Below are 139,281 nucleotides of genomic sequence, written 5' to 3'. Positions count from 1 at the left end.
GCGAATGACGATAATTTTTTCCTTTTGAGGGGGGGAAGAAGCAACGCGCATTGCGCGAGGAAAGTGGTTGATTCGCAAAATAGGTATAAATCAACTTTCCCCCGTTTTTGCCTGAGCGAATGAAATGGTGTAATCTCACTTCAATTCAATTATTTTTACACTAACGCCATTATTTGATGAACTAGGAAATGCGAGGGGAATTCATTCCACTTCATTGTGGACTAACCATTTATTATCAATTTCAAATATTTATTAATTAAAAAAATATGAAATTTTTATATTAGAATTTAAAAATAAAATAAGTATACTAATTAATTAAAAAATATTACCCTTACCTATTTAACACCTTTTATAATCGATTTAAAATATTTATTAATTAAAAAATAAAATAATATATTTTTGAGTTTAAAAAAAAATTATTGGTATACTTTTTATTACCTTATATTTAAAATAATTAAAATATAATAAGTATACTAATTAATTAAAAAATATTACCCATACCTATTTAACACCTTTTATTATCGATTTAAAATATTTATTAATTAAAAAATAAAATAATATATTTTAGAGTTTAAAAAACAAATTTATTGGTATATTTTTTATTACCTTATATTTAAAATAATTAAAATATAATAAGTATACTAATTAATTAAAATATCTTACTCTTACCTATTTAAAACCTTTTATTATCCATTTAAAATATTTATAAAATAAAAAAATATTCAATAAATTATTTAAGAGTTTAAAAATCAAATTTATTGGTACACGTTTTTCTATCTTATATTTAAAATAATAAAAAATAAAATAAATATACTAATTAATTAAAAAAATTATTTTAACACATTTTATTATCGATTTAAAATATTTATTAATTAAAAAAATATTTCAGATTTTAAAAATCAAATTTATCAGTACACATTTTATTACCTTATATTTAAAATAATAGAATAAAAAATTAGTATATTAATTAATTAAAAAAATCTTACTCATACTTATTTAAGACCTTCTATTATCGATTTAAAATATTTTAATTAAAAAATATTTGAAAATTTTATTTTGTAGTTTAAAAATAAAATTTAATGTATACATTTTATTCCCTTATATTTAAAATAAAAGAATATAAAATTAATTAATTAATTAATTAATTTTATATTTTACTCTTCTTATTTAAAACCTTTTATTATCGATTTATAGTATTTATTAATTAAAAATTTTGAAAAAAAATTATTGTAGAGTTAGAAATAAAATTTAATTTTTGTCGGAACACTTTTCTTTAACTTTAATTTATTAAAATAAAATATAAAATTTAAATATTAATTATTAAAAAAAATCTTCAAATATGATTAACACCTATTATTCCATTTACCATCTACCATCTACAAATGGTCTGATACAGTCTTTACGTAATTTCAAAATCATCTACCGGCTATCAATTGTACAAGCCTCCATATGCATTTCAGTAACTATGCATTTAAGAAGTACTGAAAACATAAAATGTGGTTTGACGAATTGATATCTCTTTGCTGATTTCCACGACCGTGGCCTCCCTGTTCTTCTTCTTGTTTCCTCTGCTGCTCTTCGTACCTCTCCTTGCACCGGCGTTCGCAATGGCGCTTTTCCTGGCGGCTCTGCCTGCATTCCTGGTATTGCTGGAGGTCTCTCTCCCCTCCCCAGCGGCCCTGCTCTTTCTGCTACTCTTTGTACCTCTCGATCCAGCGGCGTCCACACTGGTGCTGCTAGCTGTGCTCGGACTCCTGGCATTGCCGCAGCTTCTCTCTCGTGAAGAGAGAAGACTGTCGTGGCCCGAAGGAAAAGAAAAGAGGACAAGCAAGAAAGACAATAAGTATCAGTGATTTCGCCATTTACGACCGTGCTTTCTGTCGTGTCGCCGGACACGTTTCCTACGGATGGGACAGGATAGAGGAATTTTTTATTAAATTATCCATTTTTAAATAATATTAATATAAATAATTAATTTTCAATTTTAATATAAAAAATATCCTACAGAGACAGGGGGCAGTGATGTTTGCATACGCGGCGTCTCGTGCGTAAGAAAAAGACGGCTCCTTCTTGATCTTTCCTGATGGCCAAATATCCACCGTCCGATCACTTGCTTTGGATAACGCATCGCAGCGTTCCTAAAGAATATACGGCCAAGATTTGTCTTCGGAGAAAGTTCGGTTGGGATTCCTTGTCTTTAACGCCTGAACACCGGACACGAATCCACCTGAATGCTTATCTCTGGAAGGTTTTGTCGACCCGGAATTGAAAACCCACTCGGGTAATTAAAAACCCGGTCGTGTTACCCGAGTTCAAGAGCTGGGTTCGGGGGGGGGGGGGGGGGGGGGGGGGGGGCGAATAGGGGACTCGCTTAAAAATTAGGGGCTGGCGGCGAGTCTGATCCCGAGTCGGTGGTTTCAAATTTCATTAAAAACGTTATATGTTTAGGATAAGATGAGGATGAATCCGTACTCCGTAGCACGTGAAGCCCCCGTGTGGAGACGCGGCTATGCGTGCGGTCGTCTTCCTTTAAACAGTTCTGCATGGTACACCCGTCAACCTGCATGTAAAACTGATTCTCGTCTCTCATCCACGCCCCGATTTGTCGCAAACTTTTCTCTCTAAAAATGCAATCACCAGCTACTCTCTCTCTTCCCTACACAGTAGAAGTCATCAGTGATACGTAGTGAAGCTACAACAATGGCGAAACTAGCTGGTCTGCTGCCTCTCGTTCTCGTCCTCTCCCTCGCCTTCCTCTCATCGGCTTCGGCAAAAGATCCCCAGAAATAGCTGGAGGAATGCAGGCGGGATCGCCAGCAGCGTCCGCAGGACCAACAGCATCAATGCCTGGAGGAGTGCCAGCTCAGGTACAGAGAACAAGAGAGGGGCTGGGGCGAGGGGGTTCCAATCGGGAATCAAGATCCAGAAGAGCAGCTTCAGCGGTGCAAGCAGGACTGTCGCGAGCAGGCGCAGCAGCACGGAAGACGCGAGACAGAACAACGGAGAGAATGCGAGCGATGGTGCGAGGAGCGGTACGAGAAGCAGAGAGGTCAGGAGCAAGATAACCCGGAGCGAGAAAGTGAGCAGGAGGGAAGAAATCCGTACCATTTCCGCGAGGAAAGGTATAGAGAAAGGATCAGAACGGAGCATGGATATGTTAAGGTTCTAGACGAGTTCACGAAGCAATCGGAGCTGCTTCGAGGAGTCGAAAATTACCGTGTGAGCCTCATGGAAGCTAACCCTCAAACTTTTGAGATGCCTGCGCACTTCGATGCAGAAGGAATCTTTTACGTCAATAGAGGTAATTTTCTCGCCTTTTGCTTCCACTCACCAGATTTCGAGTTTAAAATGGTCCAACGAAGAGAAGGGTGAATTTTTATTGATTCATTTTCAACTAAATTTTGCAGGGCGTGGGACGATTACACTCTTGCAGGAGGAAAACAAGCAGACCTACAACTTGGAGCAGGGAGATATAATCACTTAAATACCTATTTAAAATAAATTATTTTTAAAAATACCGACGTCATCAAAATATTTCTAAAACTATCCGACTTTCAAATGCCTATGTGTGCAGTCAAAAGCAACACATAAGTTTGATTGCTTATGTGTTGCCACGTCATCTGTGCAGTAAACATAGATCGACACGTCGTCTGACACGTCATTCTTTTACCATGTCATCTGCCACGTAAACTGACACATCATTAAAAATAAAATAATCCTCACCGTATTCCACCGCTTTGTTTTTCAAAATAAGTTATTTTAAATGCCTTATGTATCCCCTCTCATCTTTCCCCTCTCCTCTCCTCTCCTCTCGCCCTCTCGCTGCCACCGCCGTCGCTCGGCCTCCTCTCCTCTCCTCTCACCCCCTCCTCTCACCTTCTTGCCGCCGCTCGGCCTCCTCTCCTCTCCTCTCGCCCCCTCTCCTCTCCTCTCCTCTCACCCCCTCTCCTCTCGCTCTCTCGCCGCCACTTGGCCTTGCCCTCTCTCCTCTCGCTGTCGTCACTTGGCCTCGACCTCCTCTCCTCTCCCCCTCTCACCGCCTCTCGGCCTCGGCCTCCTCTGGCCTCGCCCTCTCTCGTCTCGCTGCCGTCACTCAGCCTCGGCCTTCTCTCCTCCCCCCCCCCCCCCCCCTTTTCTCCCCTCTCCTCTCCTCTTCTCTCCCCCCTCTCCTCTCCCCCCTCTCCTCTCCCCTCTCGCAGTGCTTGTTGCCGCCGCTCGGCCTCAGACTTCGCCCTCGACGCCCCCCTCTCAATTAAAAAATTAAAAAATATTTTAAATCGATAATAAAATATGTTAAATTAGTAAGAGTAAATTTTTTTAATTAATTATATATTTATTTTATTTTTAATGATTTTAAATATAAGGTAATAATAAATTTGAAAAAAAACGTATTGATAAATTTGATTTTTAAACTCAAAACTAAAATTTTCAAAATTTTTTATTAAAATAATTTTTAAATCGATAATAAAAAGGTGTTAAAATGGTAAGAGTAAGATTTTTTATAACTTATTATTTTAAATATAAGGTAATAAAAAGTGTACCAGTACATTATTTTTTAAACTCAAGTAAATTTTTTATATTTTTTCAGTTAATAAATATTTTTAATTGATAATAAAAGGTGTTGTAAGATTTTTAATTAACTAATAGATATTTTTAATAATTTATTATTTTGTAAATAATATAATAAAAATTATATAAATAAATTATATTTTTAAACTCTAAAATAATTTTTAGGCTTCGAGACATAACATTTATTACTTTTCCCAAAGATAAATGTCCAATATTGTAGATATTAGGTAATAAAAAATGTATCTGATTATTTTATTTTATTTTGAAAAAATATTTAATTTTTATTTAATAACGTATCAGCTTACGTGGTAAAATAATGACGTGGCAAATGACATGTTGATTTATGTTTACTGCACTGATGATGTGGCGACACATAAGCAGTCAAAGCTTATGTGTCACTTTTGACTACACACATAGGCATTTGACCGGTCAAAGTTTGGTAGTTTTAAAAATATTTTAATAACGTCGGTATTTGTAAAAATATTTTATTTTAAATAGGTGTTTAAGTGAAATTCCATTCAGACTTTCTTTGGCCCCGTCGGCAAAAACCCAGAATCGTTTTTTCTTGCCTTCAGTGATCCGGTCATCAAGGCCGCCTTTAATGTTAGACACGTCCGCCAAATCTCTTCCTCTCGATTTCGGCTTCCACGAATTCTTTGGTTTTAATGATTTAATTTGAACTGTTACAGACACCAGAAGATACGTTGCACAAGCTGTTTGAACAACAGGACAAGGGAGCGATCTTCCTAGCTCAGGAAGAGCAGATCAGAGAGATCAGCCGTCGTGCCTCATCAGCGCGATCCTGGCCCTTCAAAGGCGACTCTCATGGACCTGTCAATCTCCTGAATCAGCGTCCCGTCCACGCGAACCAGTACCGGAAGCTGTACCAGGTGGACGAAAACGATTACCCACACCTCCGTGAGCTCGACATTGCCGTCTCTTTCGCCAGCATCACCAGAGTAAGGCTCTTTCCTATCCTAGATAGCTGGATTTGAGTTACTAATTACTCTGAACTCTGAAATTAATCCGGGATGATGCGCATGCAGGGAGCAATGACTGCACCTTACTACAACTCCAAGGCTACGAAGGTGGCGGTGGAGACGGAAGGGAACGGTTACTTCGAGATGGTTTGCCCACACATCGCCTCCAGCGGACCGAGACAGAAGAAACAAGGCACGGAAGAGCAGTACCAGAAGATCAGCGGGAGGTTGAGCCCCGGCCACGTAGTTGTCGTGCCCGCCGGTCATCCTATCGTCATCGTCGCTTCTCGCGGTCGAAATCTTGAGGACATTTGCTTCGACATCAATGTTTGTAACAACGAGAAATACTACTTGGCAGGTAGAAACACTCTCTTCCACCGAGAAACACTAACTAGCTTAATTCACATTAATGAAACTCGGAATTGATGAAATGGGTGCATTGACTTTCAGGGAAAAACAATATTTACAAGAATATGGATGATCAGGAGATTGAACTATCGTTCAATGCTCACTCGCAAGAAGTAAAGAAAGTCTTCGATGCGCAGGATGATTTGGTTTTCACGCGCGGCCCCGAGAGAAGAGAAGAGGGAGGGCGTACTTCAGAGTGAAGACGAAGCAGACAGAGGGAAGGAAAGTTTTCCGGCGGATGGTATCGGTAGTGTAGTTTATAACTTTATCTAAGCGTATGTATGGCAATGGTAGCATGTAAATAGCAGCAGCTGTTGAGATGATAATGAAAATAAAGCTATCCCCTCTTTTCTCTGTAAATCTGCCGCTTCTCCGTGTTTCTCTGTATTTTGTGTTTTTACGTCCCTAGAACCAGAAAATACTCAGTTAGTGAAGGAAATAAAACAAGATCAATAAATGGCATATCAAATGGGTGGAGACGCGAATGAGAGGAAAAATCGGGATAAACTTTATAATCTGACGATTGTCTTCGTTTTCAATTTGAGTATTCGCAGTTGTGGAAATGAGAGTGGTATTATCCCTGCAAATTTTGCTTCAGAGTCTGAACCAAAGCATAGCTTTCATTTATGCACATGTGGAAATCCAACAGAGATTGCTAATAGAGACTTAAGAACTTGACCCAGAAAGGAAAAAGGGGTAAGAAAACTTGAATACAATAGCGAGGACTTGCACATTACTGTAGAAAGAAATTCTTAACCCAGAAAAAGAAAAAAGGGGTATCAAAACTTCAATAATTTTAGTATACAATCATGTCTAGCTGCCCTATGCTCATCGTCTCCTTTCTTTCATCTTCATGATTTTCCTCTTTTTGTTGACACGGTGCTTCTCTGCAATTCTCAATTTTCTCTTAGCATGACGCATGGGATTTATGACAGTCATACGCTTTATTTCTTGTTTCCTGCTATCCCGTTTACTCTTGAGATTCTTCCTTAACTGGTTATATATTTGCACAAACGTCTCAACACCCAATACTCCTCGAATACTGTCACGGACTTCTTCAGCCAACTGCTTGGTTTCATCTGGAGAAGAACGAATTTCAGTAAATAAAAATTTAGTGTCCAACTCAAGATCATCCTACTTCAACAAGATTCAAGAGGCAGCCACCATAAAAGATCAAGATGGAAGAGGCACCGAGAAATACTCAGGTGCATTGCTATCTATTTCTGCATACAATGTTCTTTTGTACATGTCTTTGTTTTTGGGTTTGAGAGAGAGAAAAATGAACTCACCAGATATTACTTTCCCAGCAAATCCTTCGCATACTTTATAAATAGGTTGCAGCAGTTGCATAGCATAGACATTACAGCCTTCTGGACCTATCTGTAATGAAATTATTCTGAAGCAGTTGAAGACAACCTTCATCTGCAGACAATTTTCCATTTTAGTTTTAAGCTATAAGCAAAATGAACAGACAAACACAGTTCAACACAAACTACAAATATATAACGAAAGTTGTTCCAATAAGAGCTGTGATATAAAACACCATGTATTCCTTGCTGACGCCTCACAGGAAATGATATTATCCCTGAAAGGTAGACCCACCTGGATATCCTCCATCTGGAGAGCCACTTTCCCCATCTTCTTGAGCATAGGTCTTGCCAACAATGACTGAAGGTCCTCGCTGCTATCTTGAGCATTTTGATCTCCAGAAACTGATAAAAAGAACGTATCTTTCCCTCTTCTCGACCCAAGAGATTCAAAAGCTTTAAGAAATCGATCTCTTTCAAAGGGGCCAAGGGTAGACCAAAAGTCGAGAGGAGTAGTGCCATTTCTCCGTAACAAAAATGAGTGGATCCCACAGAAAGCAAAAGCAAGGTTTTGGGTAATTAGATTGGCAGTCATTTCTTCCGTTAACTGGAATTTGAGTTGACAACAGAAGGAAACTGCTATTGAGAAGAGTTTACTGGGTTCCATGAGGTAAATTGTTTCGACGTTCAAATTTTCATGGTTGAGGCTGATTGCTTTTGAAACCTCTGCAAAATACATGGCCACATGTTGGCTGGCAATATTTTGCAACCACATATGTGGATGCAACAGAAATTTGCAAACTAATTCCCATATTCCCTGGAAAAAGAAAGTAGTGAAGCGATACTTAAGAATATGTAATGGAATAACTTTTAAAGGTACAATCGAAAACTGAATAACTGGTAAATTTCAAATATGGTCCTCTTAGATTTTGTATTTTGAATATTGCCAAACTCCATTTTTAACCGATAAATTTTAAAGAAAAGCTGTTAAATCAAGTGCACAATTATCTTGAAAGATTCTAAAATATAACAAAAAATTATTCAGCTTAAAATTACCCAGGCCCAAATTTCTTCTCCACTATGCCAGGAGAGATGAGCTCAAATAATACAGGGCAAGGAAAAGAAAGCCACTCCCTTCCCTCCAGCCTAAAAATCTAAATTATTCATTTTTTTAAAAATACTAAGGTCCAACTTCCCTTGGGTGGGAGGAAAGGAGGGGGGTGGAAGAAAGCAAGAGAAGCCACCCCCCTCCCTTGGCCTCCATGTTCCACGTGAGAGACAGGGGGAAGAGGGACAGCCTCTATAGTCCCAAGCAGAAGAGAACAGTCAAAAGGGGAAGGCCTGTTCCCATCCCCCTTTCTCCATTGCATGGAGAACCGTTGGTGGTGAGGGGAGAGCTCCCTGCACAGGGAATTGCAGGGGAATGTCAGCCCCCAGCCCCAACCAGGGGGAGCCTGCCTCTGTTCAATATTTAAAAATAAATAAAAAATCATAAATTTAATTTTTATAATATTAAACTATTCATTAGATAAAAATGATTGAAGAGTATTATCATCATTTTGATTAATATTTCATATTCTCATTAACTATGAGATACTAACAAGGTCACATTTGTGCCCAAAAAATTAATCATAAAAACCATAAAACCATATTTAGGAACCACCATGTCTAGACACGTATTAGAGTTACAAAATTTAAATGGTCATATTCGAAAATTACTGTTAAATAAGTGAATGATAAAAAAAAAAAAATAAAGAAAGAATGGATAAAGAGAAAAATGAACCAAGTTGCATACCTCGAGATCCTGGTGGAAAAACAAGTCTTGGAACTGTCTTAGTATTTTTTCCAACATAATAAACGTATGGTAGGACTCCTTCCATAGGGGAATTTTATCTTCATCAGAAATCTCTTTTGAACTGTCTGCAGCAATATGAGCAGCAGATGTAAGAACCCTGTGTGCTACTTGCAATATCTCATCGACATAACTTTGAAACCCTTTCTTCAGTGCATCAACCAGCAAACCTATGGCCTGTAAAAGCATATCAAGGAAAGTTGTAAAGCTTACAATGAAATCCAATCCTTCACTTTATACCCAAAAAACATAAAGCAAACGACAAGAAAATTTCATAGGTCAAAAGCTTCATTTGTGTTTTGTATATACATATTTGATCCTGTAATAACATCAAGCTCTAAAAGATCACCAGTGACATAACAGAATAAGGCATAAAGGTTAGGTGATGGCAGACAAACAAACAAAATTTGATGGACTGATAGTCTTGTGGTTACCACATGGAAAAATTTCTCTTGGATTTTTTATATGTCACAAGTTGTAGTGATTTACCTGAGCTCCTATACTCCATGATTTAGGCTTTTCACTTGAATACCAAATGAGACTGGCATCTATGATGACATGAAGTGCTTGCTTGCTAATACGTTCAACCAAGAGCTTTATTGCAGTACCAACCATAGCACAAACTTTATTATCGTTCTCATTAGCCAGACATATTATCAGCTTGAAGAAAAAATTGCTAGCATGACCAGTCAAAACTTCCTTTGGAAATTTTTTAAGAATTGCATGGACCATTTCAAGGACAGCTTCCCTTCCAGTGGGGTGCACATAGCTGCAAATAATAACAAGTCAATAAACATATTTTAAGCTGAAAAATAAATCCAAACCCATGCATACGATTGTTTTTGTTTTGAATGTTGATTACACACGCACACTTTGCCCCTTTCCCCTGGTGAGACTTGAACCTACAACCTCACCCTACAAGCCCCTTCATATGGCCATTGGACCAAAGACCCTACTGTAAAGTCATAACAGTGATTCCAAATGTCAGCCAAACCCGCACAAAGGACAGTCACATAATTTTCAAGCATATTTATCCAACCTACTGTTGTATTTACTTCATAGGAAGAAGACTATGCATATTGACTGGTGAAGTTTTGGGATTATTGATCTATCCATGCAGGGATCCTACACACAGGTATAACAATGGTTGATGTTTACTTGCCTTAAATTTTCAAGCAAAAAGTCCAAATGTTGCTGCAGGCGCTTATCATGGAGTGGATAGTCCAACAGGAATTGCAGTAAAATTTGGCTGCACTTCTTCCGAATCGGCTCTGAATGACTTCTGACCATTAACTCCGCAACTCGCTTCACAAGATCATATATTTCATTAACCACAAGCCTCCTGCCCACAATTGCTTTTAGAAGTGACAAGGCCACTACAGCAGAGCTGTTTTCAATTTCAACAGACAGAAATTGGACCAGATCTTTCAATTGGTGATCTGAGAGTGTAACCCTATCACTCTGTAGGAGAACAGTGAGAAGCTTCAGGCAGGTGTGCATGAGAAGATCGCTAGCATTTCCAGATCTTTGTGTGAAATCCAAAAGAAAATTCTTGATCTCCTTTGCTTGATCTTTAAGAGATGGCAAAGGCAACTTCATCAATGGGGTAAAGCACTTGAGAGCTGTTGATACAATATCTTCATACTTTGACTTTAGGCAATTGCCTAGCAGTCCTACAAGTGGATCAAGCAAAGATAATAATTGTTCATCCTTCTTATCTAACTTCATGCTCTTTAAGCGATTATTAAGAACACCAAGAGCAAATACTGAGATAAGCTGTGAACTTTGTGAGTTTTCTCCACCAACACCATCTGCAATGAGATCATAGGCAAAGACAAAGACGTCAATTGGGTCCACAGAGGGATTACACTCAATACCTAAAGCTATGTGGTGCAACATGCACTCAGCTTTAGTTTTAACCTTCTGTGTGAGGTGCTTATCTAGACAAGATTTAACAGGGGAAAGAAGCTTCACAGCATGTGTCTTGAATGTAATACTTTGGGCAATCAGCTTGAGAGTGTCAAAGGATTTGCTCTTTCGAGTTTCTTTCATTTTTGAAGCAATCTTTTCCACCTCTTTCTCCTCTGCAACGTCTCCAAGAATATCATTCTCTGCCACCACAAGTAGTTCTTCCAAACAGTAATCCAGCTTCCCAGGAAGAAAGTTTGTAAGCATTTTTGATAGAATAAAATTGAGAGTATATCCCAAAACATGCAACTCGTACCCTCTTCTCAAGGTGGATTTTAGAACCTTAACTATGAAATGCAAGTATGCAGGACTCAGCTCCATGACACATGCAGCCAAAGCTGACCTTGCCTCATCTCGAATACTTTCCAAGCGGTTCTTTAAAAAGTTAGATATACGCTGAATTATACTAGGGAGCTGTGATTCCATTACATCTGGTGGAAGCAGTTTAAGCAGTTTTAAAGCCACGAGACTAATATTGACATTCACTTTCTCACTGTCAGAGCTCAGCAACTTTTGTATTTCAGGAAGTAGTGATTTCTGCAGAGTGGTCTGTATCTCAAGGGGCACAATAGGATCATCATGAGAAAATTTATTGGATGGATCGGTATCTCTTTGCCCCTGACTGAAGAAGTGAAATTTATCCAAAATGGAACAAATTAGTCGTAGGAGGATCTTTTGTTTATCAGGCTTCAACCTAATCTCCCTGAAACATCTTAGCAGAAACAAGTGGTAGGTCCCCCATTGCATTATGCAAGAAACTGAAGCAAGAGATTCCAAGCAGGCATCTCGTACATGCTCCCCCTTTCCATCTTTTACTTCAAAGAGCATGTTGAAGAAAAGGGGAACAAATATTTTCATGGTGACATTCTGCCACATAAAAACAAAGAGCTGGTTAGGATTATCAGCAGTCTGAGACAGGAATTTTTCAAAAAACAATCTGAAACAGAAATACCTCTGACAAGTTCCCTGCAGAAACGACATTTCTGAATCGTGACAATGCCTTTGCCCTCCTGTGTTTCTATAATGGAAAATAAAAAATAGAATTAAAATGAATAATATGCCTGTAGAAACTTAGAAAGAAGCATACAAGACCAGCACACCTGTAAGTGAAGAATATTGTTGAAAAAATCTACTTCTGCATCATCACTACTCAAAGGCCTGAATGAGTTCAGAGTTGGCACCGCCGGAAGATTCATAATCATATAGCGCAGTAAAGCAATCCATTCCTACAAGAAAGTTCTCACAAAATTAGCTAAACAGTGGTTTTCTCTAGGAGACCTAGATAAAAGACTATGGTTCATTTTTTTCTAAATAAAAACTATGGTTCGATGAGTCACCAGGGAGTTAACCAAGCAAGAATGCGGTTCCTGTGCAACTTAAAAAATAAAAATGCTTGTAGCAGAATACTTAACAACTTCTCCAAACCAGTGTCTCTATAATGCAAAATGGTTTCAAATGGACAAAGAGAGAGAAATAGGGAAACATCAAGCAAACTTCTCCAAACCAGTGTCTCTATAATGCAAAATGATTTCAAATGGACAACAGAGGGAGAGAGAGAGGAAACACCAAACACCTTTTGAACTGTAATATCTTTGGTCATTGCTTTTCCTACAAGTTTCAGGAGAAACTTATTTACAATACGTAGAATAGATGTTCTTGTCCAGCCAACATCAGTCACAGGTTGCCCATTTCCACATATTTCATTATTTAACACCATATCTTGCTGACTAGCCTCTTCTGGTCCCAACAGCACTGCTGAAAACTTGAGAAATGAGAGCAAAGACTTTGATGCAGACTGCCTTAATATCAACTCTTCACATGACATATCGTATACGCAATGAGACAAAATCACAAGAGCAGAATCTTCTCCAAGCGTGAAAAATAATTCAGGTGTTATTTTGTCATAGGCATTGACTCTTGCGTCATAATCTAAGTCCCCAATTTCTTCAGTTGAAACCGCATTTAAACTATGAATAAGTTTAGCCTGCATTTCAGTTCAAAGGGAAAATATCAACAGAAATTCTATAGTTTCATAAAAGAAGGCTGTGGATGATGTTACTTACAAGAAAATCTAGAGATGGATTCTTTACAGCAAGACCATCAAGAATGTCACATATACATAATCGAATATCCGGTTCAGCAAAAACAAGTAGTGGGGCCATCGCAGTCAGGATTTTACCCACTGCTTCCAATCCCAATACTGGCAAGATACCTTGAATAACATGCAAACCCTCGATGCATTCCTCTGCAATGAACTGACTCGCATAAGTTCTCTAAATCTTTAAAATATATGTGATGAATTACAGATAAAAATATGTAACGTACAAACCCTCACCCTTGCTTAGACCTTTCTTCGCCAAAAACGGAAGCATAATATCCACAAAGTATTTTGCCTCCAAAGGTTTCTTTATGTACTTTGACAATAATAGGAATATTTTAAGTTCTGTCTTCCCAGGCCATGTGACTGATTTCCTACTAAACATAAGACATATCACTCACAAGTGTAGTAACAAGTATAGAGGTCTGAAGTTTTGAATACAGAAGCAATGGTAAAACTGAGACAATGCCACCATAACATGTCCCATCATTCTTATCCATTGACCACAATGAAAAGGTAGAGTATACAGGAGATCATTTCATCACAGAAACATTTTTAAAGTTGAAGTAATGTAAGAGGGCTTTCAATAACAGTTCAAAAAAGAGAGTTTTTGGTAACTTCAAGCAGCAGGGATACAGTTAAATTTTTAATGCCCATTTGACATCAAACAATGTTCTTCTTTTAGCTAGAAGCTATACAGAGTAGCTCTGGCATTAGGAGTATCCTAGATTTATTCATAATTCCAGGAGTATCCTAGATTTATTCAAAGATAAATGTAGTGGCCCAATTCACATTGAAGGGGATTCCAAGGTAGTCATTGGACGGGGCCGTGGCACTTCCTTTCTGCCATGGAGGCATTGGGAAATTTTCCAGGAGATTTTAGAGATTACCACATTATTTTCTTGTATTTGGTCACACTCCGAAATCTGCAAATTCGGCAGCAAATGTGCTTGCCAAACAGGGAGCATCTCTTCAACATCTTGTTGTTAGGGATCTGCTCCCTATCTCTTTGTAAAATTTTTGCCTTTTTAATGGATTGCATCTTTATCAAAAAAAAAAAAAAAAAAATTATTCATAATTCCAGAAAGCTGAAACATTTCATTCTCATCAATTTCTGTGCGAACAAATTTTGAATTCAATCAAGAAGTTAGCAAAGGTGTAGTCAAAGCAGTGCCTGTTCCTCCCAGAATGACTAGCTAAATACTGAAAAGACCAAATGTAGTTCTAAGTTTCTTTTTTAATAGCTACATTTTTACATGATAAATACATAGACCAGATAAGGAAGATGTAGTTATACCTGCTTGCCCCCTTGCGGCATGTGAAAAGACAATGCAAATTGAAGATAAGCGCCTCAAGGTTCGGCAATAGAACTCTCTTTATTCCGCTATCTTCTTGAGATTCAAAATCACTATCTAAATTCAGAAGATTTTCAATAAAGGAAAGGACAGAAGTTACAATAGCATCAGAAGCCGTTTTCACAGTCAAAATTGAGAATATAGAGGGGACCAAGTGCTCCTCCCTAGCCAAGAGTGAGACAAGAAAGGAACTTCTACTCATAGCCAGGAAGCATGAAAACAGAGAACTGGGTTTCTCACTGCTTGAACCCTCCTGCTTGAAACTGTCAATAAGAGGCTTTACTGATGAAAAGAAGGCATTCCAGAACTGGGTAACAAATTCATGTGACTCATACTTATTAAGAACAAAGGAGATGATCTTCAAGCAGAGAGATCTCAAATCCTTAATCTGCTTTAAAGCATTGTTTTTCTGCACAGTAACAGATACCAAGTTATACAAATAAAAGGAAGCACTTCCTGTAGATAGGAACCAGCTCAGAATGAATAGGAAGTATTACCACAAAGCCCATCAAACCATAAACAAATAAATAAATAAATAACCCAAGCAACCATTACAAGGAAACAAAAAGAGGCACATGATGGTCTTGTTCCATTTTCCATTGCGACAAGACCAGAAGCAGTTTCTTTCCTTCCTTTTTATATTCTTCTTTCGACAGTGGACAAAAAGATTTAATTAAAGAAGAAAAAAAGATAACCCTCTGATGGAGAGGACCTACTTAAAGGGTTAAACTGGGAACTAATATGCTTGACAATGGAAGCTCATTCCCATAACCTCATGAAAATCATTACTTCATCTAAACACAAGTAGTCCATTCAGCATATAGACCGTTGAAATACTTGTGTAAGAGTAGTTTTGTCATTTTACCATCTTATGTAGTGTTGCATGGTTCCAGCATGTTAGGCTACTTATCATACTATTATGTTTCAAGTTTCATACAATTCTGTTATGTATTGAGTTAGTTACAAAGCTTTTCCTATGTAGGGTTTTTTTTGTCCTTTTCATGAAAGCAAGTAATCCAGTATTTCATGAAAAGACAAAACACATAGAAGTAGATTGACACTTCATTAGAGATGTTTTCATGCAAGCTAAAGTGATTACTCCTTATGTGTAGTCCTCATAGCAACTTGGACATGTATTCACAAAACCCCTTGGAAAGCGTGAACACGTGGTATTTTTTTACAAGCTGGGATTATTGGACATTTACTCTCCTGCTTGAGGGAGAGTGTTGAACTACTTGTGTAAAGGTAGTTTGGTCATTTTACCATCTTATGTGGTGTTGCCTAATTCCAGCAAGCTAGACTCCTTATCATACTATTATGTTTCAAGTTTAATACGATTCTGTTTTGTATTGAGTTAGTTATAAAGCTTTCTGAACATAGGAGTATTTTAGTCCTTTGATGTAACTCGCTCAAGTGAATTAATAAAGGGGAAAGCTCAAGATTTTGAGCCTTAAATTCTGACGCAGCACATTGCTGCTTTCTCTAAAAACCCTTCTCTCTCAATTTCCTCTCTTTTCCTCTCTTTAAGCCTCCCAAGTTTGGTATTTTTCATAAACAAAAGGCACCAATTATCTGGTTGCAAACAGCTAAAACATGACATTAACCAACACTTTTTTAAAACAGTGTTTTGTATGTGGCCTAGCCAGCAAATAGCTGAATAAAAAGATTCCTATGGAATGACTGACAGAAAAATCAAGATGCAATAATAACAAGTAAACTAGCCATCACTCCTTTATAACGTCTAGTTTAAATAAATAAGGATATCTAGGTTAAGGTTTTACCTTGAATGTTTTATCTGCACCACCAATAGATTTGTCTGCATATAATTCACCAGTAGAATGAGTTTCTACGATAGATGACTCACTACTTTTTGCACTCATGAGGCTTAACGTGCAGCTTTCCAGCATCCGCACAACAAACAGCATCAATAGATTGAGGAAAGGTTTAATATGAAACCCATCAAAAGTACTCAAAATATCTTCAGTTACATGCAAGAACCCAGATCTCTTTTTCCAAGACAGGCTGTCGACATTTTCGATGGTAAAAGTTTTGACAAAATTGGATTTTAGGCGTTCACTGACAAAAGCTTCACAGGAGCCCCATCTCTGTTTTTCATAATCTTCATATTCAAATGCAATAGGATTTAACGATTTCAACAACAGGGAGAAAAACAAAGGAAGCTCATCAAGATCAAGCTCTGCTAAGAAACAAAGAACAGCTCTCCGATGCTGAACTCCTGCATGCTAAAGAAGTAAAGATGAAACTTAGAACAGAGGAAGACAAAATGATCTTTAGAATTACTAAACTTGAGGGAGTAAAAAGTGAAGCAAAGCACACCTTTCGAGAGGCAAGTGTCTTTAGGTTCCTTATTTTTGGAATAAGGACTCGAATAACTAAAGGAATTAAATGTTCCCTATGCTCTTCTTGAACATGATTAGAATCTCTAGACAATGTCCATGTTGTGAGCTCCTCTCTCAAGTTTTTTGAAGTTATCAAATTTCTAAGATTCTGATCATATGGCAGCAAAAAGTTATCTTTCCAAGTGAGAAGGCAATCAAGAACTTTCAGCTGTACATCAGCATCTGAGTCATCAAGAAGCCTGGCAATCAGATGCAAGTCCAGCAATCAATCACAACACAGCCTTACATACACCTTAAAAGAATAGCTTATTTACAATCATTACCCAGGATAAAGCTATGCGTAGATCCCAAATAAATCTTCAGCTAGTTAACTTAAACCAGGTTGTGGAATGATGAGATCACCCCTCTACAAATATATCATCCTTTTAACGCAGGACTTGTATGCCAGTTACTTCATTAGAGATTTATAACTTTCATGCATGCCATGCTCAATAAGCACATATTGAAGCAGCAGTTGCACAATAGATAGTAAGCCCCTATCAAAATAGTGAACCCAGAGCACCATATCCAAGAAAAGTTACAATAAGAATCTTTTGAGAGTTTTCTCATCTCTGTTTAACATCTTGGTTTAAGTCGACTAACCAAAACACAGTAAGTGGATGCACATAAATTTTGTGCTTTCTAGAGGTGTGTAGTCAGCAATTGCAGGTGCATGTTTAATAGCTTATCACTGGGGAAGAAGGTTTAAGTTACCCTTTTTTCTAAAAAATGAATGGAATGATCCAATATTTAAGGATAAACAAAGAATCAAGATCACCTGTAAATCAAAACCTCTTTCAGAACACCACTCTGATACAATGACTTAGGATTGCACATCAATTTCAACAATTTCAGCCATTCTTTAAGAACCAATCTCCATTCCTTGCCTATACAAGCTTGCGGGTTAAAATGACCCACACTGATTTAGGTTCAATGTGGAAAACAACACAAACCATGAAAATGTCAGTCTGTTTAGTTCAGGAGAAAACAAAACAAACAGCAAAAATTATCTTCCACCCAAATCACAATTACATAATGTCTAATCAATACCTTGAAATATGTTCATCACTGTAGCCCAAGAACTTGAAGAACAAAGGCAAAAGCTGACGAGAACGAGCCTCCACAATAGATGTGACTTTTTCCTTTTGGAGGGACTGTAGCAACAGTGTTATTATTGTTGAAAAAGGGGTGCTTTCAGAGACAGGGTTAAGAAACGACTTGAATTTTTTTCTGAGATCTGTAACAACAGAAAAGCAGTTCCACAAGAGAAACATCATAAGAAAAGTCCACAAAAGCGACTTTGAACAAAATTAAAACTGAAGGATGTGAGAAATATTGTTTTGCAATATACCATTTAAATTATTTGCACATTCCAAAGACAATATCTCAATTTGATCACAAGATGCTTGAAACTCCATCTGACACTTCTCAAGATACTGAATGAATATGTCCCATATAAGCCCCACATAATTACCCAACAGGCTTGTGAGGCAGTTTAATGCAGAATCCCACAGCTGAGCAAATCGATTATGAAAAATGCCCATTATCCCATATAATGTAATAGGAATATCAGTTTTGGAGATCCTTGCTGCAGAGAGGTCCCTCTCAATCCTGGATATGTTAATATCAGCCTGTCTACTTGTAAATATTGACAGTGGTGTTGCTTCAACAGAGAGGAGGAGCTGAAAAACCTGCTTTTTACCCAAAATTCGTTTAGCAAAATGTCAGTACTAAAATAACAAAAGCCACACAATAAAAAACAAGCACTCATTCCTGGGAAGCAAAGGCCCGACATAACACACCCAATACATACATTACAGCTTTGCACTTCCCGCTGAGACCCTTCAGTCTTTAGTTTTTTTTGGACATGGTTATCAGTTGAATCGAGTTCAAGATCCAAGGGTTGAAAGTGGCATAAAATTCGCAGAGTTGAAATTCGAACTTCCTTGTTTGAAGCACCCAAGTTTTCTGCAAATACGTGGATGGCATCATCCCGTTTGGTAACATCCAGTTCAGGATGTAAAGTAGGCTTTGACTCAACACTATGCAGATGTACAATGAAATAACCAAATGGTTAATAGCGACATATGGGACTAATTACTGGAAAAACAATGGAAGTGGCAAACTAACTTCATTTGCCTTGTGAACGGATATAGTCACCTGAAAGCAGAATCCAGAAATTCAGCCACGGCAGACAATACTTGCTGGGAAGATTTGTATTTCTTTGCATGACTTATAAAGTAACTTATTTCTGAAAGCTCAGCATTTTTGCAACAAAGAACTTTCTGATAGGAAGCTAATGCTGCACCAACAAGGCTTTGCCAAGCTGGCTTCACAATACCACCAATTCTCTCTGTATAACAATAGATGTAAAGAATACCATACAAACATATATAAAAGCATATTCATGAAAGCAAATTTGAAGAGATCTTACCAGATTCAGCTACTAGGAGTTGGTCAAGTGCATCAACTAACTTGACTATTAAGGATGAATCTGCTTGTGAACCAAAAAGATGAGGATAGCAGAAAAGAACTCCCCACAGTACAGCCAAGTCAGACTCACAGACTGATGTATTTAATAGGTTATCATCTGTGGCCAGTTCAGTTATTCTACTTATCCAATGAGACAAATTTTCCTGACAAAAGCTTAGAATTTGTGAAACTTTTACTTCTGATGTTCCATATGAAGTTGAGAAATTGGATGAATGTAGTTTCCCTTCCAGTCTTTCAAATAATCTCAGCATCAAATAAATAACTTCTTCTGACGAAGTCTCCATCAAACCATTCATGGCACTGTACAAAAATAATATGCAAGAATTTGAAACAAGGAAGAAAAGAAAAAGCAAGCAAATACCAAATTACAAGCAATATGATGAGGGAGAATATCACCTCACTATGGAGCCTCTCAGGGCATACAAAACAGATGAGTCCTTTCCAAGCAGTGCCTTCATAAATGTTAGCAAGCTGGAAAAGAAAATAAATAAACACATAAGAGCATATATGACTCAAACGAAAAGGAGAACCATATGGTGCAAACAGATGAACTTCTTGAAAGAATTACCATGAATTTCTCAACATAAACACTGGTTCCCACTGCTGGACGATGCTTGATATCAGAGTTAAATCATTAGAGATCCGAGGAATATCGAGAAGGTGGAGCATTAACTGCAGCACTCTATCAAGGAGTTCATTACAATAATCTTCCTCCTTGGTAGAAGAGGCCACTACATATCTCTGGATGAGCAACTCCACAAACTCCAAAATTGGTTTGAAGTCTGTATAATGGTAAAAGAGCAGATTATCAGTCAAGAGTAACATACTAAAAAATATAAAGACAAATACTAAGTTGAAAGACAAATGGAGAATGGAACCTTTAAATTCAAATAAAGAAAAAAGGTGAAGAAAGAAGCACTCTCACCAGAAACTTTGTTCCCCTTACTATACTTTACAACAGCAACAACAAAAGATAAAAGGCGACTCAGGTGTAATAAGTCCCCATTATCAACACAGTCCAACATCTGCTCAAATGAGCAATCAAACACCAAAGTCAACTCCCCAGCAGGCAGCTCCTCACAAGCTCTTTCTAGCACAACACTTGTAATCTCAATAATGGTATCTGGACCTGTGTAAATGACATACACCCAAGATTTAGAAGGAAACAAATCCAATATATTAGCACATAAAAGTTTGTTTTTCAACCATTTTTTCAGACCCTAATAAATACTTATCATCAAATAAACAGTATTTTTTTAAGTCTTTTAGCTAGGAGTAACTGAGTAAGATGCTCAAACTCTGAACTACGAGAAACTGCACCAATGCTTAGAGCCGATTCAGAGAAACTGCATTTTTTGGAGACTACAAATTCAATTTCCTTGGCTCCAGCTCATCTAAACTAAATATTTCACTTCATCACCAGCAAACATTTTAAGTACTTTCTGCCTGCAGTTTGACATGAAAAGTGAAAAATAAAGATGTAACTCACCCTTAGTAAAATCATCACCAGAATGCATAATAAACTTGTCCATCAACAACCGAAGCAACTCCTTGGCTCTTGAGTGGAACTTTAATGAAGTTCCTCTCATGACATGCCATAACAAAGCACTGACCCCAGATTTCCGGGGAGGTAAAGGTTTCTTTACAGCTTCAAGTATTACCTTTCTGACACCTGAAGTATTACAGGAATAACTTAGTTTCACATTTTACCTTCCAAATAAAAAATTAAGTATGGGCCCAGTTTTTCTTAAAGTAAAATTCATCAAATTTTGTTTTTGAAAGACAAGTATCAATTTAGAATTAGCAAATTCTCAACCCAGTGATTGTTTTTCTTGAATTGTGAGTAATTTACTTAAAAAAAGAAACAAGGAGAGCAAAGCCCAAAACAACAAAGAAAAATTAAAGATGATAACCAAAGATGGGCAAAAAATGAGCAGCGAAAATTTCATCATAACTATCTGTTATGATATGGCTACGTTTATTTTTTTTAGAAAAGGTGCAAGACACTGTTATATTTATTACCAGCTATGTGAATATAAAAGAGATAAATAAGTCAAGTCAAATGGTACCGAAACAAAACCTAATAATAAGCCTACAATATTACCTTTTATTAACTGTTGAATTGGTGCATTTCTCAACAAAAAAGCAACCCCCTCAGCCATAAAGTCCTGGACATAATGCTTAGGGTAATATCTCAAACGAACAGTAATCCTTTCAAACAGAAACAAATAGAGGTAAAATAAGCAGTCAAGAATAGCGGTTGAGTAAAAAAGAACGCTTATGTGCACAAGAACAGTTCAGACCAATCTAATGCTCCAATTTTTCACAAACAAGATATTATAGAGTAGGATGGGCAATACATATTCTATAGCAATTTAATTTTAAAACTTAAACAGCATGGTTCCAGCGATCAACTCATGTAAAAACCAGGGTATGGAGTTCAACATTCAAAAAGATAAATTATATTTAAATAATAATAACCAAAGTTATAATGATAATGATGATAATAATAGTTTTCTTTTTGGTAAAATAAAATAATATATCTGGAAGCAATTTCCTATACTAAACTATCCTTATCTTTCATTTGTCAACCCTTTCAACCTCCTTAAACCCTCCCATTCAGATTCCAAACAAATCCTTTCTCCATCAACTAACCAGTTCATGTCCCCTCTAGTTAAGACAGAAACAAACAACTGTAAGACTGGCATTTAAACTGAATTCTGTATTATAATAATTAACAAATTTCTATTGTTAAGTGAAACAAGCAAAATGTTTATGTACCAACCAACTCACACAAGGGATTCAAGATAGATGCTGCCTACATGGCTAACAAATTGAGAAATCCAATCTCTTATTTTCAAGTTAACTCTGCATGTATCTTTTCAAAAAAAAAAAGTTAACTCTGCATGTTCTATGGTGCTTTATTTGACTGTTATATAGAAAAGCTATCAATAAACTAATATCTACTTACTTCAGAACATTTGCAATATCCCGTGTAAGGTACTTCTGCAAATGCATCATGATATATGACCACGAAGTGAAAACCTGCAAATCATTACCACAATGACTTATCAAGAGAATATGGAAAATTTATTGAATATAATTCCCTCTAGATAAAGGACGAGTTTTGATTTTGCACAGTTTCTTGCCCTTCTTTTGTATTCTTGTATATTCTAATGAAATTTCTCACTTTATTCAAACAAAAAATAAAAGTTTAAAGACCAATACTATACCTGTTCAAGGATTTCAGGATCCCTATCACCACCATTTTTAAGGAGATCCGCCATTGAATCTGCTATCCTCTGCAAAAAACTGTGAAAAAATCCTTATCAACCAAAACTGCAAATAATTCCGAATCAACAAAAACTGCATAGAGTAAGATGAATTAAAATTATCAAGACCCAAGCACAGAGAGAAAGATACAAAATGTAGAAATTTGTCAAAAAGTAAGTAAAGAAGAAACATAACATAGTGTCATAAAGACAGAGAAACAAAACTTACGGCAGAAAATCTTCTAAGAGATCTCGAGATAGAGATGCTATCAACCTGTAGAAAAGAATCTAATTAATCAATCGGACAAAATAAGTGAGAAACAACAACATTACCAAGTTAGACAAACTGTAATCATTATAAAAGGTGATATCATTTAAAGAGTTAAATATATGCCAATTCCTCCCAATATGACTAGCCAAAGTGAGGAGAGCTCCTCCCAAATACTTGTAAAGTAAACATAGGAACTTCCAAAACCAAACTAATGAGGGACAATTTCCCCTTTGCAACTTACATGAAACGTGGAACACACATGACCACTAGAAAAATGGCGATATTATCATTTTACCCACCAAACAACTATCCTGAAATATCAAGCATTATAGATAACTCTGTCCAAGACATGGAGAATACTCCCAGGTCTCAAAACATGCATTGGCTATAAAGAGCATAAACATGGACGACGTAACCAAAAAAAAAAGTGCATGGATTTACTCTAGTACCACTTGAATTAGGCAAATTCCACCCAAATGATTAGCCAAAGTTTGGAGACCTCTTTGTGCCTGAAATGGACCAAAAATCCACCAAGACTAAACCAATATCGAAATCAACAAATCACTCACAGACAATTAGCCTGATATGTAGAGTACACAAGCGAGGCCACTGAGTGGTGGGATTTTTTCTTTACCTACTAACATAAACCTTTTATTTTTTTATTTTTTTATTTTTTTAAAAGTGAATATATATGCTGTAGATATGAGACTAGGACCTAAAACCTCAATTTAATTTAATAATGAAGGCTCCAAATTTTTATTTTTATTTTTTTGAAAAAGGATGTATATATTAACAGAAGAACAAAGAATTACAGAGGGACAGGGAACAATTCCCTAACAACATTCGTCCTTTTTTTTTTTTTAAAGGCTCCAAATTTTCATAACCCCTATTTGACCATTAAGCGAAAAGCTTCATTGGAATACCATGAAAACCTATTGTTTAAGTAATTCAAACAATCCCATAAAGCAGTATGGTCACGGGGAACAAGTACCTCATGAGTCAATCTGGCTAATAATTTTCAACAGATGAACACACACCAAGATAGGGCTAGCAACATATTCAGATATTATTAAGAACTGGCTGAGATCCTGGTTCCAATTCCTAGATAATTATCCAAAACTAATTCAAACAATATCCAGAGGTTCTCAATCTGACAAGAGATCTAACAAGGTAACAAACAGGAACTGACATCCTAGGTTCTCAATCCAATGAATATCCTATGCAGAATATCACCCATTAGATAAGTTCAAACAGTAGATATGGGTAGATAAGTATCAAACAGTAGATATGGGTTAGAAGCTTGTAACTATCCTAAACCAAACCTGCTATCCACTCTTTCCTCACATTTTCCTTCTCTACTATTGGGGCTTTTAGATTAAAGGAATTTGTGCAAATTCATGTAGAAATTCTTTTTCAGGGATATTTTCTAAGTTTATTATTAATCTGAATCCAAATGTTATCCTACGAATTTTTTTTTTTTTAAATGTGGTGTATAAACTATTAAAAGATAGAGTTATGTACAAACAAACCTAGCTAGGTGAGTCTTCCTCCACAACAAGGTGTTGGAGCGAAATACCCAACTTAGCCTAAATGTCTGCCAAATGATTGGCAGAACGAGGAATGTGCTTCCAATTACAATTTAAAGAAAAAATTAAATCGTTATCCTACGAAGTTAGAAACTGTATCCAATTTTCAAATAGTTTATACATTTTCCAAACTTCTGATAAAGCTATTCCAGCCTTTGTGTGTGCCATTTAGCATTTCATGTATCTCTCCGCCTACAAAATACTAAACATAGCTATTGAGGGGTCTTCAAGTTCTCGAAACTCCTAAATTGAGTATTTTGAATATCAATCCATGCACCCGAATATACAGTTAATTTTAATTGAACCAGATTCTGATAGTGCCATATCTGGTCTGTTTAGAGACTCACACCAAGGTCACGGCTACTCATCAAGAAGGGGAAAAAGGGCTTCTTTCATACTTTTCTTGTCTGCTAGGCTCCTGTTTTGAGTTATAATCCACTTGCAAAAATTTTATATTACTTCAAAATATAAACACGATAGAAAGATGATCCCTGACAGAACACTAGCATTTTTTCTTGAATGGTATTGATGATTAGTGGGGAAAGAAGGGAGAGATGCATAGATACATGTTTTTGTCTTATACTCCATAGTTATTCGCCAGTGACATAAAAACTGCCCAAAATGAGCTATCAAAAATCTGGTTCAAATTAAAGAAATAATACTAAGATGCGTAACTCTATATATTACAGCCAAGGATACTGAAGAGACAAGACTCCAAAAGGGGTATTGTTGCTGATAGTTCTGGGTTGGGTTGCAAACCATAAACAATAGAATTCAGTTGCAATTTAGTAAAGATACAATCTATTGAAAAAGTATTCTATGATCCTCAAAAGTAAGATCTCTCATGCCAAGAAAGAAACCAAAAAAGACCCAAACATTTCAACGCTATCACTATAAACCAAGCCACTTACTCTTCTGTTTCCCTAGCAGGAAAATAATAACAACAGAGTAAATCACCAGAACATTTCCAAACCTGAGAATTGGTTCGAGTGACAACGTAGCTTGCATCCTCAATCTACAGAGCAGTTTTGAGACAATTGTTTCTTTATATAACAAAATTTGTGGCAGGGTTTGCACCCATGGCATCACCTCCTCATAAAACGAGATGAAGTCCTCGGCAGTATTTAGTTCCTGGTGTTGGAGCAACATCAAACAATAAGTAAACAGTAATGCTTTTATTCCAGAGTACAAAGATCCTTTTACCACCATACATCAGATAAAGAAAGACAATTTAGGCTGATGGAGAAAGAGAGAAGATGAGGAAACCAAGAACTTCAAAACACCAGCCTTATGGGCCAGTTATAAACACTAATGATGTTTCAACTATCAGTGATTTGTTATATATTTTTTTAAGCATTTAAATATTTTGTTGTTGATTCTATTCAAACAGTATTTCATTTTTTAGGTATCCAGTTACCGTAATCATCACTTTGGCTGCTGGGGCAATAGAAGACACACGCTAATATCTGTGTGCATATTTTAGCAAAGATATAATGATCAACATGCAAAGCGAAAATAAGACATCTTTCTTTCACCATTCCCATCGAAGTTTTAAATACATCATGAATTTCGTAAAAATATAACCATGAGAAATGCCCCCAGCAAATTGACTACTATTACAAGCTCAAATTGATAGGAACTGTTCATCTTCCTATCAACTAAAGGATTAGCTATATTCCTGCAAATCGGGTAGGCTTTCAAAGGCAAGACAACATGTAATACATGCTAAGTGTGTTTACTGGAGAACTTGATGGACTCCACAAACAGCACGTAAACTACTCTCACAAGCACTACAGCAACAGTTTGAGACGTATATCCGAAAAAATATTTTAGCTCGACGAAGTAAAAACATAAAATTGACTTGCAATAAGTAGAATAGAATCAATATTCTCAAAAAAAAATATATATATATATATATATTATACAATAAAATATTATTCCTGATGCATACCCGCCAATATAAAAGACTTTCTCTGAAAAAAGAAGAGCCTTCGGACGGTTGAATCTTTAGTTGGTCAAGACTTCGGAAGACATCAATCTCAATTTCGCTCACTCTCTGCTCGAAATTCTTAAACTGCAGAAGCCAACAAACGCAAAAGAGTTTGAAGTTCTATTAACAGAGGAAAAAAAGGAAAAAAAAATAATCAAATTCCGCACGAATTTGAGCTGGCTTTTGGAGGAACAACTTACAACAAAGCGCTTGCCGCCGGAGGATTTATTTAGTGATTTGACTGGTTGAGACTGATAAGGCGCCATGGAGGAAGACGGAGTAACTCGAAAGAGAGGAGCGTTACATACGGTGATTATGTGAGAGGATAGATTCAGAGATGTGGAAAGGCAAGGGCGAGAACCACCGCTGGTTTGGAGGCGAGGGCGTTTTGGGCTTCCAAGAAGAAACGATGGGTTTATGGGAGGTTTTCGTGGTATTTCCGTAAATTGGATTAGCTGCGGTCGTCAAGATACGAAAACAACGCATTCGTTGGGTTGGGCATCGGGTCGAGTTTTCCCGATCCAAATAACCCGGGGACGGGGCAGGAAAAAAACTCGTCGGGTTAAGGTAGTAGAGTTTGACAATTTAGGTTTTTTGGAGGTTTTTTGGTTCAGGTTTCCAAGTCGGGTTCGAGTTCAGGTTCCACCCTCCCTTACGCATGCGCTTGAGGTTGATTTGGTAATTTTAATCCGGACCGGGCTTGTAATCTGACAGGATATGGGCCAGAATCTTTATGTCCAGATTTCTTTAATTTAATTTTTTACAATTTAATTAAAAAACTACAAAGAGACTTTTAGGTTTTTACCCATCTTTTTTAACATAATTAGATAAATAACAAACTTTTGAATTTATTTAAGAAAATACTCAACTTTGATCGGTGATATATAGGCTTTGGCCCATTAAGTGTCACCACATCAACACTTATGAGTTGAATGACATGTCATTAAATACTTTAACACATCATCATGCCATGTCATCTTGTGCCACATAAACCCTTGTTGCCCTTCTTGTTTTTTTCGTTATCTCTCTCCTCTCCTCTCCTCTTGTTGTGCCCACTCTTGTGGCTCCCATTGTTGCTGCTACAACTTCCGTCACTACCCATTGCTGCCTATTATCTTATTTTATTTTATTTTATTTTAAATATAAAGTAATAAAAAGTCTACCAATACATTTTTTAAAAACTCTAATATAAAATTTTCATATATATTTTTAATTAATAAATATTTTAAATTGATAATAAATGGTGTTAAATAGGTAAGAGTAAGATTTTTAATAAATTAATATGTTTTTTTAATAATTTATTATTTAAATATAAGATAATAAAAAATGTATTGATAAATTTGATTTTTAAACTCTAAAATATTTTTTAATTTGTAAATATTTTAAATCGATGATGACGTGGTTTGCCATGTTATATTTTAGGGTTTATAGTTTTTGTGTCATTTAATGATGTGGCATCTTAATGTGTTAGTTAATGTGTCGCTCGACTCATTAGGTATTGATGTGGCGCCACGTAATTGATCAAAGTTGGGTATTTTCTTAAATAAGTTCAATTTTTTGTCATTTATCTAATTATATTTAAAAAGTTGGGTAAAATCATAAATGTCCCTCATACGGCGATTTTGGATATTAATTTGAATTATATTTTTTTTCCACATGGATGCAATATCGTTATTAATAAGTCATTAAAATAAGTTGAACGAGATTAAAGGTAAGGTAATATTATAGAGGGTTGATCAAATATGAAAAATCATTTAGTGCGAAACGTTATCTCAGTTGTCCGATTATGATCAACGGATATCTCAGAGCTATTGATCAAAAACTATCTCAGTCGTCCGATTATAATTAAACATTTTACATGTTTTACATCAAATGACTTTCATGTTGGATCAGCCATGAATATTATATATAGATATGATCCCTCTACACTGAAAATTCAAGAAAAATGATGAAAATTATAATATTTTGATAATTTCTCTTCTACCAAACAAATTTCTCTCCGTATTAACACTAAAAAATTAGGAAACAAAGGCAAACACTGATTACATAACACATAACCCTTCAATAATACTTCAACATCACCATGCTCAAGGCTGATAAGAACAGAGATGGTGCCAACATGTCTGAGAGCTTCCCAGCCGCACTTGGGTTAAGAACAGGCCGGAGACCAGGGGTTGACGTTGGGTAGTCGGGGGGTGGAGACTCGGGTTCCGCCGTGGGTGTTGCTGGTGATGCCGCTGGTGCTTCTGTAGCTGGGTCTGGAAGTGTGGGAGCGGCAGCTGTGGAAGCAGAACACCATGTTCAGATGAAATTTCAAGCTATCCTTGAATTTCAATCAATTCGAGGGTTCAGTTTAAGCTTCTGAGTTGATTCTAATTAGATGGCCTTACCTCTAGGGGGGAGACCTGGAGATAATGCAGATGGACCTGCCAGTCATGTTACACACAAGAATCAGTCATAAGCATAGTGGAAACGATCTTATTCATGTTAATGTGTTCATAAGATTTTGGGAAGCGGCTCAGTAATTTCATGGGAGTTTTATTGATTGAGGTCTTAAATTAGAGATAAGTGGGTGTATAAACAGGTTGAAATAGAAACACGAACAAACACAGTAAGTATTAGTTTATACCTGGAGCAGGAAGCGGAGTTGCAGCAGCTGCATCCATAAAATGTTTCAAAACCAGTTACTATAATTAAAAAAAATTGCTTCAGATCTCTATCATGGCTAGAAGCACACTACAAAGCCGAACACTAAATTTTACCTCTGCACCTAAGGGGTACAGCCGCCATGTTACATGCCCGGGGAAGCGAGATCGCCAACGTCCGGTTGATCGGAAGGTTGACAGGCACACTTCCGGTCACTAAAAGGCAGAGACAGTCCGTGCCGTCGTTGATGAGCGAAGCGAGAGATGTGCAACATCCGGTGGTCGGAGAAGACCCGTTGCTGCTACTCCCAGTAATGAAGTTCAAGCAAGGTGTGAAGTTGCTGATCATGGAAACAGTGCAAGGGCTAGTAAGCTGGCCTGAACCCAGTTGAACTGACCCCAGTAGAACTGCCAATGTTAATGCAACCACACTTCTCTGCAACTCCATTTCCGTTTAGAAGTGGAGGTAGCTGTGTAATCTATGCCTCAGGAAGAAGCTTGTAGCCGAACAGAGATTTGGATGATGAGGACAGTGCCATAGTGATGTATTTATATTTGGAGCTGACAGAAGAGAAAGCTATGAACGAGGAAGGTCATCAACAACAAGGTTAGATTTGAGGTGGGTATTGGGAATTCAACTACCTTAACTTTCTTGAGAGAAACGGAGATTGAATCACTTTTTATTTTTATTTTTATTTTTCTTGTTGACAGTTCCTCTCAGTAATGTTGTAGGTAGGGTTGGTATTTCGTTACGTGAGTGATGTAAACAGCCATTGTTGACTCGTCTTAAGAACGACACCTTTTTGGTGAAACACTTTTTTTACCATAAACAAGTCCGAGTCACGAATTTCATCAACCTCCTCGGATGGGTGAGTTTTAACCTCACCAAGGGGGCTCAAACTGCATCAGATTGCTGCTCCATTGACATCAGAACTGGGGAGCTTTTGTCATCTGGAATGATTTTCTCATTTGACCATTCCTAGTATTGTCAAAAGGATGCTTAAGCTTATAAGAAAACTGTTAAAAGATTAGGAGAAGTAGGTCACCCACAAGCCTTCACCACTAAGAAGACCTTGTAGCTCTGTTTTCTCTCCTCTGTAACGGTCAACACAGCTCAATGCTATAAAATCCCTTCTCTTCCCATCTCCCCATCTCATCCAAGTACTCACTTCTTCGGTACAGAATCTTCACGTTGGAGACGACCGACTGGCCGGAAATCTGAGATGGCGAGTACAAGGATGGAGACGGTTCTAGCCATGGTGTTACTGACTACCCTTTGTGTAGGAGCCATGGCTCAGTCCAGTTGCACCACTGCACTTGTTAGCCTCTCTCCATGCCTAAACTACATGACAGGGAATTCCTCCTCCCCTTCCTCTTCCTGCTGCTCTCAGCTGGCTAATGTTGTTGGGTCTCAGCCCCAGTGCCTCTGCTCTGTATTGAATGGCGGCGGGTCGTCACTAGGCATCAATGTGAACCAGACTCAGGCCCTGGCCCTGCCAGGTGCATGCAATGTCCAGACCCCGCCGGTTAGCCGGTGCAACAGTAAGTTCTTTAAACCGAGTTTTGAACATTAATGTTGTGGGAACCAACACTTGAAATTCACAGAGATGTCATAATTTACTGTGTTTGAATCAGGTGGTGGAGCTCCCACGGGTTCTCCGGCCAGCAACACACCGGCTTCTCCTTCTACGCCTTCAACTCCTTCAGTGCCAAGCATTCCTTCAGGTAAATCCCCTTCTCAGTGATACCCCAATAAGCAAATACTTGTGGGAAAATCTAATCGAATGTGTCAAACGAAAGGCAGAACAAAAGAATCAGTAACAGATTGTGATTCATTAGCATGTTTTAAATCTGAATCGCTGAGCTTAATTTCTGTGAGTGCAGGAGGATCAAAGAATGTACCAACAACTGGCGTTGATTCATCAGATGCAAGTCCAACCAAGTTGTCTTTGTCTACATTGGTCTCGTTGCTCTTCTTTGCATCATTTGCTGCTCCTTCTCTCATCAAATATTAAATTTAGAATTTGATTTAGTTTTTGTTTCAGATGTACTATGAGTGGCTGCTGTTTGTAGTATCTATTACAGTTTTTGTTTTTTTTTGGGGGGGGAGTTCATTTGTATGAGTCGGAGATAAATTTTGTAATCTTTTTCTCGTTCCAATAAATTTTCTTTTCTTCCGTATAAATCCTACTGATTATCAGGAGTTTGTAACAGGATGAACAGAAGAATGACTAACTCTCAGACATGATATTGAGTGATTCCATCCCAGTCTGATATTTAAACAGAGCAATTTCTTCTCCATTTGGATCTCCAAACTAATATCCACTTGATTGTTTTCTTAATTTAAAGGAAGAAACCAAATTCGTTTTCTTTCCAATCAAATGGGAAGGCGATATCGTCATTGAATTTTCTTAACCAACTTTGCCATCAATGGATAAATAAACTTCCGCATTAGAATGATTCAACATGCAGGTGTACTTTCAAGGTACGCGAATCATTATTCTTTAACAAGTAGTAAGATAGGATATGGACGTCTCAGCTTTCATATAGACACGTCAAGCTTCCATGTTGCCTTCAATTGTGATGGTTAGAATGATTTAAATTAACGCTTTCACTCTATTCTTGGCTGAAAAAGAAACTTGCACTCTCTTGGAACAACCATAGAGGGGGAGGAAGAGAGAGAGAGAGTGATAATGGAATAAGTCAGCTATCATGTGTGAGCTTTTATTAAAAATATATTTATTTACCATGAATTACATGACGATGTTTGCATTCAACACGTCCATTTTGGGCAGGTGTTTATGGACAAGAAAGTTGATGATGAATGCCTAAGGTACGAAGATGAGTTTGGCAACATGTGCTAGTAAATTTGTCCTTGCCATTACTTTGGTAAATTCCAATCTTGATCGAATATTGATTTTCCACAAGTTTTTGAAATTAAAAGCATCATAAAAATCAGATTTAAATTTCAAATGATAAAGCCAAGTGAAGCGTGAAAAATCATCAATGAAGATAACATAATAAGCAAATCCTAAATGGGATTTGACTGGTGAATGATCATATATGTTATAATGAATAATATATAGCACAAGAGATGACTTATGTTCATGATGTGGATAAGGCATACGGTGATTTTTCGCAAGTTGACATGGACTACATAATGATGGAGAGGGCAATAAAGATGTAAGATAAAGATGTCCTTGTTTATGGAAAAAAAAAATAACATTATGATTTACATATCCAAGGTGAGCAAGCCATAAATCATAAGAAGCATGTATTCTTAAAGACAAAAATAAGGGCAGGGTTACCACGCTTAAGGACATATAAGCCTCCATATTTCTTACCAGTTGCCACCACCATTCTTGTGAGACGATTTTAAACAGTTAAAAGATTAATAATAAATGTAACGGATAAAAGAAAATCAGGCATTAATTTAATGATGGATAAAATATTTTTGGTGAGATGAGAAACAACTAAATATTTGGGGTAAGAAAGAGAATGCATGTATGTGAGATAGGTAAAGAGGCACCATTCCCCATAATTACAAAGTCTTTACCCATGTACGGAGTGGACTTATCTAGGAAGGATGGGTTATTGGACATATGAGCAAAAACCCTAGTGTCCAAGAACTAGTCAGAGGGCACAAATCCATTGAGAGAGCATGGTATAGTGAAAGCCTCAACAAGATGGGCACGAGACTCATTGGACTTACCGCGGGCATAATACTGGTTGCAATGATCAACACAATGACCGTCAAGATGACATATCTGGCAACGAGGAGGGTGAAACCTTGACCAGAATGATTTTGGCCTCGTTTGACATAATGGTGGCAAAAACCATTGGTTCGGCCATGGCTGCGACTAGAGCAGTGGTAGGTCGACCAATCCGAACTACCAGATGCAGCAATGAAAGCAACAACGGGAGAAACTGAACTCTCGAGAAATTTTTGGAAGAGGTCTAAGCTCTCGGCTCTGGAGATGAGGTCAATGAAACGAGAGAGAGGCGTGAGGACCATTTGTGTGATGGATAAGGTGGAGAATTCAACACCAAGTCCATAGAGAAACTAGTGGAGTTTGTCGGTGTTGTTAGCAAGTATGCCGATCGCGTGAAGCTGATCACTGGTAGTATCTACAGCGGTAAACTAAGGGGTGGTAGAATTTGTCTAGCGAGAAGGGGAAGAAGTTGACTTTTCTAGGTAAAGTTGGTTGTGGAGGAGAGTTTAATGGTAATCATATAAATTAGGGTATAAAATAGGAAAAGATGAGAAAATGATTAAATGGCCATTGAGGTTTGACCCGATAGATACTTCGCGTTTGAAAACTTTGGAAAAAGGGAGACCGGGAGTTGCCGTAAATTTTGAAAAGAGTTGATTTTTTATTTAAAAAAAAAATCTTTGTGAACGGAACTAGGCACAAGATTGAACCACAGGCCAATGCTAGCCTGAGTTCGCTTGCTTGGGTTGGATGAAGGCTCGGTCCGAGGAGGAATTAGCCCTCGGACTCGAGGGAAAAATAATAATAATAAATAAATAAATGATGGTGAGAGAAATCGGGGAACGCCGGTGGTCTCTCGGGAGAGCAATCGGTGCCGCAGGACGCGACGAGAATGCATACGGCGGAGAAAGGGGGAACCGATGCGCCAAGGTGGGCAGCAGAGGAAGCAGAGCAAATCTCGACGAACGAGACCGTGGATCGTTCCGGCAAATCTAGCCGTTCGGGCTCGGAGAATCTTCTCACCGTTCGGGCTCGGGGAATCTTCTCGCCGGAAAAAAATGCTATCAGATAGACAAGGGATCGACGGTGACTGATACCATGTGAGATTTTATTAAAAATTTCTTTATTCACCACAAATTAGAACTGAGTTTACACTGGAATTTATACATAAAATTTACGAATGTTATCGGGTTTTTCTCCTCTCGGCTAACCGGTATTCTACCTCTGATTCCGGTAATGGAAGCCTGGTCTTCAAGCTTTTGTTATGGCGGCATATCGTTCACATCATGTTCTGATAACATACCATGCTGCTCATATTATAAAACGAGGAAGGTGTGGCCGTTAATATGACTAACAATAAGTCAGCAACGAAAATGGCAGTGGCTTCATATTTCTGATTTGTTTACATTAAACCAAGTATTATTAAATAAAGAAAGCTAGCCTTCTCAGAAGAATCAATCTGTCCACTTGGAAATCGGATTAGAGAAGCTACCCAGAGTTTCAGCTTACCAAAAACCCAACAGAGATTAGGCAAAAGTTGGCCAACTAACTCTGTTTCCAATGAACTTCAACAGAATCTACTCCCTATAAATCCAACCCATTCTCCTCTCTGCAGCTCAAATCCAAAGATCAGAAATCTTACAAGCTTAAGTGTCTCCAGCAGTTTCAGCAACAGGAAAATCAGATCAGAGATGGCTGCAAAGAGGGTAATGGAGATTGGTCTAGCTCTGATCCTACTTACTACATTTTGTCTGGAGGCCTTTGCTCAATCCAGCTGCACGACTGCACTAGTTAGCCTCTCGCCATGCCTAAACTACATTACAGGGAATTCCTCATCCCCTTCATCTTCCTGCTGCTCTCAGTTGGCTAGTGTTGTTGAGTCTCAGCCAAAGTGCCTTTGCTCTGTCCTTAGTGGTGGGGGCTCATCTCTAGGCCTCAATATTAATCAAACTCAGGCTCTGGCCCTTCCAGGTGCTTGCAAGGTCCAGACTCCACCAGTCAGCCGTTGCAGTGGTATGTACATTTCAACTTGAGTTCAGTACCTTCTTTTGCAGAAGACACTTCAAATCTATAAAACAAGTTCTACTCAGCTTCTGAATTCATGTGGTTATGTATTGATCAGGTGCCGGAGCCCCCTCGACGTCTCCGGCGGACGATACACCGGCATCACCTGCTAAGCCAACTACCCCATCGGTACCTGACATTCCTTCAGGTGAATCATCTAATTCATAATCCTCTTTTGTCCAGCTCTTTTACGGAAAGAGTTAAAAATAACTTAGTTCTGAAGTTGATGCTTGTTGGGAATGCAGGAAGTGGATCAAAGACTGTTCCATCAACCCCTGTGGATTCCTCTGATGCCGTTTCAACCAAACTGTTCCTCTCTCCATTTTTCCTCCTATCATTCTTTGCATCATTTGCTTCAGCTCTCAGTGCCTTCTGAGCTCAGAATCTGTTGCGTCTTAATGTAGTAAGATTTGCATGTTTCTGTTGAATTAAATACCCATTTGATTTCGAGGTTCTTTATGGGGGTGGAAGGGAGATTTCTTGTATACCTTTTCTCTTAATAATATGATAGTTTTTTCTTCCAAGAGAGTTCCATATAATCTGGCTCGTTGTTTTCATAATTAAAGATCTAAATAAATTGAACAGAATCTTCATTGCTCATGAAAGCCTGATAATATCGTTACAGTCAGTTTGGAAACTTCTGTGCGAGGAGATCAATATTAGGAAAGGTGAATAAATACTTTTACTGACGTTCATTGCGTCCATTTTTTCTATTCAATTTGCACCAGGTATTGGATGATCAGATACTGTCTCTGCATAGATTGGGGACTGATTCATGTGAAGCATTTAATTGAGAACGAAACAGATGTAACAGAGCAACATTAATCACCATGATTGACAATCAACCCTTCACATGACGCTAGTCTATGTTTACTTCAGGGTTATAATTGTTATTGAACTAATAAGAGTTAATTGTTAAAATACTCTTCTGGGTTCTAGCTCTTTCGATGCAGAAAATGCATTTTCCCCCTCCATCAGGGATGCAGTAGTGACCTCATTGAAGGAAATGTTGAAGTCCAGCAGCAGAAACGATCTATCCGGAAACAACAATATTAAATAGCACAATTAGATTTTAGATGTGCTAGCAGTGTTAGTTTAGAACGTTTTATCCTAAAAACACCCAGATGTTTCCTGGATTACAGAGGATAGCATGTTGGGCAAGTAAAGCATAACTAATTTCAACCACTGAACAGGTGGAGGTCACAGCAGATTACCAAATCTAAAGTAGTTGTTAGGCAGAACATAAAGAAACATCTTGTAGATCCCTCGATTAGACTTGATTGTTACTGATTGTACTAGATAAGCACTTCAAGGGCCTAAAGAAACAACAAAGTGAGTAGCTATTTAGACAGAGAATCTCCAAATAATATTGCTCAAATTAAATAGTAACACCTTTCACAAAGGTTGAGCTGAATAACAAAAAGAAAAGGTAAATAGGAAACCCAATCAAAACTCACTTCAAAAGGTAACATCCCATATCTAAAGATCATTCTGTACTTCTTTTTCCCACCTCAGAATCACTTTATCAATCATTTGAGATTAGGAAAAGTTGGCCAACCACAACTCCATACTCGGCATCGGGCATGCTTATAAATCACACAACTTCTGAGCTCCCAGCACCCCACACCCTTTTGCAGAAGTCCTTCACAGAATTCCATTTTTTGTGATATCCAAGCAAGTAGAGATTCAGCAGCAAATGACCATAAGAGGGGCAGAGATGGGTCTCATGATTGTGCTGGTGGCCACTGCACTTTGGACAGGGGCCAGAGCTCAAACGAGCTGCACAACTGCCCTTGTTAGCCTGTCTCCATGTCTGAGTTACATTACTGGGAATTCCACCACACCTTCAGCTTCTTGCTGTACACAGCTTGCTACTGTTGTCAATACCCAGGTAAAGTGCCTCTGCACAGTTCTTAATGGTGGAGCCTCGTCCATCGGAATTGCTCTCAATCAGACACAGGCTCTAACTCTTCCAGGAGCATGCAAGATTCAGACACCGCCAGTAAGCCAATGCAATGGTAAGCTCCAGAAAACCTGTTTTGAGCACAGCTTCACTGTACATAAGTGGCTACAAAATGCATAACATATGAAAGACTCATAACATGCTTGGGATGGATGTCAATGGCATCAAATACACAACCCCAAGCACAGATAAGAGATGTATATGTTGCATCTTTCTGTTGATTTTGGGGCAGCAACAAACAGAGGAATACCCTCCTCTGGATGAATTAGTTTCATGTTAGCAGAAGATGTGACACACTATTAGCCATCGTTTGTTTAGTGATTTGAAATATGTAACTGAAGATTCTTTTTATTATCAGCTGTTGGGGCACCGGCAACTTCTCCTGCAGCATCTCCCTCAACCACACCGGCTTCTCCAACTATGCCCACAACACCAACTGCTACTTCCCCTGTTAGCCCATCGACCCCATCAGTTCCAAGCATTCCTTCAGGTAAATGTTCCCCTCTAAACATGTTTCATGGAAAAAATGTCAATCTCAAGGAAAAGAGCCCAAATGGTCAGGGCTTAGAAGCTAACTCTTGAGCTGAACTCTTGTTTTGGCAATTGCCCTTGGCTGGTTTATTCCTCTCAGTGTCTTTTGCTTGTGTCTGATGGCTTTAGCAAGGCTACATTCTGTCAGCTTAGCTTGGTTTCAGCCAGGAGTTCAAATTTTCATGTATTTAGGAACTGAACCTTTATTCCAAGTTTTAACTACCATCTGAATGCAGGAGCTGGATCAAAGACTGTACCATCAAAGAGTGGGGAATCCTCAGCTGCAAGCTCTAGCATGCTCCCGGTTCCTATGTTGTTCTTTCTCCTATGCATAGCAGCATATGCCCCAAGCCTCCCGGTGTTCTGACTGCAATATGCGCTTTGGTGTTTTATGTTTGTCCTGCTTGTATCTCTGATAATTATACCTGGTCTTTTCATATGATTCAATGGAGAGATTCTCCGAGATTGATTGTGTTGTTCTCTTTCCCTGAATTCAAGGATTGTCTTCCTTTTCTACTGCATCGATTTGTTTGATCCGTTATCACCGGTACATTAACATCATACACGAAACAGTTTGGGAACAACAGGCTTTAGCACTAAACGGTCGAGAATTCAGAAATCAGAATTGTCTACGCGGCAAAAAAAAAAAAGATCTTGGGAACCGGAATTAAGTCCTTACCACAGTCGATAACAGAGAATTCACCAAGCAGCACAAAACACAAAAAAAAAACTTCCAAAAACTATTAATCAACGATCAATCAAGCTGCTTAGGATCAGCAGCGAGACGACTGTAACTCACCCCGTCTCTAGCCTTTCCCTTTAACATCACCTCTCTGGCGAAGCCCGCCTTCTCCAGCACCCTCCGAGACGCCGGATTCTCAACGTCAGCGACTGCTTCCAGCCTCCCCAGTACCCAGGTGCCAAGACGCAACCAATTCTGAACTGGGAATTGTCGGCAGAGACCTCGAGATAGATTTTATTAATAAAATATAATAAAATATTTTGATAGATTTAACATTAAAAAGATATTATCATTAAACTTTTCAATTAATAAATTAAGATAAATAAGTTGAAAAATAAAATATTAAATTAATTAATTATAAAAATACAGTACTTAAACAAAAAAAATTACTTTATAATGGCCAAATACTTAATCAAATGTTTACTTTTAAAATGTATAAATTGTCACTCTTAAATTAGTAATTAAATATAATACTTAAAATCATGAATTTATATAAATAAATAAGAGATTATTTTATTATATAAAAATATTTCTATAGATTTAAATTTTATAAGAAGGTTTTATTTAATTTTTATTAATGAAATCAGACATATTTTATATTTTTTAAAATTAATAAAATAAAAATATTAATTTAATTAAATATAAAAAAACCAAAAAAAATATATTTACTTTTATAATGTCCATATGCTTAATCAAATTATTACTTTTACACTATCTAAATTCTCACTCTTAAATTAGTAATTAAATATAATATTAAAAGTCAATAATTTATATAAATAAACAAAGAGGGTATTTTATTATATAAAACACTTTGATAGATTTAACTTATATTAGATGGTTTTATTGAACTTTTTATTAATAAAATAATATAAATTTTAGATTTGCCTAAATTAATAAATAAGATAAATAAGTAGAAAAAAATAAATTAATCAAATATAAAAATACAAAAAATCTTTCTTTTATTATGTCTAGATGCTTAATCAACTTGTTACTTTTACAATATCTACATTCTTACTCTTAAATTGGTAATTAAAAATAATATTAAAATTTATTAATTTATATAAATAAATAAGATGTTTTATTATATAAAATGTAAGGATATAATTGATATATTTCCTTTGTAAAAAGTTAAAGAGGCGAGACATGAGAGGATCAAGAGACCGACTATAGAAGAGGGTAGGAGCATGGCAGGAGCAGACAAGGTTAAAGAGAAAAAAATGAGCGAGAGGAAGGGAGTCCAGAATGAGCGAGTGAAAGTGAATTACAAAAGTAAGTTTCACTCATTTTAAGAGGTGCACACTAAAGCTTTGGGCCCCATCAAAGTGAATAAATTTATCTAGCTGTTCACTTTTTCTATATTTTATGGAATTTTATTATACTAGCTAATTTTTAAAAAATAATAACACAAATAACCAACTTTTGAACTTAATTACACAAATACCTAACTTTGACTTGTCAACTACACATGTGTACCGTCAAAGGCAACAGGTAAACTTAGACCGCTTACGTGGTACACATCATCATGCACACCGGTATGTGAAGAGTCTTACGCCATATCACCCGCCATGTGATAAAAAAAGTCGCGTCATCCTTGACATGTCATAAGCCGCATCATTGATTGCCACGTAAACCCTCCACATCACTTTGTTTTTTTCTCCCATTTTCTTTTCATGATTGATTTAGGTTATTTATAATTTTTTTTAAAGATAATAATTTATAGTTTTAAAAAATCTTACACATTTCATTTTATTACCTTCACTTTAATATAATAAAAAATATAAGAATTGATTATTAACTATTTAAAAACATTTTTTAATATATTTAATACTTTATTTATTTAATACCTTAATGTAATTATTTTACTTTAAGATATTATTTAATTTAATACAATCTTTAGTAAAAAAAAAAATAGTTTTAAAGTTCTTATTTGTTGGTACAAATATTTTGCCTTCTTTTTTATAATAACAAAACATAAAATTCGTATATTAATTAATTAGAAAATTTTATACCTATTTAACAAGTTTTATTATCCAATTTAAAAAATACTTAAAAAATATTTAAGAGTTTAAAAATCTAATTTATCAGTTCATGTTTTATTACCTCATATTTAAAAATATATAGAATAATATTTTTAAAATATATTTAAATCATAAAAATATATTTTTGAAAATAAATATTTAGTTTTATAAATATATTTTAAAAATAATAATAAAATTTAAATATTTATAATTGTTTTTTAAATTATTATAAAAATATTTAAAATAATTATATATTTTCAAATTTATTTAAATATTTAATTTTAACAAAACTTAAAATAATTTAAAATTTCTTATTTTTTAAATATTTATTCAATGATGTGGCATTGTATGGGGTGATGTGGCTTCTCAATGACATGGCATAAGACTTTTTGTGCACTTACATGTCTCCTTGGACTGTACACATGTGCAATTAACCGGTCTAAGTTGATTATTTGTGCAATTAAGTTCAAAAGTTGGTTATTTGTATTATTATTTAAAAATCTTGGGTAATATACCAAAATTCCCTTCCCATTATAACTTCCACACAATTAGGACTTTCCCTGTCTTCCTCGTTGGTCTCTCTCCATCCTCTATCCTCCTAAAAATATTTAAAAATATTTTAAAAATATTTTAAATAATTAAATATTTTTCAAAAATATATATAATTTTCAAAATTATCTAAATATTTGTAAAAAATATTGAAATATTTTAATTTAAAAAATATTAAAAATATTTTAAAATTTTATTATTTTTTAATTATTTATTCGATGATGTGGCATCCACATGGGTTGATGTGGTTTCCACATGAGGTGACATGACAAATGACTCTTGGGGTGCTGATGAAGCGTGATGACATGGCACCATGCAAGCGGTCATGGCTTTGATTGTACACATCTGCAGTGAATGGTAAAAATTGGGTATTTATGCAATTAAGTTCAAAAATTGGTTATTTGTGTAATTATTTAGGAATTCTCTGTCCTCGCTTGTCTTTCTCTCCGTCCTCTCTGCTCCCGTACCTCTCCATTAGCGTCATGAACGGAGTTTTTCTCCCCCGTTGAGATCACGACTAAGACAGTCATCTCTCTTACCACGAACCAGGAAAGTGCAAAAATTTCCACCATCGTCAAGACTCAAGGGTTCCCATCTCCTCTACACATCGCTTGGAAGAACAAGGCACGTGATTAGAGAACGAGAAGTTCTAACTTCTGAGACGTAAGCTCGCGTTTCTACGATACGAAATATCAAGACTGGTTTTATTATTTTTCTGATTCTTTAACACTTCTGCTTCTTAATATTACAAAATCGAGATAAACAACCCTGTAACTCTCATTTTTTTTTCTTCACATGATAAGCCGCTTCAATTGACAATACTTCTAGCCTTTGCCTTTACTGGGTGTTAACACAAGTAGCGCATTACTCTTTACGTTTCTTGTTTACTGGGTTGATTTTGTCTGGTTCAATCCTCTTTTCCATTTCTTCCAGGTTTTATGGAGAAAATCTTCTCTGCTGACTCGTGTTTTAAATTTCACATGGACCAGAACAAGACCCCATTTGAGAACTTCATTGAATCAACGAATCAGTCGAAGCAGCAGAAGCCCATGAAAGACATTAATGTCGATGTTTTGAGCAGTGATTTGTGGGAGGAGATCTTTTTTCGATTGCCATGCAAGTCACCATGTGAAGCCAAATGCGTCTCAAAAGCCTGGATTACTCTGATATCCAATGCAAATCCACCGCAGCCATTAACGACGCCAGGCTCGTTCTACCGCAAGGCCAAGATCCTGACCAGGGAATACGTTTCTGTATATATCAGAAGAAGAACCCCAATCTGGAGGCCTGAGTCTGGAATTCCTACCATGCTATTATGAAAAAGAATTCAAGATTGACAATACTTGCAATGGTCTGATTATCTGCTCCAATATATCCGTTCATGGCCGTATCAGAATCATGACTTACTCTATGTGCAACCCTCTCAACTAGGAATGGATTGAGTTTCCTTAGAGACGACAGAAAGCATGCTCCAGTGTGCCCACCGCAGCCTTGGATTTTGATTCCTCCGTCTCAATCCACTTCAAAGTCTTCCGCTTCCATTCGAACATGAGGGACTTCAATGATTCTTGCTTCTAACTTTTCTTTAATAAAGTGTCTATCAACTTCAACATGTTTAGTTCTATCATGCTGGACTGGGTTGTGGGCAATATCACATGCAGCCTTATTGTCACAATATAATTTCATAGGACTTGTTAGCTCAATATGTAGTTCTTGTATCAGATTTTTTATCCATAATAATTCACATATTGCCTTGGCCATTCCCCTGTATTTGGCTTCAGCTGAAGATCTAGCCACCACCTCTTGTTTCTTACTTCTCCAAGTGACCAAATTTTCACCTACAAATGTAAAGTATCCAGATGTAGACCGTCGATCTTCTATTGACCCAGCCCAATCGGCATCGGTATAACCTTCAATTTTCAAGTCACCTCCCTTTTTAAATAAAATTCCTTTCCCTGGAGATGATTTCAAGTAGCGCAGGATACGATTGACGACATTCATATGTTCTTCACTTGGAGAGTGCATAAATTGACTAACCACACTTAGTACATAAGCTAAGTCTGGTCGGGTATGTGCAAGATACATTAACCTCCCAACTAGTCTCTGATAACGTTCTTTGTTAGCAGGAACTTGATCTGAATGTATTCCCAGTTTCAGATTTTCTTCCATAGGAGTACTGACTGGACTACATGCTGTCATACCAATTTCCTTCAATAAATCCAAAGCATATTTTCGTTGGGATAGAAAAATTCCTTCCTTGGATCTGGACACTTCAATGCCAAGAAAATATTGTAAGTAGCCAAGATCCTTCATTTCAAATTCTCTAGCAAGACGACTTTGCAATGATTTCTTTTCTTCTGGATCATTCCCAGTGACTATCATATCATCAACATATACAATAAGAGTTATGATGGCCTCCTTGTTATATTTCAGGAAGAAAGTATGATTTGAGTTGCTTTGCTTGTATCCGATAGATTTCATAAAATTCGTGAACCTTCCAAACCAAGCCCTCGGGGATTGCTTCAAACCATATAGGGATTTCCTCAGTTTACATACTTGTTTGCATCCTTTGTTTTGCATAATGCATCCAGGAGGTAATTCCATATATACTTCTTCTTGGAGATCTCCATGCAAAAATGCATTTTTTACATCAAACTGATATAAGGGCCAATCAAGATTCATAGCCAGAGATAGTAGAATTCGAACGGTGTTGATTTTGGCCACTGGTGCGAATGTCTCCATATAATCGATCCCGTAGGTTTGAGTATATCCTTTGGCGACAAGCCTTGCTTGGAACCTTTCAATGGTGTCATCGGCTTTATATTTAATGGTAAATACCCACCTGCATCCAATTGGTGTCTTTCCTACAGGTAGGTCAACCACTTCCCATGTTGAATTCTTTTGAAGGGACCTCATTTCTTCATTCATGGCTTCTTTCCATTTAGGATCTTTCAAGGCTTCCTGCACACTATTAGGAATAGATATAGCAGATAATTGATTCACAAATACTTCATTTGCCTTTGACAATCTATGATAAGACACAAAATTATGCATGGGATACTGAGATTTAGAGGTGAGAAGAGGTTCATAATTGACTCTTGGTTTTCCTGTTGTGGTTCGATGAGGTAGCACTCTTAGTTGAGTTTCAGAACTTACCTGAGGTTCAGACATGGATTCGGACTCAGAAGGCAATTGATCCATTGGTACATTATGAAGGGGGGAAGATGGCGGTTGAGACTCTGGTTGCATCACTTCCATCTGGTCTTGTCTTTCTCCATCCTGTGAATCATGTTGATTTGTATCATTTTGATGTCCACAGCTGTAATCGGAATATTGACCACTTGTAGTATCCAAGATATCCAAATGATGATAAAGGTTCTTCAATTCAATCCTATTCTCCCCCTATATTGAAGATTCGGGAGTAGAATAATACATGTTTTCTTCGTGAAATACTACATCAAGACTGACATACAATTTGCGAGAGGGAGGATGATAACAACGATAACCTTTCTGATGTTGAGCATAACCAACAAAAACACACTTGAGAGCTCGGGGTTCCAATTTATGTCTCAATGACTTATGGAGGTGAACAAAGGCTGCACACCCAAAAACTTTAGGTGGCAGATTCGGCACAGCAGGTGCACTTATGGTTTTATGAAGAACACTCAAGGGAGTTTGAAATTGTAACACACTCGAGGGTATTCGATTGATAAGGTAAGCTATAGTTGTGATGACTTCACCCCAGTAACTAGCCGACATATGAGCTTCAAATAAGGAAGCACGAACAACCTCAAGGAGGTGGCGGTTCTTTCGCTCTGCAACCCCATTTTGCTGAGGGGTGTACGGACAAGTAGTTTGATGAGTAATACCATGATCATCTAGATATTCTTTGAAACTTTGATTCACAAATTCTCCACCATTGTCACTTCGAAGAGTTCGTATTGTAGAATGATACCGAGTGACTATCATTCTGTGAAATTGTTTGAACAACGAACCAACTTCACTTTTTGACTTCATTAAACAAATCCAAGTCATACGGATGTGATCATCAATAAAAGAAACAAACCACCGTTTATCACTAAGAGATGCTATATTTGCTGGACTCCACACATTAGAGTGAATAATCATAAACGGTTTTGAGCTCCTATTCATGCTTATTTGGAATGGAACACAATGGCTTTTCACCAATTCACATACATCACACTTAAAATCTGAAATAGATAGTTTGGTAAAAAGTGTAGGAAACAATTTCTTTAAATAACCAAAGGATGAATGACCCAACCGTTTATGCCATAACCAAATGTCAGAATCTGCAGATTTATTCTTCATGGAGAACGCTTGGGCTAACTGATGAAAACTTTCTGGCTGCAGATCAAGGTAATAGAGTTTCCCCCTTCTAGTACCATACCCAATTGTCTTCTGAGTTCGAATGTCCTTAAAAACACAAAGGTTAGGCCAAAAACCCACAATACAATGCAGAGTACGAGTTATTTGAGCAATTGATAAGAGATTATGATTGAGGGTTGGAACAACTAATACAGAATCAAGACTCAGATTTTCAGTGAGAATGATAGAACCTTCTCCAATAATGTGAGATGGAGTACCATTTGCTGTAGATACGATATGTTGTTCAGATGGTTTCATACTTTTAACATGATGATTGTCAAAGGTCATATGATCGGTATCACCAGAATCAATTATCCATTCACTCTTTCTACTAGGAGTGGAAGTATTAAGAACCTTACCAGATGTAGCGATTAAAACTGATGCATCCTCAGTTGTGTGAGAGGTGGAAGGTTCTGCTACTACAACGGAAGCATGATTATTTGATTTGGAGTTCCGTTTGCGAGGCGCTTTTGTAGGGTCCCACCATTCTGGATACCCGATAAGTTCATAACATTGTTCCTTTGTATGCCCAGTCTCACCACAGTGAGTACAAATGCGCTCTGGTTTGGTTGTTCCAACCTCATAACTACGATTTTGAGATCCTGATGTTCGATTTTGATAACTGTTAGGACCAGTTGGTCGAGCTGTTTTAGGCTTAGCTCGACGTGCTACCATTGCAGATGTCTCAACACGGTCAACTTCAGTATTTAAAGTGGTTCTACGAACAGAGTCACGACGTACATAAGCATAGGCTTCTTCAAGATCCAATATCGGGTCTTTTCTGAGAATTTCGCCACGGACTTGTTCAAATTCTGCATCCAATCCATTTAAGAAAATATGAACGCGCAATCTTTCAACGGATTTCCTATAAGCGATAACATCATCAGGATCTTTCATTATAGTCTTGTCACGATGATCAAACTCTTGAAAAATTTCCACAAAATCACCATAATACGTTGATAAAGGACGACCAGTCTGTTTGGTAGAGAAAACTCTCTGATTCAATGAAAATAATTGTGATTCATCTGACCCATCATAGAAAGCTTTTTCCATAGCATTCCATATTTCGCGTGCGGTACGCAGCCGAATATAACGCTTCATAATATCTGGTGACATAGAGTTTAACAACCACCCCTTGACTTTTTGATTTTTAGCATACCATTTCGCATAGGAGGTATCCGTTTCTTGTGGGAATGGTGTTTTTCCCATAATATATTCGAGTTTTTCTCGTCCCGCAATTTGTATCTCCATGATTTGGGACCATACATCATAGTTGACTTCGGTAAGAGTGACACTGGTTGTAAAACCAGAGTTTTCGGATTGCACATGAATAATCGGTGTTAATTCCTTCGACATGATGAAAAGAAGGTCCGTATACTGATTCGGTGTGGTCCGGTTCACTAAAAATAATATTGGTTCGGTCCAGTCCGGTCTGGTCCGATCCGTATACTGATTCGGTGTGGTCCGATTCCCTTTCTAAAAAAATAATATTGGTCCGGTTCGGTCTGGTCCGATCAGTAGACTGGTTTGGTCCGGTTCGCTTATGCTGGGCCGATCTTGGTCTGTCCGAGAAATCCGGTCTCGGACAAAAATAATTATACGACATCTAAGTTAAAAAAAAAAAAAAAATCTTGCTTCGGTTACTGTACCTCTTCTTCGTCGAGACGACGAAGTTTTCGTCTCGACAGTGCGTCCCTCCCCCTTCGCCGGTTCGTCTCGACAGTGCGTCTCCCCCTTCGCCGGCGTCAGTGAAGGTCGGTTGAGGTCCAAGCAGTCGCTCGGCTTTGATCGTCGGTGGCCTGCGGAACGTCCGAACAGCTCTGTTTCGTAGCGAGTAGTCGGTCGACGAAGGTTTTTGATGGAAGGCCGAGCAGTGGCTCGGATACAGTCGTCGGTAGCCCGCGGAACATCTTGACGAAGCTTTCTGATGGAAGATCGTCGGCGGCGGCCTGCGGAGCTTCCGAACAACTCTGTTTCGCGGCAAAACAAAGTTTAGATTACGGAACAGAGATTTTTTGCTATGTTCTTCGACTACAACTACGGAACAGAGCTTTCGCTCTGCTCTTTGGCGACGAGAAGGAGAAGAAAATGATTCTCCTGCTCTGATACCAAGTCGAAAATAATAATTCACAATTCAATCTCTTGATTTTTTATTCACATCGTCAACTTAAATAGCCGTTTTACAGAATATACATTTGGAAAAATAATGAGTGATTAACGGGATTACCCAATCACCGGATTTACAGAATATTTACATGATTTCTCCTTAAGGGAAGAAATCTCAGAGTAAATTTTAACATAGCGGTATACTAAGATGTAATTTCTAAACACTAGGTAGTTCGTAGTTCTCCAATACTAAAAAAATTATATTTTTTGAAGGTATGAATCTTCAAATGTTTTTTCAATCTGTCGCAAGTGCCATGCATTGTCAAGAACTTGGATGACTATTATATGTCAAGAACTTGGATGACTATTATATGGAATGCAAGTGGCCATCGGCAACCGTTAACGACACCTGGAGTTCTGAGTCTGGAGTTCTTATCCTGCTATAAAGAAGAACATTTTACGATTAAAAGTACTTGCAATGGATTGATTCTTTGCTCAAACTTATCTGACCATGGCGATTTCAGAATCATGAATTACTACATGTGTAACCCTATTACGAACCAATGGATTGAGATTCCAGAGCGACGAGATTTGTGGCTATTCCGTCTGCTTCTCGTAGCTTTGGTTTTTGAACCCTCCGTCTCTAGCCACTTCAACGTCATCTTCCTGTACGAGACGGGAGAAAGTGAAACTGGGAAGTAGGTTTGGGTTGTGTAAAAGTGAAACTGGGAAAGTAGGTTGTGTACACAGTGCACGGGGAAGTACGATGCAGTCACAGTCACTGTAATCGTAAAATGTTCTGGTTTATTTGAACGGGCTTTCGTACAGATTATGTGATGCAGAGAATCTGTTGTGTTTGGATATTGACGAAAAGAGATTCGTTCCCATCAAGCTGCCGGAGATGACAAAAAGCAAAGTATGCGAAAGAATGAAACTGTACTTGATGGTAATCGACTACTTCCTCTATTTCATCAGAGCCCATGAATCCGGTGAACGAACCCAGAGGCTAGTAGTTTGGAAGTTGGAGGACAATGCAAGTGGAAAATGGGTTCTGAAGCTCGAAGTTGCCGCAGATGCCATTATAGGGAAACTTCCTTGCTGCAGTGAGTTCCGTTGGCTCTACTACGCGGCGGCTCATCGTCCCGATTCAGAGGCAATTTTCCTTGCTAGGATACCCGAGAGGGACCGAGAGGAAGAGGAAGGGGTGGAGATTTTCAAGTATAATCTCACAGACAAGAGGCTACAGAAAGATTGCATGTATTCGAAAGATGATGTGTACGGTATGTTTGAGGCCTTTGCCTTCCCCCGGTTCTTACCATTCTCGCCTCCGCCGGTGGAGTTCTTTCTATGGCGGCAACCAGACCCATCTTGATCGAATTTATACCAGTCACGGAGGGCTCAATTTTGTGATCAAGCGTATCGAATGTATACAGTATGTAAGCATTGTGTATTAGATGTATGTGCGATTTATATATTTAGGAGCATGTCTCCCACTTCAAAAATCTAATTTGTAGCTTGATTCATTTGTACAATTCTCTCTTCTTTCTTAGGGTTTTTAAGTTGCATTGGGCAGCTTGAACATGTGCCGTGCATCAAGATAGTTGTAGAAAGATTAAGGTGGATAGGCATCAAGTATTAACTAATACCTCTGTTCCTGCCCTTGTAAGCATTCAATATTGTTCTGCAACTGTAATTTCAAAATGTAGTAGTTGTCTCTGAACTTTGGTTGAAACGGGTCTGTGGACTTGCTTTTAACATCTCATGATTTATGGCAAATCTTGCTTCACTCTGACCATGGAATTCAAATTTGTCTGGAAGCTGTGGTGTGGATTACAAGCAAAAAGAGGAAGTAACTCTCTAGAAGAATTGAGTAATTTTAAGAAGAACTAACAAATTGACATTCATAGACTGTTATTGTCCGCTGATGCATTTATTGAATAAGGAACATCAGTAAAAAAAAATCAAAATATAGGGAATCTTGATCCTTGACAAAATCATAACTCAGGCACAGGATCAGTGGATATAAATTATACGTACAAAACTAGATATCACCATAATCTACATTTAAATCATAATCTTTTCTTCGTCTGAGTGAGTGATATGCAGAGAAAAGGAGAATGGATCGAAGTCCATTTGTATTTTATTGGTATCTTACTTTTCTCTTTATATGTTTCCTACAGAGAGGCTATCTTATATCAGTGAAGAATTGCATTTGACTCTTCTCCACACGAATGCAGCTCTGCAAGATAATGAAGTTTTAATCACATCCTTGAACCATGAGTTATTATTTCATCTAACATGTCAAAGCCAATTAGTTCTCAAATTAGTTCTCTAGTTCTATCTTGCAATGCTAATCTCTTCTAACATTATTTTACTTTGCTCAGTCTCAAATGTCTGTCTGGTTAGTTCTTGGGCAGTCTCCAGTTGCCCATGTTTTTAACTTGGTTATCAGTATTGAGTCTGTTATCTGAATATACATGCCTTGTATCTTGACAACATCATCAGTTGAGAGTGACACTGTCGTGCCGGTCAAAGCTATGGAAACGAGTCTCTTAATAATTATCAAGATATCATAAATGAGATTCATTCGCGTGTTAAAACATATTTTGATTCATATAATGAAATGAACAACAAATACAAAAAGTAATGAGACCTGTTCATGGATATATATTTTTTGATTATAGGCCAAGTTTTTTGTTTAAAAGGGCAAAAAGCCGCCTGAAAAGTTCCAATGATATCAGCCGTTTCCCCCACCCAATGTCAAGCGACTTCTCAATCCAATTACAAAGAATAAACATAGAAGGCCAGGAGGACAAAGTTTCAAAAATAATGACACATCTTCTTCTCCTCCAAGAGACAAAGAAGAAAACAATAAGCTTTCCATTTCTCCTCTTATCCTTTCCCCCTCCAATTCATAACCATCACAGAAGAGATGATGCAGCCAGAAGAGAGGCCACAAGACCCTAAATTGTCAGCAATGTACAACCAAGTATGGTCCCACGACATCTTGTCATTGGTGCGACCTGCCGCCAGGTGGGCCTCTCACCCCCAACAGCCAAAACATCCACATCAGGTAGCATCTTGATGATCAGATTCCACCGACCTGGCCCAATCACCCCACCAATCACATAAAGCTCATCCCCTAACCCTATCATTCCAAATCCAATACGGCTTTGGAATTCTGAAGCTGAAGAGACTAACTTCTTTACTTTGTCATCTTTGTACTGTTTAAAAACAAGCCCGTGGCTTAACACATAGAGCTCTCCTCGAACAACTGCCATTGGCCCCTGGAGCCACCCATAATCTTCAACAGCCCACCGGTTTTCCCTGTGCTCCAAGATCTGCACAGTTGAAAATCCTCTGTGAACCACATAGACCTTTCCTCCAATCACCACACCTGAACATCCAGTGTTATGAGTATTGGTGAGATCAGGCATCGGATCCCACACATCCTTCTCAGGGTCATAAATCTCTGCCTTCGAAACTGATTTACGACAGTTGGTAAATCCACCTGCAATAACAATCTTCCCATCCAGCACACAACATGCAAACATCACTCGTGGAACTAGCATGCGAGCACATCGTGACCACTGACGGATAGCAGGATCGTAGGACCATACTTCGTCAGTTGCAAAAATACCATCATGGTCTCCTGTCAAAGGATCCACAGCATCACTACCACCACCAAGCACAAAAAGCTTCCCAGACGTAGAAACAACACCAAAGTTAGCAAGGTGTTTGATACCAGAGGGCAAGACTGGTATAGTAAGCCAGAGGTCTCTGAGAGGGTCATAGAGCTGCCACACATTCTCAGGCTTGAAGGCACACACACATAGGAGCTCTTCTGTTGATCCCAACTCTTGTCGTACCTTGAAGAGCTCCAGACTAGTAAGTGCAGCTCGCCATGAGCGACAAACTAGCTGGAAACGGGGGTGGAGGTAGAAAGGGACCCGTGCTAGGCAATGCAGGGCAACAGCATCGGGAAGACCATCAATCAAGCTTGACATAATGGTCTTACATCTCATCTACAAGATTTCTGTATGATCTTAAAAAACCCCCAAAATGAAAATATGTAATGTCTCTGAAATTTCAAGATAAAAGGAAACTTATAAGAGATTGATTGACAGAGTTATGATCATATATCCTGCTATTGAGATTCAACACATTATAACTAATAATGTAACACTTCAAAAAAAAAAAAAAAAAGAAACAAACAATAAGGTTGAACCAGACATGCATAAGGACACTTTCAAGCAAGCTGCAGTAGCAGAGGCCTTTAATAAGTTCAATTTCACTTTACTTTCATTGGTAACAATTTTTACAAGTCTGTCAATCAACACTAAAAAGGAGTAGGAACTAATTGACATCGCTGTACTTTTCCTATTTCTGCACCATGAGATGAGAGTATGGTTACACACTAAATGCTACTTCCAGTAAAATTTAATCACATATTCCTCCTGTCAAAGTGTTTCTTCATAAAGTAGCCCTAGCTTAGAGGTCTAGCTAATTGAATTCTGATATTTAAGTTCCTAAGTTTCCATGACACATTTTCACCAGTAACATGATTTCAAATGACAAAACCTAAATGTTTCTCATGGATGTAGAATAGTTGCATCTATCACTGATAGCATCATCCATCATGGGCATCTCCATCCACAATAATGAGAGTTCACCAGCACAGTGAAATCTGATAATGAGATGGTGTTATGTGCACAAAAGAGTGCTCTCAAGCCTCTTTATGTCACCTTGAGGTGTTGAGCAGGCTGTGTGAACCAGATGTTTTCCAGTGTGAAAAAACTCCCCGTTTGGTAGTTTAAGCAATCACATGTTTGACCTTTTTAAGATTTCTAGCAGACAGAAGGACACATACATATACATAAAAAATTGCCCAGTCACTAACATGCATAAAAAATGCCAAAGATTCACATGTGATTGGTGACACAGAGACACCTCTAACATAAAAGAAAAAAAAATAAGAACAAAAACCATATTTGACTAACAAAGGAATACATAGGCAAAAATAGATTGAGGCAGACTGGAGACACGGGACAGATGATAAAATTTTGTGAGGATGAAATCAAAGGTAGAAGTGTTGTGAAACGCACATGTAAGTTGCAATATATTGCTGGTTAAATACCATTCTTCCAACATAAGAATTCATTACTATAGCTTTAGACTTATGTTTACAGACTACTACATAACCTGTTAGAGGGAATCATCCCACATAGGTTAATGCCAGGAAAAATCTTGTGGTTATTAGTTAGGAAAAAGCATCCTAAATTCGTCTAGTTACTGGATAGTCATTTTGGGAATTACCCAGACCCAACTTTAACATGACAGAGCCAGATATGAGCCCCAGCCTGTTTATTGTCTGTTTGGTGCCTCCATCCATGCAATCCATGTAGCAGGCCCATTTGTTTGTTTTATTCAGCCTAGAGACAAGCGGAGGTATTAGTGCGGGTAAAAAGTTGGGAAACAGACCTCCTAAGTGGCTAGTCATTTTAAGATGGACGTTAGGCCAACTTTAACATGATATTGAAGCAAGGCAACTGGTTCAATTGGGCCTAGTTTGTGTTTCATTTTCTTTTTACCCCATTTCAGTTGTTCATGTCTCAGACCTACTGCCCATTTAACATGATAAGTTAGGAAGCTTTTTTTTCCAACTAATAAGCACAATTTTTTTCCTAATAGTAAACTATGTGAAACCTAACCTAACCATATAATCTTAGTTAATAAAGGGAAATTAGAAAACTAATAAATTTTAATAAAAAATAAATATTTAGACTTTAACACCATTAACCTTTTCAGCAAACATAGACAATAGAGTAATACTACCCCCCTCCCCCCCCCCCCCAAAAAAAAAAAAAAAAAAAGAATCCTTTGAGCCAAAGCCCCACCAAAATAAAACTATATGAGGAAAGGCATACAAGTAAATTAAAAATCAAAACCAACTATCTTTTCACAATAATAAAAATCCACTTAAGATAAGATTATACAAACCATCTCGAGCAAGTGGATTTCAGCTCATACCCAGGACGATGAAGGAATGAAATTAATAAAAATTAAAAATAAAATGTAAAAATCAGTTTTCAAGCCTTCAAATTTGACTCCACTAAAAGATGTGTACAAGAAATTTTGTGCTTTGATGCCTTCAAATTAAACAGATAATAATTGAAAATTCTCCTCTTTGACACAAATTTCTGCCACTATCATAAGGTAGGTATCAGCTTTTAAATCTTGAAGTTTAACTCTTCATGAAAGGTTTGTGCATACTACATATTAAAGAAAAAAAAATTATTGAAAGCTTAAGTGCAAAAGGACTGTTGGCATGGATACTCTCTTTGTGTAAAACCAAAATACACAGCCTTTCTGTTTCTTCTTTTTTCTTACCAAAATGCTCCTTGGAAAATTCAGAACAGCCTCTACCTATTTGTGACAAGTAGGTTCAAGTTAATCCTATCTCTAACCTTTTTTTTGGAGAAAGAAGTGAAGTTTTTATTGAAAAGAAAAAAGAAAAATGGATACAGCAACAATACACTCTCAAAGCAGGAATCAATCGTTTACAAAGAAGAAAACAGGGTGTGAGGTTTCATCTTGACAATGGAGCTACTAAACCTAAGGCATATCAGGCGACACAGACTGGCGGAAGCCTCTGGTGGATTTCTTCAAGCTTAAAACATTTTTCTGAACATAACATATATGTTTAAAAACAATCTTCAACAATGTCACAGTTACAGCCTCTTCTTCTTTTTTGGAAAATGGCCTCTTTTAAGTATTTGAAAAGCTGAAAAATGCTATGAAGATCCACTGCGCTACCACATGACCCAAGTATGGAAGAACCAAATCAAGACATATATCCTTGTCTATGAGGGGATTCTCTTTATTGGTAATTGAAAATTAGACGAGATCCAACTTTCAGGTGGGAATCACACTTGGCCAATTTTTATCAACGTTCTTTTCTCTTCTTGGAGCCCACCTCCATTCCCGTTTGAAAATATTTGGATTTATACTAACAATTACAGATTGCAGGCGGAAGAACATTGAAAAAAAGATTTGTGTTTACAGGTATGGAGGATCAGAGTTTCACTCAAAAACTCAAACTTCCACGAATGAAGTTCAGAAGTTGTCCAGGGAAATTTAATGGTATTGAAGCATGACTCTCTCCTCAAGCAAATCATGATATTAACCTTCTTGAGTAAAGAACACCCCTCTGTCATGGTGCATCCTCTCGTCATGTTGCATTATCAAATGAGAGCCACAAGAATGTTGTTTGAAAATTAAATGGCTTAAAGAATGTGATGGGAACACAAAGACGGTTTCCTTCCCACAGTGTAGATCTAACTGATTCACTTCCCTTACCACTTATAGAAAGTTAGGCCTCGGATAAATCCTCAATCACTAGTTAATCACTGGTTCTTTTAAGAGGTTATAAAAAATAATGCCCGAGAAGACCTAAGGTTTAGAGCTCGCGACAACAGCACTTAGCTCCCTCATTTGACTCTATTCCTAAGACGCCATTCACTTCTAGTAAGGTTAAGAAACCTGTCCTCATTAAGCCTATTCAATTATGGATGGCGGAAAATAATAGAACTGCCACTTCACTCGCACTAAAACATTTTCAACATTATACCTCTCTCGAACTTCAGAGGAAAATAAAATAAAAAAGGGCATGCAGGACTTTTTCAAATGCATACACAAATGAAAGGCAATTCACAGCCAGATTGGACATTAGAGACGAAAATAAATGTCACACTAGACAGTGAATAAGAAAGAGAAAATGAAGGGTTTTGTACCTCCGAGCTTTCGATTGGACTGTCTTCAGGTTGAGATGAGAAAAGATTCGACGAAAGAGAGCCTCAGCGCAGTAGTGGCGTGGATTGAGTTCGAATTGGTAAGACTAAGATGATGAAGAAAAGAAACGAACCGCCCCCCAACTTGTTCTTTTGCGGCAGCAGAGGGAGAAACCGCTTAAAACCATGGTTTTTTATTAACTATTTTGATATTAGAAAAGTAGCATTTGTTTAATTATTTTTTTGTATATAATAAATAATAATAATAATATATTTTTAATTATTTGTAATTTATCTCAAGTTAAAAACTATCTTAATTTATTACTAAAAAAGTTTAAGTACAACTATCTTAAGAGTTAATAGAGTAACTTTATATAATAAAAATACTTTTTATATAATTTAATAACAGTTAATATTATATTTAATTACTAGTTTAGGAGTACGAATTTAGATATTACAAAATGATAATTCGATTAACTATTTTGATTTTATAAAAGTAAGTATTTATTTAATTATTTTATTCTTATATATGTAATTAATTAAATAATCTTAATTTAATTTAAATTATTTATTAAATGATCAAAAGTTAATTTTTTTAGTTTATAAAAAATTATAATAATATATTTATTTAATTATTTTTTTAGTTACTTTCTCATTTGATCGAGGTTATTGTCGCTTGCTTAATTTCTCGATGTGTGTTTAGAAACGTCAATACACGAGGATCTGGTCCGTATAAAATGAGGATCTTAGCTTCGTGGCCTTTATGTCTAGCCTCTTGAGAGCCATATTTGGAACTCGGAAAAGTGTTGATTCACTCGTTTTGTTCTTAAAAAGAGCCTGTCTGAACAACTGCGTGTCGGCGAACTATAAAAGCTCTGTAGTCTGGACTGATTTTAGTCACCATCTTCTTATGCCGCTCAGTGAATCGAAGCTTAGACCTTACCCGAGTTCTATTCTACTTCGACAGCAAAGACAGTCGGTCACTCGGTCGTATTACTTACCGGGTTTTCCTGTTTAAGGTCGTCTCTTATTTCAAATGGAGACGCTTGTTCTCTCTCATCATTGCAATCAACACTATAGCATACTCAACTTCCACCACCAACGAATATTTTCCGCCGTCACATCTGCTGTAACAATGGCCCATCTTAACCAAATACACGCTCAGATCCTCCGCTCGGGGTATGCCCACCCCTCTCTCTTCTCGAAGCTCATTTCCTCAGTCACCCTCTCCTCCAGCCTTGACCATGCTCTGGCCATATTCCACCATGTCAACCCCGGGATCTCCACTGTTAATCAGATTCTAAAGGACCTGTCAAGAAGTAAAGAACCCAGGAAGGCGCTGCTTCTATACCAGAGGTTGAGGAGGGATGGTATGATGATGAACAAGTTCAGCTTTCCGCTGCTTCTGAAGGCTTCTGGGAGGGTTTCTGGAATTGAGCAGGGGATGGAGATACATGGGGTGACTGTGAAGATGGGCCTGGATTCAGATGAGTTTGTACAGACGGGATTGGTCGGGTGTTATGCGGCGTGTGGACGTTTGGGGGAAGCACAACTAGTTTTTGATAAAATGCCTCAACGGGACCTGGTTGCTTGGAGTGTCATGATGGATGGGTATGTGCTAATTTTATCTGAAATTGAAAGGTGTTGGCTCCCGTCATGTCTTTAGTGAATAAATTGGAGGAAGCACGGTTCCCCCCGTATTGACCTTGTGTACGTCAGAATTCTCTTCTGTGACTTGGTTTAAAAACATTTGCCAAAACTATAAATCTTTAAGAGTTGGAGAGGACTTTTCATATCCAAATTCAAACTCGAAAAGCTGCAAGTGACTCATGTCCTAATGCACACAGGTTGTTTTTCAAAGACAAAGTTTTGCTTGCAAACATGTTAGAACACCTCTGTGCATGGCCTGGCAGAATGCTTCCTCCAGGTGGATTCATCCGTTTGCCATTGCAAAGGTGGTCTTGGGCAATCTTCTCTATGATATTATATGGGATTTTTTTTTTCAATAGAAACTATTAACTTAGAGGCTAGAGAAGCTTGGATAGGGTCCATGTATCTTCAGTATCAAGTCGCTGTCCCTGGAGGTCTCTCTTTGATTCACCCATTGGAATATAGAGAATCTGGAGATGACCTAGAAGTTTTCTATTATTAACTTCTCAAAAACTTCTCATGTTAGCAGTTTCTCATATTATCCTGCTGTTGAGCTGATCAGCTCTGCCTCACTTCCAACTTTTACCTGCAGGTATTTCCACGCAAACCTCTATAACAACGTGTTCCTCTTATTTGATGAGATAAAAAATTCAGAGATTGTGCCTGATGCAATAATTATTGCTACTGTCATTTCAGCTTGCTGCCGCTCTGGCAACCTAAATTTGGGCAAGGAGATACATAGATACGTCTTGGAGAAAAATTTGATGATTGATCCTCATCTTCAGGCTGCTTTGATTAACTTGTATGCTAACTGCGGTTCCATGGATATTGCTCAGAAGCTTTATGATGAGATGCCTGTGAAGGATTTGGTTGCCTCGACTGCTATGCTTACAGGATATTCAAAACTTGGGAAGGTTGACAGTGCTAGGAAAATTTTTGAGCAAATGGCTGAAAAAGACCTGGTTTGTTGGAGTGCTATGATATCAAGCTATGCAGAAAGTGACCATCCTCATGAAGCTCTCAGATTGTTCAATGAAATGCAGGTTTCTGGTATAAAACCAGACCAGGTAACCATGTTAAGTGTTATCTCAGCTTGTGCCCATTTGGGTGCACTGGATCAAGGTAAATGGGTTCACATCTTCGTTGATAGAAATGGGTTTAATGATGTTCTGTCAGTGAATAATGCTCTTATCGACATGTATGCTAAATGTGGGAGCCTGACTGTGGCACGCAGTGTCTTTGATAACATGCCTCAGCGGAATGTCATTTCTTGGACTAGCATGATCACTGGCCTTGCCATGCATGGGGATGGTTTGTCAGCATTGAGCCTCTTCAAACAGATGAAAGGTGAAAGAATTGAGCCCAATGGAGTGACATTTGTTGGTGTGTTGTACGCATGCAGCCATGCAGGCTTGATTGATGAGGGTCGAAAAATCTTTGCCTCCATGATCAATGACCATCATATTACACCCAAGCACGAGCACTATGGTTGCATGGTCGACCTTCTTGGCCGTGCCAACTTTCTCGATGAAGCAGTTGATCTTGTAAAGACCATGCCCTTTGAGCCCAATGTTATCATTTGGGGATCACTTTTGGGTGCTTGTAGAGTCCACAACAATGTGGAACTTGGCAAATTTGCAGCCAAGAAGCTCTTACATGTGGATCCCCATCACGATGGGGCACATGTACTTCTATCAAACATTTATGCCAAGGCAGGAAGATGGGGAGATGTGAAGGAGGTGAGAAGGCTGATGAAGAACATGGGTATCACTAAAGAAAAAGGATGTAGTTGGATTGAAATGAAAGATGGCATCCATGAGTTTGCCATGGGCGACAGATCACACCCAGAATCTAACAAAATTTACAATAAATTGGACGAGGTGGTGAGTGAGTTGAAGCTGGCTGGTTATGCCCCAGATTCTGGCAGTGTGTTGGTGGATTTAGATGAGGAAGAGAAGAAGGAAGTTGTCCTCCTGCATAGTGAAAAGCTAGCACTTGCATTCGGCCTTCTGAGCGTCAATAAGGGCTCCTATATCCGCATAGTGAAAAATCTCAGAGTTTGTGAGGATTGCCACAATTTCATGAAGTTGGTCTCCAAGGCCTTTGAGCAAGAAATCGTAGTGAGAGATAGAGCACGCTTCCACCATTACAGAAATGGCGCCTGCTCCTGTAAGGATTACTGGTGACTCCTCACTCAAATTCACTCATGAAGCTCCTCTAATGTAAAGTATTTCTCTAATCATAGAGTCATCAAGAGTTGTAAGCCACCACCAAAGCAGGTTGGCATCTTCTATAAATCCATATAACTATAAATTCACCCATGTTCTGGATTCTCTTGAGAAGCTCACAATAACAGAATGTGAATCAATGATGCCTATTGTGAGTACAGCTCTTGAGAAAGCTTTGGAACACCTCAGTACTTTGGAGCTTTATGTTATGCCTAATTTGAGTGAGCCACCCAAACTTGGGCAATTTGAGTCAGATTTTGGACTATTTTGAAAGTAGAAGAATAATTAAAAGGTATAATAAAAGTGTTGGTCTCGCATGACTCTTTAGAACGTGGATTTCGAATATAAGCCCACAGATGCGATATGGGAGTGATTCCTAATAACTAATATTGTCAAAAGTTCAAACTATTGTTATTTGTTCATTGGATCCCTCTTATCGCATATGTTGGGCCTTGTGGACCCAATGAAGAAGACTTTTCAGCAGCAGGTCAATAATGGAGTTTTTCCACGAGATTCCATCCTCTTCTTTTGCGTTTTACAGGGGTTATGGGGTCCATTGAAGAGGAGGTCAATAATGGAGTTTTGTCCTCCTTTCATCAAGACTCCATCTGCTTTTGTCAGGTCCATTGCAAAAGAGCTCAATAATGGAGTTTGGCCACCTTTTCACAAGATTCCATTCTGGTGGAAGGCAAGAGTCCTTATCCAAAGAACTTCCCAATAAGAATTGAAAAAGTTAAAAATAAAAAGCTAAATATTAGTGGCCTGTACCATAAAGAATCCCATTACATGAAAAAGAAACGAAGCTTTTGCTTTTGATACTATTATCTCGGTGCAACAAAAAGGCTTGCAATTATTGTATACCCCATATACTAGACTTCACACTTAAACTTACACCTACTCTGCAAATTCATTGGAATGCAGTGCACCGTTCTCACCTTTTTTCTTTGAATTGAACGGTTTAATAGCCCAAGCAATTTGAAGCAGTTTTTAGCTTTCATACAGTTTGATCAGTACGCATTCTTCTCATCTTCTTTCTTACATTCATGTAACTTGTTGCAGTTTCAAAGTTTGTTTTTTAGAGTGGTCGGTCACTCATGCATGAAAGTAGTTTACAATTTTGAACAAAATATAATTTAAGATTAAAATTGATCCATATGCAAGCACAATTCTCATCGCCTCTCTTTCTTGAATTGAACATTTTATTCGCTTGAGCAAGTAGAAGCAGCATTTGGTTTTTCTATATCTTGATCACTAGGCACCACTCTCTTTTTATTTATTTTTAAATCATTTGAGTTGTTGTTGTTTCTCTTGGCATGTCTCATTCGTGTTATTACATCTATGTATTCGTGTTATTGTCGTTCGTTCACTCAATTAAAGTAAGAAATTTTGTCAATCACCACACTATTTTTTGTTTTGTATTTTTTAAGGAAAATACAGGGGGACTCATGGCGTCCGTTGTCTTATCGTTGCTTGGGCCCGTAATTGAATTGGGAAAGTGCATATATGATCCTTTGAAACGCCAATGTGGTTTTCTCTTGTGCTATAAAAAGGAGGTCCATGTATTGAGGGAGGAAGCTAACTCTTTGTGTAGAGAGAGAGATGATATAGAAAGAAAACTTGAGGAGAAGAGAAGAGACAGGCAATTGCCTCTGGAAAATGTGGAAGAATGGAAAAATAATGTAGTCAAGTTGGATGGGGAAGTCGAGGAATTAGAAACGCGACTGAAAGAGGAGAACACATGTCTCAATGGGTGGTGCCCCAACTTGAGTTGGCGATACCGTTTGGGCAAAAGTGCTGTAGCAAAGGTTGATGAAGTAAAAGAGTTGAAAAAGAAGTGTGAAAAGTTTGGTGATTCACTAACATACCTTCCTCAACAACCAGATATTGAGCCAATTAGAGGAGACCCTATGCAACATAACGAGGTGGTAATGACAATCATGGAGGATGTCATGAAAGCATTGAGTGATGACAACATTAGATCCATTGGTATTTATGGAATGGGTGGTATTGGCAAGACCACTCTTGTTGACAACATCAACAACAAATTGGTAGGAACTCAACTTTTTGACAAGGTTATTAAGGTGACTGTAACTCAAATTGTAAACGAGAAAGACATCCAAGACACCATTGCTGAAAGATTAGGGTTGTACCTCATTAGGGACAACACAATCAATGGTAGAGCAAATAATTTGGTAGAGAGGTTTAAGAAGCATCAAAGTGTCCTTATAATTTTGGATGATGTGTGGAGCCAACTAGACATTGTTAAGATTGGAATTCCTAGTGAAGTCGAGCACAAAAATTGCAAAATTATTGTCACAACCAGAAACCAAAATGTTTGTCGTGAAATGGGCTTGCAAAAAGAGTTTGCGATGAAACCTTTATCATATACAGATTCATGGGCATTATTTGAACAAAAAATAGGGGATGTTGTTTCAAAAAACCCTATATTACTCTCAATAGCAGAGAGTATTGTAGGAGAGTGCAAAGGCTCGCCACTAGCCATTGTTACAATTGGATCTACATTGAGACAAGTAGAGGATAAAATCATGTGGGAAGATGCATTAAGGAGATTGAGGAGCGCAGAACCAACTGAACTTGAGGGTATTATACCTCAAGTGATTACATCTATCAAATTTAGTTATGACTATATAAAGGATGAAGAAATGAAGTTATGTTTTTTGTTTTGTTGTCTTTTTCCTGAGGATCACAATATCAGGTTGTCTGAACTAAGAAGGTATGGCATAGGGGAAGACTTTCTTAAGGTTGATGGAAATCTTTTACAGTCACAAGTAAAGTTAGAAGCCTATATTAAAAAGCTTAAGGCATGTAACTTGCTCTTGGATGGTGACGATGAAGGTTTGGTAAAAATGCATGACGTTGTACGAGACACTGCAATATGGATAGGAAGGAAAAATGGGCAAGGATTTGTAGTAAAAATTGGGGTTGGATTGACTGATTTTCCTCAATTAAAAGAGGAAAATAATATTCAAAGAATTTCTTTAATGCAAAATGAAATCAGGAGGCTATCCATATTGCCGAAACTCCCTCAACTTCGTACACTTTTATTTGAAGTGCTTAGCTCTCACTTAGAGCATATTGAAGATGTTTTTTTTGAAGGAATGAAAGCACTTGTCAATTTAAACTTGGGTGATACAAAGTTGTCAAGGTTGCCATCATCTATTTCATGCTTGACCAATCTCCGAACACTAGTACTCGAAAATGAGTTTGAAGAATTAGATATGTCAATCATTGGAAAGTTGAAAAGACTTGAGATACTTGAATTAGTGGGTTGCAATTTTCCTATTGAATTTGTAGAGCTGACAAATTTGAGGGTTTTACATATGGACATACCTTTGGGGTCAATACCAGCTAATGTGATATCTAAGCTAGTTCACTTAGAAGAGTTGCATTTGTCTTTACAATTAGAAAAGAAAGGCGATGAATCTGAACATTGCAACTTAGTTGAAGTGACTTCCTTGGAGTGCTTAACCTCACTACAAGTAGCTGTGGATGAAGTGCAACTTTTATCCCAAGATGTCCCTTTTCATTTGAATCAGTTACGAGCATTCTACATCATTATTGGAGAGAATCATTATGGGCACAAATATCATTATTGGAATGGTAAGCATTTAGAACTTAAACATGCATTGCCCTCGGTACAAGATTGGGTCAAGAATCTGTTAAAAATAACAGAGACTTTAAGACTAGTGTCATGTGACCATGAGATTTTTAGATACATTGGCAGCATACCCTCACTAAAAAAGCTTGAATTAGTCCAATCGGAGAGCATGGAGCATCTTGTAAATACACGAGATTCCCCACTTCCTGATGATGCCTTTGGGAGATTGGAAGAGTTAACAATAGATAACTTGTCCAATTTGGAGAAGATCTGTGAGGGCCCACTACCGTATGGGTTTGGCATGAATCTTCGAATGCTAAATGTATGGCGTTGTAAGAAGCTTACAACTCTCCTCCCATTTGATGTTTTACGGGCAATGCATTCTCTAGAGATACTCGAAATAAAAGAACGTGAATCAATGATGCATATTGTGAGTACAACTGAAGCTCCAAGTTGTACCCATGAGAAAGCTTTGGAAAACCTCCATACTTTGCACCTTTATGATATGCCTAACTTGATAGGAATATGCAATGGGCCAATTCTGTCGAGGTTTCTCAGGAATTTAAAGCTATTATACATTTTCAGATGTGAAAAATTCGAAGGTGTTTTTCCATGGGGGTTAGCTCTGGAGACCATTCAAGACGTTAAAATCCGAGGAATTACTGGAGGAGAGGTATTTTGTGACTTGTCTTCACATCTTATTAAGCCCAATGCACTGGGAACATTGGAAAGGCTATTCCTCGCTGACATGAAGCAAATGAAAAAAGTGTTCCACGAATCATGTCCAACTCATCCCCTTGATAGCATCGATGGCAGATTCCTCTACAACCTATGCTTCATGACATTATATGATCTCCCCAACTTACAGTGTCTCTTCTCTTTCAAAATTGCTTTGTTATTTCTACCAAATCTGTTTAAACTAAAAATCACCAACTGTGCAAAGCTCGAGACAGTAATTGCAAAGGAGAATGAAGAAGAGGTTGTTCTGGCTACTCTGAACTCGCTCCCCATGTTGAAGACGATATATTTATCTAGCCTACCCAAGCTAACGGGTCTATACAGTGGGAGCGGTGTTCTTCACTTGCCATCGCTGGAGACTATCAAGGTCACCAAGTGCAAAAAGCTGATGCAGCTTTCTTTGGAACCCGATAGCTGCCCCAAACTTAGGCAAATCGGAGGAGGTAAAAAATGGTTTCAAGCTTTGGAACAAGAGATGCAAGAGGAGATTGTCAGGAGCCGATTCCAAGCCCTCTTCGTAGTGGACCCAGAGTAATAAGAGTTAACTATGTTTTATCAATTTTTTTCAATTGTTTTAGGTTTATCAACATTTAGATTTCCTTCTTTTCACATATATTTCTATTTCTAATGCAGCATTGAAAAAAGGGAATCGGTTGAAATCGACAACTCTGAGACTACCGAAGAGGTTGAAGAATTGGAATCGGATGAAAGCGACAACTCTGAGACTATCCAAGTGGAAAATGAAAGTTACACACAAAAACGGAAATGGGTTAGACTTAGATTTCCTCTTAAATGACTCAGCTTTCAATGTGTGAATGTTTTTTATTTTAGTTATTCCTAAAGCTTTTAAAGTCGCCCACGGGAATCAATCGTCTTAAACTTGCGCATATATTTTTCTTTAGCAAGAAAGATGCAAATGATGAATTGAAGGAAAACAACTCCCTGTTCATTTCAGTACTAGTCTTTTACGTTTTTTAGTTTTAGATGGATTATCATCGGTCTCAATGTCTGAGAAGAAGAAGAGGAAGAATATTTTCATTTTACAAATAAATGTTGCTACCTCTGTGCAGAGAAGACTTGGAGAAAGTTAAGAAAGATATCAAAGGATGAGTCCCCACAACTTGCATTCTGGTTTTTCTATTGCCTAGGACTGATTGTTTTTAAGGCATAATTATTCTTCTCTCTTTTTCAGGATGAAGGCGAACACTCTGAAGAAGTGGACAATGACAAAAACTGAAACAGGTTAGACAAAAGCTTTGGGAATAACTAAAAACATACGTTCACACATTGAGACATCTGGTCATAATGTGAAAGTTGAGTCATTTATGTGGAAATGTAAAGTCTCCCAAGGGAATCGTCTTAAACTTGTGCTTATCTTTTTCTTCCGCAGGATGATGAATTGATGGAAAAGAATTCCTTGTTCATTTCAGTACTGGATTATCATCAGTCTCAATGTCAGAGAAGAAGAAGAAGAGGAAGGTTTTCATTTTACAGAGAATTGCTGCTACCTCTATGCAGAGAAGACTTGGAGAAGGTTAAGAAAGATATGGAAGGATGAGTGCCCACAACTTGGCCTCTGGTTTTTTTATTGCCTAGGACTGGTTTTTTTTTAAGGCATAATTATTTTTCTCTCTATTTGGATTTGAATTTGGATTTTGGATTTGGATTCCGGATTCTAGGATGGATTGCTGAACTTTTGGCTTTGCATATCAAATGATATCAGTGGTTTGGTTAATGCACAAGCATTTTACGGTTCAATTCTTCTACTTTTTTTTTTTTTTTTCCAGGCTAATTTATATGTGCATTGAATGTTGATATTATCGCTTTCTTTGTCTTTCGTTGGTTTGTGCTCTCACAATCTCTTTCCCAAGTAAAACATTTACAAGGCTATATATTAGTATCTTTTAATCACTCTGTAGCGCATCGTTTGATCTCACATTGTGATTTCAGTAAGTAACAAGGATAAAGATACGTATAATCACAACAAGAAACATGGTTTATATACAGAGTAAGATGGTTTGATCTTGACATTCTCAAATGCTAATCTCTTTTTACAGAGTTTATATACGGAGTCTCCTTGAATATTGGACTTTCCTCAGAGCAGATCCTACTCATCAATTCCCACGTTACCTTACAAATCTTGATAGCATCTTAACCATTTACTACTCTTGTCCCTGAGATAGAAACAGGAAAATGTGAGGCTTTCTAGTGTTTAATCAAGCTCCCCATTGGGTATCTCCTCTTCTGTTATCACTGTCCATTTGTTCTCAAATGACTTCTTCTAGGACTGTCCTCGTAGAAGTGACTAGACATTTGTATTTGTTCATAGTTTTAACTCACTCTTTCGTGGTCTCTTATTCCAGTTCTTGAGATGAAAGGCAACAGAAAGAAATTCAGAGAGAAAAAACATATATGTGGAAAGAGAAAGAGAAAGAGAAAGAAGGTCATGAAGGATCCGTAGGCAACATGACAATACAAGATGTGGGATCAAGGAGGAGAGCTAACAAGTTTGTTGTTATATCTCTCTCAATTATACAAATCAAGTAACTAGTTTGTTGAAATGAGGGAAGGAAGAATACAATCTAAAGTTTGAAACTGCTGGCTAGTGTTAACTCCTTATCAAGAATGCACCACTCGTAAAATGATATTTCCTATGAATAGATACTTTCTTTGCCTGAATAGTTTGGAACCAAAAGTAAAACTAGGAGTCGATGGTGGAACTAAATGTGGCACAGGGGGAAAAGGTGAGTTTTGCTTTTTAATGGAGGTTTCTAGATATGCATTTAAAGGAGTAAACCCTCCCACTATATGATAGAGTCATATTTGGAACTTGCAAAAGAGTTGATTCAGTTTTTTTGTTTTTGAAGGGCCTTAATCTCTAGTGTCAACAACTGCGTGTCGGCCAACTGTAACTGATTTTAGTCACTTCATCTTCTTATGCCGCTCTGTGATCTATACAAGAGCTGAATCGAAACTTAGACCTTAGTTCACAGGTTCTTCGCTATAAATCTGTCTCTCTTCATCTTTCACAAGTCTATTTTACTCCCGAGGGCAAGGACGGTCCCTCACTCGTATTACTTACCGGTTTTTCCTGTTTGAGATTGTTTCTTATTTTAAATGGAGACACATCTTCTCTCTCATCATCGCCATCAACACTACAGCGGAAGTAAGTTGCAGTATTCCGACCGTTTTGGTTTTTCTCCGTCCGGAGGGTTCAGAGATATCAATTGCAGAACATTTCAATCAGGAGTTGTTCTGCCGTCCCCAGTCGATTTCTCTTCACATGATAGCCCTCCTAAAACGAAACGCTCATCTTCTTTTTCCACTACTTCGTAGCTCATTCAGTTTTTACTTGAGCTCAAACTTAAAATCTAAACTCAAAAATTTTTCAAGCTAGGCTTTTAGCCTATGAGCCAACTTGTAGCATAGTATTAACTCATGAAATAATATATGAGAATATTAACTATTATATAAATGATAAATTATTTAAAGAGTAACGTTAATGTAGTCAAATGTGGTGATAGAGTTTCATGTTTTAACTATTTTAATAACTATTAAAAACAAAATTTATTATATTTAATTAAAATAAAATGAACATCAATATGATTAGATGAGATTTTATTAAATATATGACAGGATAAAATCCATTTTTAAGACATTCACTTCAAATTTGATGTTAAATTAATGATTGAAAACATAAGTCTAGATGGAACAAGTTGTCACAGCTAAATATAATTAAGACTTAGGTCCATACTGTTTTTTCTAATAATAATAAATAAAATTATAAATTCAATAATCATAATAATAAAAATAAATCACAAGTAATAACAATAAGTATAAATAAACAATAGTAATACACTACTATGAAGTCATAATAAAAACTACATCTTTAATTATAAGAAGAAGAATGTCATTATGTGATTATGAGACTACTTATGCTTAAAAAACAACTAGATAAACCACATATTTTCAGCTTCCAAGCAATTTATCATTGAGGGTCTACAACCCTCATTTTATAAAGTTGAAGTTAGGTATTTGATTTTTTACATATCTATTCAGGCATATTATTTTCAGACATTTGACATTGGATCGAGTCTTTTGCTTAGCGATTGCACGAAAGAGCTTCAAATCTTGGGATATTTTTTTTTTAAAATTATACACTAAAAAAATGTCGTATGAGACACTTTTGTGCTCCTAATGTTCGATATATTTTATTAATCTAAAATTAACTATTTAGGGTTGTCATTAGTTTTCATATAACTTTTTTCTTTCTTGCCAAAATACATATCCAAACCCTAAAACAACATTTTCTATAATTTATTTATTTTTACATATATTAACTAAATAAGTTAATGGAATACTTTGTATCATAATGTAGCTTAATTAATAGAGTTAATTGGTTTCTATTTTTAATGGCCCTTGAGTGTCTATTTTAGCACCGGACCATTTTCGATGGAAGCGCGTTTGGATGTTCGGGCCCAACAGGTTTTGGTGGTGTTGTTCATGATGAAAATGGTGTTCTTCTTTTTTCCTATGCTGGACCAATTGGAATTTCAAACTCATCTACTGCTGAATTATCCGGATTATTTAATGGACTTCAGATCTTCAATAGTCGTCTTTCTAGACCCCTTTGTATTGAAGGTGATTCAAAAATTGTCATCAACTGGTACGCAAGGATTAAACGTCCTCCTTGGCGGCATTGGAATATGTTCTATGATAAATGTAATTTAACTTCTGCTTTAAATTGTAAATAAAATTATATTCCTAGATCTGCTAATCATTTAACTGAAGCTCAGGCTAAATTAGGCGTCTCTCTCCGATACCTTGTTATAAAGGGAGGCCCTGTTTAGCAAGGTGTTGTAATCTTCATCTTTTTATATAGCTTATACATCTTTTTTCAAAAAAAAAAAATGGAGATTTCTAGATATGCATTTAAAGGAGTAAATCCTCCCACTATATGATAGTGCATGAACTTGATCTTTCATTGAAGTCCAATTAAAAAAAATATAACCTTCAGCAAATACATAAACTTATTTCAGTCTAAAGAGAGGTTTCAAACATTAGATTTTGTTACCCCTATCAAAAATAGAAAATAGAAGAAAAGGAAGAACAAGCAGGTTTCAAAGTAAAAGACTATAAAAAAGAGAGGAAGGAAGTTTATGCCATTTTCTATCCATCAGAAGAAAGAGAAGATATAAACAAACTAGATTCAACAGATAATAATTCCACAATTCCCACTTAATTTTTTTTTTTAAAAAAGATGTAAAAGGAAGAGATGATGATGCAAGAGCAAAAATACTTGGAAAAAATCTTGAAAGAACTCCAAATGAAAAAAAAAAAAAAAAAAAAAAAACAAAACGTATAGGGAACAAGAAAAAACCGAGACAAATATAAGAATCCTTATCACCAAAGAACATATTTGGTGAAATATATGAAAAAAATGAATGAGATAAAACAAAAGGAAAGACAAAGAGAAACCAAAGAGAAAGACAGAGAACAAAGACATCTTTGTCAACGTTTTTGAATTTCTAGAAAAGAAAAGTAATCCATTGACTTGTTTATAACTGAGTATAATGAAACTCTAATTATAATAGAGGAACCAAATAGAATCAGGTCACAATTAGGCTACCCATGTCTCAGTTACACCATAAGTCAAACACTTAAAGATAACTCCTAACACAATTAAATAACTGAACATAAATAGAAGACTAAACTTACTGGAACTCCACTTAACTTAGACACTCTTGTGAGACTTCTTCCCATGAGACTTTTGTAAGGATCCACCAAATGAATTGATGGTTTGTGATATTTTTTACTTTAAGAGTCATGTGAGATTCTTCCACACTTGCTCTTCGATGGTATTTGGTGGATGTTAGTAATAACTTGATGTGGTTGGAAATTGCAACCTAAACTCTATGGATTCATCTGTTTGCTATTGCAAAAGTGGTGGTGGACATGTCATTTGTATGTTATTATTTGAGAATTCTTTCAATTAAAGCTAGTAACTTGAAGAATCTAAAGAAGCTTAGATTGGGTCCATGTGTCTTATCAAGTCCTTGTTTCTGAAGGCCTCTCATTGATTCACCATAGAGGTTCTCCATTGTAATATATAGAGTTTGGAATCCATTAGTAGCTTCTCAAACTTATGATTCTAGCAATTTCTCATAATATCCCCCTATTGGACTAATTGGCCTTGCCTCACTTCAACTTTTACCTGCAAATACAACCGTGCAAACCTCTACAACAATGTGTTCCTCTGATTTGATGAGATAAAAATTCAGAGATCATGCCTATGCAATTATTATCGCTATTGTCCTTTCATCTTGTTGTCACTCTTGCAACCTAAATTTGTCACAGAAGACAAATTCCATGACTGATCCTCATTTTGGAGGCTACTTTGATTAACATGTATTCTAACTGTGGTTCCATTGGAAACTGCTCAGAAGCATTATGATGAGATGCCTGTAAAGGTTTTAGTTGCTTCGACTGCATGCTTATAGGATATTCAAAACTTGGGAAGGTTGACATTCCAAGGCAAATTTTTTAGCAAATGACTAAGAAAGATCTGGTTTATTGGAGTGATATGATATCAAGTTATGCAAAAAATGACCTTGGAAATCTCTATTTGAAGACGGTTTTAGATCTGCATAAATGTGAAGATGCAGGACAAAAACTCCTAATGTCAAGTGTATTCGTTGTTTAAATGACCTCAATCAAATCAAGCCTCTCAACTAAATCTATCAATAAAGCAAGTTCATTTAAGACTCCATAACACAATAAAATAACTCCATCAAAAGGATGAAACAAAATACTCATATGATCTTTTCATTTTCTATTAATAATGAGCACCAAATCTTTTGAGAAGACGGAGAGAAGTTGGGAACAGCTTGAGGGGTTTCAGAATCAGTTCAGGTTGTAAATTCACCCTAGGCATCTGTTAGCTCCAATCTGCTAAGTTTCTACATTCATCCTTAGGCATCAGTTAGCTCCAACCAGTTTGGGTTCAACATTCACCCTTAAGCATCTGTTAGCTCCTACCTTAGTTCCATCTGCATTCAGGTTTCTACAACGTTAGGCTTCTATTTTCTGCAACATGTTAGAGTTTTACATTCACCCTTAGGCATCTACAACTTTAGGCTTCTATTTGCTCCAACCTGTTAGAGTTTTACATTCACACTTACGTATGCCTTGACAAGTGGCATACGTTCTTGAACAACAAGAAATCCACAAAAAGCTACCTTTTGGATGCAAGTTTATCATATTTTTGTCGTCGTAAATGGGCTTCTTTGGTAGTCAAGAGTTCACCTACACGGAACAGAGAAAAATTAAACGTAAGGGTTTCTAATCAATTATTAAGAAAGTGAAAGAACTGGATATATAGTTCAATATCTTGCCACTAGTTAAAAGGTCTTCTGCTGCTCGTATTAGTTTATTGTATGTCTATTTCCTTATTAATGTCAAAACAGACATAGCCTCCTGTCACTATTCAGTCACATTCCTAATTCACAAACCGAAAAAGTTGAATGCATAACTCTAATTTAAGTACAAGTAATAGTAGTAAATAAGAAGAATTTAAACAAAAATCATATCTGAAAGAGTTAAACAATCATCTTAGGTAACTCAGAAACATTATATTGAGTTTAGCAAATTAAAGGCAACCACAACATTTATAATTCACCTTTCCATTTACCTACTTTTATGCCACATTTTTTAGGAGAAGAGGTAATTCTTGTAATAAGAGGACCTTCGACATTATTGTCAACGGCAATTGCATGTCTCATTTTATAACATAATGTTGCTGGTATTAGTAATTAATGCCTGTGAAATATGTAATTTTACTAAAAAATGAATAAAGACATAGCAGCACTTCCACTGTTTGCAAAGCAAATTCAATAATCATTCTACCAAATATATGGTATATCAATTAAGTCTTTGCTACCTTCTAATAAATTTTGGTGCAGATGGATACATTTAGGTTGTGTTTGTAATAAGTAATGGCTCAATTCAAGAACACCCAACCACCAAACATTTAGTGCAAAGAGTTCCTAACTCACGGCCATCAAGCAATCAGCGCAAAGAGTGCCTAACTCAAAGACCTAATGGTCGAACTATTGGGCAAAAACTCAGCCACCGTTTGGAGTGTCTTTCCTTACTGTTATACCACTCTTACATCTATGAACCCCCAAACCCCACCCCCTTTTTACGAATCAAATCAAAACCACAAATTTGACTCCAAATACTGCTCCTATCAGTGCAAACCAAGCAGAACCAAGAAAAATAAAGAAAACAGCATACAACATTTACTAAACATAGAAGACTAAAAAATATGGGCTCCTACGCCTTCATCCCAAACAAGCTATTTGTTAAATACCAGCTCTATGCAGATCTTGTCTCATTTAAAGAACAGATAAACCACTCACAACTGACTTTACTAGCTCATTATTGGATGGTGGGAGAGCAAAAAGAAGTATCACATGCAAAGTGGGTCAGATGATAAAACAAAATAAAAAATGAAAAGGTGAAAGGAGAAAACTCTGCATTCGTCTGCCCTTCTGTTTGTCCATAATGTCACGTGAGAGACACGTGATGGAATAGTCCACTTGCATCTACCATGTACCATGTCCAAAATTCTCTATGGTTGCATGTACCATGTACCAGCAATCGGCTAGCATTTGCATACCGGCTGATCTCAACCCAGTTCGAGTGTGAAGAGGGAATGGTGGTTTTTAAAGAAGTCAGGGAATTCAAAGTTCAAAGAAGGAAACCATAATGCACGTTGCCTTCTCTCATTTCTTTCATATTGTTTTTTGTGCAGCATGGCGAGAGGTTCTTCAACAGAAACTTTTAAAATGATATTCCATATCTGTGTTTAGTGACACATGTCTCAGACAACTGATTCTGACCAGAACTCAATTCATACAAGCAGAAAAATGACTTCAATATCATCAACATGCGTTCAAGACAGATGGAAGCATAAACGAATCTCACATAGCTTCCCATAATCGTATTTAGATCCCTGCATAGACTACCAATGAATGCATGATTGAGGCTAGAAGCCAGACCTGCACGACTCTTGTCTCTATCCAGAACCATTACCCTACAACAAACAAACAAAAATAATTTCATTATTACACAATAAGAAGATATCTGGAATAACGAATAATATCTAGACATCGTGCACTGAATGCAAGTATAAGCCAAGCCTCCATCTGTTAGCCGACAACGAAAAGTTCTGTTTTTTTTTTCGCCAAATAGGAGCACGAATCTTTAACTCTGCTACAAAGCAGAACATATTTCCTAGGACTCATCAAAGAATATTGATTTAATTTAAGTACTTAAAACTAAAACTTACAGAGAGGGATGAGAAGAAGGAAGATCAAAGCGGAGTCTTTCAGTATTTAATGAGGAAAACGAAAAGCTGGATAAGCGAGACTGAACAAAGAACGAAGAGAGAAGGAAACCCGCAGCCGTAAATCGTAGAATCCCTTTCTTCCTTGCAAATAAAGACGGCAGGGAGGAGAAGTCCATGGAATAAGACCGACACTGAGGACCGAGACCGAAGAATGAGCAGGAAGAGAAGTAATGTCGCAGGCATAAATCGCAGAAACGAAGGAAGTCACCCAATCGATGTATTCCTGAATCGTTCCTTTTTGTGTTCTAGCAGGAATGGAGTACTTTCGGATTCCTGCGCGGGCGGGACGCGCTCTATCACACTAAATGCTCACGTGAGAGGCACATGTTGGAAAAGTCCACTACCCCTTCAGTCAAAGACACGGATGCGAGTCAGGGGACTGACCGGTTTCTGCCGGTAAGTTGACGGGCAAAAACCAGGTGCCGGTTTAGGCTTTTTTTGTCGCTTCCTTCATCCTTCAACAACTTTTTATCTGCATCTTGAGTCTCGCTGCGTGAAACGGACTCAAACGGCACGGCTTTTCCGGGTCCAATGTCTTCTACGTGTTCTATTTGTCGGACTAAAAAGACAAACAAATTAGCTTAATTTACCAAGACGCCCTGAGGCTGGGTCAAGTACCCGACAGGTTCAGCTACATGATCCGATTAAATTATTCGGATGAAGATGTGGGGATCTCGGGTCGGCCTCGTTCGTTGAACCCCTTAGTTATTTAATCGACTGTATTCATATTTTGGGTAGCTAGCCGGTTTGGTTCGGTGCCGCCCACAAAGACAACGACCATTTTGTTAATATTTCAAAATGACAATCCTGGTCACTCGGCTATTTAATTCGGACTCTGAATCATTTCAGATCCGCGATTTCTGTTCATAAAGCTTGGACGGAGCTTTCATGGTGGTGTAGAGGGGAAAATGAGCTTGACCAGATCTGCTGAAGAGGAGTGTAGCTGCTTCAATCTGTAGGAGAATCTGGTTTCAGATTTTCGGATCGATCCTCGCAGTGAAGTCTCTTTGCTTTTTTGATCATTTCCTAACTTTTTTTTAGTTTTTGTTTATTCTCTTTCATTGCTTCATCCTCTGCTTCCGTATTTGTGGTGAGGACTTCATCTTTGAATCTGAGTATTTCTTTCTGACTTCTCCCTCTTATTCGGCTGTATCACTGCTTTACTTTCTCGGTTTCGTGCTCATTTGATGATTGATCGAGGTCATCGTTCCTTGCTTTTGAAGATTTTGATGTCCTTTTTCCTCGATCTGTGTTTAGAAGCGTCAATACACGAGGATCTGGTCCGTTTGAAACGAGGATCTTAGCATCGTGGCCTTTAGTATTGTATATTATGAGAGTCATATTTGGAACTTGCAAAAGAGTTGATTCCGTTTTTTTTTGTTTGTTTTTAAAAGGCCTTAATCTCTCTGTCAACAACTGCGTGTCGGTCAACTGTAACTGATTTTAGTCACTTCATCTTCTTATGCCGCTCTGTGACCTATACAAGAGCTGAATTGAAACTTAGACCTTCACAGTTTCTTCGCTATAAATCTGTCTCTTCTCATCTTTCACAAGTCTATTTTACTCCCCGAGCGCAAGGACGGTCCCCTCACTCGTATTACTTACCGGTTTTTCCTGTTTGAGATTGTCTCTTATTTTAAATGGAGACACTTGTTCTCTCTCATCATCGCCATCAGCACTACTGCAGAAGTAAGTCGCAGTATTCCGACCGTTTTGGTTCTTCTCCGTCCGGAGGGTTCAGAGATATCAATTGCAGAACATTTCAATCAGGGGGTGTTCTGCCGTCCCCAGTCGATTTCTCATCACATGATAGCCCTCCTAAAACGAAACGCGCATCTTCTTTTTCTTCTACTTCAGAGCCCATTAGCTTTTCTACCCCTGAAAATGATGAGCAACCTAGAAACACCAGCAGCAGTGCAATCCCCATATGTCCTAGCCCAAACGCCGGAAAGAAGCAATCTTCCGAAGATTTTTCTTACTCTGAACTGTGGGCGGGCCCTGCTTACTCAAACTCGCCTCCTCCGAGCTCACTTCCCATACCTAAGTTTTCTCTTCGACAGAAACGAAGCATCTCTCTTGAAATCCCTTCCACAGATTGTGATGTAAAAATATACGCGACTGCTAAATCTGCCCCTTCTTCTCCTACCAGGGAGCCTTTTACGTCGGCGAGGGATTTCTTCAGTACAACTGCATTTGCAACCGAGAATCTGCGCCGGATCCTTCATTTGGATATATCTGATGATTGAATAGACTCGGGGACGAGGGATGCTTGTAAATAAACCTCCTGTTAAGTGGAATGTTCAGAGCACTTGTATATACAATAGTGGATAACTACTCTGCGGTGATAGTTTTTTGTGTTTAGGGGTTTTAATATGCAAGGCACATGTTGTGTAAGGTATGGCGACGGTATCCAATCATGCAGTGCATGCTGCAGGCTGGATTGACATCTATTCTGTGGATACATTTGGACAAAGGATGTAGCTTCTGAGATGAAGTGGTGCGTAAGGGTTCTGTTTCATTCCGACTGGAAAGCTGCAAGTGGGATTTGGGCTTCATGTTTCAAGCATCTCTATAAGTGAAGGGATGATGAAAAGTTAAATGTCTGATATACCTACAATGCCCACCTACACTATTGCTAATTTAAGTACAAGGTTGGCGTTCAGTTCCAGTACACTGATACATCTAGTCCTGATTCTTCAATCTTGGTGCCTCGGTCCAGTCGTAGATAATTTCTCAACAACTTTTCTTCTTTTATTAGGATTTCATGCCAATCTTTAGTTTGGACAGTTTGTACATACGAAGGTAGGTCTTGGAAGCATCTCTTCTGCCTTTGCTATGCTTCTCTGTTCTCTTTTTCCCTCTTTGTGCCTCAAAGCAGTCTGTTCTACTTATTAATTTCTTTTTCTCATGCTTCTTTTATATGCAATAGCTAATCTTCTAACTCTCTGGATGCACTGCGTGGGCATCAGGTTCTCTGTCCCCTTCTTCTGCTTTTTCAAAGGAAGAGGTTGGAACGGGAGTAGGATTATTGCTTTTTTCTTTGGTTTCTGGTTTATATCATATCGCTATCTTCTCCTCATGTAGTTTTTGTTCATCAAAATCCTTGTTATGGTAATGTGTCTTCTTCATATGTCCTGTAGTGTCGCTTGTTGAAATTTCTGATTAGGACAGACCTTTTACCTCTAAAAATAAAAGGGGGTCTGTGTTTGAAGCTGGTTTTATGAGATGTTTGATGGAATAGTTCTGTGGCGAGTTTTTCTCTGTGGTAGGTGCTGAAGATGTCTCGGGTACCAGGTACCTCTTTTCTTCCGGTTTCAACTTCATATTGTGGTTTGCATATTTATTGCCATATCCCAGTTTTAATTGCTTCCTCTTACTGTTTCTTTTTTGTGGTTTGCAGTGCTTATCTTGGGTGGTTTTGGAATCTGATAAAATGTGGCTCGGTTGTTCTATGATTATGGTATGTTTATCAGCAGATACGTACCTGTTTGCAGTGACTGTTGTAGGAAGCCTCCTATCCGGCTACTTGGGTATCCCAGCAACTCGTGTTTCTACCGTTGTCACTAGTAAGGAGGAACGTATTGATGTCCTTTGTTAAAAGGACTAGCTAGCTTGAAGTGATTGGAGAATTAAAATGGAGGGTTTTGGCTTCAAATTTCAGTTTGGTTGATGTCAGCGTGGATCTTGGTGTTGTTTTGTTGGGTCACTAGGGTATGGCTGAAGTCACTTAGGTTGAAGAACTAGGAGTGGTGGCTTGAAATGTAGTTTGACTAATGTCGTCTTTTATTGTCCTATATGAATATTTGTCTCCCGAGTCTCTTGGGTTGCTCTGATAGTTTATTTCCTAAGATACAATCCTTCTTGCGTTAACCTGCTTGAAATTTAATTGCTTACAAGCTTATTAATGGAAATTGTCTACAAGGATGTACTCGAGGAACAATATATCAAAAGGATTAAAATTAGCCTTCGCTGCACACTCTATCCTTATGTAGGGTGTTTGGAACTCTTTACAACGGCATCCTTGTTGTAGAACTGGTGGTAAGTAAGAGGCTAAGAGCTGTCCACTGCCAAAGTCCTTGTTCGTTTTCCTCCACATCCTTTACTAGTCAAAATTTCAATGATAGATGAGAACAGCCTTGAATTTTGTAATAGTGTAGCTTTCTTGATCCAAGTGTTGGGATCAATTTGCAGAGGAGAGTCTCCGTTTCTCCTGCGTCCATGAACCTCTAAGGTTGTGAACTACAAACCCTAAATTGCCGTCTGGACACTGACTAAAGATGCAAAATGACGGAAACCCGATCAGTAATTGCTCAAAAACATGTTAGATGCTTCTTTCTTTTTCACATATTAACTTTTGTTTGTTTGTATGTTTTTTTGGAAGAGAGCAGAACGAGTGCAGCTTCTTAACAATCTCAGGCGACAAAACTGGACGAATAACCCCAGAAATCAGATTCTGAAAACCAAATTCAGTCATTAAACCAGGGTCAGACACACCAAAGCTCTCCAGTAACTTGATTGAATAGCCCATTGTCGTTTCTCTTGCTTCTCAATGTTCTCTTCTAGGATCCTCTTCGATTTCGCAGTGGAACGCAGAGGAGACTCTATCACAGGCCTGACATCCGAGGAAATTGTTGCCGTGTCTGGTGTCGCATCTGGCTGCAAGACTTTCGCTCTAGAAATCTTTTCTGCCCCAGAGCGCTTGAGACATCCCGGAAAGTAGCTGCCGCTGTCATGAGTTTCCGAACGATCCGTTCCCATTGAGGATACAGCGGAAGAAGATGGCACTTCGTCGGAGTTCTTCATGGCTTCATCCTCTTTCCTGTCTGTGGTGATCTTCTTCTTTTGAGTTCCTTTATTTGTTTATTTTAAATGAAAAAGAGTTTGAAACTCAAATTACTAACGGGCGAAGAGGAAATCTTTGAAGCAGAAGGCCCAGACACGGTCTGCCATTACTGTCCTTGAAGACGCAGAATGAACAGTAAAGTCATTTAACACCTAGATTTTAACAGCAAAGTAAGGAAAATTATTTATCTCCTAGCCTGTGTAATATTATCACATTATTTCCCGTTTATTTCGATCATTTATTATACAAAATAAGAATCTCTGTCCAATTAATCCGTAAAAAATTACAATGAAAATGTTTTTTTATCGACCAAAAATTTTCGTTGTCCTTACCATTTTTAGATGCCAGATTTTTTTTATAAAGAAAAAATATTAAGAAAGAAAAGAAACAAAAAATATAAATAAATTAAGATATTATTATTTTAAATAGCTCATATAATTTGCCCACAAATAACACTCAAATAAAACAAAAACACCTTATAAATATTTTAATAAGAAAATGTCACTTAAAACATATAAAAAATAAAAAAATATTTTTATTAAAACCTTTTTATCCCATAAGTATACCAAAAATATTTTTTATATAATTCATATAAATAAAACCCATTTTTTAAAAAAATTATTTAATTTATTATAACCCTTAAAATATCATCATTAAATGTCTAAAATGAAAATCAGAAAATTAAAATTAGAATGTCCATTAAAAACTAGTATAGGTATTAAAATTTTTAAAAAGTCATTTAGTTATCTTTAAAAGAATCAGAAAATGAAAATTTAATTTTTATTAAATTATTTATAACACCTAAATAAAAAGAGATTACAGAATATCATTTTAAGTAATTCATATAATAGCCCATTAAACAGAAAGCAAAGAATAATTTTCACTAAAATGTATTTACCCATAAATTACCTTATAATTAACCTTTATGAACAAATAGTAAGCAATTTTTAAATGGAAAAGAAAATTAAAATTTATCATTTTTATTAAAATTATTATGAATCACGAATAATTGAAAATAAAATATTTAATTAATTCATATAATAAATTATCCATAATAATTATAATTTTATCTAATATGATATTATGGATGATAACTTATAAATAATTTAACCTATAAATAAAAATAAAATTAATATTATATTTTTATTAAACAAAGTATAATCCACAAATAAAGAGAACACAATGTGCTATACATTAATGCATTTAAATATGGAATATCTATGAAATATAAAACAAAAAATAAAAAATAAAAAATAAACCAAATTCTAAATTAAAATGAAAATTAAATAACATAAATAATAATGATGGTGATTTAGCGTGCCTCGCTCGATTCACGATGACTCGTCTTCCCCTCTCAGACTTGATCGGGTGGGAAGACGAACGACTTGTCCTATTTTCCCCTCGTATTTCCGATGAGTAAAACGTTGAAAAAGTGTCGGTAGTTAGGGAATAGAGAACAGAATAACAGGAAGGATAGCATAAGGAATAAAATATGTAAATATAACGGCTGTGATCTACAACAAAGGAAAGTAACTGAAGTAGAACCTGAAAATTAGTGCAAGTTTTACTGAAGCAATATTGAGGTGGTCGATACCAAGTACGAACAGTAGAGAGAAACTAAAGCAGATGAAAAAAAAAGCAGACAACGAGTCAGAAACAAAACCAAGAGCAAGAGAAGCAGAAGACGGCGCTGAGAAGAAAGGACGGTGATTTTGAGCATTCTAGCAGGAGTTGAGGGGAAATATTGGACGTCGGAAAAATGGGGAGTTATCCGACTGTCGTATTTAATTATTGGTTGGATGGTGAATTAAATTTCCATCAGTGCTTTTGGTATGCTTATCATCGTGTTTCTGTTTCTGTTTCTAACATCTTTTCCGATTTTGTTGGTAAAGGTCTCAAATGGGCAAAGAGAGCTACAGATTAATAAAGCACATCTCAAATTGACCTCTCCAGGGTGATCTTTGACCAACCTGATATTCTCCCGGAATAGAAGAAGATGATTCCCCAATACGAATACTTGTGCCTCACAATTTGGATCATTTCATCTGCCTACAAGGACAGCTACAGATTGCTTCCAAGGCCCCTCCAGGTGTCTTGTCTTGATTGCCAGGTAAACCTTTGGATGATCACCATTTAAGGGGAGCTGTCATTGTTCATGAAAATGCTGGGAGTCTAAGGCCACAACCGGGTAAGGTATTAATGAAGTAAATGCATGAGGGATGGTTGTTCCACGTAGAGTGAACTGGGTGTTCAATCACTCAACACTGGTCTTAATCCAACCCCAAATAATGCAGCATTTCCTCCGTATCACTCAACCAAGATTTGATGATTCTCTTGTTCTGTGATGTGTGACTGCAAATGTCTTTCTTCTTCTCCTCAACAGATTTTGCTTTCTCACCTGAGCCATGGGACATAAACAAGTTTGTCTCTCAGGGGCTTCATGTTGCTTGGAGTTAGGGAATGATCTTGAACCATGAACAATGGTTTACTTAAAAATATGACCAGATAAAAAATGAAACTGGGTGTTGGGATGGTTCAGACATGAACCTGACCCAGATGTAGTTCACAATTGTGAGAGTTGAATATGTTCTGATTCCCCTCAATCAGTGTTTGGGTTTTCAGAATTTCCCAGTAACAAGAATCTGATTCAAGATGACTCAAAAATCTTCTTAAGTCAACTGTTGCGTTATCAGTGGAAAAGATTCAACTAATTGTTGTCAAAGATCTCTCCAACTGCACCAATCCTCACTGGTTATTTCTTTAATCTGTTTCCCAGAAAACACCTTTTTTAACATTAAAAGAAAGAAAGTGCCCCTCTTCTCTCTCTCTCTCTCTCTCTCTCTCTGGGTATGGTGGACAAGATCATCATTTTTCCTCTACAATAATTAATGAAAGCTTAAGCATTTGTCAAGGGAGTGCTTTGGCATTTTCTTGTTAAATCTGTACCGAAAATGTACATTTTTCATTGCACTGATTCATGTAAATCCTTAAAGAGGCTCTTCAATGGAAAGAAGGTGAACAAAATCATTTTTCATGAGGATCCTAAAGTGTTCCTTTGGGGCCTTAAGAAAAATAATTTTTTGCTTTTAATTCTGACATTTGCCAATTCAATAGTTCACCATTACTGTTGTATGAAGGAACAGAGAAGAGTTTTAACTAGTCTCCAAGGTTGTTCAGTTAAAAGGGTTAAAAGAGGTGGGTGACTCCCTTCAGAGAGTAGACCCAATCCCAATCAATGGTCATCCCCCACCCTCTGAAGTGTATGATGATATGATTTGGTCTTAGTGGGTCCTGTACCCTTTTGACTCTTTGGGTCTGAATGGGGTCCATGCTCATAATGGTTTCATCCTGATAAGACAGGGCAGTAAGTTTTGCACAGAGAAATGTTTGGGCCAAGATTGATCATTTCTTTAAAGCAGCCATGGCTTTTTCTTTAAGCTCTTGAAATCAACAATGGCAAAAAGTGATATTCAGCTATCAAAATCTTCCAAGATGGAATATAAAAGAAAAGAAGCTGTGGTTTTTATGAGAATTAACTTTATAAACAATTGGACAATATAGAAATGAAATGGAAAAGATCCATGCAGTGGAGATCTGGAACTGGTAATTCAGCAAACTGCCTTCGAGCAACAAAAAAAGAAAAAACGCAGTGAAAACATAAAAAGAAAAATTCCCGTCTGGTTTTCTTTTTAATGGATGTGTTGGAGAAGTTACTTCCAAAAAGAAAGAAAAAAAAATGACTTTCCAGTTTGAGGTAATGAATCAATCAACTGCAAGGTGACAGAGCACAGAAAAGAAAGAAAATCAAAACCTAAACAAGAAAAAAACTGAGGCTTATTTGCTCTTGGGAAATGATCTTAGCAATTTTTACCATGGTCTGGTTCACAGGGATCATTTCTGAAGGCTTGTGTTCAAAGGATTGGATGAAGGAGATACCCTGCAAATTAACCAAAACTGGGATAAAAGCCCAGCCCTCCATTGGAATCACATTCTCTATACAAAATAACAAGAAAGAAGTGAAACAGAGAGAGCAACCAGAGTGGAAAGCTGAGATTCTTATTGAAAATCATGAACTTTCATCCTCCAGAATCAGTAGAGCGTCACCGAGGAGTCATCTCCCACTTGTGAGGTGCTCGCAGATCTCATGTACTTCTTGGCAGAAGACGAAGCGGCGGAGGACAAATTCCCAGATCTTCTCCTCAACATTTGCCTCATCCCGTCGGCCACTCGGACGGCCGGATTCGATTTGAACTTCCTACAGAAGGACATATGGGCTTTGACGGCTTCCTCCAACCCGTAAACTCTTCTCCCTCCTCTGCTCACCTCGTCTGTCACTGCCTCTGCACATAGTCCGCAGAGCCATTTCCCTTCGAATTTGGCCTTCACATCGCTTATGTAATCCTGGGTGCAGTCCTCTCTCAACCCACAACACTCGCACTTGGCCGACTCAATCTCCATTGCTTCCTCGTCTTCTTCCTCCTCCTGGGGACTGACTTAATTCTTTTCTAATGAAAGGCCACAGAGCAAATTATTGCCAGGTTATCTAAAAGTGAAGCAAAATCCTTCTCTTGATTGCTGTTGAATCATGGTGATAAAGGAACTGGGTTGTGGGGATTCTTCCTGTCCTGGGTGTTTAGAGGTGCGTTTTCTTTCTTTCTTTCCATTTGTTTTTTTTTTGGCTTTGTGGGTGTGGAGGAGAGGCAGTGTGTTGGGGTTTTATGTGGGAGTTTCTTTGGCTGGGGGAGAAGGAGAGAGAAGAGAGGAGAGGGTAGTTATAATAGGGAAATCTGCCTTAATTTCTTGCATGTTCCAAGGGACAATAAGGGTGGAAAATGAGACAATGCGGTTGGGAGTGTCATGTTCCAGCATTAAAAAACTACATGGGAGGTCTGGGAATGGGATTCTCCAACCCTAATCTGTCATTTCTCATACTTTGTCACTTTTTGGCCAGTCTTTGTTGATTCTTGTTTGGCAGTTACTTTCTGTTGACATGCCCTGCATAGGCTTCTGTGTCTGCCACAGCCACTCACCCTCAAGCTTGGCTTCCCTCCTCTTTCATCAGGATTTAGTTTCATCATTCATGGCTGAAACTTTGACTCCATATCAGCCCGCCCACAGCTTGAAATGATGCAGGTTTAAAAGCATAACCAAGGAGCAATTTAAGTATGCTTCAGAGACCAGTTAGGTGGTGTTTAGCATCTAAACATTTGATTTCTTGCCTGTTGATGAAGCTACTAAACAGGTGGCTATAGTTAATGGTTTTTTTGTTAAACTAATTTATAATTAGTTTGTTCATTAAGGTGTTGGATTAACTGTAAGAGGGTATAGCTCAAGTGGTCCAACCTGATCAATTCTACCTAATCCAAGTGTTACTCAAAGTGCCAATCCATCTGAGGACCACCATGTGCTTCATTCCTTTTCTTCCCTACTTATCCATCTTGGAGAGTGTTTTCATATTTGTCTCTTCAAATCGAAGGAAACAAACCTGTGGGCTTCTACAGATTAATCAAGCTGGTGTAAACTGTAAACTGTAAAGGACAGGAACAGGGTTGGTCAAGTAGGAAAAAAAACTAGTGCAAATCCACTCGAAAGATTTCAGAAACTGAAACAAACATTCGTGATTGCAAACAAGACACTCAAAGTGGGTCGAAGAGTATGGAGTTAGCCAAACACAAACGAGGGTGTAAATAGTCATGAGTTTCCTCCAATAATTCAGCCTGGATTTCCAAGAAATCATTGGAGGCTGGTTGCTTTTGTTTTCTTCTTTGGTGGTTGAGTTGAAAGGCCTTTTAAAAGCTTCCTTGGGTTTCTTTATTTGCAGTAGCCATTGTTTACTTCTTCCGCCAATTAACTTTGTAGAAGTAGTTGAATAACTGTGGCAAAATAGAGACATTTTGAAGCATTTTTTCAACAAAAAACAAGTGGGAGTGGTTCCATCAATTCTTTTGTCTGGTTAGTTGAATTTGACACTAAAATCTTTTTTTTCATTTTGAACATAGCCATTTTTTATACCCCTATTGGTGGAGCTGGTGGGACTTTGGCCTTCTTGGCTCTCTCACTAGGTGGAACCCAAGAAAAAAAAAATAAGCCAAAATATCCAAGATCAAACACTTTTTTTGAGTTTAGACTCAATTAACTCTAATTTTATTGATTAAAAAATATTTTAATCATGATATTAATTATTTATTTATTTATGTGAATCTTGAGTTAATTTAATATGGGCATCAAGCATTCATTCATGTGAATATGTACATATAATATATAAAATATAGTAATCAATCAAGCACCAACACTACTTCTAGCAATTTTGTTTTTTATGAGAATAAATATATAATTCATGAAAATATTATTAGTGTAATTGATTCATATTATATCCTTACAAAAGTGATATCAACTCCCTAAAGTGGTTACAAAGAGTTGTGATTGATGAATAAGAAAAGCAATGACATTGTTTCCTTTATTAAATAATTAACTTCCCAATCTATCTTTTCATGGAATTTCACTCTTTCTTGTTAAGGTTTCATAAGAACAAAATGATAACTTTGTCTTCAGGATCTATCTGAATTTATGTTTTTTTCATAATTTTTTTTTCTCAAAATTAGTTGATATTTTTAAATAAAAGTGCTTATTTAATTTTTTTGGTTTTTAACTATTTAATAAATAAAAAATAAGGGTATTTAATAAATTTAAAATAATTTATTGAATTTACTATAAAATTTAATTTGACAATCAAAAAAAAATTAAAGCAAGTAGAAGTTATTATTAATCAATCTAGAATCATAATGCCCACAATCTCACCTAAGGCAAAGTATGATAAAAAAAAATCAGAATGTGCAAGAATGAGCCAAGAAATGATTCCGATACTGAGATAGACCTTCGACGGCTATCACCATCCGAGGAGTAAATTATCAACTAAGAATCCTAAAGATTTTCAAATTATGATTTGTCATGAAGTCATGTTAGTGCATTTCCTTCTTCATTATTGTTTCAACTGTATTTTTTAATTCACTAACTATCATTAAAAAGAAGATGAAGATTTTTATTTTCTTTGCTTATGTTAATGCATCATTAGTTTAATAACTTATAATAATGTTTCTAACACAACTACACCATGTAATTATTGGATACTTTTCCAAAGAGGTTCATGTCATGGTGTGCAATAAAAAAATTATCAACTAGGGTTGAATTGCTTAATAAAATACATATATTCTTAATCCCATTACAATTTTTTTATCGGGAGAATGATACGTAAATTATAGTTATAAGAAACTCATTTTTCAGTTAAAAAATTCGACCAAAAAACCCGTTTTTAGGAACCAAAATAAATTATTTTTAAAACCCATCTTAAAGATATTTTAAAATTCAATAAATTGAATAAATTTTTGCTTATTTTTTTTTAAAAAAAGTAATAAACTAAAAAATTTAATTGTTGATAAATTATTCTAATTTTATTTAAAAAGTATTTTTTAAAAATATTTGAAGTTTTAAATGACTTTTAAATAGTAAAATGTTTATATTTATATTATTTGTCCAAGGAGATATCAGCAAGATCAATCCGGAATTAACCGGGGCCCACATTGAAGGGTTCTCGTAGCTAGGCAATGACAGGACCACCGAGACACCTGATGTTGATGTATGTGAAGCCCCTAGTTCCCAGCCATGAATGAGTCCAGGGGCATGTGTCCCTACAATGTCGTCCATATAAAATCTAATCTACCTTACTCCTGAAAATCCTGGGCACATAGGGGGCCCCTGTCCCTGACATTGCCTTCTCATGTGGGACACACCACCTTTAAGGAGCTAATTGGATATGAGCCAATGTCATTGGGGACACATACCATTAGATAAGGGGTCACATGTGGGTTCTTGCCTCCTAGTGCCCACTAAGGTCTGATGTGAAACTTTCTCTGCCTCCTAGTGGCCATTAAATCATATAATTAATGAGATAAAAATTAATTTATAATTTTTAAGCTTGATTTCTTAGTTAATAAATGTTAAAAAAATTTATTAAAAAAAATTCTGGCTCATTAAAATGAAGTTATAAAGCATTATTCTTTGGCATGCAGAATTAGGTCACATAAAAGCTATTAGGTTTTCACTGCTCAATAAGGTTGCATTTTGGTAAGCACTATGCAAAAGACACTATAGTGATACCTATCTCCATAACTTTTTCTCACTACTAAACACTTTTTTTCCCTCAAGATTGCTAAAAAATGAAGGCTTACCTAATGCTAGGGTTTAACAACTCTCTTTCCACCGATTTTAACTTCACCCGACAAGAGTGATGGCTCTAACCAAGCAAGGGTTTTTGGGTGGTCGTGACTACTTAAGAAAAAATTAAGGGGGGTAGGTTATATTTTCATGTTATAAAATAATAATTAAATGATATTGCTATGTATCAATAATGGGTTTTAGATCAATGTTTATTTGGTCATGGTTCAATATTTAATGCACTTCACATGCTCCCCACATGCTTTTGCCCTTCCTTCATTCCTAACCAAGGATTCCTTAAGCAACTCAGGTAACTCCTCGTTTTCTCATTTGTCCCCATTCAATTATTTGCCACTTTCAAATTGAAACCCCTCCAAGATTGAGATTGAGATTGAGATTTTTCTTTAATTTGCCCGCTTTTTTCTTTATAATGTAACCGAAGACCCTGTGAGATGATGAATTGAACCATACTTTCTATAGAGTTTGAGATCGGTATTTATACACTTTGTACAATAACTAATCCGAAGGGATAAGGATAAGTATAATAGATATCTCCTAATCCAAACTGATAATGTTAAATACAAAGGGATATTAACATGATAGATATCACTCAAATAGGCCATCAATCTAATTGAGGGTGACTATTCATTACCCAAAACACTAATTATTTACACAATGAAATGTGAACATGAAAATTCTCTCATAATATACAGGTCAGAGTTAATAAATTTCATGCATGATTCATTGAGAAAATATTCATGATTTTACCTAATGGAAATATTTTATTGAGCAAATTAACTTTGATTATCCAATATGGCTGTCTTTGAAACATAATTGATTACCAACCAATCATGGGTTATATTTTATTCAAGGAACCATCCATCTCTTGAGTCAACCTGAACAAACAAACAAGGGTTTTATATAACTTGAAAGAGTGTTGAAATACAAAAGAGAAGACACCCCCATTTGTGTTCAACTCTCCAGTTCTTAAAGCATTGGGCAGCTCTTCTACATTCATGGAGACTACTGGTCACCTACCCAAATATCTTCTTTTAACTTCATCCCTATTCATGCCAAAATTATAAAGAGATCGAGGACCTGTCATGCTGCATCATTGAAGCAAAGAGAGATTAACCTTCACATCAAGGCTACTAGTGACAAAGGCAAAGAAGGAATGTCTGAGAAGAAGTATAGTAATAATAGTAGAAGAAGAAGAAGAAGAAGAAGAAGAAGAAGACTACTACTGACATGAGCAGCAGTAGTAATCTTCATTTTAGAGGTGCATCATGTCAGTGGTAATCTTCTTCTTCTTTTTTTAGTAAGCCAAAGATGGAGTGAAAAGAGCAGTGGTTGTAAGTGGGAAGTGAAAACCAAAAACATTTTTAAAGGGGAGAAGGTAGAGAAGATGACATCAAAGTTGTGGGAGTATGGAGTGTTGTCTCCACATGAGCCCTATTTTAGTGAAAATATGTGGGGCCCTATGTTAGTAGATGGTTGGGCTAAAAATGAGGAGATATGACACGTGGTGGGGGCTCACCTAATGGACACCTAGTCAGCTGGATATGTGACATGTCACCAATTGGGCACACGTTCCTATCGTCTACTGTGCTTTGAGATGGCATTTTCCATCTCAACTTGGTCTCCACTCATGAGATCTTTGAGAGGAGAAAGGGGTTGGGAAGAGATGGCAATGGTAAAAGGTGAAAGTCCCCCCTACCCCCTCTTCCTCTTCTCTGCCATCCTTGTAAGTCAGAGAGGAGTCGAGGAAGAAGGGTGGGAGGTCCTTACACTGCCCTTATGTGCACTTTTCACTGGGTAGGGCCTCCCCAACCACTTCTCCTTCAGCCTTCCCCTTCTGTCAACTTCTTATTCGTAAGACAATGATACGCACTCATACACACACAAGTCGTAGCGAAGGGGCTTCTCCTTTTTTTTTTATTATTAAAATTTAGTTTTAAATACAAGTATTTTTTGTTACTACTTAATTTATTTAAAATATTTATTAATAAAATTTATTTTTTCTAAATCATGGACTAAATTATCAATAATATGGAAAATAGTAAAGAGACTGATATGGTCCTATGTTAAATTTTTCCATCCCCTAAACCCCTATAGATGCAACCAAGATTAGGTCAAGCCATATTGGTGCACTAGTATAGTAGGATTTAGTCAATAGAATAGGGTCTAGTTTGAATCAAGGCCCAAGTCCTAAATATTCCTTTAAAATCTAGGATTTAGGGTTTAGGGTTTAAGATAGTGAATCATTCGATCAGACGAATTGATCAAAACAGTATTTGCCAACCCAAAACATTTAACCATCGATAATCAATCGACAAGGTGACTACACCGATTCAATTACCATCCAACATTACTCTTGAGCACCACCAGCCAATTTCCCACATCCAAAGGGAATTCTCTCTTACCTGGCAATTCTTCTTTGGAACTACTTCCATCTATTTCTTTGGTCCTCCTATGGAGTTCCATGTCTACTGACTCAGTTCTCTTTAATTTATTTATTAATAAATATTTCACGTGAAAGAATCTCATTTATGAGTCTCTTATAATCAGTAAAAACTCTCAAAGGTATAACAAATCTTTGATCTAATGGAAAACAAAATACAAAAAAATATAAATAGATAATTAAACAAAAATATAAAAATAATATATATGATAAAAAAATATCTTTTTTATTCTAGAAAACAATTTCATGTATAAATGTGGATACTTAAAGGAGGTAATAGTACTTGTATCAAACACTCGATTGCTAAACCCATTCCAGATCATTTTCCACTTCTAAACTCTAATACTTGCTTGTATCACTCTTAAATCATGGATTTACAACTTGTTGAGTTTACTCCATCTCGATTTTCTTCACTCAAATTAAAATTGGCCTAACACGAGACAGACTCAAAGAATTACGAATCTAATTCGGTTTTTCTTTTATTCTTTTTTTACTCATGTTGAGTCCGAACTAACGTAAGGTTTTAGAGCAAACCAACAAAGATCGGCCAAGTCTGAATGAATTTATCGGGTCGTAAAATCATTTTTTGTGTTTTTTTTTAAGATTAAATTAACCAATTTTAAGTCAATTAGGAAAAAAAAGTGAGACACCCAACCTTTGAGCATAGTCCTTAAAACCTAAGGCTTAGTCATACTAACTCACCTAAGTCCATTAGATATTCCTAATCTGCAAAAAAATACTTTAGAAACTTTAGTTTCATAAATAAATGCCTATTTTAAGATTATTTGAACCATTAACTATAATCTTATAAATATTTTTCAAATTATCAACTTATTAATAAATAATATGCAATTCATGTATGTAAGTTGTTTCTACCTCTTTGAGTCACATTTTAAAATATAATATCAATGAGAGAATAAGAAAAAATACCCCTTTATAAAGTATGGTTTGCAAGGTTTATAGTTTTTGAGGGTCATCTACTTAATTGCCACTTCACATACCCAATAATATACCTCGTTATAGTGAAGACAGGGATGTCTTCCCTCCACACAAGGCCAAAAACCTCAATAAATTGCAAGTTTCAAACAAGGGCAGCCAAGCCCTTCCTGCGGGGATACCTCCCCACATCTAAAAAAGAGGAGTCTTTTGTCCCTCTGCAATAAGAAAAGGCACACCCCCCCTATCATTGTGTCTCCTCCCCTGCCACCCATATAAGGGAGGGGGGGGCAACCATGAACACAAAAAGCTGAATGTAGAACCTTCCAAATTTTAAGGGGGCAGTCTACCCCTAATATGGGACTGACCGGAGACACAGTGGACCATCAACCAACTTGACCTGTAGCAACTACAAAGGGTCCCACCTCACATGAGTGCCACATTCCTTCAATGGTTCCCCCATCTGGGCAGCCCTGACAATCTTCCTCCAAAAGAGCCATTAAACAAATCACATTTCTCCAAGAAAAACAATCCAAGAAATGGAATTTTCTGATCAATAAAGCAGAGGAGATTGACCCATTTGATTACATGAGAGAGATGACGTTAGATAATAAAAATATAACCCAAAGTTTTATACATCTCCCTCGACCAAAAACTGGGAATAAACCCAACGGTAATCCTTTGGTCATCCCTGGTTCACAAACACTTCTCTACAAGAATCCATCCTCTCTTTCTCTCTCTCCCCTGAAGCTAGAAAAAACGAAAAAAAAAAAAAAGGGAAAATTGCTCACAGATTTATATTTATATGGGAATTGTCATGATCTGTCTTTGAAATAAAGCCTGCAATCTTGTACCATTTTTTATTTTTGTGCCTGTGAGGTTTTCTTCCAAGAATTGCTTTGTCAAGAACAAGTCTCGACTATGTCAAAGAGATCATCGAACTGAGTGACAGATGAATCCGCTGCAGATTTCTCCATGTCCTCCTCGAACAACATCTCTTGGTAGCGGCACTCGCGGCTGCAGAACGCTTTATCACCCCTAAATGATTTTATAGAAACAGAATTGTCACTGATTACAGATGGATAAAAACTCGGCTTCTGAACTATGTTTTGAATTTGCAGTGACTGGTTATTTTTCTGTAGATGCTAAAGAATCATCCGCATGGACCCAGAACAAGTAGAACAGTTCCAATGATTCAAGACTCTAACAGACAAGACAAGATAGACTGGGATTTGATCCTTGTATAGTTGACACGGAAGAGAATTCGAGAGCAGGTATTTATTGAATAATTTTTTAATTTTTTGTAAAAAACAAGAAATGTTTATAATGGAAGAAGGAAAACTGAAACTAACCTGTACATGTAGATGTCCTTCCCCTCTCCCAGATTCTTCTTACAGGCGTAGCAGAAGCTCAGAAAACTGTCGGAAGGGTAACATTTCTCGGTCTCAGACTTGCGACATCCCACACAAGTCTCCACAATGCAGTTATCGAATATGTGAGTCGTCTTGGGGTTAGGCCCGTGAGAGATAACGCAGGTATAATCCTCAGACAGCTCCATCTCGCTCACAGAGAGACTTCCAGTGAAAATCCGCGGCGAACTCAGCGCTCCATCACCAGACCCAGTTGGAGTTTTCTGGCCAGAAGACGAAGAGAAACGAGGGGAGAACGAACTCGAGAGAGAATTACTAGTTTTGATCCCAAAATCGCGCGGGGATTCCAGAGACTCAGTTGGGGAGATTGCAGGAATCTGTATCTTGAAATGAGAGCCAAACAAGACCATCCTACTGTCACGTTTGGAGAATTTCTTGTCGTGGGATTCATCCAGGGCTTCAATAATCCCCAGCCCGACGCCTCCAGGCTCAATCTTCGCATACGGGTTTCTATTCTCGATCCGGGTTTCGACAGATTTTGGGGTTTTATCGTACCAGAAGGGGTTCCCGATACCAGAGAAGGGTTTATTGTCGAGAATGGAAGTGGGACTCATCCCGGATTCGGAGTCAGAGCAACCTTTTGAAGAAAACCCAGTGAAAAGCCTGGGCGAATTGAAGAAAGAGGGAGTGGGTCTTGCGTATTTGTCGGTGGGGGATGAGAGAGGACGGGAACCAAGATCAGCCATTAGACCTGCTTGCTGCTCACAGCTCTTCCTGAGCATAGCTCGCAGCTGCCTGGAGGGGATTCAAGATTCAACTAATCTGCCAAGACAGATGACTGCTATCAATAATTCCTGACTACTTCCATTGTGATAGCAGTAACGAGTGTTAAGGTTAAGTGATCAGAAACATAAATTGGTGAAGCCAATTGAGAAACCAGAGCTGAAACCAAACCAGAAAAGGAATCGTTCAGGAAATGAAAGTTACGATGTGAAGGGATATCAATAAGACGTCAACCGACTACATAATATCGTCCAAGATCATCGATACGAATTTAATATAAACAAAAAACATCCGGAAGAACAGCTAAATGCACGCGGAGCCGTGGAGATGAATTAGGAAGGAAATATCAGTGACGAAGAAGCTATTCATGGAAATAAAATGTTGAAGAGATCTGCAGAAACTAACCTTAGATGAGACGGGATATGATATCAGGTCCTGATAATAGACCAAAACAGAAGCGGAAGAGCCATCGAGAAATCAAAATCTTCTTCCTATCTAACCTCTACTTTTCTTCAGTATTTCCTATTTAGCTGTTCTTTCTCCTCGGTTCTGATTTTGAAGACACAAAGACGGGATTTTTAGTCTCTTTGCCGCAAGAAAATCAGCCCAGAAGCCAGAAACAGAGAAAAATCTCATGCCCATCAATACCAACACGCAATCGAGGCATTCACACGAAAAATCTTCATTTTTATTTTTTCCAACAAAACCAGAAATATCAAAACAGAAAAGGCCCTCCCTACTATTTCTTGCTCATCTCCTGCTTTTCTCCCTTTTCCAACCCAAAAATCCCAACAGGAACGCAATTAACCTCTGCTCTCATCTGTCTTCTCTGCTTTTTTTCTTTCGTGGGTACTTCGAAAACAACCCCCCATCAACACCAGACACTGAAATCCTCCCATTCGTAAAAAAAAAAAAAAAAAACTGGGCCTTTTTTCTTTTTCTTTTCTCTCTCACTCCTCTGCTACCGCTTTTTCTCCTTTATCACTGCTTTCAGCCCTGCATAATCGCCATGGATTTGCAGGCACAACTCCTGGCGCGATGGGCTGCTATTTAAAAGAAGTTGCATGGGAATCAGGAAACCACCATTTGCTGTAAATGGAACCTTTTCTCTCTCCTGTTTTTCCAACAGAAAGAGACTGCAAAGCCTTACTCCTTTCGGGTTCTGGCTCTCTCTCTCTCTCTCTCCCTCCTCTCTTTTTCAAGTTTCCTGTAACTGAGTTTGGGCATGCAAACACTGAGTGCGTATATAAACACTCTCGAAGGGTGACGACACCCTACGTTCATTTTCTTCCTCCCCCTTCACCTGTCCGTAGTCTGAACCCTTGTTTTTACCTCTGTATCCGTTTCCTTTTTTACCATTTCCGGATAAGTCCGGCTTCTCTGCTTCGTTGCTTTCCCATGGCTTGGCTCACTACCATAATAAAAGGTCATTATAATTTTAACTTATTAAGAATTTATCTTTTTTGAAATTTAATATATAATATTTAAATTTTACATACTTTAACGATATAAGTTGTATTAATATAAAAATTATATATCGATATTTATATATGTTTCCAAGTTAAATTCAATGAAATAAAACAGGAACTTAAAAAAGTTAGACAATTATATTTAAATCATTTCATAAATATATTAAAATAATTACATTTATTTTTACACAATCTAAATTATTATCATATTAAAATAAAATAATCCGAATTTAAAAAAAATCATATTAATGAATTTTTATAGTAATATTGAAAGTATTATTATTTCAATTTAAACTTGAATAAATTTTTATTATTTAAAAATATATATTTAATAATATTATATATTTAAGCATTCATTAAACATAAAATTATAGATCTATAAATCTAATATTGAATATGATGATTATATAAATTTCAACTTAAACTAAAACAATATTTAAATAAATAAACTTATTAAATTAAATATATATATATTTAATTTCATCTTAAATTAATATTAATTTTTTTATTATGTTTAAATTTACTAAAGTCTATTATTATTCAAAAAATTTAAATTTTAGTTGTACTTGATAAATTAAATAGTTTGATGTGAAAAAATTATAGGCAGTATATAAATTTTTACTTTATAATTTATTATAATATTATTGTTGTTAAATTAAATATTATGAAATGTAGTCTTACAATATTATATTTCTTACTGCATTTTTATATTAAAATGACAAAATTTTATTATGTTATTATTTAGCATATTATTTAATCTTTTGCAATATTAAAGAAATATTTGTTATTTATCTTATTAATTTAATATTTGTTAATAATTTATACTTTATTAATATATCATTTATGTGAAATAATTACATGAATTTTATAAAATGTGATTTATTAAATTTATTTAATTACACAAGTGAAATGTATTTCAAAAAATTAAAATTAATTCATTTAATTCTAAAAGAAAAATATTTTTATTTTTAAACTATCCTATTTATTACTAAAAGAATAACATATTTGTATCTATTAAAGCTAGGAAAATTGAACTTCATTTTTCTATTTTGATTTACCTCTCCATAAATCTATTTTAGGAATTGGAAAACTAAATTATGATTCCTTGGTCGTTAGTGGCTTTTTCATGAAATATTGGAAATGCATATATAGTATAAATAAGTTTTAAAGGACCATTAGTACCTCCTCTTGTTTCCTGCAAACACTTTTCTAGATGAGAATTCTTGCCAGGAAAATCATATAATTTTCCAGCTAAGATAGGTCAGAAAACCAAAATAAATTTTTTTTAATAAGTATTTAACGCATACTTTAAACACGAGCCAATTTTTATGGTAATTTTATATTTGATATTTTATTTTACTGAAAAATTATCAGATAAGTATGGTAATATATGAGATCAAAGTCAATTAGTAAAGTAGGAAGGCATGATAAAGGGCAACTTTATTGGTAAATAAAATTTTAATTTTATCATAGGGTTTTTTTTCCATTTTCTAAAATTACTTTTAATCGTCTATGTTTAACAAACGTCAAGTTATGGTCAATTTATCCACCGGCTCAAGCTGAGCCGAAATACGAAGCCGGCTCAGCCGAAGTTAGACGGGCGGGCTATGATGGCAAAACAGAAGCCACCCAACCACGCAACTGAGAGACCCTCCTAAGTCCTCCTAAGCCTACTCACATCCACGTCAGCAACACTTACTCCACTGTAACGGTTGAGTGGGCCCCACCTAGCTCCAGTCACGTAAAAGACTTTTGTTATTGCGGGCCCCGGTTGTTTTCTTTCATCTTCTAAATTTGTCTCTTCTTTTTATTTTATTTTTCTACCTTCCACTTGGAACAACAAAAATGCCACTTTTCAACGCTCTAATCACCAAAATGCCACTTTCCCAGAATCAAGCCCCGTGGAAACCGCCTCCCAGGTTCACATCGTAATATTTCAATTTGACCGATCCAACTTCGAGAAAAAATAAATAGAGCCGGATTAATTGGGTCCACAGTTCCATGCGCTCACGCGAGTCCCTAAATGCGAGTTTTACGATCCCGATGACGGATAATAAATATTTACTTTTCTCGGCCGTACTCGCGTGTGACTCGTCCCTCCTCAGTTACGGATTCCGACCACGTGTCGATCGACGAGACCGACGGAGCCTCGTACTCTACCACGTGGTAGCGTTGTAGGATGGGCCCCCCTACATAGTGCACGGTTAATTTCCGCATTGAATAAACTCGCAGTGGGGAAAATGACAAAAACAGTCCTATGTTCACTAAAGGCAGTAACTGCCACCGTTGTTCACGACAGCCCAATTAAATAAAATTTTAAGAAAATTAAAATAATAATTCAATAAAATATCTCTCTTCCTTTTAAAAATATTATTTTAAATTAATTATTTTAAATTTCAATAATAATGGCAAAGAGGATTAGGAGTTATTATGTGGGCCATGGTTTTATAATATATATATATATATATATATATATTTTTTTTTTTAATTATTAAATTATTTAATCAAAGTAACGTTAAGAGTGGGTAACATAGTTTGCTGGCCCAACTTAGGGTTGATGACGTTTTTCATAGTAAGCTTTGGCAAATAATTAACAAAAAGCCATATGTGTTAGGGAAGCATCGCTCCAAATCAGGGTTTAGGTTTGTTTAATTATTGAAGATAAGATCGGTCCTAATCCACAATGAGGGGTAGACCAAAAAATCAAAGATCGGTAATTTAAATTTGTTAGTGATAAAGGTCGATATTAATCACGCGAAAAAGGTGAATAAGATTGTCAATCACGTGAAGAAAATGAATCAAACCTTGATTAGTAGATTTGAACAAGAATTTATAGAGCTTCAACTAATGAAAATGTTTACCTTTAAGTCATGTTAAGCTCAATTAATTCAACTTTTATGCATGACAACACTAAGACTCTCATGGCAAGCTTTTGATAAAAATAATCAAACATTTGCCCACAAGTTAGTATATGTTGTTTTCAAAGAAAAAAAGAACTAAAAAGTGACCAAAACCATGGAAGACATTTGAGCATCATATTACAACCCCACAAGCTATTTATTGGTATAATTATCTCTTAATCAAAATCATATCCTCCACTTAGGTAGAGAATGTTGACAATTCTTAATTTTGTGTCTCATCTAAAATAAGAATTTTTTTTATCGATTCTTCGAGAACTTCCCTAGACGAAAATAATTAGTCGGATTTAGATTGGCTCCATATAGGATAGAAATTTTTTATTTCACGCATAGTTAGGTGATTAGCAAGGTCAGGAGATTTCAAACTAAGCGATTCGAGAATTTATTTAATTATCTTCCAATTTTATAATTTATGGGAATTATATCAATTTAATCCTTAGATAAATCACTTTGATTAAGAAAGTAGAAAGAGGGTTTTATTTAATAAAATTATATATATATTTTTTTTAATTTCCCCATAAATATGAAAGGCCACCATGGTCAAGACTCTAAGCTCTCTCTCTCTCTCTCTTAAAGAGTGAATGAGTGGTTTTTCTTTTGGATTCTCATCATGTCATCTTTATTATTGACACTCTAATCAAAGGTGAATTGATGATTTTCATGTTGTTTTGTATGAGATTATGGAAAGAAGAATTTCTAATAAAAAAATTCTAAAAATAAATTCACAAAAACAAGATAATATTCTTATTTTATGTACTTATTTAATAAAATGTTATTATGTTTTAAAAAAATTTACATCAAAAAACAAATAATTTTCTTTTCGGAAAAAAATAATTTTTTTCTAAAGCTTCAAAATTTTGGAGATTAAAAAATTATAAAGGTATATAAGACAAGATAATAGCAACATTTTTTAACACTTCAAAATTTAAAAATATTTTTTTAAAAATATTTTACTTATTCAAGTAAATAATTTAATTTTCAACTTAATTTTTTTAATAATTAAATAAATAATTTATTATATTAGATATCTCGTGTCAAGGTTTAGAGAATAATTGTGTAAAAATTGTGTAAAAATAAGAGAAAGTGAAAATATATAAATTTAAAATATTAAATTTAATATTTGATAAAACTAAATTAAATAAAAAATTGTGTATATAATAAAAATATTTAAATAATTATCTGGCATTTCTTAATTAGAAGTACGAGTGTCCTACCTATAAAAAAGAATTGTGACCAGGAGTGGAAGCTACTAGAGAGAGAGAGAGAGAGTCAACTTCACCTGCCCAAAAGACTTTTGATAAATGGGGGCTTTGGACTCTATCTAGCCCAAACTTTTTTGTGGTTTCTTGAGCCTGTGGGCCCGTGACCTGCAGACCAACATGGAGAAGCCTTGGGGCCCACAATTTTAAAGTGTAGTGACAAGTGGATCGCATCCTCCTTTGATCTTCAAGGCTTTGCTTTCCCAAACAAGGATAAGGGGCAATGAGTGAGCTCAGCCTTTTAATCACTTCCATCTAATAATTCACGTGGGCGGTGGTCCCACACAAGTCCTATCGTTTGATGGCTATTAGCAGCCCACGTCCTCATTGATGATCGTTTCGCCTGTGGGACCCGGTTAAAAGATTTGAACTGGGTCAGGAAAATGTTACTTCGAATATTAGAATCGAAAACGTTAGTTTCATAAGAAAATATATTTAAATTATTTTAAAACAAGGGCCATTATGAAAGGATAATATTATATAAAATAAGCTACAAAACTAACGTCCATATCTTCATATAGAATTTAATGAAGATTCTCTCATACTTAAAAAAGATTGTATTAAAACTCAAAGAAAACATATTTGATTAAATGAAATGGTGACATGATATGATATGAATCTTTTCAACAAGTTATTTAAATAAATAAATAAATCAACTGGGTCACACTAGGAAAGGGCTTAACCTTTTTTAGCATTAAACTTTAAAGGTCGAGAATTTGATTATTATTTTATTTTTATCAATTATTTTTTAAAAATAATAATGATCAAATTCTCAACTTCGATAAATTTTGATAAATTGAATCAGGCAAGTTTAGAGGAATCGCCAAAGGGTATATCGGACAGTCGACCCAACCTATCCCTTCGAAAATCCAATTTGATTAATTGTCACACAACCACGGTTATTTTCATTGATGTGGCAGTGTCACAATGTTGATACATAAGAGTGTCATTGGGACTCCTACATTTTGTCTTTTGTATCCAAATCATTTTCCCTAAAAGCAACTGAGAATTGGACTGATAGAGCCCTAACTTATGGTGTCAAACAAAAAGGTTCTCTCTCTCCCCCATCTCTAAGTCTGAAGGAGAAAGATGCTTTACCCATTGAGAGGATTGATACCTGTCTTTTTGTCTTTGAACTTCAAATTTACAGAAAAAAAAGTTAGCAAAAGCAAATGGAACCCATTGTGAGGGAGAAGAAGGTGAAGAATGGGTTCCTCCATCAGTTTCATCACAACTTCCTTTCCTTTCATGGTTCTCTTTTAATTGTCAAGTTTAGAGATGGTTCCTCCCATCAGTTTCATCAAATCTCTTTTAACCCTCATTTCACCCAATTGTGGAGTATCTCCTAAGATTAGTCTCACTACCCTTTTTTTTGTTCTGATACCATGTTGAAGAAGATCGATCAATATTTAAGCAGAAATTATAATTTTTTTAAAATTAATAACTAATTTTTTCTTAATATTAATAACATAACACATGTCACATTATTCTATATTGGAGATGTAACATCTCAATGCTCCAAAAATCTCAAATGTTTGGTCCAATATGTGATACATCTTTGAGTTTTGACAAAGAAAAACACCTCAGAAGATACCTCTCATCCCAAATGGGAAAAAAAACACATTAAAAACAAATTAGTCCTGCACCCTCTTCTTGTTCAAATAATGCCACGTGTTAGAATACGATTTGGTAACGGAAAGGGGCCCACGCGTCTGATTTCTTCTTCTTAGGCTGCTAGTCACTAGAGCTCCACCTAGTGGGGTTTAATGGAAGTCCCTTTCCGTCGCACCACGTCTACGGCACGGCGGGACCCAGTGGACCCCTCTCGGAAATGGGCTTTCCATGTCAAAGGGCTCGGCTTTCTTCCATGGCCCACACGGAGAAAAGGAGAAAAAGTAAGACAGCTCCAATCTCTTGACCACCTCGATGAGGACAATGTGGACCCACTATGTGTTATCCATCCAAATGGGACATGCTTGGACCTGCCACGTGGACAGATCAACGAACATGATTCCTTGAGCACTCTCTTATGCTCTGTTGCGGATAAAGACTCGAAGATTCCCCACCCTCTTCACAATAATGGGTTTTGAAAGCTTTTTTTTTTAAGATTTTAGGTGAGGGGAACAAATTGGGCCCAGTCAGAACTGTTTCTGGGCCCACTTTGTCTGAAAAAATTAATTAAAAGTATAAAAGTGGGTCCTTTTGATAGAGGCAGAAAAAAAATGTTACATAGAGGTTGAAGATGAAAAAGAAGGTGGACATTGAAATATGGGAAGGCCATAAAAGACCAAAAAGGGTCCTAAGGAAAATAGTGAGAAAAAATCCCATAGTAGATGGGATGAAAGGAGAATAAAACACAAACCCCTCTACTCCTTTCTATGTGCTTAAGAAAAAGTAGAGGCTGATGGGTTAAGCTTAATCAAATCCTTCATTGATTATGCCCTTTTTAGTTTTTTCAGTGGGTAGCCAATGGTTTATTAAATGGACAGGTGTGGATGTGACACAAGGAATAGATTGACTTAAAATTGTTTTGGTTGTTGGGTTTTATGATCTTAGGGGTTTAGAGCATTTCATTGAATTTTTTTTTTTTTTTAATTTTTTGTGAAGATTAAGCTTATCTTGGCACATTGAATATGATGTGATAGGCCAAGCTCTCAAGTGCTCCCTGATTTATTATTGCAAAGAAAACAATGTTGAAGGTCTTTATTATGTGATAGGACCATTTCAACTTGACACAATGTTGTTAATACTCTACCATTGCTTGGTGGAGAAGAGGAGGAAGCTTTTAGTATTGTTCTAGTGATGTAGTGATTATTATTCTTATATTAATATGAAAATGCATACCCTATTTTGATAATTAAATTTTTTTTAAAAATATAGTCGGTCTCTTTTGTTTCTGTTGATATAGAAAAGTTATTGTGCCCTTGAGTAAAATTTTTAATTAATTTTTTTTATCTTGCTTAATTTTTCTTATTGGAGCAACGAAAAATTCCTTTTTTTGGGACTAAAGAATGCCAAATTTTATTGGTAAATTTTTATAATTTTTAGTTCGATGTTAGGCACGAACACACCCAGTCGAATGAACGCTATTTATCTTTTGGTTTGTTTTGTACTAGTTTTTGCTTATTTTCATTACCTTTGTTGTGATCCCTAATTAGTTGCTCATTGATACATTGAAAATCATTAATTCAAGGTATAAATGGAGTTAAAATTAATTTATAATATGAGTTATTATTAATTTTATTATTATGTCTTTTGTTGCTAATTTCCTATGATTATTATTTCTTGGTAATTTTCCATAAATTAATAAAGGATGAGAAAAAAACATTTTATTTTTTATTATGTTTATACCCTTTGTTTATCTCTTTTTCATTTATTTTTAATTTTTCTAAACAATTTTAATTTCTAATTAATAGTTTATTTCTTAAAAATACTGATTAAACTTATATGGCTTAATAAAAGTCTCTTCTTCCATGACGATAATTACGATATCAAAATAATAAGAAAATAAATAAGATTTTTTTTTTTTTACTAATAATCATAAGATTTTTCTCTACAATAACCTAAACAGGATTATGATTAAATCTCAAATTAAATATTATTATAAAAAAATAATTGACACTCCAAACAAATTAGGTTTACGTATTCATAATATTTTTGTAAGTAAAATATTATGTTTTACAAATGTTACCTGGTCCAATCTCGTTTGAACTAACCACCCTACCCTCTTTTCAAAATGCTCCATTTGCACCCACTTTTAAGGTAAGATGGGACAAGCAAGTCGTATTAATAAAAAACAAAGGAGCCAACTCAGTAAAGTTATCAAAGGTCATACAAACGACAAGAATCATAGAAGAAGAAGTCTAGTTATTAACAAACGCTCTTTCTTGCTTCAGTTTTGGACAGTATGTGTCACCCATTTTGGGATGGGACAAGAGGGTGAGCCCAATTTGGAAAGATAAATCAACTCCTCAAGATAGATGTCAAGGGGTCATTTTTGTTTTTTACAGGAAAAACCCATCTTTGAAAACATGGATGAAAACTGGATTTCTTAGGAGAAACAAAACGCATGCCCACTTCTCCTTTGGTGGCACCAACGAGGGAGGAGAAACATCAGTTAAGAAATAGTCTTACATGGATTAATGAGTAAAAAGATGTTGAATTTATTAATTGGAAAATAGACTTTTTGAATTGAATAGTTATTTTAGGATAAACCTTGGACCCAACTTCACATGATAACAGGTACCCATAAGTTGACTAATCATTTTGGGATAGGCTATGAACCCAACTTCATCATGTCTACCTCACTTTACTCAACAATGTCAAACAAGGGTGGGGAACGAAAGAACCAAATGGGTAGTAACCCTCCTGCTAGCCATTGTGCAATCACAAATGGGTTAGTAACCCTCCTGCCAGCCATTGTGCAATCAAGGGCAAATCGATCCCTCTCCCCCTTTGACAAGGTGGTGGAGGGGATAAGACTTCGAGGGAGAAAGGGAGAAAACTACTTAACAAGCCATTTGTAATGCTTCTGAGAGTCAATTTCATTGAAGCTGAACTGCTTCACACTTTTACAACAGACAAATTGCACTACAGTTTGTAAACCTGCCGCCAGAGGAGTTAACTGATAGGTCTTATCAAGTCTATTGGGCTTCAAACTGAATAAGAAACAATGCAGCCAAAGGGTTTGACCACCTAATAATATAGTCTAAAGAAACGTGATTCTACAAGCTCAAAATTCCAGAATCGTTTGGGGATACTTGGACCCTTTATCCAATGAAACGCCCTTATTTCTTCAGCATTTTATCACTTCTGCTCCGCTTTCTGAATTCTCTTTTCTCTGCTGAATATTGCTTTTTTACTAGTAAGTTACACATTGCTGCCTTCACAGCTTCAGCTGCCTCTGCTAAAGCCTTTTCCTCTTTGCCCGCATTTACACTTCCCTGCAGTTTCTCAAGCAACTTTTCTCCTCCAGGAATAGAATCATCTTCCAGCACGACTGGTCCCGCACCATTGGAGTCCAAATTGTAGTTTTGCAGTCCGGAGATAACCTTCACACAGGCTAGAGGCAAAGTGGTTGAAGATGGAAAATTAGATGCTCCGGTAACTATCCACAGGCGTTCTGCAGAGTAACTCATCCCTAAGCATGTGGGGATGAAAGTCTGTTTTAAAGAAATAACCTGGCAGAATCAAGCAATAATGTCATAAACTATTAGTGGGTTGTACCAAATGTTTTATTTAAGGCAGACCACCACATATCCGACATAGTTCAGACAGCCGATTTACAATCCAGATTTTTTTTGTCTCAGGGCTTCCATCAAGTAATGTGCTTGGCTGCAAACTATATTCAGTAGCATTTTCATAAAAATATCAAAAGCACCTTGCTAACATGGCTAAGTGGGGCTCATAAATCATTACAAGTTCAGAAATGGTTCAGGGTGACAAGAGGAACATCATTTTCTTAATTCTAGCTACCGAACCGTGATGAGTTTGTAAAACTTCCTGTCAAGGGAAATTGCAAGAAGAGGCAGCAACAATTGCCAAAGTTAAGGACCAAAGATAAGGAATATGCCGATTGCTGAATGTACAGTCCACACAGCACAGAATAGATGCCTTTTAGTTTGCTCAGTGAGTTTCTATTCTTACCTTGGCAACTGCAAGACATTTTTTGGATAGATCGCAGGTTAAAAGTACTATTCCACAAAAGCTGCATGACAAAAAAAAAGTGCCATTGTAAGAAGCAAGCCGACGAAAAAGAAGGGCAATCAAAAGAAGATAAACACAAAAATGAGGGCCTGCCTTTGAATAGCCACAGCAACTATAGAACCATCAGAAGAAGCACACAAATCAGTGACAGCAGGATGGCAGTCATCTTTTCCAATCAATTCAACAAGTTCTGCCTTCAAGATCAAACAAAAAAAGACATTGTCTTTCGAGGGTCACATACAATTGGTACATGACCTGAGCTTTTTATAGATTGAAGATGCCAAAAATTTGTGTTGACACAAATTCAAATTGTAGTACCATCAACATAAAGGATCTATTCTATAATGCCATCCAATTGATGTGTTATTACTCCTTCGACAATAGCAAACACTACCAACGGGATTTAGAAACTCATTCCATTGCAAGTACATTTATGACCTGAAGTGAGCATGTCAAAACATCCCCAGAATCTATTGACAACAGTAATTGTAGAAATGCTTTTGACTTCTTGCATCTTGTTTTGACAATCTACAAGCATAAATACAATGCAGAATGTAGGAAAAAGAAAAAAGAAAAAAGAAGAGATACCTTTTCTCCAATTTCACAAGTACAGAGAAGACATCCAGAAGGAAAATCCCACATGCAAACCTGTGAAAGCATGTCCACTACATGAGGAATAAGCCCACTATTGGAAACATATAAGGGTGAGGCAAATTTCTGAGCTTTGAGATGTACCCACTGTTGAATCACCACTGCCAGAGAGAAGAAATCCCTGTGGATCTTCCTCCCTTCTCACAAAGGCAAGACAGGAGACAAAGCTGCCAATATTACCAACCAATAATTAGCCATTATGACCTTAGAAAAAATTGTAACTACAAATAGGAAATTCACTTAACAATGACATGACGCACAATCTCCAACTCTGACCAATAACAACGAACTACTGCGACCGCTATTTTTTATATAATGGCAACCACTGCTTCACTACCAGTTTGAAGTATTCATCTCAACCAATAATATCGTAAAGGAAAAGCCTCAATAGCTTTACCATGAAATCCAACAAAGTGTTAATGTTGTTATCAATCGATATTAAAATGTCAAAATGACATGAATTGTCATAATAGATTATTGTCAAAATTTTACAGAGGTACAAAATTGCAATATCAAATAACATAACAAGTATCATGGAGTACAAAGTACAATCCTGTGGCAAATTGAGGAGGCTCCAACTCAGTTCAAGTCCTATATTTGTCCACAATAAGCCTAAGCTATCGTAAGATGGTGCCTCTTATTTTTAAATAAAACTCCAACAGTACTCCAATAACTAAGCAATATTCAGACTCTTGGCCATGTACTTAACTTTGTATGCTTTAAATAAAAATTGTGTGCTCCAAATAAAAACAGTGCTAGATTAAGAGAATAAGCAAGTAACAGGGAATAAGCTTAGCCCGTATCTTGTCCACTGAGGATTCAGGCAAACAGGTATAAATGCCAACCCTATCTTCAGCCTTTTAGTTGGGATTTCCTGGAGATAATTATACACAAGGTACTAAGGAGTGAGCTCAACCAAAACACTACAAGTATATGAGTTTTAAGTCACTCTATAGCTATTTATCTGAGAAACACAGTGACAAGATCTTTTACATCAATAACAGCATTTCAAAATTCAACCAGACAAGGATTTCTCTCTACCACTACCGTCTTAAGCTTCAGTAAAATCTGTCAAAAATACTTTCAGACTTGAAGTGGACAGTATAACGAATAAAGTTAATAAACAGTGACATGATATTAAAAAAAAAAAAAAAACTCACTCAGTATGACCGAGACAATAGCTTTGTATCTCATGTAGGATTTTTAGGAAACACAGTTACCTGCCAAGTCAAAATAGCACTACAATTAAGGCAAACATACTTGGAAAAAAGACAAATTTTGATGGCCCGAGACAACAAGATAAAGTACCCGAATCTTAAAGTCTCTATCAGCACTAACAACAAATTGTCCATCTGGAGAAAATTCCTGAACAGCAAACAGAACTTGGATGAAGAAAAAAAACTAGCTCGAGTCAAATAAAGTATAAACACAAAGTGAAGAAATAGAAATTAATAAGTAAACATATAGAAAGATAAACTAGAATGAGCCAGTTGACTTCATTTTTGAAAGAATGCTAAATTGGAACATTTCAACTTCTTGTCCTTTCTTTCATGTTTTATCAACTTCAACACTAAAATTACCACTGTAATTTTTACAAAGTCAGGCAAATATGTCATAACATCATTCTTCGGATCAAATTTTAGAGTTGCATATACATTTCTACATGAAGCTTCTACTCAATAATTAGCTGAAGCATACAATTAATGTCGTGCAACTTTTAAATCTAAACATTTCCTGTAAATGAACTAGAAATAAGCTGTATGTGTGTCTTAGAGCTTGCACACATGTGTGTGTTGAGAGAGAGAGAGAGACAGAGAGAGAGACAGAGAGACCAACCAGACTAGTGATAATACTACAGTAGTGAGCAAGAATTGGTATGGGCTTTCTATTGAACAATGCCTCACTGTCCCTCTCCACAACCAAGTCTGCTACCCAAACAACTCCAAATTTATCTGCAAAAGTGAGCCACTGACCATCATGACTTACAGCAACAGCACTCACTCGCTTCTCTGAGCACCTGTCCATATAACATTGTCACAAATAAAAAAGTATGTATGGACTGAATTAACACTTTTAAAACATAGCAATTAACTACTGAAATTGCTTACACCGTTCTTATGCAGCACCATGTATCAACTGCCCAAACTTTGACAAGCTTGTCATCACCAGCAGATGCAAGAAACCTCCCCTTTGCACCATAGCAAATTGCACGAATAGCCTCAGTATGAGAAGGACCTTCAGAGTCATCTTGCAAAGCAATCGGCTCATTTCCCCTACAAGACAAACAGGGTAGGCATCGTTGATACCTTATTCTTGTCTATTTACCCCAAAAGCTCAGTTCATTTAAGGTCCACTCTGTCAGATAATCAAGCAAAAAAATCATTTCTCTCACTAAACATGTTTATGTATCTCAGCTTTTTGCTAAAGTACCGTCACAGCAGCTGCATTAGCCATTCCAACCAACTTGGTTGCTGATGCAACCAAGAATATATCCCCATATTAGGAAATTGGGCACATCAGGATACTGATGGATAGCATTATATGGTGTTGCAACGACAGTATATGAATCCAGAGAAACTAAACCATTCCCCCTTCAGGATTTAGGATGGACACTTCCATTATATAGAACCATGGTAATGGCAGATAATAAATTCTCATTCATGCATTGGCATAAGTCAACTTGGGAGCAAACAACAAAAGGTGAAGTCTCCAATTTTTGTTCTTTCTATTTCAAAGAAACCAACTGAACACATTAACCTCCGTCACTTTTTCTTTGAATGGTTAACCACCAGTAATTCCAACACGTGGTTATGGAAAAATGTATAACTACGATTAATGAATGTATTCAAATTTCTCATGATATCAGTCATAGAACTGGATTCTCAGTCATAAGTTCTACTGCCTCAAACAGTTCAAACCTCACATAAAAGAGGTCAACTTTCAAGTTGCGAATTTTCAGTCCAAATTAAAAATATATAGAAACAATGGGCGAAACAACAGAAAACACTAAATTTCCTGCATCTTAAAGCTTTCTTAAACTTTCGGGAACGTTAAAATACACGACTTTCCACGTTACTCCAAATATAAGCCATGCTAAGCTCCCCAAAACCTTCGACTGGTTGGGGCCTTTCAATTAGTACCCTCAAAATGGTTAAAATGTTAAATTAACAGCCACAAGTAAACAGAAAGAGGAGTTACTTTAAATTGAAAACCTTAACAACCACAAGTAAACAGAAAGAGGAGTTACTTTAAATTAACAGCCACAAGTAAACAGAAAGAGGAGTTACTTTAAGCTCCCCAAAACCTTCTACTGGTTGGGGCCTATCAATTAGTACCCTCAAAATGGTTAAAATTTTAAATTAACAGCCACAAGTAAACAGAAAGAGGGTTACTTTAAACTGAAAACGCGAAGCGAAGCTCCGTTAGTAACTGCGACGGATTCCTCAAGGGGGTGGACTGCGATCAGAGCCGGAGCGACCTCGATCCCGCTGTTGCTTTCACCTTCTTCGATGGAAACCTCATCCATGTTAGCGGAAAGTGGCACGTCGCCTGTCGTTGAAGTCTTCATTACGAGGGTTTTAGCTACTGAAACAGTAGTTTTGACTGCAAAGTGCAAAGACCAGCGGTGTTGACTGCAAAGCCTAAGTGGGCCGCACCCAAACCGAACCACGGTCAGGTTGGAGTATGCATCGTCCAACATTATTAGACCTCAAAACATGGCCATATCTGGCCCAAGTCCAATTGAATTGCATGAAAATAAAATCTTAAAAACCTTCACATAGGAACCTGGATGAAATCGATTTGAACGGTTTAGGATTTAGGATTTTTATTTAGACCCGATCTAAAGTTTTTAAGTATAGGGTTTAATCTAGGTCGAATCCAATTTTTAAGTTAGATAATAGTATGGGTGCATTTTCACCAATTATTAGTCATAAATTGAGGCATTATTAATTATTATTTATTAAATAATTCATATAATTTTTCAGAATTTAGTATGGTTAATTTTATTGAATCTAAAATATAATATTACTTTATTTCTAATTTTATATATTTTTTCTTTAGGTCTCATAACTTAGATGATCCATTCAAGTAAAATAAAATCAAATTAAAAATAAATAATTATTTAAGTAAAAATAATTTAACCCGAATTCAAAACACCCTTATTGGAAAACATTAAGGCCTCGTTAGTGCCCTTGGTTGGAAAATTTATATCTCAGGAAGAAACTAGAAATAATCTTCCTAGGATACACATTTCCAAGAAACCATTAGATAAAGTCCTTTTAGTTCCTTGCTAGGAAATTACATGAATTTTTTTAGAAATTTCCAAGGAAAATTAAAAGGACCTGTTAGTGCCTTTTCCCAGAGAAATAAATAGAAAATAATAATAAATTTCATACATTACCATATTTATTTGATAAATTTTATGTAAAATAAAAATTTTAATTCAAAATTACATTAAAAATTATCTTGTGTTGAAAGTATTATAACTTCAATTGTCAAATACTTATTCAAAAAAATTTCATATGGTTTTTCGGCCTATCTTGGCCAAAAAATCTTATTCAAAAAATTATGTGATTTTCCTAGTAAGAATTTCCAACTAGAAAAATATTTCTAGGAAACATAAGGCACTGATGGTCCATGAAAATTTATTTCTACTACAAATGTCTTTCCAGTGTTTTCTAGAAAAGGCACCAACAGGGCCTAAACATGTATAGTTAGAAAGAAGTTTAAAATCTGAATTTGACTAATTTAAATAGATTTAACCAAGACTAGGGGTTAATTATCTTTGTATTCTTAAAATATAACATAAATATGCATGATTTTTTAGTATTTTAAAGAATACCTGCATATCCTTTGATTTTTTTACAAAATATATTTATTAAATTATGTCACTTTTATATGAAAATAAAAAACAAATCCCTAAACTATTAAATATAGATTAATACAGGAGCATATGACTGACATAGTAGAGAGAGAAATTAAAGAAAGAGAAAAAAATTATGTTTCTTTTCTTGGTCTGGATGCACATTGGAACTGAGAAAAAAAAACACATCTTCTCATGTTGGATGTCCATGGAAATGGATGAGAAATTGAATAGAGGCCATCACATGTATTATTTGAGGTTTTAAACTATTAAAGATAACATGGAATTGAGACAGAAAGGAGGAAAATAATGAGAGGGACAAAAAAGGGGAGACTGCAAAATTTTCTCTCCTCTTTCTCTTTCTCTTTCTTTTCTCTCTAGGCCCCGTTAGTGTCTTTTCCATGAAAAGCTGAAAAGGCATTTCTAGTAGAAATACATTTCCATGGACCATTAGTGCCTCATTTTTCTTAGAAACACTTTTCTAGTTGGAAATTCTTACCAGAAAAATCATATAATTTTCCAACTAGTTGAATAACTATTTGAAAATTGATATTGTAACACTTTTAACACAAAGACAATTTTTTATTGTAATTTTGTATTCGATATTTTATTTTATTAAAAATTTATTGGATAAATAAAGTAATGTATGAGATTGATTATTAGTTTCTTTTCATTTCCCTGGAAAAGTCACTAACAAGTCTATTTAATTTTCCTTGCAAAATTTAAAATTTTTCCTTATAATTTCCTAGTAAGACACTAATAGGATTTGATTATTAGTTTCTTTTCATTTCCCTGGAAAAGTCACTAACAAGTCCATTTAATTTTCCTTGCAAAATTTAAAATTTTTCCTTATAATTTCCTAGTAAGACACTAATAGGATTTTATCTCTAGGTTTCTTGGAAATGTGTATCCTACGAAAAACATCTTTAACTTTTCCTGGGATATAAAGTTCCAACCAGGGGCACTAATGAGGCCTAAATTTTCTTGCTTTTTTTTAAGGGAAAATTCCATAACTAGAAGAAAAATAAGATCTTTCCTATTTTATTTTCTCTTTAGGATTCTATCATCTCTCTCTCTCTCTACTTTCATGACAAATACCAAACGCAACCTTAATGTTTTCAAATGCCAAAATTTAGGTTAAGGAATAGAATCCAATGAAGAGAGGTAAAGTTGATAATTTTGGTTATATTAAGAAAGTTTAATTGTTAATAAAAACTAAATAGTAGATGTATTTGATACGCATAATTTTGAGGATATTTAAATTCTCATCCTCATCCTCAAGGAGTTCCATTAATATATGTCACATTTTAAAATAAAATTTTTGAACTTATACATGAAAAGATCTCTTAATTTTTTTTAAAAAAATTAGTAAATATATTTAAAAAGTCTATTTGGGTTTAAAATAAAGGCCTAAAAAAGATTAGTTAATTCCCTTTGTATTAGGCAAAAAGGGGCTTACAAACAAAAGTAACTCAAATATCGGTCATCTTTTCGATATTTAATGCTCTATGAAGTAAAAAATATATTTAAAATTGTAATAATTAAAACATGGATGAGAAAATAGAGGAAAATATTAGATATCAACACTAACAGAGTTTCATGACTCGGCATGGGTTGACAAATTTTTTAAAAGCAACTGGTAGAGCTCTCGAGGGCAAACTTCTTAAATAAAAATACCTTAGTTGTATTAGTTAAAAATATTTTCTAATTATTTTAGGATAGGTATTGGACCCAAATTTATCGTTATATCAAAGCAGGTGTTTACGCGAGGGACTCCACCTAAACTATTCGCATATAGGAGCAAAAAAAAGGGTTACACGTGAAAAAGAGACTTGTTGTACGAAGACTTGAATACAAATCCAACCCCTAATTGTGAAAACCCTAAATCCCTTCCTTGATTTCCATGCCACTATGGGTGGCAGCAAGCCAAACCGGTTTGCAAATCGTTCGAGCTCGGCTCAGTTTAGTTTTTACTGTAGCTCGACTAGAGCTCAAACTTAAAATAAGGCTCATTAAGTATAACAAGTCAAACTCAATTTGTTAGCTCGTGAGCCGATTCATTAGCATAATTTAAAAAAAATAAAAATACCCTTTACTCTAATTGCTCTTGTTACTTTTCTCTTTAGTTGGTTGATAGTTTCTCTTATTTACTTTAAACCTCAAAGACGATCGATCGTTCAACCCTTTTGGGTCCCTCAACATTTAATGTTGTTGTTTGCCAATAGAATAAACACTATTAATGGAAGAATTTGCTATTTTTTTAGGTTTATTAAACTTGTTATTATACATTAGTATACTCTGTTGCAAAGTCTTGGACTCCTCTATGATAACTTACAACTCAATGGTACTAAGTTCATCGTAATATTTTCTTTATTTATTTTTATATTTTTATTTTTATTTTTACAGTTTTAAATGAATGTTGGAGTTCGAGTTCAAACTCGGTTAAAATTTTTGGGCTCGAGGTTAAACTCGAGTTCGAAGTATTCATATCAAGCCAAGCTGATGCCCCCCCCCCCCCCCCCCCTACTCATGAGTCTTTCTTTAGTTTTTTAACGTATTTATTAATTCATTTGATTATTTTATATGTACGTCTACATAAGCACGTAATTATTTAATGATATATAATACATTTTAACTTATAAATACAGGAATCGAAGGGCTCAAAGGGCATCCTACACCGAGACGCCACCCCTGGATCAACTCTCTGGTCCACGGCCGCCGCTCTGTTTCACAGTCTAGCATGCGCGCCGAAACTTCTGGTAAGATCCCTGAGGGTCACCTACCTTGTCTGTGACGAAACCCATTCATGGATGCTCTTCGCCCACCTGCACCCCTCTATTACGTCTCTGCTCTCTTCTCCTTCCCATGCATTCCAGCGCCCATGCGTGGATCACAAACCGCGTGTCTTCTTCTACGTCATATTATTATACAACTCATTTGGCCGCCAAGGTGGGATAATCAGAGCCAGCAATGGCTCAAAAGCTTGGAAATCTAGAAGCGGCTGCGGAGGTTAAAAGTCTTTCAACAAGGATTTTTTAACGAGTCGATTGTGCGACTCTTCTTTTTGGTTGACACGTTAATCTCTGGTCTGGTCTTAGATTTACATTTCTGAATCTTCCGAAGTCTCCATTGAAAAAACTGTTTGTGCTGAACAGAAAATTAAAAACAAACCCATCAGACAGTAGGAGGAAGTAGGCCACCGGCGACAAATTCAAACCTCACAGGCACTTCTCTTCTCCCTATAAAACCCGGTAAGTGTTCTCCTCCATATATCTCCGCTGTAAATCTTAAATCTTCACCAGCTGGGAATTGGGTGGAGAGTGTTCTGTTTTCTAAGGTTTCAGGCGACTGAGAGTGTTCAAGTTTCAGAAGGAAATGGCTGTTAGAGGAATGGGAATTGTGGTCGCCATGGTAACATTAAGCACGCTTTGGGCAGGAGCGTCCGCGCAGTCGAGTTGCACCACGGCATTGGTCAGCCTCTCGCCATGCCTCAGCTACATTATGGGAAATTCTTCGACTCCCACGGCTACTTGTTGCTCCCAGCTTGCTAATGTTGTTGCATCCCAGCCGAGGTGCCTCTGCATGGTCCTCGATGGGGAAGCCGCGGCGTCACTGGGAATCACCATTAACCAGACCTTGGCTCTGGGTCTTCCTTCTGCTTGCAACGTTCAGACTCCACCAGTTAGTGCATGCAAAGGTAAGGACTCTTAGCTTACATGCACTTGTATCTGAGATGTAGAAGCTTCAGTTCTCTAATTAGACTTCTGTGTCAATTATCACCACAGCTGCCGGCGCCCCTGCAGGCCTTCCTGCTGATTCTCCGACGGGTTCACCAGGTATGAGACGAGCAACATCTGCCTAGATATATTCTCGATGAGAGTTTCAGGTAAACTGATAAGAATATTTTGTTTTAATCTATGCAGCACCGATTCCTTCCCAAGGCAAAGAATCATCTGATGCAAATCTCACCACATTGAGCTCTTCTTCCATCCTCTTCCTTTTCATCTTCATCGCGTCATATGCTGCGAGTCTTACCAGCTTCTGAGCTTCTTCTGGCGCCATTGTTATGCTCTTTATCTACATGCGAGTTATATTTGAATATTCTCGTTTTATCTGTTAATTTTATTTGTTCGAGATGTCTTTACTGAGGAATTTCACAGTATAGTATTCCTATATCTTTTCCCTGGAGTATTTGTTTTTTTCTCTGTTCTGCTTTGATGCATCCAGTTTTTTCTTTTTTTCTTGGGAAGGTTGAGATTCATTGAGAGAAGGAGATACAAGAAAACTATCTGATGACGACCTCTAAATCTCCCTCCATCATTAACAGACACGAGAAGCTTGATTCATCCAGCTCAAAATCCAATAATAGAAAATACTTGGGAGGGAACTTTAAGCAGGAAATTAATCAGGCTTGCTTCCAATCTAAACTTGGTAATTCCATCCAATTAACACAAATATATAGTAGAAACAATGATCTTACCAAGGCCTTTTTCGATCAAAACAGATTTTTCCTATTCAAATACACTGAAACAGAAAAAGAAACCCAAGTTCTTTTCAGGATTATACTCAAATCTTCTCAATTCTCATTTTCACTGATACAGCAGTGATGATGAAGCGCCCATTCTGCTACTAAACTATATCTGCTCTTTATGGCACAATTATCACTTATCAGTCCCCAAATAATAACAATTTGTGCCCATGTATCCGTTTCTTTCTTGCTCAAATGCTTATATAAATAAATAAAAAGAAAAGAAGCTGGTTTGGGCAAGTAAACAGCAACTAAATAGAGAAACACAATTACCATCTTTACTAGCACTTTTGCAAGTTAATTTACATTGCCTCAGCATTTTTTTGATACAAAAGAGAGGATACAAACTAAAAGACCTAAACAAAAGCTGCTATTTTGCAGTCACGCTGAGGAATTTTAACCCACAACAATTTTTTTCATATGAATGTAACTTAAACCAAATTACTTCAATGTGACCTTGAACGCATGAATTCTTCTAGCCGGTCCCATACCTCAAGAGCAGCAGCCCTGTCCTGATGCCTCTTATTCTTGCTGATCTGCACATTAAAACTCATATCACATGTAATACAGGAAAATACATATGAGAAAGCACAAAATCGAAAAGGAGAGGGAAAAACAAAATCAAGTAGCTTCAGCAGGGTTATTTCTTACAGAGATTATTTTAACATTCCACTGTTTCACTGTCTTTGCTGACTCCACACTATCATCTTCAAAGCGCATAAAAAACCCAATAACTGCATAAGATGCATCACCCTTTATCATTACCATCAAACACAAAATAAACAAATAAATAAATACTCCAGCCTACACAATTAACAGCTATATTTGACATATTCACGTACATACAGCTTGAGATAACGACAGCTTCATGAAGCATAGAAAGTAAAGCGTGCAAATTCATTGTCCTAAGAGAAATGATCAATTCATAAGTCCCACTCATATTTGTGATTTAATCAAAACATCATCATTCAAGCCATGGTGTTAAACTAGCCAAATTGACCTGCAACTCAGCTGGGTTGACTCGGATTTGAGACAGGTCGGCCGGATTGGGGGATCAGACTTGACCCTTCTACAGTGGGCAAGTTCCCCTCAACCGACCTGAGTCTCAATCCAAATCGGGTGGTCTGACTCTTGATTTCAGAGACCTGAGTTGGTTTCCAATTGTGAGGAATAGCACCCTGGTTGAAACATCAATAGTATTAGGTAATTTTAACGTCTTCTGGTTTAAAGCAAGGCTATTTTAGTGATAGAATAAAGCTAAAAACTTATGCTTAAAAGACCAATCTCTTGTATTATCCTAAATAAGAAAATCAAACTGTTTTTCAGGAGAGACCAAACAGAAGGTAAAGATAAAATAAAGCGGTGTTCAAAGATCAGTTTCAGTCGGTACATGTTTACTTTTCTTTGAATGCTAGAAGTTAAAAGAGTTGTTTGATTTTGGTGTAAGTATGACAAACCCTTTTACTTGAACAAAACAAGGATGGAACAAACTGCTCATTGAACACAGATAAATAATAGTAAATTATTGATTCCAACAAAATATTGAAAAAATAGAAAAAGACATTAATTTTGTTTTTTTTAGTAGTCATGACGTAATAAACTAAATAGTAGGAAAGTAAGTGCTACCACCTTTCTCAGACTAATCAGGAGTTCAAATCAACCAATATTTGATTGGAGATTTGACAGCAGAAGTAAAATATTTTAGAAACCTTGAAAATTTTCATCATCATATCCATACAACTAACAAAAAGAAGCAGGAGAAAACCTCTTACACTACTTATGAAAGATGCTATAATTCCCTTGTTTTCTAACCAAGAAGTAAATGAAGAATCAATTAAAACTCAGTTCTATTTTTCAAAAAAAAATTACAACTCAATTGTACAGATATTTCTATGGCTGAAGCTGAATACAGGTGATTCTTAATCAAACAAAGATCAATATTTGCTCCATATTATAAAATGCATAAGCACACAATTTTGACAGATACCATTCTACCAAGTGGGTAACTTACAGGACTTTACTGTGATTGATTCTTTATGCACATTGTTTTAGAAGATAATGGGAACCCTTTTTTCCAATTTTCCAACAAAGGCTAGGTTCAATGTGCTAACCAGTTGTCATAATTCGTTTCAGAAAACAGAATCCTACAAATGCAGAAAACTTCCATATCAGAGTGTTGGTCAAGTCATAAACCCTAAACCTGCAAATTGAACTATAAGATATAAATAGCCATAATCTTCATAACATATTGACCGGATAATCTCCTCTACTCACTCAGAATTCAGATTTTTTTTCTCTTGAAATTTATAATATGTTTATTGCCTGGGGTAATCAATTTGACAGATGCCAATATTTCTACCATTAAGTGAGAAACTATGCTTGTTGTCCCGGGTCTACCATTCAATTTGACGCATGCCGATATTTTTTTTATCTTTTATAAAGTGAAAGCAAAAAATCCTTTGCTCATCAACCATGAATCAGCACTACAAAACTGCAGAATAAAATTCTAAGGGCAAAAGACATCAAGAATTGAATTTATCTTTTGGTTCTGAAGGCTGAACAGAACAACCAAGATTACACTTTCTAAGCAAATGGATTTGAAGTTCATTAATTCCTGCAAAACAACATCGAATGAAAAAGTGTACCATCATTCTTCTACCAATCTAAGCAATAGAAAACACAGTTCCGTACTGTCTATAGTTAGGTAACTTTATTTTAGAAATGTCGATAACTCCTAGAGTTGCTAATATTAACTCTCAAGGGAATATATGCTAATCATATCGCTTCTATTTCAAAGAAAGAAACTGAAATCCACATACTAATCCCAGTTGAAACTCAAACTAACCAAAAAGATAAAAAAATGCAGAAGTACTATTGTTTCCACTTACTCTTGTTGAAGATCTCCACATGATCTTTAAATGGCCAGTCTTTAAATTGCCACTCTTTCCCCAACACAAAAACCGCCACCACCCTGTCCCAATCCTCCGCTTTCAGGGTCGAGGGCTTGTCCCTGACTTCATAAGCCGCCACCACCCTGTCCCTGCTGAACTTCTTCTGCACGGTAACGCAGTCTGGCTTCGTTGTCCCGGGTCTCAACTGCTTCATCTTCACGTCTGAGGGCACAAAAACCCCGTCTTCAAGAAACTCCTTGACATTATATATGGTAATCAAAGTCTGAGACGCGCTAGGAACGAGGATTATCGGCACCCCCTCCCCAATCTTACTCCCCTTCAAATGCATCTTCGGTTTAGCCGAGGGATCGAGCCCTAAATCCTCTCCATACCCACCAACGTCCGTCCCACCCATAAGTCGACTTTTCGCCACTAACCCGTCTTTCCGCTGGTGGGATTCAATCCGGTGGCGCTCTTCCTCACGACGCTGAGAGCTAATCAAAATCTCGTAGAAATTCCGATGCCGACACTCCAAAAGGGTCTCTCGGTCCTTCAGCGGCCGCTCCAGAGCCTTGATCATAGACGTGTAGTTCAACGTCTCCACGTGGTCATTGGCGATCGAAACATGGATTTCCGTCTCGTCGGCGGCAGGCCCAGCAAGAAGGGTGGGCGGCTCCTCCGGTCGGTATTCCTGATCGGCGGCACCTGGGAGCTTGGCACTGGGGAGAAGAAGGGTCTCAATAGAATCAGAGGAGGCGATCCTACCGAGGAGATAGTCGAGCAACGGCTTCCGGTCGGGCAAGGTCACGGCGGGGATTTTGCGGGCGCGAGTGGCCTGGAGATAGTCAGTGTGCTTGAGCTGGTGGTTGTGGACGTAGAAGAGGAGAGTCTCTAGGGTATAGAGGTTCCCCTGCTTGGAGCGGAAGGCCGTCTCCGCGTTGCAAGGGAAGGAAAAGTCGGAACCGAACCGGAACTCGTCCCCGACTCGGACGATCTTGTCCAACTCCCCGCGCGTCGCGTAGTCGCGCAGGGCGGCGAGGGGATCCATGGAAGAACAACAACCTCCTCCTCCGTGGTCAGAATTCTAGTTGCAGATACGGGGGAGAGATTGCAGAGAAGCCAGAGCAGACCAAAGCATTCGAATAGAAGGACTGGGCTCGGCAATCACAAGTAAGATCAAAACCAGGGCAGTTAAAAAAAAAAAATGGTGCAAAGGAATTATTTTTTACTAGGAAAAAAAAATTAGTAGATATAAGAATTACTGTTGCCAAAAATTCATTTCAATTCATTTATTTTAGTTTATCTGAGTTCTGTAATTCTCTTGAAATGAAAATGATTGGTATACACTACTATCAATGGCGGATTGGATAACTCATGTCACAACGTTAAACTGATTAATTTGTTCATTCATTAAGATAAATTAACCCAATTTGTTCTTGGAAAGAAGGATTAAACCTTGCCATTTTATTAGGGGTGCAGTGTTTAGTCATAAGATTTCTTCAGAATAATTTCGATTCAATTATGCATTAGAAGGGACGATGAACACCCATTTCAGTCTGAAAAAACCCCTAATGGAATCATAAGATTCAATTATTTACCTATTAAAAGTTGGACATAAGAGGATAATCACGATTGATCCAATAAGAAAAGATATTTCATGCAAAACATGCGAAAAAGATATTTCATGCGAAACATGCGAAAAAATTGTTTCAACCGTCTAATTATAATTGAACGACTGAGATAATTGTTAATTAGATGGTTGAAATAGTCCTTAATCATGATCGAATGACTAAGATAACCATTAATTAGATGGTTGAGATAGTCGTTTCACCCTTCTCTGCCGCAAAGTGAACGGGTTGGGGGCAGTTCATTTATTTTCTCTTCATCACCTAGTCTTACCCAATTCGAACGACACAAGGCTCTCTTTCGTCGAAAATCTCTTTTCATCTCAACCTGAAGACACTCCAATCCAAGGCTCCGAAGTACAAAACCCTACTTCTGCACTTTCTTCTTCACTGTCTTAGGGGGGGTTAGTCCCCCAAATGGATACATGAAGATCAAGTTCATGTCCAACATGAAGATCATGTCAGTCATGTACATGAAGATCATCTTCGCACCTGGTGTTAGTGTTGACAACTTCATGTACATTAGAAAACAGTTTCCAGTGTTAGTGCCCCAACATGAGAAAAACATAAAAAACAAGAGAATCTCTAAACCTTTACAGTACACTTAATTACAATATAATCTTTAAACCCCAAATTAGGTAAAACAACCATTATGACTACACGAATAAATTATTTAATGTATAATTAAATATATTAATATATTTATTAATTGAATTAGATATTTTATTATGCATTAATATGGTAATTACATTAGCCAATGAAATACGCACATGATTAATTACAAATAATAAATAAATAACGTTATAAATTAAAAAAATAAAAGTAATACGTTGAGTTATTAATTTATTAATAACATATGATATACTTTAACCTAAAAATTAATAATTGAAGAGAAAAAATTGATTTAATCATAAATTTAACACACTATATATTTGTACATAATATATTTTATGTATTATTAATTAATAATATATTATCACAAAATTTAAAACCATTGGTTTAATTAACTATAGCAATCGGATAATTATGCCAAAATAATTTATCAAATATTTATTTTAAAAATATTTTAATTATGACTATTAAATCACTATTTTAATATAGTAATTATAAAATAAATGTATTAAATAAATAAATATAATTATTTTATAAATAAAATTAATAAATTAATGATTTTGATGACGATAGTTTTAAACTGTCGTCATCTTCCTCAGGAGCGAAAAACTATCATCGTCTTCCTCAGGGGCGAGCCAGCGACGGCGATGGGCAACGCCGATAGAAGCTCTGTAACAGATGCTCGACCTCCCATGCTCTGCGACAGAGGTCGAGAGGGAGGATGGCTGTTAAACCGAACCCGATGGCTGAAATCAAAGCCGAATGGGGAAATTGATGCCGAATCGAAGTAGAAATTAAGAAATCGAAGCCCAAATGTCAAAATCGAAGAAAATCAAAACTGAAACAGGGGAAAATGCAAGAAATTGGAAGGTCTTTTGGGGGAAAAAATAATAGCGTGAGGGAGAAGGGAGTGAGATGCCGAAAAGGAGAAGAGACAGAGAGATAAGAGAGAGGGAGAAACGAGCGGGAGGTTCAGAGGGAGAGCGAGTCCGAGAAGGAGAAGGACGCCGGAAGTACGTTCGCAGCGAGAGATGGAGGCAATAGAGGCGGAGACCAGAGAGAGGGAGATCAGAGAGGGACAGCGGAGACGAGAGAGGGAGCAGAGAGCTCGGGGTTCAGGGAGACGACAGAGGGCTGCAGGAATGAGAGAGAGGTGCGGGAACGAAATGAAGAGAAATGAGCGAGACGGTCTGAGCCAGAGAGAGCCCCACGCGTGAGTCACATAGATGATTCTCAAAATCGGGTGAAAAACATTTTCCGTCGTTTACTCTTGGGACATGAACTCCTGAGTCATATATGTTCATGTACATGACATAAATTTCGGCATTCCCTAACGACATCAGGACATGAACTACATAATGCGCATGAAGATCATGTCCAGAGTCAAGTGCACTAACCCCCCCCCCCCCCCCCCCCCCCCCCCCCATAAATTTCGGCATTTGTGTATGCATTCATTTTATTTTATTTTTTTCTGAAATTCGAGAAAAGTATGCTGCTGAAAATGTTTAATGCGAGTGAAGAGGCAGTTCTATTACTGCCCGCCCTCCCTAATTCGATGCTCTTCTGGTCTTATCTCCAGCCTTTTCTCGAGGTTTAAGGGAAGTAGGAATAGGGAAGCTGAAAAAAGTGGGGTTGGTTTGAAAAGGGAAGCTGAAAAAAGTGATTTCTTGTGCATGACATTAATTTTCTTCATGTTAGTAAATTCATTTAGTAAATTCATATTTTTTATTCTGGGTAACATATTTATTATATAATTATATTTTATATTTTTAATGGAATGGGCTGAATTAAGTGGTCTAATTTTGTTAAACCCATTAAGAAATGAGTCATGGATATAGGCTATGAATATGAGTCAATTGAGTAGATACTATAAGTAATTATGAAAACCCTATATAAGGAGACACAACATGGTTATGGTCCCCAATATACTATTTTCGTGGAGTGCATAAAATTTTACTTTTGTCCACGGAATTCGTCTTCGGTGGTTGTGAGTTCGTCGGCGTCGGCGTAGGAAGACGGAGGCCGACATCCGACGGTGGAGGATCACGCTGCAGCGACATCTTACAGACGGCCACCGGTGGAACCCGAGCGTGGCTGGTTGAAGTTGACCTCCAGCGCGCACAGGAAGGAAGAACAAAAAGCCCCGCCGTTCTCTCAGCGTGTGGAAGAGTGGGCCACGGAAAGTGACGTTCGTCCGGCAGGAAAGAAAAAAAAAACAAAGGACGCGCGTTGCAGCTTCCGCAATGTCGGATGCTGCAACGACGTTCGGCGGGAAAGGGGGAGGCGACGGAGAACACCCGGGCACGTTGCAGCGCCCGTCTGGCGAGGGTATCATTTTTTCCGTCGTCGTTGTCATTTTCTATCGTCGTAAACCTTCCTGCGCGATCCGAGCATTGATCGGCGGGCCAGAGCCCGTTGGATGAAGTTCAACGTTGTCATTCGCCCGTGGCGGTGAACAGGCGCTGCTGTTAGCGCTTCCAACGGGCACGACAGCGGGGCAGTGAATGGGCGCTGCAGTGCCCGTTCAGCGGGCGCACTGCCGTTGGACATCGGTGCGCTGCAGCGCCCATTGGGAGCGCGACAACAACGCCTGTTCACCACCACGGGCGCATTGTCGCACCTGTTGGGTACGATGCAGCACCCGTCCACTACAGCAAGGCGTGCTGCAACGTCCGTTGGGTGCAGCAGCGTGCTGCAGCTTGTTCACTACCGCAGGGTGCACTACAGCACCTTGTTCACTACAGCTGGGTGCGCTGCAACGTCCGTTGAACAAACTGTAGCGTAGCCATAATAATAATAATTTTTTTTTTGAAAATTAAAACTTTGGATACATTTTATTTCAATTACGAGTGGACTCGACTGAGTCAATTCGGACCAGTTGTTGAAGATCGGGGTCGAATCTGGCTGAGCCGGCTCGACAGAGCTTACTCGGTTCTAATAAATAAATAAAAAAAGCCCAACGCCACAATGCCAGTGGGGCGGTGCCGCAGCGTTGAGCAACTGAATAAAAAAAATTCATTTTGTTCAGTTGGTATAGTATTTTCAATCAAATTGTTTGAAGCTACATGTTGCCAAAGTAACCTTTGTAGTATAGAATAATTTGACTAGAAATATATAGATGTTTGTACGGAGTTATTTGTGCAAATTGTGTTCGGCCCAAAGAAAGACACAATTTGGCCAAATCAACAACGTGCCTGTGATGATAAATGCATGACAATTATAAAGATTTTTCATGTGAACAATAGTCAGTCTAAAGAAAGGTTATTGTTTGACAGAACTGATTGTCATTATTTGATCATTACACTGAGAATACCACTTACAATTAATTTTTCTATCCAAATACTAGAAATTAATGTTGTACTAGGTATCTTGAGATGGGTCCCCAATTTGGATTTTATTTTGTACTTGTCTTGTTTTTCTTTATATGACATGCTAGTTAATGTGAGTATGCTTGTTCATTTTGTTCTATATACAATTTTTGTAGCTACTACTACAAATGTTACTGTTCAAATAGGCAACGTTCCAATGCTAAGTGGGACGAACTTTAAGGCATAGAAAGATACCGTGGAAATTGTCCTCGGTTATATGGATTTGGATCTTGCACTTCGGGCGAAACAACCCACTTCTACTCCGGAAAACCTCAATGAGGTGAAAATTGAGAATTGGGAACGCTCCAACTAGATGTGCTTGTTGATCATTAAACACTCCATTTCGGGGCTTTATGACAGAGAGCAAGAGCGCCAAGAAGTTCCAAGAAGAAATTGAATAATATTTTGCCAAGAATGAAAAATCGGAGGTGAGTAGCCTTTTGGCTAAACTCGTTTCGATAAAGTATAAAGGCAAAAAGAACATAAGGGAGTACATCAAGGAGATGTCTCATTTCACGTCAACACTCAAGTCACTTAAGCTGGAGTTGTTTGATTACTTGCTCGAGCACTTGGTTTTGATACATTTTCCTGCACACTGTGAGCAATTCAAAGTGACTTATAAAACTTAGAAGGACAATTGATCCCTAAATGAGCTTATATCTCACTATGTGCAAAAGGAAGAGAGACAATAGCGGGATAATACTGCAAGTGCTCACTTGGCCTCGACCTTTCAAAACCAGAAGAAGAAGAGAGATAAAGATGTTGCGGAAGGATCTTCTCAGAATAAGAATAAAGGTGTCTAAATCCGACCGTGGTGGTGAATACTACGGAATGTATGATGGATCAGGAGAACAACATCCAGGACCCTTAGCGATTTTCCTCCAAGAGTGTGGAATTGTTCCGCAATATACCATGTTGGGCAAACCCAGCATGAACGGTGTTGCAGAGAAACAAAACCAAACTCTTAAGGATATGGTAAAGAGTATGATTAGTCATTCCTCTTTGCCTGAGTCACTTTGGGGAGAAGCTCTAAAGACCGCAGTATACATCCTTAACAGGGTACCAAGCAAAACAGTTGTCAAAACCCCCTATGAGCTTTGGATAGGCAAGAAACCTAGCATTATGCACTTGCACATTTGGGGTTGTCCAGCTGAGGCGCGGCCTTATAGGCTATATGAAAGAAAACTGGACTCAAGGACAGTTAGCTATTATTTCTTTGGTTACGCTGAACGCTCTCGGGGTTATAAGTTTTACGATCCTACATCAAAATCCTTCTTTGAAAAGGGAAATGTGAGATTCCTTGAGGATATTGAGTTTGGAGGGAAAGAAAACATAAGGGATGATGTCTTTGAAGAAAAATATGTTATTGACAGTGATCAGGTCTCCATACCTATTGCTATTCAAGACATAGTGCAGGCACTAGAGAACAATGTTCAGGCTCCTATTCCTGACATTGTTCTAGATAAAGACACAATGAGATTCTTCCTCTTGCACCACCTTTAGAACAAACTCAACAACCTCAAGAAGTGCCATTAAGGAGATCCACTAAGGAGAGGAGAAATACGATTCCAGATGATTATATTATATTTCTCCAAGAACATGAGGATGGCGTCGGATTGACAGAAGATGACCCGATAAACTTATGTCAAGCATTGCAAAATTCTAACTCTCAAAAGTGGATTAATGCCATGAAGGATGAGATAAAGTCTATGAATGATAATAACGTTTGGGATCTCATCGAGTGCGAAGCCCATTGGTTGTAAATGGATATTTAAAACCAAGAGGGATTCAAAGCGCAATGTCGAGAGAAATAAGACCCGTCTAGTCGCTAAAGGCTTTACTCAAAGGGAAGGCATAGACTATAAAGAGACTTTCTCTCCGGTATCTTCGAAAGACTCTTTTAGAACAAAAATGGCACTACTGGCTGATTTATATCTAGAGCTACATTAGATGGATGTCAAAACTGCGTTTCTCAATGGAAACATTGATGAGACGATTTATATGGTACAACCAAAAAACTTTGCATCTGGTGATCCAAAGTCTATGGTCTGTAAATTGAAGAAATCCATCTATGGTCTCAAACAGGCTTCCCGTCAATGGTATCACAAGTTCCATTAAGTCATAACCTCGTACGGTTTTGAGGCGAATGTTGTTGATGACTATGTATATCATAAGTTCATTAGGAGTAAATACATCTTCCTGATATTATATGTCGATGATATTCTGCTCTCTAGTAGAGATATAGGTTTACTACACGAAACCAAGAAATTTCTGACGAAGAAATTCGAGATGAAAGATCTTGGTGATGCCTCTTTTGTATTAGGTATACAGATACTTAAAGATCGTTCTCAAGGTATCCTTAGGTTGTTACAAAAGAGCTATATCAATAAGGTGTTGAGCAGATTCGGCATGAAAGATAGTAAACCAGGAGACACACCCGTCGCTAAAGGAGACAAGTTTAGTCTCAAACAGTGCCCTAAAAATGATCTTGAAAGAACAGAGAAGCAGAAAATTCCCTATGCATAAGTAGCAGGGAGTTTAATGTACGCTCAAGTTTGTACTTGTTCTGACATAGCATTTATAGTAGGAATTCTGGGCAGGTATTTGAGTAATCCGGGTATGCAACATTGGAAGGCAGCCAAACGCGTGATGCGTTATGAACTTGCTTGTGTTTTTCTATGTGCAATGTTCACATTGCATTAAGGACTATGGAAAGATCTTACTAAAGACTAAAGAAGGACCAGTTGGAAATAGGTATGTTTGAGATCACATTGCATGTAATTTCCATGCTACTCATCCATATTTGATCTATGTCATTGAGTGTATTAGTATGGTGATCATTGTGGTTTAGTCATGAATGTAATGTGATGAAAGTCACGGTGGTTCCATTATTAATATTTAAGATGGCTCCATTATTAATAGTATACAGATGCACGCCTACAGAATTGTGATATAATTGTTTCAGGAATGATATGTAACCCAAGTGGGAGATTGTTAGGAAATTTACATTTCCTATTCTAATGTGGGTAACATATTTATTATACAATTATATTTTATATTTTTAATGGAATGGGCTTAATTAAGTAGTCTAATTTTGTTAAGCCCATTAAGGAATGGGCCATGGATATGGGTCATGAATATGGGCTAATTGAGTAGATACCATAGGAAATTATGGGAACCCTATATAAGAAAACACGACATCGTTATGGTCCCCAATATACTAAATCACACAGTTTTTCTTCTCCCCATCCGAAAGAGAGACGAAGGTCCCATTGAGGAATAAGGCGATTTAGTTGAGGAAGACCACAACATCAATCTCCGTTACTATCGTTCGTCATAGTGATCCCGTAACAAAAAGACTAAACTTCGGAATGGATCCAGGTATTTATATTCAATCCTAATTTTTTGGCATGTTATAAATTCTGGATTAGGATTTACTACGGTTTTCCAACACTTCAATCATCTACAAATTGCGTATTGCTTGTTGTATTCTTATATTTTTTATTAGTTATCACCTTTTGCATAATTGTATAGAGTTGGTGACAGTAATATGGGGACCCATCATTTTCAATCTTATACGCCATTTTTCCAACCTTTGTGGTTTTCTTTTCTTTACTTTTGACATATCTGCCTAAGAATTGCATCATGAGAAGGGTATTCGTGACTCTGCTTGGCTACACCTAAATACTACCTCGTCCTTGGCCTGCTCATATAGGCATCTCTCTAAGAATGAGTGCTGATTGTAGCTTGAGTGAAGGGTGGAGATTCAATTTGCACCCAATTTACCTTTAAAGTGTGATTAACAAGTACATTTTTTTTATCCGGTAGTGTCTTTAGAGGACAAATAATCAACTACCAAAGTTGAATCAACCAAAACAAAAGCAGTAATGCAGTACTCACATTACTTCTGTTGCCTTTCATCTCAAGAACTGGAATAAAGAGACTACAAAAGAGTGAGTTAAAACCATGAACAAATTTACAAATGTCTAGTTCACTTCAACGTGGACAGTACTAGAAGAAGTCTTCAGATTTCTTTAAATAATATTAGTATTTGAGAATATGGAGTAATTCAAGGAAATATAACAAAATAAAGCATTTGAGAATGTCGAGTATAGGGATTTTTTTTGTAAGTACCAATACTTCAAAATAATTAATCAGAACATTTTCATTTAGGACTGTCTTCAAGTGGAGAGTGGCAAAATAACATCTTCTTGTGGTCTGTATGGATGATAGATATGATTGTGCAATTTCATGGTGCTGAACATCAACAAAATCTTATTTCTTGTTGTGATTATACATATCTTTATCCTTGTTACTTCCGAAATCACAATGTGAGATCAAACCATGCGCTCCTGAGTGATTAAAAGATACCAACATATGGCCTTGTAAATGTTTTACTTGGGAAAGAGATTGTGAGAGCACAAACCTACGAAAAGAAAAAGAAAGCGATAATATGCTTCAAAATGCCACTCTTGTATAGGCTTTTAGTAATCAACATTCAGTGCACATATAAATATTAGCCTGGACAAAAATGTAATAGAATTGACCCGTAAAAAGCTTGTGCATTAAGCAACACACTGATATCATTTGATTGGCAACCACAAAGCTCACCAATCCATCTCAGAATCCCAATCCCAATCCCAATCCAAATCCAAATAGAGAGAAAAATAATTATGCCATAAAAAAAAACATGTCCTAGGCAATAAAAAAACCAGAGGCCAAGTTGTGGGCACTCATCCTTCCATATCTTTCTTTGCCTTCTCTAAGTCTTCTCTGCATAGAGGTTGCAGCATCATTTCTCTGTAAAATGAAAATCTTCTTCTTCTTCTCAGACATTGATACTGATGATAATCCATCTATAACTTGAAAAACGTAAAAGACTAGTACTGAAATGAACAAGGAATTCTTTTCCATCAATTCATCATCCTGTGGAAGAAAAAGATATGCACACGTTTAAGACGATTCCCTTGGGGGACTTTAAAAGCTTTGGAAATAACTAAAAACATACGTTCACACATTAAGACATCTCATCATAATGTGAAAGTTGAGTCATTTACGTGGAAATGTAAGTCTAACTTGTTTCAGTTTTTGTCATTGTGCTCTTCTTCAAAGTTGTCGCCTTCATCCTGATCTTCATTTTCTCTCTCTCCACGTTATAATCTCGACTCCTCTGATTCAATCCTGCATTAAAAATAGAAATACATTTGCAAAGAAGTAAATCTAAATGTTCATAAACCTAAAAGAGCTGATTTTTTTTTATAAAACATAATTAACTCTTATTACTCTGGGTCTACTACGAAGAGGGCTTGGAATTGGCTCCTGACAATCTCCTCTTGCATCTCTTGTTCCAAATCTTGAAACCATTTTTTACCTCCTTAGATTTGCCTAAGTTTGGGGCAGCTATCGGGTTCCAAAGAAAGCTGCATCAACTTTATGCACTTGGTAACCTCGATAGTCTCCAATGATGACAAGTGAAGAACACCACTCCCACAATATAGACCCGTTAGCTTGGGCAGGTTATAAATAACTATTAGTTTCAACATGGGGAGCAAGTTCTGAGTAGCCAGAACAGTCTCATCTTCATTCTCCTTTGCAATTACTGTCTCGAGCCTTACACAGTTGATGATTTTTAGGCGACTCAAATTTGGTAGAAATCACAAAGGACTTCCGACAGGGAAGAGACACTGTAAGTTGGGGAGATCAATTAATGTCATGAAGCATAGGTTGTACATGACTCTGCCATCAAGGGGATGAGTTGGACATGATTCATGGAACACTTTTTCATTTGCTCAATGTGAGAGAGCATTATTTGTTGCAACATTCCCAGTGCATTGGGCTGAATAAGTTGTGAAGACAAGTCACAAAATACCTCTCCTCCAGTGATTCCTTGGATCCTAATTGTTTGTACCGTCTCCAGAGCTAACCCCCACGGAAAAACACCTTTGAATTTTGTACATGTCAAAATAGTTAACTTCTTCAAATTCCTAAGAAACCTTGGCGGAATTGGCCCTTTGCATATTCCTATCAAGTTGGGCATATAACGAAGGTCCAAAGTATGGAGACTTTCCAAAGCTTTCTCAAGGGTGCTACTTGGAGCTTCAACTGTACTCACAATATACATCATTGATTCACAAGCTACTATTGTGAGGTCCTCCAGAGAATGCATTGCCTGTAAAACATCAAATGGGAGAAGAGTTGTAAGCTTCTTACAATGGTTGACATATAGCTTTCGAAGATTCATGCCAAACCCATACGGTAGTGGGCCCTCATAGATCTTCTCCAAATTAGAAAAATCTTCGACTTTTAACACTTCCAATATCCCAAAGGCATCAATTGCAGGTGGGAAATCTCGTGTATTTATAAGATGCTCCATGCTCTCCGAATAGAGTAATTCAAGATATTTTAGTGAGGGCATGTTGTCCACGTGTCTAAAAATCTCATGGTCACATGATATTAGTGTTAAAGTCTTTGTTATTTTTAACAGATTCCCATCGATGGCTACATATAGTGAGGTTAAGCACTCCATGCAAGTCACCTCAACCAACCTGCATTGTTCAGATTCATCACCTTTCTTTTTTTATTCAGAAAACAAGGAGAAATGCAACTCTTCTAAGTGAACCATCTTAGATATCACATTGGCTGGTATTAACCCCAAAGGTATGTCCGTATGTAAAACCCTCAAATTGGTCAGCTCTAGAAATTCAATCGAAAAATTACAAGCCCCTAATTCAAGTATCTCAAGTCTTTTCAACTTTCCAATGATTGATATATCTAATTTATCATCAAAATTTCTGAGTGCGAGAGTTCAGAGATTGGTCAAGCATGAAATAGACGATGGCAACCTTGACAACTTTGTATCATCCAAGTTTAAGTTGACAAGTCCTTTCATTCCTTAAAAAAAAAAGTATCTTCAATATGCTCTAATTCATGGTTATAGATTGGCATTTTAAATAAAAGTGAACCAAGTTGAGGGAGTTCCTATGATAGCCTCCTGATTTTATTTTGCACTAAAGAGATTCTTTGAACATTATTTTCCACTTTTAATTGAGGCCAATCAGTCAATCCAACCCCAATTTTTACAAAAAATCCTTGCCAATTTTTCCTTCCTATCCATATTGCAGTGTCTCGTACAACGTCATGCAATTTTACTTGACTTTCCATCTTACCATCTACGAGCAAGTTACATGCCTTAAGCTTTTTAATATAGGCTTCTAACTTTACTTGTGACTCTAAAATATTTCCATCAACCTTGAGAAAGCCTTCCCCTATGTCGTACCTTCTTAGGTCAGACAAGTTGATATTGTAATCCTCTGGAAAAAGACAACAAAACAAAAAACATAATTTCATTTCTTCATCTTTTATATAATCATAACTGAATTTGATAGATGTAATCACTTGAGGCATAATACCCTCCAACTCAGTTGGTTCTGAGCTCTTCAATCTCTGTAATGTATCTTCCCACATGATTTTACCCTCTTCTTGTCTCAATGTAGATCCAATTGTAACAATGGCTAGTGGTGAACCTTTATCACTCTCCTACAATATTCTCTGCCATTGAGAGTAGCATAGGGTTTTTTGAAACAACATTCCCTATTTTTTGTACAAATAATGCCCACGAATCTGTATATAATAAAGGTTTCATTCCAAACTCTTTTTGTAAGCCCATTTCACGACAAACATATTGGTTTCTGGTTGTGACAATAATTTTGCAATTTTTGTGATCGTCTTCTCTAGGAATTCCCAAGTCAACAATCTCTAGTTTGCTCCACACATCATCCAAAATTATAAGGACACGTTGATGCTCCTTTACCCTCTCTACCAAATTATTTGCTCTACCATTGATTGTGGTGTCCCTAATGAGGTTCAACCCTAATCTTTCCGCAATGGTGTCTTGGATGGCTTTCTCGTTTACAATTTGAGATACAATCACCTTAACAACCTTGTCAAAAAACTGAGTTTCTACCAATTTGTTGTTGATGTTGTTAACAAGAGTGGTCTTGCCAATACCACCCATTCTATAAATACCAATGGATCTAATATTGTCATCACTCAATGCTTTCATGACATGCTCCATGATTGTCATTGCCACCTCGTTCTGTTGCATAGGGTCTCTTCTTATTAGTTCAATATTTGGTTGTTGAGGAAGGTGTGTTAGTGAATCACCAAACCCCTTGCGCTCCTTTTTTTAATTCTTTTACTTCATCAACCTTTGCTACAGTACTTTTGCCCAAACGGTATCACCAACTCAAGTTGGGGCACCACCCATTAAGACATGTGCTCTCATCTTTCAGTTGTGTTTCTAATTCCTCGACTTGCCTAACCAACTTGTCTACATTACTTTTCCATTCTTCCACCTTTTTCAAGGCAACTGCTACTCTCTTCTCTTCTCCTCAAGCTTTCTTTTTATATCATCTCTCTCTGTACACAAAGAGTTAGCGTCCTTTCTCAATACATGACGTCCTTTTTATAGCACAAGAGAAAACCACATTGGTGTTTCAAGGGATCATATATGCACTTTCCCAATTCAATTACAGGCCCAATCAACGATAAGACTATTGACGCCATGAGTCCCTCTGTGTTTTCCTTAAAAAATACAAAACAAAAAATAGCGTGGTGATTGACAAAATCTCTTACTCTATTGAGTGAACCAACGATAATAACACTAATAGAAGTGTATGAAATGCAAACCAATAACCACATAGATGTAAGAACAAGAATAAGATATGCCATGAGAAACAACAACAACTCAGATGATTTAAAAAAAATAAAAAGAGAGTGGTGCCTAGTGATCAAGATGTAGAAAAACCAAATGTTGCTTCTACTTGCTCAAGTGAATAAAATGTTCAATTCAAGAAAGAGAGGCGATGAGAATTGTGCTTGCATATGGATTAGTTTTAATCTTAAAGTATATTTTGTTCAAAATTGTAAATTACTTTCATGCATGTGTGACCACTCTAAAAAACAAACTTTGCATACTGATCAAACTGTATGAAAGCTAAAAGCTGCTTCAACTTGCTCGGGTTATTAATCCGTTCAATTCGAAGAAAGAATATGACAATGGTGCACTGACTAGATCAAATCTGTCCATGTAAGTTTTAGTGTGAAATCAAGTATATTCCTTTTTGTTGCATCGAGATAATCGCAAGCTTAAGATAGGAAAAGCAAAAGCAAAATCAAAAGTAAAAGCAAAAGTTTAAGATGGGAATGGAATCTTATGTTTCAAAGAAAAGTAAAAATTTCGTTTCTTTTTCATATAATGGGATTCTATTCATTTCATATAGTAGGAGTCTTTTTTGGGTGGTGTAAGTGGACGGTGGTTATCAAAATTAGCTTTATAGCAACACCCATGATTCTGGTCAGAAGAATTATTGTTTATACTTCAATATGAACAGATCTTAGTTTTCTCTACTAAAAAGTGGAAGCAGAGGAAAAAATTGCTCTCCAATGATTATATTCTAAGCTAAAATTATATTTAATTGGACATTGGTTTGTTTTTTAGCTTTTTGTTTTTAAGTTTTTCAATTCTTATTGGGAAGTGCTTTGGATTTATGAAGAGGATAAGGGCCCTTGCCTTCCACCACAATGGAAACTTGTGAAAAGGAGGCCAGACTCCATTATTGACCTCTTTTGCAACGGAACGGACAAAAGAAGATGGGAGTCATTGAAAGGAGGACAAAACTCCATTATGGTTCTCCTCGTCAATGGACCCCATAACCCGTGTAAAACGTAAAAGAAGAAGATGGAATCTCGTGGAAAGGTGGCCAAACTCCATTATTGGCCTCCTTTAGTTGTTGTTGTCGTTGTCCACTGAGTGAAACATTATGATTATCCTTGATCCAATTAATATGCATAGTTAAAATATGAACTTGACTTCAAGCAATGGGTGGCTCTAACCATTTTTTTCACCGATTCGAGTTGTTGCATTTGCGAAATTAAAATTCAGCTTTCAGCTTTCATCTGTTTGAAGAGGCTCAATGCTGACAAACCATCCCCATGCATAGCAAGGCCAGTGATCAATGCTAGTCCAAGAAATGCCAGTCAGGCTCCCACATTTAGCCTACATGTCGATAAGAGCATTCTTCACAGACAGAACATTACTAAATCCATTTCTATCAACGAAGATGTGAACCCATTTAGCTTGATCCAGTGCACCCAAAAGGACACAAGCTGAGATACCACTTAACATAGTCACCAAGTCTGGTTTTATACCAGAAACCTGCATTTCGTTGAACAATCTGAAAGCTTCACGAGGACGGTCACTTTCTGCAAAGCTTGATGTCATAGCATTCTAACAAACCAGGTCTTTTTCAGTCATCTGCTCAACAATTTGCCTAGCACTGTCAACCTTCCCTAGTTTTGAAAAGCCTGTAAGCATAGCAGCTGAGGCAACCAAATCCTTTACAGGCATCTCATCAAATAACGCTTCTGAGCAATATCAATGCAACCGCAGTTAGCATACATGTTAATCAAAGCAGCCTGCAGATGAAGATCAATAAGATGAATCTTGTATCAACTGTCGTAAAATGTGGATGAAATGCAACATCATCAAGAGTACTATTAGTGATGAAGATATAAATTTTTTTATTTTCTCAGACAAATTTATAAGAATATAAAGTTGTGGAAAAATTGTCCCATCCAAAAAGACAGATATTCAACTCATCACAAAATCCTATTTGCATATCCATGTCCCATGATGGTTTGGTGTTTATCAACCTAACTGCAAGCACAGAATGCACATTGTTCTTTGATTTCCTTTTACAGGATCGACTGGTCAGAGCCAAATTTTAGTCCACCAATGCTAATCATCTCTAGGCCTCATCTGATAAACCATGTATGCTTCCTCTTAGATTTTTCATAGAAACACCGGTTATTGCATAAACAAAATCCCAATGATCTTATAGGCATTTTGTAATCAACATTCAGTGCACATATAAATATTAGTTTGGACAAAAATGTAGAAAATTTGAACTGTAAAAGGCTTGTGCATTAAGCAGTACACTGATATCATTTGATATGCAACCCAAAAGCTCACCAATCCATCTCAGAATCCAAATCCAAATCCAAATTATCATTTGATATGCAACCCAAAAGCTCACCAATCCATCTCAGAATCCAAATCCAAATCCAAATTATCATTTGATATGCAACCCAAAAGCTCACCAATCCATCTCAGAATCCAAATCCAAATCCAAATCCAAATCCAAATAGAGAGAAAAATAATTATGCCATAAAAAAAAAGTCCTAGGAAATAAAAAAACCAGAGGCCAAGTTGTGGGCACTCATCCTTCCATATCTTTCTTAGCCTTCTCCATGTCTTCTCTGCATAGAGGTAGCAGCATTTATCTGTAAAATGAAAACGTTCTTCTTCTTCTTCTCAGACATTGAGACTGATGATAATCCATCTATAACTAAATAACGTAAAGGACTAGTACTGAAATGAATAGGGAATTGTTTTCCTTCAATTCATCATTTGCATTTGTCTTGTGGAAGAAAAATATATGCGCAAGTTTAAGACGATTCCCTTGGGTGACATTAAAAGCTTTAGGAATAACTAAAAAAAAACATTCACATATTGAAAGCTGAGTCATTTAAGAGGAAATGTAAGTCTAACCTGTTTTCGCTTTTGTCTTCTTCAGGTGTAACTTTCATTTTCCACTTCGATAGTCTCAGAGTTATCGCCTTCATCCTGATCTTCGTTTTTTCTCTCTCCATGTTCTAATGCCGATTCTAAATTTTCAATGCTGCATTAGAAATAGAAATATATGTGAAAAGAAGGAAATCTAAATGTCGATAAACCTAAAACAACTGAATTTTTTTTGAAAAAACATAGTTAACTCACAATACCTTGGGTCCACCACGAAGAGGTCTTGGAATCGGTTCCTGACAATCTCCTCTTGCATCTCTTGTTCCAAAGCTTGAAACCATTTTTTACCTCCTTCGATTTGCCTAAGTTTGGGGCAGCTATCAGGTTCCAAAGAAAGCTGCATCAGCTTTATGCAATTACGGACCCTGATAGTCTCCAGCGATGGCAAGTGAAGAACACCGCTCCCACTGTATAGACCCGTTAGCTTGGGTAGGTTATATAATGTTATTCCTTTCAACATGGGGAGCGAGTTCTGAGTAGCCAGAACAATCTCATCTTCATTCTCCTTTGCAATTACTGTCTTGAGCATTTTACAGTTGGTGATTTTTAGGCGACTCAGATTTGGTAGAAATCGCAAAGCAATTCCGAAAGAGAAGAGACACTGTATGTTCGGGAGATCATATAATGTCATGAAGCGTAGGTTGTAGAGGACTCTGCCATCGATGCTATCAAGGGGATGAGTTGGACATGATTCATGGAACACTTTTTTCATTTGCTTCATGTTAGTGAGGAATAGCCTTTCCAACTTTCCCAGTGCATTGGGCGGAATAAGATGTGAAGACAAGTCATAGAATACGTCTCCTCCAGTCATTCCTTTGATATGAATTTTTTCTATGGTCTCCAGAGCTAACCACGGAAAAACACCTTTGAATTTTTTACATCCCAAAATATTTAACTTCTTCAAATTCCTGAGAAACCTCGACGGAATTGGCCCATTGCATATTCCTATCAAGTTAGGCATATTATAAAGTTCCAAACTACGGAGGCTTTCCAAAAAAATTTCAAGGGTGCTACTTGGAGCTTCAGCTGTACTCACAATATGCATCATTGATTCACAATCATCTATTTTGAGGATCTCCAGAGAATGCATTGCCTGTAAAACATCAAATGGGAGGAGAGTCGTTAGCTTCTTACAACGGAGGACATATAGGTTTCGAAGATTCATGCCAAACCCATACGGTAGTGGGCCCTCACAGATCTTCTCCAAATTGGACAAGTTATCTATTTTTAACTCTTCCAATCTCCCAAAGACATCGACAGGAAGTGGGGAATCTCGTGTATTTACAAGTTGCTCCATGCTCTCCAATTGGAATAAGTCAAGCTCTTTTAGTGAGGGCATGCTGCCCATGTGTCTAAAAGTCTCATGGTCACATGACACTAGTGTTAAAGACTCTGTTATTTTTAACAAATTCTTGACCCAATTTTGTACCGGGGGCAATAGCTGTTTAAGGACTAAATACTTATCATACCCAACATATCTTTTCCCATAAATATTCTCTCCAATAAAGATGCAGAGTGCTCGTAACTGATTCAAATGAAAAGGGACATCTTGGGATAAAAGTTGCACTTCATCCACGGCTACTTGTAGTGAGGTTAAGCACTCCAAGGAAGTCACTTCAACTAAGCTACAATGTTCAGATTCATCACCTTTCTTTTTTGATTTGTAATTCAAGGACAAATGCAACTCTTCTAAGTGAACCATCTTAGATATCACATTGGCTGGTATTGACCCCAATGGTATGCCCATATGTAAAACCCTCAAATTGGTCAGTTGTAAAAATTCAATCGGAAAATTGCATTTCATTAATTCAAGTATCTCAAGTCTTTTCAACTTTCCAATGAAAGACACATCTAATACATCATTCAAATCTCTGAGTACTAGAGTTCGAATATTGGTCAAGCATGAAATCGATGATGGCAACCTTGACAACTTTGTATAACCCAAGTCTAAATTGACAAGTCCTTTCATTCCTTCAAAAACAACATCTTCAATATGCTCTAAGTAAGAGTTAGAGCCAGGCACTTCAAATAAAAGTGTACGAAGTTGAGGGAGTTTCAGCGACTGTGATAGCCTTCTGATTTTATTTTGCATTAAAGAGATTCTTTGAACATTATTTTCCACTTTTAATTGAGGCCAATCAGTCAATCCAACTCCAATTTTTACTACAAATCCTTGCCCATTTTCCCTTCCTATCCATATTGCAATGTCTCGTACAACATCATGCATTTGTACGCAACCTTCCTTCTCACCATCTAAGAGCAAGTTACAAGCCTTAAGCTTTTTAATATAGGCCTCTAACTTTACTTGTGATTGTAAAAGATTTCCATCAACTGTGAGAAAGCCTTCCCCTATGCCATACCTTCTTAATTCAGACAACCCGATATTGTAATCTTCAGGAAAAAGACAACAAAACAAAAAACATAACTTCATTTCTTCATCCTTTATATAATCATAACTGAGTTTGATAGATGTAATCACTTGAGGCATAATACCCTCCAACTCAGTTGGTTCTGAGCTCTTCAATCTCCTTAATGCATCTTCCCACATGATTGTATCCTCTTCTTGTCTCAATGTAGATCCAATTGTAACAATGGCTAATGGTGAACCTTTGCACTCTCTTACAATACTCTTTGCTATTGAGAGGTTTTTTGAAATAACATCCCCTATTTTTTGTTCAAATAATGCCCATGAATCTGTATCTGATAAAGGTTTCATCGCAAACTCTTTTTGCAAGCCCATTTCACGACAAACATATTGCAATCTAGTTGTGACAATAATTTTGCAATTTTTGTGCTCGTCTTCACTAGGAATTCCCAAGTCAACAATCTCTAGTTTGCTCCACACATCATCCAAAATTATAAGGACACGTTAATGCTGCTTTAACCTCTCTACCAAATCATTTGCTCTACCATTGATTGTGTTGTCCCTATCAAGGTCCAACCCTAATCTTTTAGCAATGGTGTCTTGGATGTCTTTTACATTTACAAATTGAGATACAATCACCTTAATAACCTTGTCAAAAAACTGAGTTCCTACCAATTTGTTGTTGACGTTATCAACAAGAGTGGTCTTGCCAATACCACCCATTCCATGAATACCAATGGATCTAATGTTGTCATCTTTCAATGCTTTCATGACGTGCTCCATGATTGTCATTGCCACCTCGTTCTGCTGGATAGGGTCTCCTCTTATTGGCTCAATATCTGGTTGCCGAGGAAAGTGTGTTAGTGAATCACCAAACTCCTTGCACTCATTTTTTAACTCTTTCACTTCATCAACCTTTGTTGTAGCACTTTTGCCCAAACGGTATCGCCAACTCAAGTTGGGGCACCACCCATTGAGACATGTGCTCTCCTCTTTCAGTTGCGTTTCTAATTCCTTGACTTCCCTAACCAACCTGTCTACATTACTTTTCCATTCTTCCACCTTTTTCAGAGGTGATTGTCGGTCTCTTCTCTTATCCTCAAGTTTTATTTTTATATCATCTCTCTCTGTACACAAAGAGTTAGCTTCCTTCCTCAATACATGGACCTCATTTTTATAGCACAAGAGAAAACCACATTGGCGTTTCAAGGGATCATATATGCACTTTCCCAATTCAATTACGGGTCCAATCAACGATAAGACAATGGACGCCATGAGTCCCTCCGTATTTTTCTTAAAACATACAAAACAAAAAATAGTGTGGTGATTGACAAAATCTCTCGCTCTATTGAGTGAACCAACGACAATAACACTAATAGAAGTGTTTGAAATACAAACCAATAACCACATAGATGTAAGAACACGAATGAAACATGCCAAGAGAAACAACACTAACTCAGATTATTTAAAAAAAATAAAAAGAGAGTGGTGCCTTGGGATCAAGATGTAGAAAAACCAAATGTTGCTTCTACTTGCTCAAGTGTATAAAATGTTTAATTCAAGAAAGAGAGGCGATGAGAATTGTGCTTGCATATGGATCGGTTTTAATCTTAAAGTATATTTTGTTCAAAATTGTAAATTACTTTCATGCATGTGTGACCACTCTTAGAAACAAACTTTTAAGCACTCATAAGTAGAGCGAAACTGCAAAAAGTTACATGAATTTAAGAAATAAGATGAGAAGAATACTTACTGATCAAGTTGTATGCAAGCTAAAAGCTGCTTCAACTTGTTCGGGTTATCGATCCAAAGAAAAAAGATGAGAATGGTGCACTGCATTCCAATGAATTTGAAGATTAATCAAATTTGTCCGCGTAAGTTTTTGTCTGAAGTCAAATATATCAGGCGTATAATAATTGCACACCTGTGTTTTGTTGCATAGAGATAAGTTTTTTTTATCTTAGATGTCACATTGGCTGGTATTAATCCACTTATATTTAGCTTTTTATTTTTATTTTTCTCTATTCTTATTGGGAAGTGGTTTGGATTTATAAAGAGGATAAGGGATGTTGCCTTCGACCAGAATGGAATCTTGTGGAAAGGAGGCCAGACTCCATTATTGATGTCTTTTGCAACCGGACAAAATAAGAGGATAGGGCCCTTCCATTCCACGAGAATGGAATCTTGTGAAAAGGAGGCCAAACTCCATTATTGAGCTCTTTTGCAACCGGACAAAAGAAGATGGGAGTTGTTGAAAGGTTGGCCAAACTCCATTATTGACATGCTGAAAAGTCCTCTCCGTTACTGACATTGGGTCCACAAGGCCAGGGATCCAATCAATATTAGTTATTGGATGGTTGGGTGTTCTTGAATTGAGCCATTACTTATTACCAACCCAACCTAAATCTATCCATCTGCACCAAAATCCTTAAATATCAGTGAACAATTTATTACATGGTAGCAAAGACTTAATGGATATACCATATCTTAGGTATAATGTTTCTGAGTTACCTTACCTTGACCTCTTTTGCAACCGGACAAAAGAAGATGGAGTCTCGTTGAAAGAGGACAAAACTCCATTATCGATCTCCTCTTCAATGGACCCCATAATCCGTGTAAAACACAAAAGAAGAAGATGGAATCTCGTGGAAAGGTGGCCAAACTCCATTAATTATTGTTGTCCAATGAGTCACACATTAATTATTGTTTCACTGCTTCAGAAGTTGTTGGATTTGCCAAATTTAAATTCAGCTTCCACTTTTAGCTCTACATGTCGATAAGAGCATTCTTCACTGACAGAACATTACCAAACCCATCTCTATCAACGAAGATGTGAACCCATTTAGCTTGATCCTGTGCACCCAAATGGACACAAGCTGAGATACCACTTAACATGGTCACCAGGTCTGGTTTTATACCAGAAACCTGCATTTCGTTGAACAATCTGAGAGCTTCACGAGGACGGGTCACTTTCTGCAAAGCCTGAAGTCATAACACTCTAACAAACCAGGACTTTTTCAGTCATTTGCTAAAAAAATTGCCTAGCACTGTCAACCTTCCCTAGTTTTGAATAGCCTGTAAGCATAGCAGCTGAGGCAACCAAAAATCCTTTACAAGCATCTGATCAAATAAAGCTTCTGAGCAACATCCACGGAACCGCACTTAGCATACATGTTAATCAAAGCAACCTGCAGATGAAGATCAATAAGATGAATCTGGAACCAATAAGGTGAATCAATGAGAAACCTCCAGGGACAGGGACTTGATACTTTGGAGATACATTGACCCTATCAAAGCATCTCTAGACTCCTTAAAAGTTAATACTTTCAATTGAAAGAATTCCCAGATAATATGGTAGAGAAGACTTGTCCAAGACTGCCTTTGTAATGGCAAACGGGTGAATCCACTTGGTGGAAGCATTCTGCCAGGCCATGCACAGAGGTGTTCCAATTTATTTGGTAAAGACATGGCGGGAGCCGACCCCCTTCAATATCAGATAAAATTAGCATTTATCCGTCCATCATGACACCCCAAGCAACCAAGTCCCATCGAGGCATTTTATCAAAAACTAGGTGTGCTCCCCCCCAAACGTCCACACGTCACATAACATCCGATCAATCCCCTCTGCACAAACTCATCCGAATCCACGCCCATCTTCACAATCACCCCATGCATCTCCATCCCTTTCTCAATTCCAAAAACCCTCCCAGAAGCCTTCAGAAGCGACGGAAAGCTGAACTTGTTCATCGTCAGACCATCCCTCCTCAACCTCTGGTACAAAAGCAGCGCCTTCCAGGGTTCTTTACTTATTCATAGGACCTTTAGAATCTGATAAGCGGTGGAGATAGCCAGAGCATGGTCAAGGCTGGAGGAGAGGGTGACTGAGGAAATGAGCTTCGAGAAGAGAGAGGGGTGGGCATGCCGCGAGCGGAGGATTAGAGCCATGAATTTATATAAACTAGTAGTAAAAGTTAACAAACTTATTCACCCTCTCCCCTCTAGGTTTGTTCCTCACTAGACGTTACATCATCTTGTTTGAGAGAGGGGTTGGGTATTTGGTTTGATGGCCACATAG

At 36.9% G+C, this 139,281-nt stretch overlaps 17 protein-coding genes, 1 long non-coding RNA gene and 2 pseudogenes across 27 annotated transcripts; 8 read left to right on the top strand and 12 right to left on the bottom strand.

Moving 5' to 3' along the window:
- The first annotated feature begins 1,607 nt into the window (after positions 1 to 1,607).
- Positions 1,608 to 3,484, top strand: LOC137948442 (vicilin Jug r 2.0101-like). The gene is made up of 4 exons (XM_068794528.1): positions 1,608 to 1,643; positions 2,449 to 2,546; positions 2,805 to 3,301; positions 3,408 to 3,484. Exons 1-4 carry the CDS (start codon positions 1,608 to 1,610, stop codon positions 3,482 to 3,484), a joined length of 708 nt encoding a protein of 235 aa, XP_068650629.1.
- A 1,446-nt stretch (positions 3,485 to 4,930) lies between these two features.
- On the top strand, positions 4,931 to 6,157 carry LOC137948441 (vicilin Jug r 6.0101-like). Its single transcript, XM_068794527.1, has 5 exons — positions 4,931 to 5,008; positions 5,092 to 5,172; positions 5,259 to 5,528; positions 5,616 to 5,907; positions 6,000 to 6,157. The coding sequence occupies exons 1-5, from the start codon at positions 4,931 to 4,933 to the stop codon at positions 6,155 to 6,157; spliced, it is 879 nt and encodes a 292-aa protein (XP_068650628.1).
- A 402-nt stretch (positions 6,158 to 6,559) lies between these two features.
- Positions 6,560 to 26,916, bottom strand: LOC137947821 (uncharacterized). 3 transcript variants are annotated; one of them, XM_068793613.1, is made up of 31 exons: positions 26,749 to 26,916; positions 26,510 to 26,632; positions 25,532 to 25,689; positions 22,931 to 22,975; positions 22,663 to 22,741; positions 22,401 to 22,474; positions 21,534 to 21,640; positions 20,919 to 21,101; positions 20,355 to 20,558; positions 19,998 to 20,211; positions 19,826 to 19,900; positions 19,371 to 19,729; positions 19,097 to 19,289; positions 18,750 to 18,978; positions 18,288 to 18,630; positions 17,987 to 18,173; positions 17,715 to 17,855; positions 16,875 to 17,136; positions 16,319 to 16,780; positions 14,480 to 14,946; positions 13,420 to 13,556; positions 13,148 to 13,329; positions 12,658 to 13,068; positions 12,185 to 12,310; positions 12,037 to 12,102; positions 10,279 to 11,951; positions 9,606 to 9,885; positions 9,060 to 9,293; positions 7,560 to 8,081; positions 7,247 to 7,379; positions 6,560 to 7,036 (listed from the first exon to the last, which is right to left on the bottom strand). In XM_068793613.1, the coding sequence occupies exons 1-31, from the start codon at positions 26,812 to 26,814 to the stop codon at positions 6,786 to 6,788; spliced, it is 7,986 nt and encodes a 2,661-aa protein (XP_068649714.1). In that variant the 5' UTR covers positions 26,815 to 26,916; the 3' UTR covers positions 6,560 to 6,785. The 3 variants fall into 3 exon arrangements, with proteins under 3 accessions (XP_068649714.1, XP_068649715.1, XP_068649716.1); XM_068793614.1 differs by having other exon boundaries at positions 13,420 to 13,559; positions 18,288 to 18,627; XM_068793615.1 differs by having other exon boundaries at positions 18,288 to 18,627.
- A 1,693-nt stretch (positions 26,917 to 28,609) lies between these two features.
- LOC137947589 (non-specific lipid transfer protein GPI-anchored 20) lies at positions 28,610 to 29,641 on the bottom strand. Its single transcript, XM_068793398.1, has 4 exons — positions 29,311 to 29,641; positions 29,178 to 29,204; positions 28,939 to 28,974; positions 28,610 to 28,827 (listed from the first exon to the last, which is right to left on the bottom strand). Exons 1-4 carry the CDS (start codon positions 29,639 to 29,641, stop codon positions 28,610 to 28,612), a joined length of 612 nt encoding a protein of 203 aa, XP_068649499.1.
- Positions 29,642 to 30,416: 775 nt separating this feature from the next.
- On the top strand, positions 30,417 to 31,208 carry LOC137948440 (non-specific lipid transfer protein GPI-anchored 5-like). The gene is made up of 3 exons (XM_068794526.1): positions 30,417 to 30,735; positions 30,829 to 30,918; positions 31,033 to 31,208. Exons 1-3 carry the CDS (start codon positions 30,417 to 30,419, stop codon positions 31,206 to 31,208), a joined length of 585 nt encoding a protein of 194 aa, XP_068650627.1.
- Positions 31,209 to 33,762: 2,554 nt separating this feature from the next.
- LOC137948826 (non-specific lipid transfer protein GPI-anchored 5-like) lies at positions 33,763 to 35,481 on the top strand. 2 transcript variants are annotated; one of them, XM_068795005.1, is made up of 4 exons: positions 33,763 to 34,006; positions 34,567 to 34,919; positions 35,029 to 35,118; positions 35,216 to 35,481. In XM_068795005.1, the coding sequence occupies exons 2-4, from the start codon at positions 34,598 to 34,600 to the stop codon at positions 35,344 to 35,346; spliced, it is 543 nt and encodes a 180-aa protein (XP_068651106.1). In that variant the 5' UTR covers positions 33,763 to 34,006; positions 34,567 to 34,597; the 3' UTR covers positions 35,347 to 35,481. The 2 variants fall into 2 exon arrangements, with proteins under 2 accessions (XP_068651106.1, XP_068651105.1); XM_068795004.1 differs by having other exon boundaries at positions 34,522 to 34,919.
- A 6,485-nt stretch (positions 35,482 to 41,966) lies between these two features.
- On the bottom strand, positions 41,967 to 46,515 carry LOC137948439 (uncharacterized). The gene is made up of 3 exons (XM_068794525.1): positions 45,538 to 46,515; positions 43,930 to 44,052; positions 41,967 to 42,083 (listed from the first exon to the last, which is right to left on the bottom strand). The coding sequence occupies exons 1-3, from the start codon at positions 46,513 to 46,515 to the stop codon at positions 41,967 to 41,969; spliced, it is 1,218 nt and encodes a 405-aa protein (XP_068650626.1).
- Positions 46,516 to 50,023: 3,508 nt separating this feature from the next.
- Positions 50,024 to 55,200, bottom strand: LOC137947961 (F-box/kelch-repeat protein SKIP30-like). Of its 3 annotated transcripts, none has more exons than XM_068793834.1 (2): positions 55,059 to 55,200; positions 50,024 to 51,346 (listed from the first exon to the last, which is right to left on the bottom strand). In XM_068793834.1, exon 2 carries the CDS (start codon positions 51,288 to 51,290, stop codon positions 50,229 to 50,231), a length of 1,062 nt encoding a protein of 353 aa, XP_068649935.1. In that variant the 5' UTR covers positions 51,291 to 51,346; positions 55,059 to 55,200; the 3' UTR covers positions 50,024 to 50,228. The 3 variants fall into 3 exon arrangements, with proteins under 3 accessions (XP_068649935.1, XP_068649936.1, XP_068649937.1); XM_068793835.1 differs by having other exon boundaries at positions 50,024 to 51,310; XM_068793836.1 differs by having other exon boundaries at positions 50,024 to 51,301.
- Positions 55,201 to 56,135: 935 nt separating this feature from the next.
- LOC137947960 (pentatricopeptide repeat-containing protein At4g14820) lies at positions 56,136 to 59,177 on the top strand. The gene is made up of 2 exons (XM_068793833.1): positions 56,136 to 56,666; positions 57,298 to 59,177. The coding sequence occupies exons 1-2, from the start codon at positions 56,191 to 56,193 to the stop codon at positions 58,889 to 58,891; spliced, it is 2,070 nt and encodes a 689-aa protein (XP_068649934.1). The 5' UTR covers positions 56,136 to 56,190; the 3' UTR covers positions 58,892 to 59,177.
- A 582-nt stretch (positions 59,178 to 59,759) lies between these two features.
- Positions 59,760 to 65,048, top strand: LOC137948048 (disease resistance protein At4g27190-like). Of its 2 annotated transcripts, XM_068793970.1 has the most exons (5): positions 59,760 to 59,943; positions 60,361 to 63,821; positions 63,924 to 64,059; positions 64,483 to 64,532; positions 64,681 to 65,048. In XM_068793970.1, the coding sequence occupies exons 2-4, from the start codon at positions 60,379 to 60,381 to the stop codon at positions 64,525 to 64,527; spliced, it is 3,624 nt and encodes a 1,207-aa protein (XP_068650071.1). In that variant the 5' UTR covers positions 59,760 to 59,943; positions 60,361 to 60,378; the 3' UTR covers positions 64,528 to 64,532; positions 64,681 to 65,048. The 2 variants fall into 2 exon arrangements, with proteins under 2 accessions (XP_068650071.1, XP_068650070.1); XM_068793969.1 differs by lacking the exon at positions 59,760 to 59,943 and having other exon boundaries at positions 59,971 to 63,821.
- Positions 65,049 to 73,570: 8,522 nt separating this feature from the next.
- Positions 73,571 to 76,572, top strand: LOC137948340 (uncharacterized). The gene is made up of 2 exons (XM_068794400.1): positions 73,571 to 75,996; positions 76,103 to 76,572. Exon 1 carries the CDS (start codon positions 74,343 to 74,345, stop codon positions 74,946 to 74,948), a length of 606 nt encoding a protein of 201 aa, XP_068650501.1. The 5' UTR covers positions 73,571 to 74,342; the 3' UTR covers positions 74,949 to 75,996; positions 76,103 to 76,572.
- Positions 76,573 to 81,203: 4,631 nt separating this feature from the next.
- Positions 81,204 to 82,433, bottom strand: LOC137948673 (uncharacterized). Its single transcript, XM_068794794.1, has one exon. The coding sequence runs from the start codon at positions 82,001 to 82,003 to the stop codon at positions 81,635 to 81,637; it is 369 nt and encodes a 122-aa protein (XP_068650895.1). The 5' UTR covers positions 82,004 to 82,433; the 3' UTR covers positions 81,204 to 81,634.
- A 7,202-nt stretch (positions 82,434 to 89,635) lies between these two features.
- Positions 89,636 to 92,508, bottom strand: LOC137947996 (FCS-Like Zinc finger 8-like). Of its 3 annotated transcripts, none has more exons than XM_068793884.1 (3): positions 91,712 to 92,508; positions 90,506 to 91,465; positions 89,636 to 90,191 (listed from the first exon to the last, which is right to left on the bottom strand). In XM_068793884.1, the coding sequence occupies exons 2-3, from the start codon at positions 91,303 to 91,305 to the stop codon at positions 90,056 to 90,058; spliced, it is 936 nt and encodes a 311-aa protein (XP_068649985.1). In that variant the 5' UTR covers positions 91,306 to 91,465; positions 91,712 to 92,508; the 3' UTR covers positions 89,636 to 90,055. The 3 variants fall into 3 exon arrangements, with proteins under 3 accessions (XP_068649985.1, XP_068649987.1, XP_068649986.1); XM_068793886.1 differs by having other exon boundaries at positions 90,506 to 91,345; XM_068793885.1 differs by having other exon boundaries at positions 90,506 to 92,508.
- Positions 92,509 to 101,296: 8,788 nt separating this feature from the next.
- Positions 101,297 to 106,845, bottom strand: LOC137948139 (uncharacterized). Its single transcript, XM_068794101.1, is given in 11 exon segments — positions 101,297 to 102,132; positions 102,599 to 102,659; positions 102,752 to 102,852; positions 103,247 to 103,306; positions 103,398 to 103,476; positions 104,470 to 104,505; positions 104,507 to 104,529; positions 104,618 to 104,674; positions 105,146 to 105,326; positions 105,418 to 105,582; positions 106,702 to 106,845. Coding segments are annotated over 11 exon segments (1,290 nt in total). The 5' UTR covers positions 106,836 to 106,845; the 3' UTR covers positions 101,297 to 101,739.
- Positions 106,846 to 111,548: 4,703 nt separating this feature from the next.
- Positions 111,549 to 112,218, top strand: LOC137948436 (non-specific lipid transfer protein GPI-anchored 5-like). The gene is made up of 3 exons (XM_068794521.1): positions 111,549 to 111,870; positions 111,959 to 112,009; positions 112,097 to 112,218. Exons 1-3 carry the CDS (start codon positions 111,549 to 111,551, stop codon positions 112,216 to 112,218), a joined length of 495 nt encoding a protein of 164 aa, XP_068650622.1.
- A 741-nt stretch (positions 112,219 to 112,959) lies between these two features.
- LOC137948390 (protein CDC73 homolog) lies at positions 112,960 to 116,735 on the bottom strand. 2 transcript variants are annotated; one of them, XM_068794472.1, is made up of 3 exons: positions 115,590 to 116,734; positions 113,353 to 113,435; positions 112,960 to 113,237 (listed from the first exon to the last, which is right to left on the bottom strand). In XM_068794472.1, exons 1-3 carry the CDS (start codon positions 116,638 to 116,640, stop codon positions 113,148 to 113,150), a joined length of 1,224 nt encoding a protein of 407 aa, XP_068650573.1. In that variant the 5' UTR covers positions 116,641 to 116,734; the 3' UTR covers positions 112,960 to 113,147. The 2 variants fall into 2 exon arrangements, 1 of the variants encoding a protein (XP_068650573.1); XR_011111624.1 differs by lacking the exon at positions 112,960 to 113,237 and adding an exon at positions 114,713 to 114,845 and having other exon boundaries at positions 115,590 to 116,735.
- Positions 116,736 to 126,372: 9,637 nt separating this feature from the next.
- LOC137948434 (probable disease resistance protein At4g27220) lies at positions 126,373 to 129,271 on the bottom strand (annotated as a pseudogene).
- A 1,901-nt stretch (positions 129,272 to 131,172) lies between these two features.
- LOC137948201 (probable disease resistance protein At4g27220) lies at positions 131,173 to 136,948 on the bottom strand (annotated as a pseudogene).
- LOC137948202 (uncharacterized) lies at positions 131,173 to 137,071 on the bottom strand. The gene is made up of 2 exons (XR_011111595.1): positions 136,960 to 137,071; positions 131,173 to 131,622 (listed from the first exon to the last, which is right to left on the bottom strand). It is a non-coding gene; the product is annotated as an uncharacterized lncRNA (long non-coding RNA).
- Positions 137,072 to 137,972: 901 nt separating this feature from the next.
- Positions 137,973 to 138,953, bottom strand: LOC137948433 (pentatricopeptide repeat-containing protein At2g02980, chloroplastic-like). Its single transcript, XM_068794517.1, has 2 exons — positions 138,810 to 138,953; positions 137,973 to 138,188 (listed from the first exon to the last, which is right to left on the bottom strand). Exons 1-2 carry the CDS (start codon positions 138,951 to 138,953, stop codon positions 137,973 to 137,975), a joined length of 360 nt encoding a protein of 119 aa, XP_068650618.1.
- Between the last annotated feature and the right edge of the window lie 328 nt (positions 138,954 to 139,281).

Source organism: Aristolochia californica, unplaced genomic scaffold (assembly GCF_029961685.1).
Source record: "Aristolochia californica isolate CCGP_79_NKW_82.1479 unplaced genomic scaffold, dmAriCali1.0.hap1 SCAF_13, whole genome shotgun sequence".
Taxonomy (NCBI): Eukaryota; Viridiplantae; Streptophyta; class Magnoliopsida; order Piperales; family Aristolochiaceae; genus Aristolochia; species Aristolochia californica.
This window is presented reverse-complemented; position numbering and strand designations above follow the sequence as displayed.

Bases quoted from the DNA above. Each gene is read 5' to 3' on its own strand.
- LOC137947996 (XM_068793885.1), bottom strand. From the start codon at position 91,305: ATGCTCAGGAAGAGCTGTGAGCAGCAAGCAGGTCTAATGGCTGATCTT. The intron at 90,192-90,505 runs GTTAGTTTCAGT...AAAATCATTTAG, and splicing joins AAGGACATCTACATGTACAG to GGGTGATAAAGCGTTCTGCA.
- LOC137948442 (XM_068794528.1), top strand. From the start codon at position 1,608: ATGGCGCTTTTCCTGGCGGCTCTGCCTGCATTCCTG. The intron at 1,644-2,448 runs GTATTGCTGGAG...TTATATGTTTAG, and splicing joins CGGCTCTGCCTGCATTCCTG to GATAAGATGAGGATGAATCC. The intron at 2,547-2,804 runs GTACACCCGTCA...GGAGGAATGCAG, and splicing joins CCTTTAAACAGTTCTGCATG to GCGGGATCGCCAGCAGCGTC.
- LOC137948433 (XM_068794517.1), bottom strand. From the start codon at position 138,953: ATGAACAAGTTCAGCTTTCCGTCGCTTCTGAAGGCTTCTGGGAGGGTT. The intron at 138,189-138,809 runs GTGACGTGTGGA...TTATGACTTCAG, and splicing joins GGGGATTGATCGGATGTTAT to GCTTTGCAGAAAGTGACCCG.
- LOC137948390 (XM_068794472.1), bottom strand. From the start codon at position 116,640: ATGGATCCCCTCGCCGCCCTGCGCGACTACGCGACGCGCGGGGAGTTG. The intron at 113,436-115,589 runs GTAAGTGGAAAC...CATCTTATGCAG, and splicing joins TGTGGAGATCTTCAACAAGA to TTATTGGGTTTTTTATGCGC. The intron at 113,238-113,352 runs GTAAGAAATAAC...TTTAATGTGCAG, and splicing joins GGAATGTTAAAATAATCTCT to ATCAGCAAGAATAAGAGGCA.
- LOC137947589 (XM_068793398.1), bottom strand. From the start codon at position 29,641: ATGGAGTTGCAGAGAAGTGTGGTTGCATTAACATTGGCAGTTCTACTG. The intron at 29,205-29,310 runs GTAAAATTTAGT...TTATGGATGCAG, and splicing joins TGTACCCCTTAGGTGCAGAG to CTGCTGCAACTCCGCTTCCT. The intron at 28,975-29,177 runs GTATAAACTAAT...CATGACTGGCAG, and splicing joins AACTCCGCTTCCTGCTCCAG to GTCCATCTGCATTATCTCCA.
- LOC137947821 (XM_068793613.1), bottom strand. From the start codon at position 26,814: ATGGCGCCTTATCAGTCTCAACCAGTCAAATCACTAAATAAATCCTCC. The intron at 26,633-26,748 runs GTAAGTTGTTCC...TGGCTTCTGCAG, and splicing joins CCGGCGGCAAGCGCTTTGTT to TTTAAGAATTTCGAGCAGAG. The intron at 11,952-12,036 runs GTATTTCTGTTT...TTTATGTGGCAG, and splicing joins CTGCAGGGAACTTGTCAGAG to AATGTCACCATGAAAATATT.
- LOC137948441 (XM_068794527.1), top strand. From the start codon at position 4,931: ATGTGGCGACACATAAGCAGTCAAAGCTTATGTGTCACTTTTGACTAC. The intron at 5,173-5,258 runs GTTAGACACGTC...GAACTGTTACAG, and splicing joins TCATCAAGGCCGCCTTTAAT to ACACCAGAAGATACGTTGCA. The intron at 5,908-5,999 runs GTAGAAACACTC...ATTGACTTTCAG, and splicing joins CGAGAAATACTACTTGGCAG to GGAAAAACAATATTTACAAG.
- LOC137947961 (XM_068793834.1), bottom strand. From the start codon at position 51,290: ATGAGATGTAAGACCATTATGTCAAGCTTGATTGATGGTCTTCCCGAT.
- LOC137948440 (XM_068794526.1), top strand. From the start codon at position 30,417: ATGGCGAGTACAAGGATGGAGACGGTTCTAGCCATGGTGTTACTGACT. The intron at 30,736-30,828 runs GTAAGTTCTTTA...TGTTTGAATCAG, and splicing joins GCCGGTTAGCCGGTGCAACA to GTGGTGGAGCTCCCACGGGT. The intron at 30,919-31,032 runs GTAAATCCCCTT...GTGATTCATTAG, and splicing joins AGTGCCAAGCATTCCTTCAG to CATGTTTTAAATCTGAATCG.
- LOC137947960 (XM_068793833.1), top strand. From the start codon at position 56,191: ATGGCCCATCTTAACCAAATACACGCTCAGATCCTCCGCTCGGGGTAT. The intron at 56,667-57,297 runs GTATGTGCTAAT...TTTTACCTGCAG, and splicing joins TGGAGTGTCATGATGGATGG to GTATTTCCACGCAAACCTCT.
- LOC137948673 (XM_068794794.1), bottom strand. From the start codon at position 82,003: ATGGAGATTGAGTCGGCCAAGTGCGAGTGTTGTGGGTTGAGAGAGGAC.
- LOC137948439 (XM_068794525.1), bottom strand. From the start codon at position 46,515: ATGTCGAAGGAATTAACACCGATTATTCATGTGCAATCCGAAAACTCT. The intron at 44,053-45,537 runs GTTTTAATCGCT...CATGATTCACAG, and splicing joins ACACAACTGAGGATGCATCA to GATGGAGAAAGACAAGACCA. The intron at 42,084-43,929 runs GTAAGTTCTGAA...TTTTCATAATAG, and splicing joins AATCCATGTCTGAACCTCAG to CATGGTAGGAATTCCAGACT.
- LOC137948826 (XM_068795005.1), top strand. From the start codon at position 34,598: ATGGCTGCAAAGAGGGTAATGGAGATTGGTCTAGCTCTGATCCTACTT. The intron at 34,920-35,028 runs GTATGTACATTT...TGTATTGATCAG, and splicing joins ACCAGTCAGCCGTTGCAGTG to GTGCCGGAGCCCCCTCGACG. The intron at 35,119-35,215 runs GTGAATCATCTA...TTGGGAATGCAG, and splicing joins GGTACCTGACATTCCTTCAG to GAAGTGGATCAAAGACTGTT.
- LOC137948436 (XM_068794521.1), top strand. From the start codon at position 111,549: ATGGCTGTTAGAGGAATGGGAATTGTGGTCGCCATGGTAACATTAAGC. The intron at 111,871-111,958 runs GTAAGGACTCTT...TTATCACCACAG, and splicing joins ACCAGTTAGTGCATGCAAAG to CTGCCGGCGCCCCTGCAGGC. The intron at 112,010-112,096 runs GTATGAGACGAG...TAATCTATGCAG, and splicing joins TTCTCCGACGGGTTCACCAG to CACCGATTCCTTCCCAAGGC.
- LOC137948048 (XM_068793969.1), top strand. From the start codon at position 60,247: ATGTCTCATTCGTGTTATTACATCTATGTATTCGTGTTATTGTCGTTC. The intron at 63,822-63,923 runs GTAATAAGAGTT...TTTCTAATGCAG, and splicing joins CTCTTCGTAGTGGACCCAGA to CATTGAAAAAAGGGAATCGG. The intron at 64,060-64,482 runs GTTAGACTTAGA...TCTCTTTTTCAG, and splicing joins ACACACAAAAACGGAAATGG to GATGAAGGCGAACACTCTGA.
- LOC137948340 (XM_068794400.1), top strand. From the start codon at position 74,343: ATGGAGACACTTGTTCTCTCTCATCATCGCCATCAGCACTACTGCAGA.